Source organism: Notamacropus eugenii, chromosome X (assembly GCF_028372415.1).
Source record: "Notamacropus eugenii isolate mMacEug1 chromosome X, mMacEug1.pri_v2, whole genome shotgun sequence".
Classification (NCBI taxonomy): Eukaryota; Metazoa; Chordata; class Mammalia; order Diprotodontia; family Macropodidae; genus Notamacropus; species Notamacropus eugenii.
In genome coordinates this window covers 64,041,166-64,185,344 of record NC_092879.1, presented here as the reverse complement: position 1 = coordinate 64,185,344, position 144,179 = coordinate 64,041,166, and the positions used below count along the sequence as shown (strand labels likewise).

The 144,179-nt window shown below is 38.3% G+C and overlaps 1 pseudogene; it reads right to left on the bottom strand.

Annotated features, from left to right (window-relative positions):
- Positions 1–58,388: 58,388 nt before the first annotated feature.
- Positions 58,389–109,806, bottom strand: LOC140516332 (ubiquitin-associated protein 1-like; annotated as a pseudogene).
- Positions 109,807–144,179: the final 34,373 nt, after the last annotated feature.

The following is a 144,179-nucleotide window of genomic DNA, read 5'->3' as shown; positions in this document are numbered from 1 at the left end:
TCTCTTCTTGAGGGAATCAAAAAAGAGAGGCTATCTTCCACTGGAAACTGTGAGACAGAGGTCTATAGTTAAGGAGACCATTTTTTCACAAAATAATCATTTTTGTAAATTGCATTGCTTATAAAAGGTAGAAGTTACCAAAGGGTTTCTGGGAAGGAATTCTAGAAGCCCAACAATGTGAAATCTGAGAGTTTGGATGTTCTCAGTCAAGCAGTATAAGATTTAATAAAAAAAAGTAAGTTCTGTCAAAACCTCCTTTCATCAACACATACACTTTTGATTGATTATATCACGTGATCATTTGACTACCCTTTGATGAACGTTAGGATTAATTTTGTCTTTTGATCTCAGAAAGCCAGAGAAGCTATAATGGAGATATCTAAACAGCAATAAACTGGTTAGAAATAAAGAAGAAAGCATTATAATCAGAAATGTGTTACTGTCTGCCTCAAGAGGACTCTGATTGGAAATCATTAGTGGAAAGGGAGGTTTTCTGACCTAAGGCTTTTAAAATGAAATGGTTCTTCCAGCTACATATAGTGTAAGTGTGGCCTTCATCAAGCTATTAATCTAATATTGTCATAATGATGACTGATCATACCTAGTGAGGGTTGTACAATTTAATGTTCTTACCATCTTGTTCCTTGCTAAGATTTTGAGGACTACGTGGGAAAGAACATTGGTCTGAAACTTTTATCAAGCTTATCTTATGAAGAAATATGTGCTCAAGATATAGAGTAAGAGGAATAAATTAAGTTCCACAAACATTTATTAAACTTGTTCAGGTCATAGTGTTTGGAATGAGGATTATAAAATGAAGCAGATTCTGCCTGGAAAGAGCTTTTATTCTATTAGGAGGGGGATGGTTATAATATGTCTATAACCATAGTTACATAGTGACATATAGTCATTTCATGAAGCAGGTAGCTCCAACAAGTGAGGTGTTGCTGGTCAGAAAAGACCTCATGTAAGTGATGTGTATTACAAAGAAAGGGGATCTAAGAAGAAGAGATGAGGAAGGAGTGTTTTCTGTGCAAAGGCACCTAGGTAGGAGGTAGAATTCTATGTTATGGGAAACAGCTACCAGGCTAGTTTCATTGGAAATGAGAGTTCAGGAAGGAGAATGGTATGAAAGGCCTAGGATGATTGGAGTTGGGTTGTGGAAGATATCCATTGTTTAACTGAGAATTTTATTTTTGATCCTACAGAAATGGCTAAATACATGCTACTTTTGCAAATTGTCCAAATCCCAGAGATTGAGTACGGTCCTCCAAAGGATGGACACAAGTTAGCAGCCAATGTCTGTCTTAACTAGTAGTTAACTGGTAGGTACCAATAACTGGTAGTTAAACCCAATACAGCTGGACAGTGTCAACAAATAATCTAGAAAGTTCCTCTCAACCCCTCTGGTCTTCTCTAGTAATGTCAGAATGGTGCTTTGGGCCTAAAACATGATTTGGTTGTCACTGTGGTCAGGATTCCTCAGACAATAGCTAATTGTTTCCCTTTTGGTCATGGAGCTGCCATTTCTGTCTCCTATTATAAACCTATTCCATTAGTAAAAATGGGTAGTGCATAAAACCAAAAAATGCATAAAAGTCAAAATAAAAATACCACTTAATGTGCAATGAGAGTTCACATAATGTTGTCTATTAACCTTAGCTCAGCTTGGTGATACCAGTTCTTCAAAGCAATCTTGTGTAGCATTAAGATATACACTCAGAAGCAATGCATAATTGAAAGGAATAGATTGGAACAAAAATGAATGGGTAGTTACAAATGTAATGAAACTGAATAAAGCAGCTGAGAATTGAAAAGAAATTCAAGTTATGCTTCCAATACCCAGACTTTTGTGAGAAGCATTTTCACTTAATGAAGTTATGCTGAGAATGAAGAAATATTAATCACAAAAAAATTATTCATATCTCGAGCAATCCACCCATTCTTCTCAAGAACATAACAAGATCCACATGTGGCCTGAGCCTGTATTTTGCTAAATTAACCAGTCAGTTCAGGGGAGTCTATGAACTATTCACCAAACTAGTTGGATCATGTAACCTTCAGAGGTAGAAAGAAAGATGGTAGAGGGTGTGACTACAAAGGATGTTTCTGCTTAGTAGAACATACCACATAACCAATACTGACTGAAAATAAGAGAAATGAACACACAAAAGAAAAATATTGCTGAAAAAGAAATAAAAATGAGTAAAGCCAATAAAAAAAAAATGAGGCAGGGGGAGAGGGAACCCAATCTGGATTCAACAAGTTTTTCAACCCTAAAGAGGAAGTAGGATCCTGAGAAACTGTCTTCACACACACATTAGTGTTCATCTTGCATTAGCATGTGTTTTTTGCATTCTGCTTTGGTTACCTATAGTTCTCATTCTTTCTGTCTCTGTCTATCTCTCTGTCTCTGTCTCTGTTTCTCTCTGTGTCTTTGTCTCTCTCTGAAATTGCATCCAAATTCTTTATTGTATTTAGCTAAGCTTTGTCACCTTTTAGTATCGACTGTATGTATATGTCCTAACAATGAGAGCTGTCCAGAAATGGAATGTCCTACTTTGGGAGGTAGTGAATGTCCTTGCTTTGGAATTCTACAAGCAGATACTTTTTGCCCCCCTTCAGGTATGGGCTATGCTAAAGATATGATAGGTGTCTTCTAATACTGAAATTCTAGGATTCTACGATATTGCAGTAGTCATAATCTCTCTCTCTCTTCACATACACACATACATTATATAGACATGCACACATATTTATATTGCTTTTGCTTTCTTTACCTTGAATCCTTTCATAAAGTCTTTGCCATATTTCTTGCAATTCCTACTGCCCATCATTGTTGCAGACATCAATATACCCTAATTTGTTCAGCATAAATATAATTTGAATATAGTCAGTGCTCATCAATCGTGGTTGTTATATTCTATAAAGTTGCCACAAACACTGAATTAGTGAATCCTGAATCATTGCTCCTAGAGGACGTACAGGGTTAGGATCCTGGTCCCAACATTTACTTTTTGGAGTAGCCAACATATAGATCAGTGAATTTCCTTTTCCTTTTACTCAGTATACCATATTGTTGATTCATTGGTATTGCACTATGCTTGGGCACCATTTTAAATAGCAAAATCACCAACAAAAAAAGTACAAAAATGTGAAAAACATGGCACTCAAAAGACGGTGACAATATGAGGCCTGAAACAAGAAGGCAGAGCAATGCCCTATTGAACCTCATCTGGAAATGTGCACATTGGGCAACTCAAAACTTTCACCACTCTCTTCATGTCCGAGAATGGCCACAAGAATACCACAGGTATTGGTTTTGAAGTTACGGACAAATTTTAGCAAGTAGGCGGAGTCCCAAATACAAAAGCTATCAATTGCAACAATTGATTGTGTATAATCAGTTCTACATGTTAATTTCAAAACTGTTCTGCTTGTCTGTGCTTCCTTCTGAACTGCCACTGATGCCACTACCAAGGGAAGGAAAGTGGAAAAACTCCCTTGTAATAAATAAACATAGTCAAGCAAAATGAATCTGCACAGAGCCCATGTCCGCAGACATATGTCTTTTTGTACACATTGAATTCATCACTGTCAGGACTTGGGAAACATTCATAATTGGACACATGATGGGGGCATTGCTTTGATTAGAGTTCTGAAGTATTTCAAAGTTGTTTGTCTTTACAGTGTTGCTATCCTTACATAAAAATGTTTTCTGGGTTTTGTTCACTTTACTCTGCATCAGTTCACACTACCCAGGATTCTTTGAAATGCCCTCTTTCATCATTTCTGATGATGGAATATTATTCTATTACACTCATATACCAAAGATTTTTTTCAGCCATTTTCCAGTCATCTGAAAAACAATTGAAAGCTTCCCCTTAGAGTCGATTTTTTTGTTGTTTCTTCCATCCTTCCTTACCCCTCTTCAGTGACCAGAAGTGTGTGTGTGTGTGTGTGTGTGTGTGTATGTGCACGTGCACGTGTATGCGTGTGCACACCTATTCCCTCCCACAGAATGTCTACTCAGATTGCTGAAGACTTTCTTCATTTTCTCCTGATATCTTCAGAGAACTATTAAAGTGTCTGGGATGTCCAACTCCCATTTATCATGATCATATTTATTTGTATTATATAATTATAATTATATATAATTATATTTATAATTTGTATATTATGGTCCTATTTATCATATCATAATTATTGTGATCTCATAATCAGCCCATCTTATTTTTTTCATCATATAGCAACATGGGTTGTATTTTCTATCATACTTTGCTGTTTGATAGGGAAAAAAAACACGGGTCAGTCTTGATCAATTCTTTCAGAAAATCAAATAGGATAAAACAAAAATTGAACATTATACTCAAAAGAAAAATTAGAACTTCATTCCAGGTACATGACATGGAATCTCCCCAAACATTCTTATTTTATATGGTACTAGTGATGATGACTAAGTTATGAGAGAGGAAAAAGAGTGAAAATATATGAATATAAGACAGGGGGAAATACAAATACCATTTTCTGCATACGACATGGTTGTAGGAAATCAATCAAAGAAATCACTAGAAGTGTTAAATGAGTTTGGCGAAATTGCAGAAAACAAAGTAAAGTTGAAAAAAAATCAATTGTATTTCCCTATATTATGGACACACAGCAAGGCTTCCCATTTACAGTAGTGACAAAAATATTAAATGCTTAGAGATTAATTTAACACAAGTCATGAGAGATTTATTCAGAAACTGTAATTGCCTAATTGGAGAAACAAAGGAGAACATCAATAAATGGAAAGCTATCCTATGCTACTTGCTGGAAAGGGTACATATATGCACACATGCATGCACACGCACATGTACATGTACATACACACATGTGATGACATTTATTTTTATTTATTTTATTCTTTAGTTGATATAAGGACTAAGTGTAAAACTAATTGAAATCTCTATAGTATTTAACTTTGTAAAATCTGATAAATTGATATTTTCAAAAGATCATAATATCTTAGAAGTAGGAGGGATTGCAGAGGCCATTTAGTCCAACTTGTACTTGAACAAGACTCCCCCTTCATTTATCTGAAAATTATTTATCCAAATTTTATTTGAATCCTTATTGGGTGGGTGAACTTACCATCTTCCAAAGCAGCACCATGAGGTTGCTCTAATTGTTTAGAGTATTGTCCTAATGTTGAGCCAAATTTGTCTCTTGGCCACTTTTATCCATTGCTCCTAGTTTTGTTTTGCAGGACCAAGGAGTTCAAGTCTAGACTCTCTTCCAAGTGAGATCCCTATGCATATTTAGAAAGTCATTATTTCCCTTCCAAGCCTCTTCTCTGGGTTAAAGATTCCCAGTTGATTCAACTAATCTTTATATGGCATGAACTCCAATACCTTTACCATTTTGGTTGCTCTGTACTGAATAGTAGCTGTTGTTCATTTGTTTCAGCTGTGTTTATTCTTAGTCATCCCATTTGGGGTTTTCTTGGCAAAGATCCTAGAGTGGTTTGCCATTTCCTTCTCCAGCTCATTTGGCAGATGAGGAAGCTGAGACAAACAGGGTAAAGTGACTTGCCCAGGGTCATACAGCTAGAAAGTGTCTGAAGCTAGATTTTAATTCAGATCTTTATGACTCCAAGCCCAGCTCTTTATCCAATGTGCCACTTAGCTGCCTGCTCAGAATAGACTTCAGTTTACTAATATCCCCCCCAAACTATGATGCCTAGAAGTGAATGCAGTACTCCAGATATAGCCTGACCAAAGAAGTACACTGGTACTATTGCTTTCTCATTCTGGGAAGTTTAACCTCTTTTCATGCAGCCCTAAAACAGCAATAGTTTTATCAGCTGCCACATCATTTTTGCAAAATCATTTTATCAACAGTTTTAATTTTTTTACTACCTGCATTTCCCAATGTAACCTTCCTTCTCTTCATGCATAGAACCATTGGGAAAACAGTTTGGTAAAACTAACCAACACATTGAAAATACCTGAGATTATATGCTGCCTATTAGACACATAAACCCCCACCTCTGCAAAAAAAAGATGGAAGTGGTGTTTTCATATCACTTCTTTCAGGTGAAACTTGCATAATACAATTTCACAGAATGCATTTTGTTGTTTCATTGTTGCTGTTCTTTCCTTTGACTTCTTGTAGCGATGGTCTATATTATTTTCTTAGTTTGCTTTACTTGACTTCGTATCAGTTCATAACAGTCTTCCAATGCTTCTCTTGCATTAATAATTGTCACCATTTCTTATAGCACAGTAATATTCCATTACATTCTCATGCCACAGATTGTTTAGCAATTTACCAATTAAAGGACATCTATTTTATTTCCGATGGTTTCCAACCATAGCAAGTAGTGCTAGAAACTTTTAGTGTATACAGGGAGACTCTTTTCACGTTGTCTTACTTGGGATTCATGTCTAGCTAGGAAATCTATGAGTCTAAGGGTTTGAACATTTTAGTCACTTTCTTAGTATAATTTCAAAGTGCTTTCCAGAATGGTTGGACCAAATCCATAATCCACCAAAAGTACCTTAGTGTTTCCCCATCTTTTGTCATCATTGCCAATTTACCAGCAGTAGGTGAAGCCTCTGAGTTGTTTTGATTTGCATTTCTCCTATTAGTGATTTGGGGCATTTCACATGGTTAATAGTTTGTGACTGTTCTTTTGAGAGCTCTTTGAATGTTTGTTTTGATTTTTGACCACTTATCTGTTGGAGGATGGTTGCATTGTTGAATCATATTAAGATTTTGGTCCCCTTAAAATCCACAGCCTTGTCAGGTGAAATGCTAGCTAGCCACATACCCAGAGAGGCAGTATGGCACAATGATATCTAGAGTTTATGAGATACGTCATCAACCGCTTTAGTAAACTCTAGGTTAACTCATAGCCTATATTATAATTAGCTAACTAAATGGAAATTAAATAACTCTGAGATATCACTTCACAGCATGCAAATTAACAAAGATAAAAAAAAAGACTGGAATAATTGATTTTGGAGGAATGGCTCACTGATGCACTATTGATGGAATTGGAAAATTGTCTATTTTAGTTTGGAATCATGCAGAAAAGGGGGATGGAATTTCCTGTATCTTTGACTCTTCACTACCACTAGTAGGCATATGTTCCAAGGAAATCAAAGAAAAAAACTATGGTGCCAGAGGCGAGTCCTCATAGTATTCTTTTCTGGACGTGACTATCTCCATTTTAGAATAAGTCTCCATTTCATTGTTAAACAGGCAGTGAAATCGAATCTCTATGTTCTATCTTTCTTACCCCATTCTTGTGAGTTCAAAGTGAGGCCCCCAAGGTCAACTACAAAATAACAGATCAGGAAGTCTTTGTTCCCTCCCCTGAAATATAACAAGCTGCCCCCAAGACTAGCAAATGGGTGGTTGTGAACCTAACATGGCAATTTTCTTTGAGCCATGTAGGTGCCAAGTGATGCCTCCCCTTGCCTTGGCTTATAACAATTCATGAAAGAAAGCCTTTTACTGGCTTACACCTAAAAGCTCAAGGATAGGTTTAATTCCCCATACAGTCCTAGTATCAGTAATAGCATGTCCTAATCATAGAAAGATGAGGAGAAACTGCTGGCCATTCTCTTTCTTCACTCCTTATTATGATTTTGGATTTGAAGTTAAAGGAGATTCCTTTGAAATCTCTTTTAGAGAAACTTGAGAAGGTTGCTGCCTATTACCAAAACAAAGATGAAGTATGAACATGTATGTTTGTGTGTATGTGTGCATATATCTATTATCTCCACACTTTTTGTTTTCGAACAACTAGAAACAAAGTGGAAGCTCACTGAATGGGTTATACCTGAAAAAAAAAAACTATAGTTTATAAATGTAATAGAATATTTTTGTTCAGCAAGAAATGACAATTATGAGGAATTCATAGAAGCAAGGAAAATTTTACATCAACTAATGCAGAGCAAGATATGTAGACCCCAAAGAACAATGCATATATAAGAGTGAGAATGCTGTTCTGATACTGAGTCAGAAGAAAAGTGTCAGTGAGTCTGTGCTCTTCTTTTGTATGACTTCCTCTTTGTTGTTGTTTAGTTGTTTTTCAGTTGTGTCTGACTCCTTGTGATTCCATTTGTTTTTTTTTTTTCGGCAAAGATATTGGAGTGGTTTGTCATTTCTTCTCCAGCTCATTTTACAGATGAGGAAACTGAGGCAAACAGGTTGAAGTGATTTGTCCAGGGTCATACAGCTAGTAAGTATCCAAGGCCAGATTTGAATTCAGGAAGATAGCTCTTCCTAACTCCAGTCTGGGTACTCTATCTACTGCAGTGTCACCTAGCTGCCCAACTTTCTCTTTAGCTGCTCCTTTTGCCCCACTCTCATGTCTAGAAGAGTGGTTTTCCTTTATAATTTGGTCACAAAGTAATGTCAGATACCTGCCTCAATGTCAGTTTCACTAGTCAACTGACCACTAATATTGATTCGTCTGTCTAGAGAAACTGTGGTAAATGTATTCTCTCTGCCCTGAGAAGTTTTAAAAATGAATTAATAACTCCATCTTTAAATTCAAAGAACCCAGTTAGAAATTGTGCTCTGACAAATTACCACAGTTTTGAATAGCTCTCACTCCCTTCCTAGTTATTCTCAGTCACACCTGTCAACTCTGCATTCAAACATTAACACCCACTGTTTAGCAATGAAGTTCTGTTAGTTTTGTTACATTTGCCAGCTTAAGAGACAATGTAAATGTTTAAATACAAAAGAGGCAACAAAATTTTCAGAAATAAGAATACACCTCCTTTTATCCAGAGATTCCACTGATAGACAATATACCCATAGGAGGTCACTGAAAAAAGACAGTTCCATATACGCCAACATATTTGTAGCTACTTTTTATGGTAGCAAAGAACTAGCAACCAAGGACTGGAAACAAAATAGATACCTATGGATCATGGAATGGCTAAATAGATTTTTGATACATAAATGGAATGGAATATTATTGTATAGTGAGAAGCAATGAGTATGATGAAACAGAGAATCTTTGGAAGACTTTTAAGAAGTGATACAAAGAAGTAGGAACACAGTACATAGAGTTTGAAAAACAGCGGTTCATTCATGTCCAACTCATTGTGACCCTTTTTCATGCCAATACTGTCTGTGGGGTTTTCTTGGCCAAGATTTTGGAGTGGTTTGTCATTTCCTTCCATGGATTAAGGCATACTGAGGCCTTAGGCCTTAGGCCTGAGGCAAGTTAAATGACTTGCCCAGGGTCACATAAGTAGTAAGTGTCTGAGTGGGATTTGAACTCATCTTCCTGACTCCAGACCCAGTGCTCTATCCACTGTGTCACCTAGCTGCCTCTGAAATGATTACAACAGTGTAAGACCAGAGAACAGCAACCATAAAGCAATTGAAAAAAAAATTCAAAATTGTAAATAACAGGCTTAGTCTCAAAAAGAGATATGAAAAGGTATCCCCCCTCCATTCTTAGATAGGAGAGAATATGGATATAGACCACTGAATTTCAGGATTTTTAAAATATGCTTATCAATTTCACTTAATTTTTTTCTTCTTTTCCTTTTTTTCTCAAAAAGTATTTGTTATAAAGGATCAATCCCTTGGACGGGTGAAGGAGAAGAATGATGGGGGAGGATTTAGATGTTGTGTAAATAACATACCAATAAAATTTATTTTAAAAAATAACCAAGAAAAAGTTTCCTGTGCCACATGAGAAATATGAGACTCAAACATATGGACTCACCTATTCCAGAAAGGGGGATAAAAAAAATGAATCACTTACCTTTCACCCAGAAGCCAAATGGATTTCAATAGTCCAAGATCCACTCCTTGTAGCCTTTGAATTCCTCCTTAGCTGGAGTACCTCTGTAGTTTCAGCCTCTTCATGACTCTTGCAACACTTTTTCCCTCTACAAGTCCAAAGAATAGAAGGGACTAATTTATGATTCAGGGTCAGGTAGGTGGCACAGTGGATACAGCACTAGGCTAGGAATCAGGAAGATTCATCTTCATGAGTTCAAATCTGGCCTCAGACACTCCCTAACTATGTGACCCTGGGCAAGTCACTTAACCCTGGTTTCCTCAGTTCCTCATCTGTAAAATGAGCTGGAGAAGGAAATGGAAAACCACTCTAGTATCTTTGCCAAGAAAACCCCAAAATAGAGTCATAGAGAGTTAAATACAAGTGAAACCACCAATTTACGAGTCACAGTCAGATCCAGGGGACAGTACAAAGATCAGAACAAAACTCCCTGGGGGAGGGGGACTAGGAAGGAGGTGGACTTGAGCAAATTTCTTCCCTACACCAACAAGTATTTATTTCTAGAGTCTTCATCTCCTTGGCCACATCTTACAAGACAGTTTTACACATACAATGAACTGACTACCAAAAGAAACTTGATGTCTGAGAATCTGAGAAACAAAATAAAAGTTCTAGAGAAACGTAATGAAATATATCTCCCTCAGAAATAGTGGGATAAAGAGTTGAATACACTGTCAAGATATATCCACTACTGTGAATGTTGCAGTTTATTTTCTCTCTGTCACATGGGTCACTTCAGTCTTGGACAAGGTAGAAATGAACATGATTTCAAGACAAATGATGCAGTAAAATTCATCTAAAGAAGTTAAATCTAGGTAAACTGTATTAATAACACTTCCATGCCCAACCAATCTGACCCTGTCAAAAGAATTTATTCTAGCTTCCACTGTTATTGACGAAGCCACATTCCCTCTTATTTATCATCCCTTTCTTTTCTATATGGTCATTAACATATCCTTAATATTCTGCCAGTAGCTGAAGACATGCTAACTGGCCTAAGGATGCAGATAATATTCCTTTCCTTTTTTTTTTTTTTGGAAAATTAGGACACTTACCTTTCTTTGATCCAGAAATACCTGTATACTCTTTGATTTTTCGGTAATCATTAACAGTGGCTCAACATTCACACCTACAAATTCTCTTAGTTCCTGAGGCTTAGTTCATGTAGGCCTGGTGCCTTCAATTTATAAGGAGTTGATAGATGCTCCCTCTTTTCTTCTTACCTTATGAACTCCTCATTAGCTATTTTTTTTTGCTACCCACGTTCCTGTACTCATTCTATTAGGCAGAGAAATCAGAAGAAAACTGAGTTAAATTAGTTGGTGAACTTTTTTTCATCCACGTCAAACAGCAGCAGACCCATCCCTTCTTTGTTTCTCTGTTTTGCTTTGGTTTTTTCCCACTTTTGTGATATAGACCTGTAATTTTATTTGTGTAGGGGAAATCCCGATGGAGAAGTTCACCCCCATTGTAGGGTAGTAGCTTGTCTGTAATTTACAGTCTAACAAAATTGCCTTGGTCACAGAAAGGTTATGACTTGACTTTGATTCCATACTTAGTTTGTGTCAGAGGTAAGACTGAAATCCAGTCTTCCCAATGCCAAGGTCAACCTTGTACCCATTACACTGCAATGTATTGCCTCTCATTCTCCCCCTGCCTTCCCTTTCCACTGGTATGAAAATACATTGGTCTTCTATAATCTTTAACATTTCTTTCTCAATTCAGACTGTTCTGTATTTTCTCACTTCTCACACTGTTCTTACATGGTCATGTCACATTTTGAAAATTCATCTTCTGATATCTGTCCTTGCTAACATCTTCTACATAAGTTATTTGAGAATTTCTCTGAGGAAAACCATCATTGCATCAATTCCAAACCACTAGCTCTTAGGTTAACATGCTGCCTACTAATTATATTAAAGACAAATTAATTGATAGTAAAATGAGTCAGGAGAAATAAAAGTTGAATATCAAAGCATTGCCTTGAATTAGAAGAATAACATATGGAAGCAAGTATATATGTATATGGTTGTATGTTTTAAAAGATAATGCTCATCTATTTATCTTACCAGATTTAAAAACAAAATATTACAAAGTGATAGTTATTGATACTGCCCAGTTTGAGGTTAAAAATAGGGGAGGAAAAGACCATTCAAGTAAAAGGAAGATTCTCAAAAGAGGTTGTAGAAATTATGATAGGAATTTCAAATGTAGTGTGTCCGAAGCACCATACCAGTGGAGAAAGCCATCACTATTTAAATATTTAAGAAGTCTTATCAAGAAAACTGTATGACAGTATGGGGAAGAATTAATAAAGATCTCTGTCTCAGAAGTGTATACCTCCACAGAGATGAGAGGTTTAACCATTTTAAGGAGTTATATAAAAGTATGTATTTATTCTGATTGTGGAGAGGAGATAAATCTATGACTATCAATGAAAGTCATTATCAGAGACAAAATGAATGTGTTCAAATATGTAAAAATTAATACAACTTACATAAAATGAAATGTCATAAAATATATGCCAGGGACATGCATAGGTTCATAGATACATATACATATATACACATGTATGTATACGCACATACACATATCTATGAAATATGACTGGTAACATCCAACTGCAAAATATATAAAACTGATATGAACATATAGTCAGTACCAAGATTCTACTTGATAGATGGGTAAGAATGAACAGACAACTTGTACAAGAGGAAATATATGCAATAAATTGACACATTTAAAATGTGCAGTTTCTTTAATGATCAAAGATAGTAAAAGAAAATGAATGTAAAATACTATTATACACCAATTAGCTTTGCAAGCATAAAGTACAATGTTGAACTAAACTCAAACAAATATTTATTGCCAGTTTTGGGTATGGCATGTATATACAAAAACAAGAAAAGAAACTGTTTTTGCCCTCAAGGAATTTAAGTTAATCTAGCAGCAGCTTTCACAAAGGCACAGGGGCAGAGATGGAGTCTACCTCAGGAACAGCTGGCAGGGCATTTTGACAAGAATGGAGAGGATGGGTAGGGAAGTAATAAAGGCATAGGTGAGAGTTAGATTGTGAAGAGTTTTAAATGCCAGGCAAAAGATTTCATATTCTGGAAACAACAGGGAGCTATTGGCTATTTTTTTAGGGTGGAAGGGAGGACAGGGTGTGGGTGAAATAGACATGTGTCCTGGAAAAATCAATATGGCAGGTTTTTGTAGGATGTCTTGAAGTGGGCAGAGAATGAATACAGAGAAACCAACTGGGAGGCTAGTGCACATGCATGATCTGAATAGCGGTAGAAGCTATACAAATGAAACATAGGGATGGATGTGAAATGCTAAATGTGGGGAGTCCTATCCACATCAGTTATTAGGTTCAAAGCACTTTTCTGGCAATGGTAGGGAATAGCAAAGGATCTAGTACAAGGCAAATATCTTATCTATCTATATTCACTCAGGTTTCCCCAACAACTGGAACTGGTTATGTGAAAATACAGCCTGACTCTTGAATTTTGTTCATCTGCTATAGAACTGCCTTGCAAACACTGGGATTCTGACAGGTTTTGTAAGTAGTGCTTATACATGCATTTCTCTGGGATAAAACCCCAGATCTTCAGCCTGACCTTTGTTGCCCTCCCTAATCTATCTCTCACCTACCCCTCTGGGGATTTCCTATGACCTCTACCCTTCTAGGTCTCTGATCCTCTTCTATTCTCTGGGTTCAGACTTCTGTATCTGATCCCAAATTACCTTTTGCTCTTTCAATCACCATCACCCTTTCATAGCATCTGATCACATTACTCCTTTCCTCTTTCTCTTTGTATTGTGAAACCTAACAGTATTTTCTAACATTTACTCACAAAGGAATAAGATCAATATATAAAAATAACAAGAATAGAAAATAATATATATAATGCATAAATGTATATAAAGTAATATACAATAATAAATAGAAAAGTAATAAAAAATGGTGATAAAAGAATCTTGTTAACTTCAACAGGATGGAACCCCACTCATTAGTGAATTTAAAGCTTTTGTTTAAAATGAATTATTTTGTTTTCAGTGTTCGACAATCATTTCCATATATCTTAGATTTTTTTCCACTCCCTTCCCCTCATTCCACCCTCCCTCTCCACTCCCTCTCTGAGATGGTGTATAATCTTATAAAGGTTCTACATGTACATTCCTATTAAATTCATGCCGCATAGAAGAATTAAAATGAATAGCAGAACCATAAAAAAAAAACATAATACAAAAGACAATGGTCTGTTTCTATCTGCAATCCAACTTCATAGTTCTTTCTCTGGATGTGGAAAGTGTTTTGTCTCAAGAGTCCATTGGAAATTTTTTAAGTCCATGCATTTCAATGAAGTATTAAGTTTACCAGAAAAATTCCTCACACACTGTGGTTATTGCTGTGTACAAAGTTCTCCTGGTTCAGCTCCTTTCACTCAGCATAAGTTCATATAAGTCTTTCCAGGCTTCTCTGAAGTCTTCCTGTTCATCGTTTCTCATAACACAATAGAATTCCATTACATTCCTATACCACAACTTGTTCAGCCATTCCCCAATTGATGGGCATCCCTTTGATTTCCAGTTTTTGGCCACCACAAAGAGAGCTGCTACAAATATTTTTGTACAGGTGGGACCCTTTCCCATTTCCATGGTCTCTTTGAGATAGAGACCCAGAAGTGATATTCCTGGGTCAAAGGGTATGCACATTTTTGCAGCCCTTTGGGCATAGTTTCAAATTGCTCTTCAGAATGGTTGGATCAGCTCACGGCTCCACCAGCAATGAATTAGTGTTCCAACTCTCCCACATCTTCTCCAACATTTATTATCTTCGTGTTTTGTCATGTTAGCCTATCTGATAGGTGTGATGTGGTACCTCAGAGTTATTTTAATTTGCATATCTGTAACCAATAGTGATTTAGAGCATTTTTTCATATGACTATAGATAGCTTTAATTTCTTCTTCTGAAAACTGCCTGTTCATATCATTTGGTCATTTATCAATTGAGGAATGACTTGTATTCTTGTACATTTGACTCAGTTCTCTATGTATTTTAAAAATGAGGACTTTATCACAGACACTAGTTGCAAAAATTCTTTCCCAGTTTTCTACTTCCTTCCTAATCTTGCTTGCATTTGGTTTGTTTGTGCAAAAACTTTTTAATTTAATGTAATCAAAATTATCCATTTTGCACTTCATTATGTTCTCTCTCTTATTGAGTTATAAATTTCTCCATTCTCCATAAATCTGAATAATACACTATTCCTTGCTCTCCTAATTTGTTTATAGTATCAATCTTTATACCTAGATCATGAATCCATTTGGACTTTATTCTTCTGTATGGTGTCAGGCATTGGTCTATGCCCAGTTTCTGTCACACTGTTATCCAGTTTTCCCAGTAACTTTTGTTCAATGGTGAGTTCTTATCCTAGAAGTTGGGGTCCTTGGGTTTATCAAACAGTAGATTGCTATATTCATTGCCTACTGTGTCTTGAGTACCTAGCCTATTCATTCCACTTGTCTACCTTTCTATTTCTTAGCCAATACCAAGTGATTTTGATGATTGCTGCTTTATAACACAATCTGAGGTGTTGCAGGGCTAGGCCACCTTCCCTAGCATTTCTTTTCATTAGTTCTCTTGATATTCTGGACCTTTTGTTCTTCCAGATGAATTTTGATATTATTTTTTCTAGCTCTAGAAAATAATTATCTGGTAGTTTGATTGGTACGGCACTGAATAAGTAAATTGATTTAGGTAAAATTATCATTTTTATTATATTAGCTTGGCCTACCCATGAGCAATTGATGCTTTTCAACTTACTTAGATCTGACTTTATTTGTGCAAAAAGTGTTTTGTAATTGTGTTCATATAGTCCCTGGGGTAGTTTTGGCAGGTAGACTGCCAGATATTTTGTGGTGTCTACCATAACTTTAAACGGACTTTCTCCTTCTATCTCTTGCTGTTGGGCTTTGTTAGTAATATATAAAAATGCAGATGATTTATGTGGGTTTATTTTGTAACCTGCAACTTTGCTAAAGTTGTTTATTATTGCAAGTAGGTTTTTACTTGATTCTCTGAAATTCTCTAAGTATATCATCATATAATCTGCAAAGAGTGATAACTTAGTTTCTTCTTTGCCTAGTCTAATTCCTTCAATTTCTTTTCCTTCTCTTATTGCTACAGCTAGTATTTCTAATACCATGTTGAATAACAGTGGTGATAATGGACATCCTTGTTTCACCCTTGATATTACTGGAAATGCATGTAGCTTGTCCCCATTGCATATAATGCTTGCTGAAGATTTTAGGAAGAAACTACTTATTATTTTATAGAAAGTTCCATTTATTCCTGTGCTTTCCAGTGTTTTCAATAGGAATGGGTGTTGTATTTTGTGAAAAGCTTTTTCTGCATCTATTGAGATAATTGTGTGGTTTCTGTTACTTTTATTGTTGATATGCTCAATAATGCTAGTAGTTTTTCTAATATTGAACCAGCCCTGCATTCCTGGTATAAATCCTATCTGGTCATAATGTATTATTCTTGTGATAAGTTGCTGTATTCTTTTTGCTAAAATCTTATTTAAAAGTTTTGCATCTGCAGTCAGTAGAGAAATTGGTCTATAATTTTCTTTCTCTGTTTTGGTTCTTCCTGGTTTAGGTATCAGAACCATACTTGTATCATAAAAAAGAATTTTGTAGAACTGCTTCTTCCTCAATTTTCCCAAATAGTCTATATAGTATTGGAATTAACTGTTCTTTAAATGTTTGATAGAATTCACTTGTAAATCCATCTGGCCCTGAAGATTTTTCCTAGGGAATTCAATGATGGCTTGTTCAATTTCTTTTTCTGAGATGGGTCTATTTAAGTACTCAACTTCCTCTTCTGTTAAACTGGACAATTTATATTTTTTAAAATAATCATCCATCTCATTTAGATGGTCGAATTTATGGGCATACAGTTGGGCAAAGTAATGTCAAATTATTGTTTCAGTTTCCTCTTCATTGGAGGTTAGTTCACCCTTTTCATTTTTTTATATTGGTAATTTGGTTTTCTTCTTCTTTTCAATGAAATTAACCAAAGCTTTATCAATTTTATTTTTTTTTCATAAAACCACCTCTTACTTTTATTTATTAGTTCAATAGTTTTCTTACTTTCAATTTTATTAATCTCTCCTTTGATTTTCAGTATTTCTAATTTGATATTTAGTTGGGGATTTTCGATTTGTCAGCTTTGTCAGCTGCATGCCCAAGTCATTGATCTCCTCTTTCTCTATTTTATTCATGTAGGCATTCAAATAAAACTTCCCTTAAGAACTGCTTTTGCAGTATCCCATAAGGTTTGGTAGGTTATCTCATTATTGTCATTTTGTTGAATGAAGTTGTTGACTGTTTCTATAATTTGTTATTTAACCCACTCATTCTTTAGGATTAAATTGTTTAGTTTCCAGTTAATTTTTGGTTTATATTTGCATAGCCTTTGATTACGTATATTTTTATTACATCATGATTTGAGAAGGACGCATTGAGAATCTCTGCCTTTCTGTATTGGACTGTGAGGCTTTTATGCCCTAGTACATCATCCATTTTTGTATATTTACCATGTACAGCTGAGAAAAAGGTATATTCCTTTCTACCCCCATTCAGTTTTCTCCAGAGATCTATCACATCTACCTTATGAAGAGTTTTATTCACCTCCTTAACTTCTTTCTTGTTTATTTTGAGGTTAGATTTATCAAGTTCAGAGAGGGGGAGTTTGAGGTCCCCCACTAGTATAGTATAGGTTTGCTGTCTATTTCTTCCTGTAACTCCCTTAATTTCTCCTCTAAGAATTTGGATGCTATACCACTTGGATCATATATGTTTAGTAATGAAATGCCTTGTTGTTTGTGGTGCCTTTTAGCAGGATATAATTTCCCTTCTTATCTCTTTTGATTAGATCTATTTCTGCTTTTGTTTTGTCTGAGATTAGGATTGCTAGTCCTGCTTTTTTACATCAGCTGAAGCACAACATATTCTGCTCCAACCTTTTACCTTTACTCTGTGTGTATGCCCTTGTTTCAAATGTGTTTCTTGTAAACAACATATTGTTGGATTATGGTTTTTAATCCATTCTGCTATCCATCTCTGTTTTATGGGAGAGTTTATCCCATTCACATTCACAGTTATGGTTACTATCTGTGTCTTTCCATCCATCCCCTTCCCCCTTGTTTATGCTTTTAGTTCTCCCTTCTCCCTTCCCCTCCCCAACAGAGTTTTAATTTTTGACCACAGCCTCCCTCAGTCTTCCCTCCCTTCTTTCAGCCCCCTCCCTTTTAATCTCCTTTCTACTTACTACTTCTTCCCTCCCTTTTAGCCTCCCCTCTGTTTTCTTTCCCCCTTCCCTTCCTATTATATATAGAGCTAGTTGTATTTCTATACTTAACTGAGTTTGTTGTACCCTCCTTGAATCCAGTCAGATGAGAGTACCTCTCAAACGGTACTCATCTACCTCCCCTCTTTCCCTCTACTGTAATATATTTTTGTGCCTCTTCCTGTGATCTCTTCCTGTGATGGAATTCATTTTTTTTCTGCCTTCTCCTTTTCACATTTGCCATTACAATCCCTTTGCACCCTTAAATCACATTTGTTATCATCACACCATTTAATTTATACCTACTCCCTCTATCTATGCATATCGCTTTTAAATATTATAATAAATGTATAATTCTCAAGATTAACAAGTATCATCTTCTCTTACAGGTATGTAAACAGTTTGCCTATATTGAGTAACAAGTTGGTGTTTTTTTTTTCCCTGTATACCTTTCTATGCCTCTCTTGAGATGTGCATTTGCAGATTGAATTTTCTATTGAGTTCTGGCCTTTTCATCAGGAGGGTCTGGAAATCCCTTATTTCATTGAATGTCCATCTCCTTGCCTGAAATGTTATACTCACCTTTGTTAGGTTATTGTAGTCCTAGCTCCTTTGGCTTATGGAATATCATATTCCAATTCCTTCAGTCTTTTAATGTAGAAGTTGGAAGGTCCTGTGTGATCCTGACTGTAGCTCCTTGATATTTGAATAGTTTCTCTCTGGCTGACTGCAGTATTGTTTCCTTCATTTGATAGTTCTGGAATTTGGCAATGATATTCCTTGATGTTTATAGTTTGGAGTCCCTTTCAGGAGGTGAATGGTGGATTCTTCTGATGACTATTTTGCCCTCTTGGTCTAGGACTTCTGGGCAATTTTCCTTGATGATTTCTTGGATGGTATTGTCTAGGCTCTTTTTTTCATCATGGCTTTCTGATAGACCGATAATCCTTAGATTTTCTCTCCTGGATCTGTTTTCCAGGTCAGTTGTTTTTCCAATTAGATATTTTACATTTTCTTCTCTCTTTTCATTCTTTAGATTCTGTTTGACTGATTCTTCATGTGATGTTTTGTAGATTCATTAACTTCTACTTGCCTGATTCTAATTTTTATCCGATTATTTTCTTCAGTTAACTCTTACATCTCCTTTTCCATCTGTCCAATTGTTTCTTTTAAAGAGTTATTTTCTCCAGTTAGGTTTTGTACTTCCTTTTCCATTGGTACAATTGTCATTTTAAATTCTTCTGTGATTTCTTTTTGCATATTTTCAAATTCATTGGTCAGTTTTTCTTCTATTTCTCTAATTTGGCTTTTAAAATCCTTCCTGAGCTCTTCCAGGAGGGTTCTTTGTGCTTCAAACCAGTTCATATTACCTTCTGAAGTTTCAGATGGGAGTATAGTCTCAATGCTGACCTCTTGGTATTTGTGTTTTGATCCTTGTCCCCACAGAAAGATTCTATGGTCTTTTCTTTTCTGCTTTGCTTCTTACTCATGATAAACACCCTTTTCCTGGCTTTTAAAGTAGATCTCTGCGTCTGGGGTACAGGGGGCTCTGTCCCACAGTTCTTGTGCCTAAAACTTGAGGCTTTGTGTGTTGTGGCCTGGTTCTTTCAGATAGAAGCTAAAATGTTGCAGCTTACCTGGTGATGAGCTGGCTGGTGTTGGAAAGCAGAGACCAAGGGAGGTCTTTTTGGGTTTCCCCACAGTTACTCTGGAGCTGGCTCGTTAAGTGTGGGGGAGGGGTAGTCTGGCCACAGGAGGTCTCCCCTGCTGAGCTGGAGGATAGACAAGTTCAGCAGTTGGTGATTTCACCTGTGCTAATGTCTTCCCAATTCCCCTGGAGTGCTGAGGCATGTCTGGTGTCTTTGGGTTGGTGGTTGCTGGCTTCACCCCCCTGGGGCTCAGGATCTTCTCCTGGTTTGCTGAGATGGGGCTATCTGGGACACCTCTGGTCCTGCACTGGTTCCCTTTGGTCACAGCAAGAGGAACCCTCCTTGGTGATCTTCCCACCTCACAGGCTAAGAGACTGTTTGCCCCTTCTGCTGTTCCCAATGTTCCAGGGTTTTTCCCATGGAGATATTCTCTGGACTTGTCAAGGTCAACAAGGGGAGGGAGATAGCAATTAATGATCACTCAGCCATCTTGGTCCTCGGAACTGGAACCACAAATTTAAAACTTAACCAAAATCTTCCTAGCGTATTTTGACAGGCACTCAGTATGTGGTCCTCCAGGTCAGAATGTGAACTAGGAAACAGAAAATTGAACCACAGTCACAGAACCTAACTCAAAATCACTTCCTCTTAGACTTACTAGCTGTGTGACATTTGTGCAAGTCTCTCTCTCTCCTTTTCATTTTGTTTAGTTGTTTTTCAGTTGTGTCCAATTCTTTGTGACTCCATTTGGGGTTTTCTTGGCAAAGGTACTATAGTGGCTTGCCATTTCCTTCTCCAGCTCATTTTACAAATGAGGAAACTGAGGCAAATAGGACAAAGTGACTTGCCTAAGGTCACACAGCTCTCTCTAGGCTTTGATTTCCTAATGTGTAAGTGAGAGAATTGTTTTTAGATGACCACTGAGGTCCCTTCAAGCTTTGTAATTATGAACTTTAGCAAAAAACCAAACCCAGTACTAGCTGATTTGGTGTTTGCCTACTCAGTGACTCTGGACTCAAGTTATTTATAGGTTGCTAATTGGAAACTCCATGTTCTGGGGCTATCCAAGCCAATCAGATAGCCTCCAGACTATTGACCATATTGCTCTCACTTTCCTATGTCATCTCCTACCTAACTAGATACAGTCCTTTCCATTGCCCTCAGCAGGAGGGAATTAAACAAACTCACTATCACATACTCCTTGGATGTGTTCCACCATCCAGGAAACTGACTTTTTCAGGCTAAAATCCACTTACAGAATGCTGGCTGAGATGGGGTCATATGATTACTAAATCCTGTTTCTAACCACCCAGATTGCTAAAATTTAACAATGATGATAATGGTTATGATGAGATTGGATTCATGATGAATATCTTTATGTGTATTATCTCATTTTATCCCTTGAGGCATATACTATATTTAAGTTGGAGGAGAAGGAGACTTAGGGAAGGAAGGAGGTAGGACTGCTGTCTTCATATAGCTGGTTGTTCTTGTATTCGTCCTACATTTTAGGACCATGACTGGAGTGGGAAGAGACTTGAGACAAGCAGACCAATGAGAATGCTATTAGTTTAATCCAGGAGAGAGGTAATTAGGGCCTGTACTAGGAAGGTGGCTCTGTGAGTAAGAAAGAAGAAATAAACAAGAGATGCTGTGAAGACGCAAATGATTAGCTCTGACAATAGATTAGCCCTGTGAGGTGAGTTTGAATGAGTAGTCAAGGGTGAGACCAAGGTTGTGAGCCTGAGTGACTGGGAGCTTGGTGTAGTACCTTTGCCAGTAATAGGGAAAGTAGGGCGAGGGGAAAGTTTTGAGGGAAGGATAATGAGTTCTGTTTTAAATATGTCAGAGTTTGAGATAGCCAAAAGTCAGAAACAAAGATATCTGAAGAACTGTCCAACAGAAGAAGGTTCTGACCTGTTCTGTAAGGCCCCAGGGAACAGAACTAGAGCAAAGCTTAAAAGGTGCAGAGAGGCAGGTTTGTGCTGTTTGCCTAGAAACCCTTCCAATTAACCCTTTGGGCTGTCCCACAGGAGAATGGGCTGCTGCCTGAGAGGTAGTCAGTTCCCCCTCACTGGAGATCCTAAAATAAAGACAACTTTTATCAGGAATCTTGTAGGCAGGCTTCCTGATTAAGTTCAGGTTGGATTAGGTGGCTTTCTGTGGTCCAGTCCTACTCTCAGATCCTCATACTATTTCCCCTGTTTTACAGACAAGGAATGTGAGGCTCCACTTATCTATTTAAGCTGAGAGGACCAATACAATAGCTTCTTGAGTATTTGCTGCTGTTGTTTAGAAAGTGGCTCATTACAATTCTGGAGATGCAGATTGATGTAATGTGAAGGGAGAAAATGAAGGAGCTTGTAGAAGTCTGTGGCAGAAAGGCAGTCCAACCACAGGGAAGAAAGATTTCCAGATATATTCTTCATACTTTTTTATTTGTGTGTATGTGAGTCCCTTTCATGCAATCTATTCCCACAAGACAACTGGAGAGTATGGAGGTCCCACGTTAGTTACCAGAGAGTATCTTGGGAACCCAAAGCTATATTCATAACAATACTTGACAGATTTTAGGTTTAGATTTGCCAATCACTTAAAATACAGCCACTCATTTTATGCTTACAAGCACCTTAGGTGGTATGAGTATTATTATCCCCAGGCTTTCAGATTAAGAAGTTAAAACTCAAAAAAGTTAAATAGTTTGCCTAGGGCAGGGGTGGGGAACCTGCTGGCCACATGTAGCTTTCTAGGTCCTCAGGTGTGGTCTTTGACTGAGCCCAAGTTTAACAGAACAAATATTTTTTTTAAGGGGATTTATTCTGTGAAGTTTGGATCCCATCAAAGGACCACATTTGAGGATCTAGAGGGCCACATATGGCCTCAAAAAATTCCCACCCCTGGCTAGGGCAATATAAGCTATATGACCTTTGATTTCAAATCTTTTTAACTCCCTGTTCAGTCCTCTTTTCCCTGCTCCACCTGCCTCTAGATGTTTTGAGTCATGGAGGAGCTGTGTAGATGTGTTTGAGAGTCAGTGAAATGTGGATTCCTAGCTCTACCTTCAGGGAACTTTACCTCTCCTGTTAGGACCTGGAATCCATGTCATGGGAAGATCAGTACAAGGAACTAGTGATGTTTAGCCTGCAGAAGGGAGAACTCAGGATAAACTTGAGAGCTGGGTTCAAGTGTTTAAAGAGTCCCTCTGTGGAAGAGGGACAAACTTTGTACAGCTTGGTGCCAGAAAGTCCAATCAGGAGCAGTAGGGAGAATTGACAGAGAAGCAAATTTGTTCTTGATGTCATTGGGGAAAAAAAAACAATCGGCCAAAACAAGAGCAGCAATAAAAACAACAACTTTTTAACAGATTTGACCATCCAAAAATGGAATGGGCTATCTCAGGACATAGTGGGTCCTCCCTCATGGAATGCCTTTAAGAGGAAATTGAATGGCTACTTGTCAAGTAGGTGGTTGTAAGCTGGGGATGCATTCTCTTACATGGCCTCTGAGGTTCCTCCTACCTCTCAAATTTTGTCATTCTCTCACAGGCCATGCTTGGTAGGATCAAGAAATCTGAAAACTGTCGAACTCTTATGTGTTCCTGTTATCCTATTAAGGCCAGCATGCTTGGTATTTAAGAACAATTCAGCTTTTCTTTTTTTTTTTAATCACTGTGGCCTTCAAATTTTTACCCATTACTTATTCCAAATCTCCTTTATGTGGTTAGCCTATTGCTTCTCTCAAAAGGCTTCAGCATGAGTGAAGCTAACCAGTGATTATGGTCTGTGTGAATAGCTAAACCAAATCGTTTATCAGTGCTTCATAGGTGTTTTCCACTTGAGATTCCTTCAGTGCTTCTTAAACTGTGGGTCGCAACCTCATTAAGGGTCCCATAGTTCAAGAAGGGCTGATTTAGGTGAGGGGAAAATGGCATACAGGACTCAGGATGTACCTATCTTACCACTGATTTACATTTGGTTCTTGAGATTCTTTTTACTTCTCTTAAATTACCTAGACTTGAAAGCTGTCTGCTACCTACAGATGCCCTGACATGAAGATTGGATGGATCTTTAGTTAATAAGGAAGAAAGTAGATTAATGCTTGGTCTGATGTTAATCAGAATGGTTTCTAAAGAATGAGTTAACAGTGCGATCGCCTTATCTTAGCATATTACAGCATGGTCAGCGGTATCTGTTTCACACAAACGGATACAAAGGGACAGTCACATTTTTGTTACTTCACTTTATCCTAAATAGAGCTTGTCACCGCTGTGATTCAAAGTCACCCTGTGCCTCTTTGGACATTTCTCCAGCTGGTGGCTTTCCTTATCAAATTCATTGCTGGCTTCATATTAAGTTTCTTGAAGACAGAGCACGAGTTCAATTTTATTTCATATTCTACTCCCACTGCCCAGCTCTTAGAACAGTGCATTGCCATATGAAATACAAATTCCACTGTCATTTAAATAACATCAACATCTGGGCTTCAACATCTGGCTCCAACCTTTTTTCAGGTTAATAGCACATCACTCATCCTGACATTTGGAGCTAACTGGGCCTACCTAATGTCCTTCCAGCATTTTGTAGATGAGCAAATGGGAAGTTACAGGGCAGCTAGGTGGCACAATGGATAGAGTACTGGACCTGGAGTCAGGAAGACTTGAATTCAAATCCAGCCTCAGACCCTAATTAGCTATGTGACCCTGGGCAAACCACTTCAACCTGTTTGCCTCAGTTTCCTCATCTGTAAAATTATCTGGAGAAATAAATGGCAAACCAGTACAGTATCTCTGCCAGGAAAACCCCAAATGGGGAAATGAAGAGGCAAACATGAATGAAACGACTGACAAAAATGGGAAATTGAACTTACTGGCTCCAAGTTACCCAAGTAGCCAGTGACAGAGCAAGGAGGACAATCCAGCTTTCTTCTTTTCCACCTTCCCAATGCTGGGTTCTTATCATTCTCTTCTCTGCTATGATAATACCTAGCATTTATATAAAGATTCCAAGATTTTTAAAGCACTTTACACATGCTATCCCATTTGACTCATACTACATCTTGGTGAGGTAAATGCTACTAATAATAATATCCAACATTTGTGAAGAACTTGAAGATTAGCTGCAGAGAGGGGATGGAGTAATCAGAATGCATGCCATCTTGGGGTGAGGAGGAGGGGAGAGATGGGGAGAAAATTTGGAGCTCAAAAGCTTGTGGAAATGAATGTTGAAAACTAACAAAACAAAACAAAACAACAACAAAAAAGAGATTAGCTGCAGAGGGCAGCTAGGTGGCTCTGCAGTGGATAGAGTGCTGGCCCTGGAGTTTGAACAACCCATCTTCCTGAGTTCAAATCTGGCTTCAGACACTTCCTAGCTATATGACCCTGAATAAGTCACTTGACCATGTTTGTCTCAGTTTCCTCATTTGTAAAATGAGCTGGAGAAGGTAATGGCAAACCACTCTAGTGTCTTGGCCAAAAGAAGCCCCAAATGGGATCATAAAGAGTCATACATAACTGAAAAATGACAAGACAACAACCATATTAAAATTTTCCAAACATTCTACATATAGTACCTCATTTGATCCTTACAACAAACATGTGAATTAAGTGCTATTATTATTCTTATTTTGTAGATGAGGAAATAGCCACTGGGAGATCTTAAATGATTTGCCAAGGTCACATGACTTATAGTTTTCCATGGTAGGACTTGAACTCAGTTCCTTCTAATTCTAGGCCTGACATTATTTACTATACCATTCAGCTATTGTGACTTCTTTTGCCATTGCTGAATATCACTTAACTTTTCGATTCAATTCATTGAATCCTTTGGTTTATCTCTGGATCAATACTCCTTCGTCTACTGTAACATAACACCTCAATGGTTTGTTTGTTTTTTTTTTTCTCATACCAATTCTTTTCAACTCCCTGGGTCCACTCCCAAAGAGTTAAAGAGTTTTCTACTAAGGTTATAAAACCTTTTTAAGCGGGGGAGTTTCAATCTAGGAATATGCGTTTTGCCTTATTTGGGTACACTGCAACCTTCCTATGGGCCAAACCCAGATATCTGATTTATGGCAATCTGTGGGCCCTTGTGTCCTCTTAACAAGTCCTGTGAAAGGATGAAGTCGATTTCTAGGGCCTTCTTCTGTATGAAGCCTTTCCTGATTCCCCAGGTTACTCACACCTGTCCTCCCAAATTACTTTGCATTGGACTATTTCTTATGTCTTTAAATTTATTCACTTTATATTTATGCTCTATTGTTATGTATGCATGTTTATCTCATCCCACCTCCCACTGACTATATGCTTCTTCTGGGTAGGGATTGCCTCATTCTTTATATCTGCATCCTCAATAGTCAGCACAGTATCTGGCATGTCCTTAGTATTTAATAGATGCTTGGTGATTGATAGGATCAAAGGAAACTCTAAGGAAGACATGCAGAGTAAGTGAAGGAATGGGTTCTGAGCTTGGAAAGTAGGTTGGCTTCCTGCTAACAGATGAAATGGGCAAGTCAGAGAGGGAAATCAATTCAGCTGCAAGTTAACACAGTCTAATGGAGGAGCCATGGGAAAAATAGCTAACAAAAAAAGGACTATTAAGAAAGAAGATATTTATAGGCAATGAAATATTTTCATTTCTCTCTCTACTTGTGACCTGTGACTTGAGGGGAAATCTTGGTTCATTAAAGCAATTTCTCCATTCATCTCACCTGACTTAGGCTTCTCAGAACCAGGAAAAGAAGGTTTATATAAATGAACATGTCTAAATGAGACCCTGCATGCTATATGTCTCTTAGAAAAAGAATAGTTTCTATCATCTTGCTTGAGCACGCGTATGTGCGCATACACACGTATACACATACACACACATTTCATTATTCTGGCTCTTAAAATATGATCAATATATTCTATTCCATTACATGGTATTAATATTAAGTGCATATAATGGGTAAGAGATTTCATGGTGCTTACTCCTTCCCCTATAGGCATGCTGAAATGAAGCATTTTAATTTGTAAAATTGAAGGAAATAGAATCATTTAATAGTCAAGCTGGAAGGGATCTCCTTAGCTCATCTGGGCCAGCCCCCTACCTTTGAGCAGGTAAATGGCTAATCTATCAAGAGGGGATTGTAGACCCTTTGAAGAATTTTAAGGCCAGAGATGACATATCTTCTCTTAGTCATCCATCCCAGAACATCACTACCTTGAAGAGCAAATTTTTCTCTGTTTCCAAATCCAGACTGTTCCCTTTTTACACATAATTTAAACCAAGTTCTTCTTGTTCAGTCCCCTAAGGATGTGGAGGACAATCAGTCATCCATTATAACATCTAAAAAAACCAAAGCTTTAATAAACTGGAAGACAGTAATCTGGTTATCCCTTATATTTCACTGCCCTGGGGGTAAATAACCCCAACCCCTTTAACCTCAGTTCCCTTTCCCAAGACCCATCTTCCATCTCTTTAATAATGTGCTGCTGTTCTCTGACCCATCTCCAGGCTCTCCACTTCCTTTGTAATAAAGTCCAGTAAAAGAAGCTAGAAACTGCCATAACTACTTTCTCAGACATGCGGCAAAATGGAAGGAGTAACAAACAGATCAAGAGTGAAGAGACCTGGCTTCTAGTCCTTGCTTATTATTAAGTTACTGTATAGTCTTGGGTGACTCACTTTCCTTTGGGTTTCTTCCTACTCCTCTACAAAATGAGGGGGTTAGGCCTGAGAGTCTCTAATAGCCCTGATGTCCCACTTTGGCATCTTAAGGCTTATTTTCTAAAGGCTGGTTGGTTCTTTCATGTTCCTTTTAGATTCTCCAGGTCCAGGTTCATTATCTTTATGATACTACTTTAGGATGAATAGTATGTTGCTCCTTTCCAGGTTTGGTGGGACTTATTACAAGAGTTTGGAGAGTTGATAAGGCTCTCGTGCATGTTCCTTAGCATTTAGCAGTGAATGCTGTCTAATTGACTGGTTACGTGACCAACATTCCTCTCACAACACTGAAAGTCAAAAGTCAGAGCAAAATTCATATATTTCAGTGAGATTTATTCTGCGATGTGGGTTGTTGACAGATGAATCACAGTCAGCTGAATCTCATCTAGATAGTGAGTACTAGGAACCTGCATATGCCTATCTTCATTTGGGAAAAATTCAAATGAAGGGCTCACTCATCCTGTTCTATAGAATTTCTTCTGACCCTGCCCTGATACTTTCCACACAGATAAAAGTACAAGTATCTATCTAGATGAGGGTCTCAGGATGAGTCTTTAGTGACAATGCAATTTGAGGCTAATTAAAATAATTCACTAATTATATAGTGAAAAAGCCCTGCTAAGCTCTAGTTCTGATCACTGAGTCCTTGCTCTTTGCATATTCTTGAGGAGTTATGAGTGTTAATTGGCTAGGGTATGCGTGTCTGAACTCATGGCTAGTCTTTTCTGTGTGCTAATTGGAGGAATTATAGGAAGATGATAATATGTTCTAACCTACAGGAGCCTGGATCCCCTTCAAGCACTACAAGAAAGCTCTAATAATGTATCAAAAGGAATGATAAAGAAAACAAAAGATGGAAACTCCTCCTTTTGTGTAGGACTGCACAAAAAGCTACCAGAATTCTATGGGAGAGCAGAGTGGAAACAAGGGTAGACTAAGAGGAAGGTGAAGTACAAGTCAAACTAGGCCCAGGACAGCAGCCCAGGCTACAGCGGTGCCAGGCATGGGATGAGGGGGATCCTCACCAATGACAAGAGATAGAGTTAGACCTGCTGACAGGCAACCTGAACATCAAGCACAGCAAGAGACAAAGCCAGACAGTTTCTGCAGAAGGAAGAATCAAGTCTAAAACACTTAATACAGGGGTCAACTCATGGCATCCACAGTCAAAGTAGGGTCAACTCATGCCATGCAGGAGTATGAGAATGCAGGTTGACCCAAGTATACTTTAATGTTTGCAAAACACTTTACAAATACTATCTCTTTTAACTTTATGAGAACCCTGAGAGGTACGTGTTACTATTATCATTTCATTTTTACAGAAGAAGAAACGGAGGCAAACAAAATTTGAGTGATTTATCCAAGATCACACAGCAATATATGTATACACATACACACACACACGCACACATGCACACACACACACACACACACACAGCCCAAACCAAACCATGTATTGTACAAGGAGCAAAAGAGTTGTACCAAAATGTCCCAGAGATATAAAGAGCAGTGTGTTATTGATTTGATGTTCATTGAAATGAAGTGTCATACTGTAGGTAGGAAGCTAGCCTTGAAATGAGAGCTCCCTTCCTGTCCTTCTGACCCATACTGGCTGGGAGACTTTGGACAAGTCATTTAACCTCTCAACTGTAAGTTCCAAAGACTGTGGCAACCTACATCAGCATAAGAATAAGAATGACAATTTCAGATTCCTTTCATCCACACGTGAATGGAAAGATCAATCAATAGATTAAGTCTATACAATGAGTTTCCTCATCTGGGAATTTTCTGTCCTAATGAAATCACAGGTCCAGTCCCAATTCATATACATAATGACTGAATAAGATATATAAAATTGCAAAGGTTTTGATTCAGTTCCTCCCTCATGCTATTTTTTATGTACTAAAAATATATAGAATAGACTCAAATCTAGTGAGAATACTAGAGTATGTTACTTCAAACATGACACCAACATGTTGACGACAAGAACAATTGGTATATAAAGTATTGTGAGAATCAAACGAGACAAGGTTTGTAAAGAACTTAGTACGGTCCTACTCCTAATAGTAGACACTATGTAAATGCCATATTATTACTAAGATATCAATGTATCTGTCTTTAAATTCCTTCTTTTCTCTTCTAAATAGAAGTATGATTTCAAAATTAAAGTCAGAACACAGCATCTACTAGTATTTACTTGATGTATATGAATGATATCAATTTATATGCCTTCATGAAGGTAAATCAAACAGCTCATTCCTCTCATAGAATGACATCTAATGATATCAGAATCTCATTTGGGTTTGTTAAGCATAAAATTCTAAATGTACACCAAGAAAAGGTGGAATCTGAAGGCTTGAAGTCTGAATATAGAGTTCACGTTGAACTGTAACCAAAAAAAGGAGGAAAAGTATTCATAAACAAAGAGGTTGGTGATGACATTTCAGGCCAGATCCTTACCACCAGAAACTACAAAGTGATTATTCTTAAAGAGTCTATACTTAATGATTGATGCAGTTTATACCAGAAAATGATGGGGACTGTGTAGCATCAGTCTTAAAGGGTTAACACCTACAAGATACCTAGCAAGACATCACCTGGTTGCTAGAATTATATATTGGAAGCCTTTTATCTTTCAAGGACTGATAGTTAACAAATTCTCCTTCTATAATCAGACTTCAAAATATTCTGGATTGCCCAGTAAACTCTGCTGGCATGAAATCTTTATCACAGACTGAACTGTTGCCCACAATTACACAGACGTATCACTGATTCATAAAATCCTTAAGAACTATTTTAATATATGTTGACTTCCCAAATACCCAGAAGGCTCAAGTGACGTGGGATGGCAAGCTTTCCAAAAACCTGCCTTGGAAAATAAAAATCATGTGGGAATAAGAAGGCATATATCATCCCTGTTGCCCTTTATACTTTTGGAACTGTGCCTATGATGTTTTCACCTGCTGCATCACTTTCCTCTCTTCTTATCTGGCACTCCTGTTCCAGGGCTGGGGTGGTAACTTTCTGATGGGATCCAGTCTAGGTGTGTTCTGCACTCCAACCATGTTCCCATAATGCCTTTGAGTGCTCCATCCCTGACCTCTCAGATTTCCACATTGTGCTCAGGGAGCAGTAATCACATCACATTGGCTTTCCTGGGAAGGATATGTCAATATACTTTCCAGTCCAAACCTCCCCTGATCATCACTCCGCTCTGTGTGATGTCTTCTTCTCTCAGAATGTAAGCTCCTTGAGGTCTTCCTTTTCGAATTTGTGTCCCCATATCTTGGCACATGGCACATGGTAAGCGTTTGATAACTTTATTTTCATTCATTTAATGAGCCTACAGAGGTTGAGCTTACATCCGAATACTTTTCTTCAGTTACAAATTTCCCTTAGTCTATCTACCTGGTCAGTGGAGACATAGAAGACAAAGGAAAAGGCAAAGAACAGAAAGTAGTACTGTGATCATTTCCATGCAAACCCTGCCACAAAAATGAGAAAATAATGTAGTAAGGGGAACCATAACACTAGTTTGATCTGCCAGTTAGCCTCCCTTCTCCAGGTAGAGATTCATGTAGCACTAGCTCCCTGGATCAAGAGGTGGGCCATGGTAGCCACAACAGAGCATTGGCTGACTGAAAAAGAGTCCCTTAACCCAGTAGAAGATGGTCTTATCTAGGCCTTTTAATGGTTAATGCTTTGTTCTTCGCTTTGTGGGGCCTGAGTCTGACATCTAAGACGCTACACTTTGGCTCCCGTCTATATTTTTAGACTGATTTCATGTTGTTCCCTTTCTGGTCTGACCTTATCACTCAATTCAACATACTTCAGTTATTCCCTATCACTTCCACATAAAGAATACATTTGATATTTAAAGCCCTTCGCAGTCTTGATCTACCCTTCCTTTCCTGGCTGATTTCACTTTACTTCTCATATTTTTGCATTCCAGCCAAAGTGTCATGCAAGTGTTTGCCTGCAGGATACATTCCATCTCCCACCTCAGGGTCTGTGCACGGACTATCCCCCAAACCTAGAATGCTCTCTCTATCTCTCTGTGTCCCTCCCCCACCCCCACCCCAGTAAAATTATTAGTATATGTTTTCCTGTATTAGAAATAAGCTCCTTGAGGACAGGGAGTGTTTTCCTTTTGTGTCTTTGTCTGCCTGGTATCTAATACAGCGATAATCGAATTAGATTGAATCCATCCACTCTATTCTAGCCAACTTGACATGCTGACTTTTGCCATTCACATTCATTCCACCTCCTCTGCCCCTTCCCCATGCTGCCTACTCTGCTTCAGTCCTGAATGCATCCCATATTCACTTCTGACTCTTGGAATCCCTACTTTTCCTTCAAAACATAGCTTAAATGGTAACTTTGACTTGAGACTTTTCCTGATCCAGGCAAGTTGTCAATGCTCCTTCTCTCACTCCTAAAATTGTATAATTTTGCATGTTTTTCATATTTACTTATCTGTGTGCATGCTAGGTCTCTCCAGGAGAATGTAAATTCCATGAGAGCAGGAGTCGCTCTGTTTTTCCAATTCTACCTATGGTGCCTTATACATACTGGGTATTTAACATGTGTGTGTATGTTGGTGCTGGAAAGTGTAAAGTATTTAAATTGATGGCTTTAATTCCTCTGTATGGTACTTTCTCTATTTCCTATAAAAGTGCTTGTGTTGTTTAAGTTTGGGTACATAGAAATCCTAGATAATAATTCCCTTATTTTATAGATCCCACAAAAATCTTGAATCATTCTTTCAGTGACTTGGAACTTCGGAATGGAAGTCCTTAGAAGCTCTATATAGTCTTAAGTCCTTCCTTTTACCAAGGAGAAAGATGAGAACTGTTGAAGGGAAAGGGTTTGTCCAAACTCACACAAACAAGAGGTTGGCAGAGCTGGGACATGCACCCATGTCTTTTTACTCTACATTCACTCCCCATTCCCCAACTCCATACCAACTCAGAATTATTAGAACAATCACAATTTCTAATAGTGTATTTAAAATTGCAGCTGAAATTTATAAAGACAAAGCAATTTGAAAGTAGAAAAATACCTCTTAAGATGAAAAACATCCTCACCCTAGGTGTTAGAGGCACAGGGTAGCTGTTTTAAAAGCAGAAAAGTGATATGAGAAAGCACCAAAAGATATTCTTATTCCCCAGACGTATATTTACCCGGCTGTTATTTTTAGTAACATGTCTAGTCTAACATATCGATAATGTACAAGGGAAAGAGATGGAGAGGCAGTGATATTTGGCATCACAACAATTTGCTTACTTAATAGGGAAAATCCATCAACATAGACAGAAAGATTTTCTTTTGTAGAAAGCCCAAAGAGTAATTAGTTGCTACAAATCAACACAAGGAGTTTGCCCACATGTGCCCAATTATATGCTGAAGTTTTTTTTAAAGAAAATGCCCCAGCTTTGTGAATCTGTGGAGCAAACATTGATGTGAAACCAGCATTTGATGACCCTACAGGATCCAGAGTTTAATTTCTAGGGTATCCCAGTATGTTAGAACTGGGAGAGACATTAGAGGTCATCTAAATCTTTCTCTGTATGTTGGAGATGAGGAAAGTCAGTCTCAGGGAATTCCAATATTCCCCCAAGACATAACTCTGATGCTGCTTCTTGCATGGAACCATTCTTCTCCGTACAATTTGTAATCACCTCTGCCTCTTAAAGTTGAGTTCTACAGTATTTGTATTGACTTGTCAGTCTTCATATTGTATCCTGCCCACTAGAATGTAAGATCCTTGAGGATAGGGTCTGCTTTGTTTGTCTCCTTGTGTCTCTAGCTCCTTGTGTACTAAAAAAAAAAACCAGGTCTGTGATTCCATTCACATAGGGAACTTTGAGTGAGAAAACTTGTATTACAGGTAGAGATCAATACTTTGTGACTTGAATTCTTAGGGCATTATCTGGGAGAGTTAGAGATTAAATAAGTTGCCCAGGGTTGCACATCCAGACACAGAATGTGTCAAAGGCAAGACTTAAATTCAAGTCTTCCTGACTCTATTAGCTCCCTAGCATAGAGCTTAGCTCATAGTTAGCACATGTTGTTTTGTCCTTCATTTTTGAAGAGGAACAGTGATATCAGGGAGTGATATCTTGACTTGAGTATGAATTGGATTTAAGTGAGGCAGAATTGCACAAAGTCATTAGCCTCACTTTCTCTTCCTGCGTCTTCTATGTCAGGATGATTGGCAATGGCCCGGGATGCAGTGGATTACCTTGGCATCTTCCATGCTTGACCAAGCTCTAAGTGCTCCACAGCACCTGCTTCAGTAGCCTTCATGAACCTTGGAACAAAGTGTTCTCATTCACTCATTCCACCTGGGAAAGTCTTCATATGCTTGGGGTAGACAAGCCTCTAAACCTAGTTTAAGCCTTCTGCCAACATGATTTACTAGGGTGTGGCTGCTGCACATGCTGCAGCTTGTTGGAGCCACTGTGAGAGTTGGGTGAATCAGGTGTATGCCAAAAATGGATAGGCAGCCCTGTAAAGGGTTTGAGAAGGCCTCACCCCAAAGATGTTAGTCCTCTTAAAAACCCCAGAACTCGGGTAATTCAGTTCGATTTACTATCTGCACCAGACATATACTATCTGTACTGTACCACAGTACATAACAGGTAGGCAGTCAACAATAACACTTAATAGATGCTTGTTGCCTGACTACCCACTGTATGCTGTGGTGCAAATAGTAGATGCTTGATGTGTGTTTGGTGAATCAAACAGAATTGCCTGAGTTCCCATTACTGATAAATGGCAGGCCTGGGGTAGGAAATTCCAGGGCATCTGCTACCTCATGCTAGAACTTCCTGTCTGGAAGCTTTTCCCTTTTCCTGACCTCACTGACAGGTTGGGGTGGCTGTCAGGGCAGTGCCAGGTAGAGGAATGTCCCTTCCCAACATGCCTGGTGCTTGGCTTGCCCTCCAGAAGCCACCGTTGCTCTTGGCAGTAGCCTTTCCCTGCCTGCTTCCTGCTCCCTTGAACAGTAAACATAACCGCATACGCCTCGTGAGCTCCATGCCCCCTCTCCCTACCCTTCCTCTGGGGCTGCCCATTGAATGTCTATGAATGAAATAGAAAGCAGTCCCTGTTCACTTGAACTAATTATCACAGGGCATCGGAAAAGTAGAAAGATTCTGATGAAGTGCAGTATGGAACCAGTTTCCTCTAATGCATTGAGGCACAGATGGTGAATTGTTTCTTTGAGGAAGGCAGGCGTGGAAACCACTGAGGAGGAACAAGGCCTTCTGTCAAACAAATACTGTACTTGACTAGCCCTTGCAATTTTATTATCAGAGAAGGGCCTGTGGCAGTCATTATCTGTTTAATAACTGGCATTCCTATAGCAATTTAAAGTTTGCTAAACCATTTAAATGTATTACCTCATTGGTGCCTTGAAATAGCCCAGTAAAGTGAATGCTACTATACTCCCCATTTTACAGATGAGGAGCCTGAGGTTCAGAGAGGCTAGAGGCCTTCCCTGTGATCATTTAACTTCAAATCTTGGCTCTATTGCTTCCTATCTGTATGACTTCAGGTGAGTCACTCAAGCTCTCTGAGCTTCTTTCCTTGTTTGCAAAATGATGGTATTGGTCTAGAAGATAGGACTTCTTAAACTTTTTCCATTTGGGTCTACTCCACGACCCACAGTTTCAGAAGCACTGGACTCTGGAAGATTCCTTCCATCTCCAAATCTGTGATCATGTACGTATTCCAATACAACTCAAAATTCTTCATGTTTCTCATTTTCAATGGCAAGAAATTTTACTATGTTGATATATAATCCTGTGATTTGTTTATCAGTTTCCCAGCTGATGGGACTCTGCCTTCTTTCCAGTTGGTTTGATTATTTTTGCTTTCACAAAAGTTGCTCTGAATATTTTAGTATATATGGGACCTTTCTTTAGGCACTGAGCTTCCTAATTAGAAAGGTTTCCCCAGGTCTATTGCCTCCTCTATGTCCAGGGAGGTTTTTCCATGGAACAGTGCCTAGATTACTGCCCTTGGACATGAAGAAATGTGGGTTACCTCTCATCTCTGACACTTAACTAGCTTTATGCCCAAGGGCAATCATTTGTTTTTTTTTCTGGGACTCAGTTTCCTTACCTGAAAATCTGGAGTGTAATATTCATATGGTGCTGTACTGAATACCTACTTAACAGGATTATTGTGAGTCTTCAAGAGAGAAAATGAATGGCAAGCCCTTTGAAGACCATAAATCATTTTATAATTGGCAATTAGTTTTATGATATCTCATATTATGCACTTTTTTGGGAGGAGGTTGTATCTATGATTTCATGACCATGAGAAATTTCTAATAAGGAAATATCTTTTACCAGTCTAGATCAGTAACTACTCTTCAGAATATAATCTTAGAGAATTGTCTGATACCTTTCATATGAGTCACTAAGCTTCCTGAGAGCCGGGATCGTGTCATTTTTTTTTTGCATCAAATCCTTGCAAGTCCAGGCTGTGGAATGAAGAATGAGTTTTCAAACTATCAAATATATTTAGTTTGCTGTGCTAGTGCAAACATGCATTATAAAGCCAAAGTGACATGATTTAGGAGACTATCTGATGCTTTGGATTATTCATGTCCTGCTTTCACTCTTCCATATAGAGGTGACTGAGGTCAGAAGACTGTGTTTTCATAGTTGGTTCAAATCTTTTATCTCAGTTCTCTATTCCTTTTCCAACCATGCTTAGAGTTCCACCACATTATTAATGGACTTTAGCTTCTGAACCATGCTGTAGTTTTAATTAGGGTTTTAAAGATGGTTATAAAAATGTTTATAATGTATGCTATCTCTAAGGTGCCTCAGTATCCAGTCCCAAATAGAGCCTATTTTTAAGAGTGGAATAATTAGTGCATTTTAATTATATGACCTATGCATAATTACTATAAACCAAATTATCACTTTCCTTGAGCATCCAAGTTCTTTCCAATGTGTCAAATGATCTATGATTGACCAAAAATCCTGGTGAACTACACTTGGAATATGTTTCTTCACTCTTCTATCACAATGTGTGTCACTGGGAAATTTAATTAGTTTTTATAACTATGTCAAGCTCTATCAAAATTATTTACACCACATGTGATTAAATAGGACTTGTTTTTAGTAGGATTTTTTGTTATTGTTTTAGTGATACTTTGATGGCTCCTGTGGGTTCATTAATGTGGGCATATCCTGTAGTGGTAGAGATTGCAAATGATCCATGCCTTCCTTTCCTGCGTGACCTTGGACATGTAAACACCCTGTCCTGTTGGGTTTCTACTATATAAAATGAGGGACTAGGTGATCTCCAAGGTTATTTGTGGATCTAAATCTGTAGACTTTTGATCGTATATTTATCCTGTCCAGCTCTTCATGTCCTCCTTTAGACATTCCATAGGAGATATACCCAGCATGATGGAGGCTTTTTTCTAGATTCCTCTGTAGTATATGGAGAGCAATAGATCACCAGGGCTGTCCTTTATTCAGCAGTGTAATTTCTCATGTTCACCCTACCTCTTTTTCTATTCATAGTGCCTCTGATGCTATCCTTGACATGACTTCTCTTGGGCATTTCATCACTGGGAATTTGATACAGCCTTTTCATACCCACCATGAGCTTCTCCGCTGCCGTTTAGATGACTAATGACTTCAGTTCATTGGAGACTGTGTTATTCCATGCTTCATACCTAAGCAGTGTCATTGAAAGAATAGTGTAGATAATGAAATGGGCTTTATTTCAGGGAGAAACATGAGGTCTTTCAAAGCAATACATAGTTTCCCAAAGGCAAGCCAATGTCTTTTCTACTTCCCATTTACCTCTGGTCCTAGTCTGTTGCCTCTCCACAGTGTTTGTCCCAGATAGATAAATTAAATGGCAGACCAGCTATATGTGATATCTTTCCAGTTGCATGTTCTAGTCTGGACAGGAGGCATCTTCTGGCCACTCGTTTTCTCCTGTGTGGATAGTCAGGCAAAACTCTCATTGAAGATGTCTTTCTGTATGATCTTGTGATGCATAAATTCATTAGGACATTCTGACCTCGTTCAACATGCCTACAATATAACTCTAACTAAACTCAGTCCTAGCCAGACGTGGAAGGACAGTTTATGATGTTTGCTCCCAGGAAGAGCTGGCCACCCCTCCTGGCACCAGACATTTCTAAACAGGAATGCTCTCAAGGATGTCTTGAGAGCAACTCCTTTCCCATGGATCACACACTTAAATGCCTTCTTGGTTAAAAAGAACTACTGAAGGCAGGTAGTCCTGAGGCATCCTTGGGAGTCTCTCCCGTTGTACAGATAGATGTGTAACCTAGGACTTCCCCTGGGGACTCTGGAGGCCGACACTGGACTCCCCAGCTGCATGATCCAGATGTAAATAATTCCTCTGTCAGTGTTGATCAAATATGGTAAGACTGGATAACGATTGTGACTTACTAATTGTGACCTAACTACTGAGACTCACTGTGACATAACTATTGAAACTTAATGGTTATGACATAGCAATTTAGACTTACTGATTGTGACATACCTATTGAGACTCACTGATTGTGACATATCTATCAAGACTTATTGATTGTGACACAACTATTAGACTGATTGTAACATAACTATTGAAACTTACTGATTGTGGCAAAACTATTGAGATTTACTGATTGTGAGATGTATTGATTGTGACATAACTACTGAAACCTACTGGTTGTGATAGAACTAATGAGACATTGATTATGACATGGCCATTCAGATTGACTGATTGTGACATAAATATTGAGATTGATTGACATACCTATTGACACTTACTGACTGTGACATAAGTATTGATTTATTGTGACATAAATCCTGACACTTACTGATTGTGACATAACTATTGGGACTTACTGATTGAGAGCTATATTATTATTATCTTAAAAATTATATATATATATGTATATATATGTGTGTGTGTGTGTGTGTGTGTGTGTGTGTATAACTTGAGACTATCATTTCTGAACCAATCCAAACTGAAACTGAATTAAGCTCTAGCAAATAAGGTTTTTTTACAACACAGATCTCCATTTTATAGATGTCAAAAAAGAGGTACAGAGAAATCAGGTGCCTTTCTCAACATCACTTATGTAGTCAGTGACAGAGCTGAGATTTAGTTAATTTTCTTATGACTCCAAGTAAAGTTAGAAAAGCATTGTCTCTGGAGTGGAGTCAAAATGGAAGGAATGTCTATGTTGGGGATTCTCCACTCTGATGAAATCACGGATCTTAAAAGCAAAAATAAAGGTATTGTCTGAGGGTCAGAAGATGAGAATGTATACTATTTTGTGTAAGTGCTATGTAGATATAAGTGATTATTAATAACAATAAGCACACTTTAAAATTGTTTATTGAATTATCATGGAATAAATTAATGGAATTCATAGAACAAAGTAATTCACTAAAGATATATTGGGTCTAATCTACATCTGGAGGACATATAATTATATGAATTTGATGAATTTCCAATAACAGCAAACAGATTCCTTCAGTTGTGAACATTATTAACATTTAGATTTTTACATAGTTTAATTTTACATAGTTTTGCATAATTTCATTTCCACTCCTCCCTTTCCCTCCCTTCCCTGCTGCCTACCTCCAACCTCTTAGATTGTAAACTCAAGATCAAGAGTCCACATCTTCTGCCTCCATCATCTGCCACTATGTTCAGCACCTTCTGGGCTCTCAAAACATAAAAATAAAATCCCAAACCTGTCACTTTCTGGTTGGAACAGTTGAGAGATAGGTAGATAATATTGTGAAAGAGTATTAAGCATTTAGTCAATTGCAGTGGCATTTACAAGTTTTAACTTGGCTCAGGATAGAACTGGAGCAGGTGAGGCTTAAGAGAAGATTGGTAGGTGAAAAAGGAAGTAATTTATTGGGTCAGCATAAGGAAATTCCTTTTGGAATATGGGATATTACATGAGAATCATGAGAAGCTAACCTGTTTGAATAGTCAATAGTCCCTTCTTCAAATTCTCCCTACATTCCCCATTATTCATTTTACTGCTTTCTAGTCTGTACATAATGCAAATTGTATATGTTAAGACAGAGTTATGTAGGAGATAAGTTTCTGGATTTGAAATCAGAGAGATTTGAGTTGGGTTTCCCACTCTTTAGCCCCACTACTGCCCCTTTCTCCTGTGAGTTCCCCATACTGATGAAATGATAGGTCCTTCAAGTATTCATATGTAGACGTATAACTATAACAAAGTCCCAGTGCGACTTGGTCATAATACACCAAAATTTAGAGGCTGCTGATTAGTACTTGTTCAGGGGCAGAGAAGTAATTGAGCCACAGTGCTTATTTTACAAGAATAAGTAGCTGAAATAAGGTGCTAACAAATGGTATGCTTTCTCCGCTCACCCTCATTCCTGAACATTACTTATTGGTATTGTGGGATTTCCATCCATCCTCCCCTCAACTGAATTTGGCTTAAATTGTTGACCAAAAGCCATATATCATGCTGCTTCTCCAGACGTGAAATTATTATTTATAGTTTTGCACATACGTTCATAGCATATTAAATGCTTTCTCATATGTTTTTTGACTAATCATTCTTTCTCAAAACTCTGCCTTTCATACACTTCATAATCTCGGTTCTTTTCACTGAATATTTCTTCTTTGATTCCCTACCTGGTATAGAGAATAGAAAGCTAGACTTGGAATTAGGAGTACCTGAGTTTTCAGACATTTAATAGCTATGTGACTTTGGTCAAGTCATTCAGCCTCTGCCAGCCTCAGTGAGAATAAAAATGGGACTAAATGCATGGAGTTGGTGTGGAGAACAAATGAGTTAATAGATGTCAATCCAGGAACTTAATAATGGCGAACACTTCCAAAATCTTCTTACCTTCTTTACCTTCCCTCCAAGTATTACTACTGAGAGCTTTATCCCACTTTTCAGATAAATTGGATAAATGAGATGGATACAACTTTGCTCTAAAAACAAGGAATTAGATAATAGAAGCTGAAAGTGGTTTAAATTTAAAATTACAATGGAATTTCAGTTTAGACCATTGTCTGACCAACCTCTTCCGTTTCCAGTAGAAGGTTCCATTGTCCAGAGAGGCTGTCTCACTTGTCTGAAGTCATATAGGTAATTAGTGTATGTTTGACCTTCGTTGCCGAAAAAGACCATGCCATCAGAAAAATGATGACATGACTTGCACTTGACTTTGTTTTGAGTGACGGAGGGCTGTGCAGGTCACCAGCCTCACTTCTCCTCCAGAGTCATCTGAATCCAGTGACCAGATATTCATCAGGATGACTGGAGATGACCCAGGATGAGGCAATTGGGGTTAAGGGACTTACCCAAGGTCACATAGCTATTGAGTGTCAAGTGTCTGAGGTGAGATTTGAATTCAGGTCCTCCTGATTCTTGCACTGGTTCTCTATCCACTGCACTACCTAGCTGCCCTAGGTAATTAGTAGTACTAGTACAAGTACTAGTATTACTTAAACTAAATAAGGTCTCTTTACTTTCAGTCCAGGACTGTCACTATTTTACTCAGCCCAAGCTGGAGAGGTCAAGGAAGAGGTGAAGCTTGAGGTTGGCTTTGAGAGATGGGCAGACTTTGAATAGGTAAAGAAGAAAGCAGAGGCAGCCACTCTTTCTAGGAGACTAATGTAGGTTTTAGAGGTATGGAAACCATATCAGATATCTAGTCCAATGACTCTTTTAGAGATCAACACTGTATTTCAGACATTCGCACCTCGAGTATGGACTAATAAGCAGGTTTCTAATTGAAGACTAAATGAAACAAAGCATTTATTAAGTGCTTACTATATGGAAAACACTGTGGGTACAGGCAGAAAAAGAACAGTCTCTGTCCTCAGGAATCTTACAGTCTAATTGGAAAAGAGAACACATTAAAAAAAATGTATCTGTAGGGCAGATGGAAAGGCCTGGAAATGCTAAGGATTAAGCAATGCTGTGGATGGCAAGGCTGAAGTCAGATGACAGTTCTGGGACATAGAGGCAGGGTGGATAATAAGGCCTTATAGTTCTCCATATTACTTGAAATAATAGAGTAGATGACCCCAATCTCATGCCAAGTGTGTCAGCAGTCAAGCAGTTCAGATTGGTTCTGGGTGACACTGGTTTAGGATACAGTTGAAGGGGGAAGAAGAAAAGGTAGTTTGGCCCTAGCAGTGGTGACCCCTGCTGCCCAGCCAGATGGGTTGATGATGGATTCTGATATCCTTAACACTGGTCTCTTCCCCCTCCAATCCCTTCTCCACTAGATTAATATTTCTAAAAATAACACTTTCATGGGATTACAGCCCTACTAAGCAACCTTCAATGGCTCCCCATTTTAAATAGCAACATGTCCCAAATTCTCAGCCTAGTATTCAAGACCCATTTTTTAGTTCTCTTTCTTCTCTAACTATGTGCTCCAGCAAGTATAAACATAAAATATTGACTCAGTTCAGATCACTTGTCTCAAGCTGTAGTAAAACAACCAGTGGGTATGGTGTCAAAGGTTTGGGATTTAAGTCATACTGCTGCTCCTTATTGCCTGTGTGACCTTGGGCAAGTGAAAAAAAAACCCAAAAACTTCTTTGGGCCTCCTCTGCTAATGAGGAGATGAGACTAGAATAATTGCTTCCAGTCCTAAAGCCTACAGTTGTCTCCTGAACAGAGTGGCCCCTAGCCAGCCTTCAAAGCCCAAATAATGTCTCACCTCTGCCTTGACTGCTTCAGCCTATACGGATTCATTTCTGTTCTCTCCACTCCCATAGAACTCATTCCCATGCATTCCAATACTTATTCATATAATGCACTTTATCACTATTTAACTGTCTTAATCTTAACTCCTAGAATAAGCTACCTCACTATAGATAATTGGTCTATATAGTGGGAAAAGGGTCAGACCTGGAAGCAGGGAGACCTGGATTTGAAGTACTCAGGTAGGACTGTGGGTACTAATATTTGCCATGAGCACTTGGGAGGCCAAGTTCCAAGATTAATAGATCATTTGTATTTATTTGTATCTATTATCTCAATCTAAAAATGAATGTAATTCCCTGCTAAGGCAGGAATTGTTTTCTGGATCAAAGGTTTGTTGACATCCCTTCTTGTTGAAAGTCAAATAAATTATTTTTTGGCATTACACTAGTTTAATTTTCTTCAGAATTGGTAAATAATTATATCCCATCTGTTTCTAATATTTAGATGAATATTGACATACTTCATACTCTTTCTTTTATTGCAACATCTATTTGTCTGTTGTAAAGTGGCTCTCATTTGTCAGAGATCCAAGTAGCCTAATGGTTTCAATGAACATGGGGTTCTTTAGCTGCATGGTGCTTTGGCAATCTAATCTACAATGTGAAGGCAAAGAAATAGAGCTTCACAGTTAGTTTCTCTCACTGGAGGGTTTCTTCAGTATAAACTAACTAATCTAGTAGGACAATGGATATGGAATCTGCATATGTATGTCCTGATTGACTGACCACCATCCCAAGTCTCAATGCTGTTTCTGATTCTTTTTTTTAACATTTATTTATTTTTAGTTTTCAACATTTACTTTTCTAAGCTTTTGAATTTTAAACATTCTCCCCTTTCTTCCTCTCCCCTCCTCCCCAAGATGGCAAGCAATCTGATACAAGCCATATATGTGCAATCATATTAAACATATCTCCATAGTAGTCATGTTGTAAAGAAAAATTCTAACCAAAGGGGAAAACTACAAGAAAGAAAAACAGAAAATTAGTGTGCTTTGATCTATATTCAGACCTCTTAGTTCTTTCTTTGGATGTGGATATTATTTTCCAAAATGAGTCTTTTGGAATTGTCTTAGATCCTTGCATTACTGAGAAGAAGCCAAGTCTATCAAAGTTGGTCATCACACAATGTGGCTGTTACTGTGTACAATGTTCTCCTGGTTCAGCTCATTTCACTCAACATCAGTTCATGTAAGTTTTCCAGGTTTTTCTGAAGTCTGACTGCTCATCATTTCTTATGGACCAACATAGTATTCCATTATATTCATATACCACAACTTGTTCAGCCATACCCCAAGTGATGGTAGTTCCTTCAATTTTCAATCCTTGACCACCACAAAAAGAGCTGTTATAAATATTTTTGTACATGTGGATCCTTTTCCCATTTTTGTGATCTGATTATGTTTTTGATTCTAAGCAATGAAGCAACCTGCAGAAGGATCCCAGGCATCCAGCCTTGCTCCGAACTTCATAGGCTGATTATGAATGACCCTGGAAAGTGAGGGGCAGTTGAGTTTTACATTAAGGAAGAAAAAAGGAGCCTTTTAAGAAACCTCAATATAAGGAAACAGACCCCATTCTGCTTTGAATACACCACTGATCAAGGAGTCATATAAACAGGAACACAGAGATTAGTAGAATATCTTTGGGTTCCAGGACTGCACTTAATGGACACACCAGTAACTCTTAATGTTTCTGCCTCCCCCGGCCCCCCCTTCTCTGTGGGAAGGGTCCAAATCTGACAAACTTGCATCATAAGACCTTTCCTTATGGGTGTTAACTAAACTTCGAGAAGAAAATGAAAGTCTGTAACTGGAGAAGAAAGTTTACCAGACTCATTCTGTGGCTTTTCATAGTCCCCTTTAGATTCAAACTCTCTTCATCATTTTTATCAGGGGCTCTGCAGTGTGAAATCTTCATTGGATCCCAGGTCCCAACACAGACTGAAGCAACACCTGGCCAAATTAGAATCCTCTAGAGTGAGATTAAACATACCAAAGATAGACTGTGAGAGGCTATATGTATGCCTGTGTTGGTGGGTAGAGAAGTAGGAACAGGAAGAAAGATGAATTGCAAAGGATCCAGGACAGGAACTAGCATAGAACAAAAGCTAGTTGAAGACATGTAATTTGGGGTCTATCCTATGTCTCTGAAATTTAAGTTCTAGAGAAAGTGTCCACTATTTAGTCATTATTTATTTGTAGGTGATTTTATTAAGGGATGATCCATTTCCAGCAGTGAGGGAATGTTACTAGCATGGAATATGAGAATTTGGAAACCTTTGGACTTTGGGTTAGATTCACAGGAGTTACTCAGAAAAACAGGGTCATGGAGTCAGTGGTGATCTAGCCCAATAAATTGATTTATAGGTGAGGAAACAGTGGATTAATAGGCATGTATTAAATGCCAACAATGTGCCAGGCACTGTGCTAAGTAAGTTCTGGGAATAAAAAAAAAGAAGCAAAAGACAGCTCATGTCCTCAGCTCACATCATATGAAAACAGAGACAGAGACATTGTTATCTGTTCAAGGTCACACAGGGAAATAAATCGTAGAGTTGGTATTTAAACCCAGATCTTCTGACTCCAAATGTAGTGTATTTCCACTATACCATGCAGTCCCCTGCCCCCCCCTCCACTTACTCCTTTACTGGTAATTTGGTCTGCATGAGTTGACTTACCACACTGAGCATGAGCTTCCTCATCTGTACAATGAGGATAATGATGTTTGCACTGCCTGCTTCAGCAGGTTGTTGTGAGGAATAAATTAGATGATACATATAACTTTAAAGTGCTATATGATGTAGTTGTTGTTGCTTCTGTCAATTTCCAGTGCTTTACAACTCAACATCATAGTTGGGAGATGAGGTGTTCATCATCCACTTAATTTTTCTTGCGTGGATAATTAGATCAAAGTATTTTTTTATTATTAAGGATCTAATTTAGGTATTGAATGAAAATGATAAAAATGGTCTTTCTCAGTGCTTGTCATATGAACACAGCTTAGCACTTTTAAAACACTGCTAGCAAAAAAAACCATTTCTTCAATCTACTCTCTTTCAAGATATTCAACATTTCCCATATTGTTTTCCCTGTTGAACAGAGACTATTCATGGTCATTCAGCTACAGCAAATATTGAGTAATTTAAAGAAAACAGAGATGCACTGGCATTATCTGTTGAACTTAATAAGGCATCTCCTTGTTGCAAAACTATGAACAATAACAAATACTTTGAACTGTATTATAAAGCAGCAATCATCAAAATTACTTGGTACTGGCTAAGAAATGGAGTGGTGGATCAGTGGAATAGGTTAGGTACACGTGGCACAGTAGTCAACAACTATAATAATCTACTGTTTAATAAACCAAAAGATGGCAGCTTCTGGGATGAGAACTCAGTATTTGATCAAAACTGCTGGGAAAACTGGAAAACAGTATGGCAGAAACAAGACACAGACCAACATCTTACACAGTGTACCAAGATAAGGTCAAAATGGATACACAATTTAAACATAAAGTGTGAAACTATAAGCATATTAGAAGAGCGAGAAACACTTTATCTGTCAGATCTATGGAGAAGGAAACAATTTATGACCAAATGAAAGATAGAGAACGTTATAAAATGCAAAATGGATCATTTTGATTACATTAATTTTAAAAGGTTTGCACAAACAAAGACAATGCAACCACAACCAAGATTAGAAGGGAAGCAGAAAGCTGGGAAATAATTTTTACAGTCAATGTCTCTGATGAAGGCCTGATTTCTAAAACAAATAGAGAACTGAGTCAAATTTGTAAAAAATACAAGTCATTCTCCAGTTGATGAATGGTCAAAGGATATGAACAGGCAGTTTTCAGAGGAAGAAATTAAAGCTCTCTATAATCATATGAAAAAATGCTCTAAATCACCATTAACTAGAGAAATGCAAATTAGAACAACTCTGAGCTACCATAGCACACCTATCAGATGGGCTAACATAAGAAACCACGGAAATGATAAATGTTGAAGAAGATATGGGAAAATGTTGGAATATTAATGCACTTTTGGTAGAGTTGTGAACTGATCCAGCTGTTCTGGAGAACAGTTTGGAACTATGCAAAAGGGCTACAAAGTTGTCCATACATTTTAATCCAGCAATAACACTACTAGGTCTGTATCCCAAAGAGATTATAAAAAAAGAGGAAAGGACTCCTATGTAGAAAAATATTTAGAGTGGCTCTTTTTGTGGTGACCAAGAACTGGAAATTGAGGGGATGTCTATCAATTGGGAAATGGCTGAACAAGTTGCAGTATATGAATATGATGGAATGCTATTGTTCCACAAGAAATGGTGAGCAGACAGACTTTAGAAAAACCTGGAAAGACTTGCATGAACTGATGTTTAATGAAGTAAACAGAACCGTATAGTCCCCAGGTTTGTTTTGGCAGGTAGACTCCCACATATTATATAGTATCTACTGTAGCTTTAAATGAGATTTCCCTTTCTATCTCTTGCTGCTGAGTTTTGTTAGTAATATATAGAAATGCAATGATTTATGTGGGTTCATTTTGTAACCTACAACTTTGCCAAAGTTGTTTATTATTTCAAGTAGGTCTTTACTTGATTCTCTGGGATTGTATAAGCATAGCATCATATTATCTGCAAAGAGTGATAACATCATTTCTTCTTTGCCTATTCTAATTCCTCCATTTTTTTCTTCTCTTATTGCTAAAGCTAACATTTCTAGTACCATATTGAATAACAGTGGTGATTTCACCCCTGATCTTATTGGAAATGTATCTAACTTATCCCCATTGCATATAATGCTTGCTGAAGGTTTTAGGTATATACTGCTTATTATTTTATGGAAAGTTCCATTTATTCCTATGCTCTCCAGTGTTTTCAATAGGAATGGGTGTTATATTTTTGTCAAAAGCTTTTTCTGCATCTATTGAGATAATCATGTGGTTTCTGTTACTTTTGGTGTTGATATGATCAATAATGTTGATGGTCTTCCTAATATTGAAACATCCCTACGTTCCTGGAATAGATCTTACTTCATCATAATGTGTTATTCTTGTGACAAGTCACTGTATTCTTTTTGCTAATAATATATTTAAAATTTTTGCATCTATATTCATTAGAGAAATTGGTCTATAATTCCTTGATGATTTCTTAGAAGATGTTGTCTAGGCTCTATTTTTCATCATGGCTTTCTGGTAGACCACTAACTCTTAGATTTTTCTCTCCTGGATCTATTTTCCAGGTCAAATGTTTTTCCAATGAGATATTTTACATTTTCTTCTATTCTTTCGTTCTTTACATTCTGTTTGACTGATTCTTGATGTCTTGTAGAGTCATTATCTTCTTTTTGCCCAATTCTAATTTTTAATAGATTGTTCTCTTCAGTTAACTTTTATATCTTCTTTTCCATTAGCCCAGTTGTTCCTTTTCAGGAGTTATTTTCTCCAGTTAGGTTTTGTACTTCCTTTTCTATTTGTTCAATTTTCCTTCTTAAGGAACTATTCTCTTCAGTGAATTATTTTTTCATATTTTTAAAATCATTGGCCAATTTTTCTTCTATGTCTCTAATTTGGCTTTTAAAATCTTTCTTGAGCTCTTCCAATAATCTTCTTTGGGCTTCAGACTAGTTCATATTCTCCTCTGAAGCTTCAGATGGGAGTATAGTCTTAATACTGACCTCTTTGGTATTTATGTTTTGGTCCTTGTCCCTACAGTAAGATTCTATGGTCTTTTCTTTTCTGGTTTGCTTCCTGCTCATGATGGTTGCCTTTTTCCTGGCTTTTAAAGTGGATCTCTGCTTCTGAAGCACAGGGATCTTTGTCCTATGGTTCTTGTGCTTGAAACTTGAGGCTTTGTATATTGTGGCCTCTGATACTTTCAGCTAGAAGCTTGAATGCTGTAGCTTGCCTGGTGCTGAGCTGGCTGGTGTGACAGAGCAGAGGCCAGGTAATGTCTTTCTGAGTTTCCCTGGAGTTACCCTGGAGGTCACAGTATGAGTTGTGGGGGAGGGGTGGTCTGGCCACAGGAGGTCTCCTCTCCTGAACTAGAGCACAGGCATGCTCAATAATTCGTGAACCCCGTCTGCGCTAGTGTCTTCCTGATTCCCCTGGCTGTGCTAAGGCATGCCTGAGATCCTGGTGTTGGTGCTTATGGGCCCCACACCCCTGGGTCTCAGGACCTCATCCTGGTTTGCTGAGGTGGGGCTGTCTTGTAAAGCTCTGGTCCTGCACTGATTCCCTTCAACCACAGCAAGAGGGATCCCCTTTTGCAATTTTCCTAGTCTCACAGGTAAGAGACTATTTACCCCTTCATCTAATCCCAGTATTCCAGTATTTTTTCCTAGGAAAATATTCTCTGGGTTTTTCATGGTTAACAAGAGGAGGTGAAGAGCATTTATAGATCCCTCCACCATCTTGACTCCTGGAAGTTCAAGTACTGCTGAAATACTTATAACAAATGATTAGCAACATAATGTTCATGGTAGGAAAGCTTTTGCAGATGGAAACAGTGAACCAAGATCTGAATTCCTGCCTCTCCTAATGACAAGCTTTTTGACTTTGAGGTAATAGCTTCCCCACCTTGGACCTCTATTTCCCTATGTACAAAGTGAGAAGGTTGAACTAGCTCAGGGGCAGGGAACCTGGGGCCTGAAGGCCACATGTGGCCTTCTAGGTCCTTGGGTGTCGCTTTTTTACTGAGTCCAAGTTTTAGAGAACAAATCCTTTTTACTAAGGGGATTTGTCCTGTGAAGTTTGGATTCAGTCAAAGGGATTAACTTGAGGACCTAGAGGGTCACATATGACCTTGAGGTCACAAGTTCCCCACCCCTGGACTAGCTGATCTGTAAGGTTCCTTTTCCCTTGGTAGATTGATTTTCCCATTCTCTGATATACTCAGAAGTACAGTGATCTCAGACTTTCAGAGCCCTGAGAAATAAGGTTTTTCTATATCCTGCATGTTCAAGCTAAGACAACAAAAAGTTTTGGAGTAAAAAATAGAGTGATCTATCAATCCCTCTTTGAAATAATAGTGCCATGAAAAGTAGTAATGTATTTGGAATCATGGCATCTGGGATCAAATTTCAGTTCTATCATTTACTCATTACCTGTGTGACCTTGTGTGAGTCACTTCAGTTTTCTTAGCCTCAGTTTTCTCTTCTGTGAAGGGGAGAATGGTTAGAACAGGAGATTTCTGAAGTCCCTTCTGCTTCTACATCTATGATATAATAAATTGGTTATTGTTCACAGCATTCAAGAATGAGAGGCAGCAATAGCCTAAACATAATTTAACCCCCAAATGACAAATTTTAAATTAAATACATTTAAAAGGTCACTGGTAAGTAACAATGGCTAGGTAATGAAACTATTCAGAGGAACCAGAATGCAGTCAAACTAAAACAAATCTCTGCTTGACAATTTCCTAATTTTGAGTATTAAGTTATCATTTGCTCCCTGGCATCTCAGTTGTTGAAACAGGCAGAAGAGAGAAAATTTAATCTAAATTTATTACCCCATTTGCCATGATTCTGAAAGAAATCAAGGTTTTGAGAGAAACAGCCTTTCTGGGTGACATTTTGAAAATGAGTCTGAGTTAATGGGTCAGTCTTGCAAGCCAGGCAACCAGGGTATCAATATATCTGAGATCTGGGATTTTGTAAGTATGGAAACACCCTCTACGGATGCTTCATAACAACTCCTCTGTAACTGAGTAAGTAGGTGAGGGTTAAAGACTTCCTTGAGAGTTGGAGAGGTCAAATAATTTCTATATTGACAAATATTTTGAGTCCAGGTCTTCCTGACTTCAAGTAGAGCCTTCTTTCCATTATAGCATGGTCTGTGAGGGTCATTAAAACTAAATGCTAATTTTGACTGTTCCATGCTGACCACTCCTCACAATGTAGAATATTTTACCTGAGAAGGGTATTAGGGAGCTTACTGTCACATACTGAGCATGCTGTGGTACTGAAGGATGAAAGAGGAAGGATGTGTAGTTTGGAGTCTTAGACTTTGGTGAGAAGCACCAGTTTGCTATTTCTCTGACTATATAAGAGAAGTAGGCCCTGGATTCCTAATGGGCACTGGACGTTGAGCCTGGTGAGAATCATGGACCCAGAGATACACCTTGAACTAAGAGAATGAGATACGGAGGAATGAAACAGTGAGTGTTTGGCTTGAATGTAGTCTAAAGGCACTTCTATATAGGAGAAGGAAGGAAGAAGGGAGGGAAAGGAGATGTGGGGGAGTCATTAAGTGACAAGGCAAGAAGCTGACTGCGTTTAGATAAAATTCCATATGACCACTGGGAGAATCTGTCTCCTATTCTATCCTCTCCTCCATACAACAGAGAGAATGGTGACCACAAGCTGTGAATTTGTTTTTGTCCAGTGGAACATTTCTGAGTCATACATTTCCTTAGAAAACCCTAGTTCAGTTTTAGAAAGAAAGTTCCCTGAGGCCTAGAGGTCCTGGTCTGACCTAGGACATGGGATCTGATTTCATTCACAGTGAAACAAGTCCTGTAGTTTGGATCCAAACTGTGAGGAGTCTTAAATGCCAAGCTAAGAGGTTTGTATTTTATCCAGAAAGCAACAGGGGGCTGTTGGAGGTGTTTTAGCATAAGGGTCCAGGTGAGAGGTAGACATGATTTGGTCAGACTTGTGAGTTGGGAAGACAAATTTGTCAATTGGCAGACCATTTTTATTTGACTCTCTTGGTATTTGCATGGATGTTATTTTCACAGGGTTGACCAAATACTGCTGCCAGATATATTGGATTCATGCCCTTGAGTTGGTCAGATGAAAAGGAGAGGCAGCAGATGATAAAGCAGTTGGCTGAATGCCCTTAGCAAAGCAAGGTGTCACCTGTGGTTGGGAGTACCTACTGAGATGTTTCATTGTCTAGTGGGTGCCAGTCATATTGGTGACAACCCTGTGACTTCTTGTGACTTGTTGCCACCAGGAGTGGCAACCATTTTTCACACTGCACAGGCTCCATCTTGTCACTGATCTCATTCAGGACCCTGGGGGCTAAGCTCCTTACTGAGGCCCAAGTGGTAATTCCATATTTATTCCCATTATGCCCATCTGTATTACAGCGACAAATGGAATGGAGAGTGTCATTGGTTTACTGTAGTGTATCTTTCAGGGATAAAGCTGACTGCAGCCAAGCTTGACTGGGTACTGCTTAAGCAGCAGCCTTCCTCATAGCACTTGGCTTTGATGAGATTTCAATAGCACTGGCAATACCAAGATATAGGAAAAGAAGCATGAAGTGATCGTCTGATTCTTAGCAAGCCAGACTGGCAAAGGATGGGATATAAAGTTTGAGTCTTGTGATTTCCATCCTCATTTTCATATACCCATTTTATGATCCTCTGGAATTCCATAGATCTGTCTGAGCAACTTATTTTTTTCCCTTTTCCCTTTTCCTGTAATTGCTTTCTGGAAGTGAGACACCAGCTAAAGAGAGTCTGTGGTATAATGGAAAGAGCTCTGGATTTGAGGTGAGGAAAACCTGGGTTCATTTCCTGCCCTTCATCCTTATTAACTGTGTGATCTTGGGCCAGTCACTTAAGCTGGCTGAGGTCCTGAGAACCCAACTATGAAATGGAGATGAATGCCATTAGCTCTTACCTTGTAGGCTTGTTGGAAGGTACAAAGAGCTGGTTTACTTAAAGCACTTTGCAAACACTTTGTGGATGTCAGTTTTTGTTATTCTCTGTAACCTCAGCAGTCTGGCAGTCTCTTTCAAGGTTGGCACTTCACTCCCCATGATACTTTTTGATGACATGTTGCCAGTGTTGTGAATTTATATTGGGAAGCTCTGGCTTGATCCTGGGGAAAGTATTAAACAAGTGCTGATCGTTCTTATAGAAGCAGACTGGGAAGGAGTTAGAAACATTATTTTCCCGCCTTTGCCCAAGCTTCCTGCCATCCCTCAGTATTCAGGTGTATTATTGGGGGGCATATTCTTCTCACTCTGATCAGAATTCAGTTTTAAAGAGACAGTGTGGCAATGTAGAGTCAGAAAGACCTGTGTTCAAGTCAGGCTTCTCAGGAACACTGACTGAATGACCTTGGGCAAGTCACAATCTCTCTTTGATCCAGTAAATCTTTAAGACTAGAAGTTGCAGGAAAATTGTCAGTCTGAAGAGGTAGAGATAATTCTTTACACCAATGAAATCAGAGATCTGGAGGAAAAACGTGTACTCTGTATTATTTTTTTGGCAGCAAGTAAACAATGTTATTTCTTTTCAGTACTAGCCCAATAGATCCATTCAGTGCTTTGGAATCAGCTAATGATGCTACATAGGGAGGTGGTCTGGGGGTTAAATTTAGGTGCTGGACATTAACCTTTTAGGTATATTCATCTTCCATGACTGAAAGACATTTATTGATATTTATCCACCCTACAGTAGTAGTTAAACATTGATAAATCCCAATCATTAACTTTGTCTCATGGCCGTATATGCTGTTTTTGCTGCAGCCCATAATGGATTTCTTGGTGACTGTTGTTGAAATTTCTCTTTTTGTCTGTAACAGGCGGGCTACTCTATGAACTTTTCTCTCCATTTGAATACTTTTTAAACCATGTTTTAATAAGCCAGATCACTGAGGTTAAAATCCGACCAAGAAAATCCAGATTATTCAGTTCGGTGTTGTCCTGCCTATCAGGGATCCTGTGATGTCACCCTGGCCTATGAGCTAACCAGCTGGGTGACATTTCCCAAAGCACTTCTCTCCTCTGAGCATAAGCCACCTTGTGATAAGGGCATGGGAGTTGAAAGCTAAGGTACTATTCAGAGTTGAGAGTGCCCACAATGTTCACTATTTCTTTGATGGTGATGACTGTCTGTTATTGTCCAGATGGAAGGCCTTGAGAAATTCTAAAGCACTATTTCAATGTGAGTTGTTATTATTACTAACTTCTGCAATCAGGCTCTCCTACGTTGATGCCTTTGTTTCTCTCTGCTCCTACCACAGACTGCTGTGTTTTCTGTGTTCTTACTTCTCCTGTTTATAGTCTGTCTGCCCCACTTGCCATCAGCTACCACTTCTACAATCAGTCAGATTTCATCTGGCAGCCCTATTTTGCTTTCTGATCTACAGAGTGCTGGCAATTTGTCTCACTGAACTTAACATAATTGTGTGTAAAATCAAAGTGAGGTGGCTCCAAGTGAGAACCTGCAGCACTTTCCAATATTGAAAGCACAATTGTTTTAGTGTATGCACTATTTTGCTTGTATCTTGGCTCTTAATTTTGTCCTATAGAGATTGGATCGCTAAATATATAAGTTGTTACTATAATTGTGGTGAGCTGTATTTTACTCGAATTTTTTTTTTTTCTTTTCATTCAGCGGCTGGATCTTCATCCATAGATGTATACCTGAAGTGATTACAGAATAGTCTTTGTGAATCTTCACAGTTCTTCACAAATTGAACTTTTCCTCCATTGTGCATATGCAAATATGTATGTAGATGTACCAGATTTCCCTTGTTGTATTTTTTAATAAACTAATCCCCTACGTACTGCCAGAAGATATTTGGGATACTTAGATGTTTACTTATTCATATTCCTAAGTGTGGTATAATCTGACAGAATTTAATCTAAAAGGCATGTTGATCCTCAGAAGAGATAGGAACATTTGCATGTCAGTGTTATAAATCTTGGGTTGTTTTCCATTGTTGCTGTGAGTTATGTCCACTGCCCTGAAGCTTCCCCCTCTTTAGAAGAATCCCAGCATGGATGAATTACTCCAACTCTGAAAAATGGCCATGTCAATTTGGTAGAAGGCTTTAAATGCACACCCTTAATTATTTGCTGCACTAATGCAAGTGTAATAAAGCTTTCTGTGGGGTTAAAGGCTAATTCCCTGGTACCATCTAGTTAATTCCTTAAAGGATCTCTTGGTTGCTTTTGAAAGAAGCAGAAAGCAATAGATCAACAGTTAAACACTGCTGAATTGGAACTCTATTAATCAAAAAGCTGGGCCAAGAAGGTGTAGCTGAAACTCAAAGGCTGCCATTCAATCCTGATTCATCATCTGCTTCTTCTCTGATTGACCATATGTTCTGAAGAACTCAACATTTTCCTTCCTTCTCATCCTCCCTGACACCTGTGGCCTCCTTACTGGACAAATATCTGGAAAGTAGGAAACGCTGGCTCCAGCACAGTCTTCACCAGAATGGGAAACTTTTCAGGGCCAGTAGGTGTGCCGTATAAGTAGCTCTAATCAATTGTATTTAACTAGTATTGGGTTTAGTAGATTGAAACCAATATTCGCAACTTTGCCAGTGCCTGAAAGAAGAACTGCTGCAAAGTTCCAACTATCGGGTACAATCTACCCTATATCACCTATTTATTAACTGTCTCTTTCGTGTCTCATTTCATCTCATGGTGCTCCTAATACAGAAGTTTCAGGTAATGTCCTCTTTAAAAATGTAAAAAAGATAATAATAGTAACTAACATTCATGTGGTGATTGCTGTGTGCTAGACACTGTGCAGCTACTTTTCAATTATTTTCTCATTTGCTCCTCACAACAACCTTGGAAGACAGGTGGTATTATCTCCATTTTACAGATGAGGTAAACAAGACAAAGAGACTTTTTCCCCTCTTACTCTAACAACCATTTCATTTCCTGATGATTAAAACAGGCTCTTCATTTTTTTCCTCCATAATTTTACAATTTTGCCACTAACAGGTCCTGAGAGGTGGAATGACTCTTTGAGGTCCTCTAGTTTACCCCTTTCCTTTTTAAAGATAAGGCACACAAAGACTGGTGAAGCATGGCATTCACTTAAGTGTTGGAGGTGAGACTAGATTCTGCTTAATGACCCACAGAGAAATGAAATTTTCTCCTTTTTCTGGCTTCTAGTTAAGTGCTTTATTTAAAAAATATATATATTTTTTTCAATTAACAAAAATTTCTTTCCTCCCTTCTTTCCATCTACTCCTGTTGGGAAAAAATAAAACACAAACGCTTGTAATTAATATTCACATTCAGTGAAAACAAATTCCTGCATTGACCATGTCTGGAAACTATGTCTTTTTCTGCATATTTCTCTTTCAGATGGTAGTTAGCATCATCATCAGTCCTCCAGAATCATGGTTAGTCATTTTATTGATGAGACTTCTCAATTCTTTCAAGGTTGTTTGACTTTATAATATTGTTGTTATTGTAAAAGTTCTCCTCCTGCTTCTGCTCATTTCACTTTGCATCAGTTTGTACAGGTCTTCCAAGGTTTCTCTGATTCCATCCCTTTCATCATTTCTTATAGCACAACAACATTTTGTTACATTCATGTATCACAATTTGTTCAGCCATTACTGAATTGAAGAGCATAGTTTCCAGTTCTTTAATTTTACAAAAAGAGCTGTTTAAATATTTTTGTGCCTGTGGATCTTTTCCTTCTTCCTTAGTTTCTTTACTAAGTTTAGGCTTAGTGGTGTCATCGTTATGTCAAAAGCTATATAGGATTTAGCAAGTTTTTGACTGTAGTTCCACTTTACCTTCTAAAACAGCTGGAGCAATTCACAGCTGCAATAATGTCTTCATATGTTATTTTTCCTTTGTCCTCCCAATGTTTGTTCTTTTCCCTTTTTTGTCAACTTGGCTAATCTTATGCTTGTGAGATGCAACCTGAACTGTTTTGATTTGATTCTCTCTAATTATTAGTGATTTTGAACGTTTTCCATGTGACGGTTGGAAAACTGGATATTTTTTTCCATTAGAAAACTGCCTGTTCCCGTTCCAGTGTGCTTTCCAGCACTATACATATAGAAAGTTTTGAGAAGGGAAAACTTGTAGAGAGGCAAGGGATATTTTCAAGATTTTAAAGGGCTGTCACTTGGAAAACAGATTAGGTGCTTCATACCTGTAAATACAGTGACTGAGAGGCTGAGGCTGATGGATTTCTTGAGCTTGGGAGTTCTAAGCTTAAGTGGGCTATGCTGACTGGCAGTGGAAGGCCATAGGGAAGATATACAATAATAGAACTTTCAAAGAGGCACATTTTGGTCTAATGTCAGGAAAACATTCCCCAAAATTAGAGTTGTCCAAAAAAGGAGTGGAATACCCCATGAAGGCTTAGATTTTACCCAACTGTAGGTCTTCAAACAGAGTCTAGAAACTTATACTCCACGTGATGACTGTGTGTTAGATGTAACAATACAATTGTAGAGGGAATTCCTGTTCCCTATGCCAACTTTGTGCCAGTTAGACCAGATGGCAGTCTGAGATCCTTTCCACCTCTGATATTTTGTGTATATATAGTTTGGGCTCAGAGTTAAAAGCAGTGTTTGGGTGTTTCTGTAGTCGTTTGTGTTCACTCTTGCTACATGAGGTTCACATTTACATAATGCTTCAAGGTTTGCAAAACATCTTTACAAACATTAGCTTATGCTACTCTTTCTCCCTTTTTACTGAGGAAGAAAGTGAGGTTAAGTGACTTGAACTAAGGTCACACAGGCAGTAGACTGTGAAACAGGTCTTCAGATAAATCTCATCTAAATTGTATAGTTCTTGAAGACAGAGACCTTGTCTAATTTTTCTTCTCTACCCTCTGTAGTGCTTAGCACATAACAGATATTCAGTAAACACAGGTGGGTTGATTCTTTAGGTCAGTACCATGGACAGGGAAAGAGAAGGCCTTAGTCTCCTTGCTTGAAACAAGAGTCAGTCTTTTCTGTGAGCCCCAGCTTCTTCATAATGAGGACCTGGTGGTTAACTAGTGATTCTATCAGTAAAGATCATTGAATGCCTTTACCAAATATTTTTGAACCAAATGACTCCCCCCCCCCCATGATCTTAGTTCATCCCTGGTTTGCTTCCATATACTTCCTACTCACCCCTGCCTTGTAGAATCATGCCTTCAAAGCCCATCTCAGCTGCTGCCTCCTACAGATACCTTTCATCATCCACCCAATTAGTGATCTTTACTTATTGAAATTATTTTTCATATTTTTGTATTTACTTATGTGTCTCTTTTATTCTCATCTAGAGCTCTTAGAATGTAAGCTTCTTGAAGAAATTCCTGTTTTATCCTTGTATTGCTAGCAACTGGCATAGTGACTTGCTTGTGGTAAGCAATTAAATAGTAGTATATGTTTGTTGTAGTATAAGTTGCCAGTCTCGTTATTTCCCTAATATACACTTTTTCTTGCTTCATTTCTTGCTGAGTTTATCAAATGAGTTAACATATTTTGATTGCTTATTAACCTTAAAATGTTATGTGAAAGCTAGTGAGGATGATTATGATAATGACGATTTAAAGGTAAAAGTGTTCATTTTGTTAAAATCCTCATGATATAAACAAGTCAGTAAGCATCTAGTTTATTGTTTCATTGTGTTAATTTCTTTGTAAATAGTACTTCACACTTTGGGTATCTGCCTCTGAGACCTTGTAATCTTATATCAGCTTCCCTGAATTGGATGTGTATATACAAGATATAATTAGAGCAAAATGAAATCAGGAGGCCAGTATATATTTGGATTATATGCTATATTGATTTGGTATGGATGAACAGAGGATGCTGGGATGGAGAGTGGACAGAGGAACCCTAGGGCTTCCTTTTTCATTTTGGACATACTGTAGTATCTGCTCTCTGCCCAAATGTGAGTGGGAAGTGGTGTTCCCATTAGTTTGTCCCAGCTTGCATCAGGAAACTTATTTTTTTTTACTACCCTTGTTTAGATATTTGTACTCCTATTAATCATTAAGTGCAGAACATGTTTCCCTATGGCACACTGAGACAGAGGGTATCTGAACTGATAAGGACCTCAAGTATCATATAGACCAGAGCTTCTTAAACTGTGGGTTGGGACACCATATGGGGTGATGACTCACAGTTTAGGAAGTGCTAATAAGAGTTGTGAGTGGGGAAAAAAGTTTAAGAAGCCCTGAATTATAGACTGACCTATAACTGAATATGAAACTCTTCTCCACTATCCCTCTGAGGTGAACATGCAACTTCTACTTGAAAATCTCCAAGATCAGGGAATTGCCTACTTTTAAAGACATTATTAGTAGTTGTACTGTATTAGTGGTTCTGAAGAGTCAAAATAGTTAGCAAATTACTTTATATTCTTCAGAACTGTATTTTTCTTTTGTACTGAGAGCTTTAAAAAGGTACAGTGCAATCCAAAACAAGTCAAAGAGACAAATTTCTTTTACACACAGACTAAACAAAGAAGGCATTTTGGTGAGGAGGACAGTGAGGCATTTCTTTCCAATGTCTAATTTTAAAGCTGAAAGTTCCACCCTAAGGTGTCCATTGAGTTCACTAACATTGTTCTGGAAGCTGGGCTTTTAAGGAATTCAAGAACATTCCACTGTGGGGGCTGTGGTGCTGTGAAAAGTGCTTGCAAGTTTTATTGCCTTCTGCTCAGTCATCTGAGTCAAGTTTGGGGAAGAAAGAGACTTGATATTGTACACAGGAATGATTAAAAAGGAGGGTCAGTTTGAAAAACTGACATCTTCCCACAGTTACCTAACCATGGTAAAATGGTAAAGTCATTGGGTTTGTGAAGGAGCTTGAAACCCAATATAGCCCATTCCAGGAATGCCAGTATTCCCCAGTCCTGAAATATAGACCCAGCACCTCCTTTGGGCAACTTATTGTCTAAGATCTTGGTCACAATAGACCCAGTTGTACTGCCAAGAATGTTTCTCAGTTCTTTCTCCTTAATAGGTTTTAATTCCATGTTCTTCAATGAATCCCCTTCACATTCAAAGTCAGTGGGGTTGAAGTCTGTTTTTGTATGAGGTGACTGAGAGTATTCTGTTTTATAGTACTGCTTCTGCTACAGGTTGGGATGAGAATATTGTGCTGTAAGCTGTCAAGGATGGGGTTAATGGGAGGTGGTTCTATGGTCAGGCAGTGTGTCTTTGAGAAGCCCATTTTGCAGTCATTCTCTGGGCCAGTCTTGGAAGTCATTTTGGCTTCTACTTCCTTGGCCCTTTGCTTAGCTTCCTATTGAGCTTCCTGGATTTTCTGAAGTGTTCTGTCCACTCTATTGTTTTTGTTTTCCCAGGAAAAGTCATCCCACAGTCACAGTTGGCATGGTTCTGAGGTGCTTTTCATTTAGTGAGGATTGGTTGCACTGATGTTTCCTTCATGTTCCAGGCAGGTTAAGCTTACCATTTGCATTGCCCTAACATCTTGTAGCAATCAGGCAAGGAGAATCAAATAGGCAGACCAAACCTAGCTGGTGTTTCTAATTTGTCTCCTATCTTAAATGGGATACCATCAAGGTTACTGAAAGTCACATGAAAATGTGAACCCAACTTCTTGAAAGTGTCTTAGAATCCAAGGGCCTCCCTTGTCACTGAGGTATGGCTCTTCCATTTGTCCATCTCAGCTTGGTCCCAAAGTGCTTATAAAAGCCCCTACGGAGAGTGAGTGGTGCCTCTTCCTGCTCTGTCCTCCCTGGGTCCAGCCAGCACTGCTGCCATATTGTGTGCCAAATTCTCTACTTCTTAAGGCAGCCTCATTTTACCTTTCGATAGTCTTAGTTTCTGGGATGTATATAAATAAATTACACACACACACACACACACACACACACACACACACGCACATGCACACACGCACACATCAAGCCAATATTTACTTCTCTGTATCCTCTACCGTCTCTTCTCATTGCCCTCTAGGGACAGGTAGAATAAATCTATTCCATCATATTGCCCTTCAAATATTTGAAGCTATATATCTTTACCTCCATCCCCCTCCCACTCTCTATTTTATACTTCTCTAGGCTAAACACTCTTGGCTCATTCAGTTGATCTTCATGTGAAATGAACTCCCGGCACCTACCTTATCATCAGTGTGGGGGAATGATGACAGTCCTCCAAACTGGCCAGGGTGGAGTAAAATGCTATCACTGCCTCTCTTGTTCTCTTGACTCTGCAATCTAAGACCATATTAGCCTAGGGAAGAAGCAATACAGCTGTCCAAGGTACTCAAGTTTTTATCCTGAAGTTTCAGTCAACAAGTATTTCTCAATTCTTCACAGAAATATTAGCAATGCACTGATCATGCAAGGTAATATCAAAGCTGAGGTAATTGTTCCAGCTCTCCAGTGAACTTCAGAAATGGCTGATAGCTGCTTGGCTCAGAATAGAGCCCAGAGGGGCTAACTGAATGGCATTTTAATTGACCCCATAACCAGCATCCACTACTCTGTCCCAGAACTCTAGCATTTCCCCCTGAGATCTTGAAAGATCTTACATAATCCTGGTGATAATTAATAAAATGTGATTCTAAAAGGAGAGAAGGTGAGTGGAACGGTATACAGAAGGGAATTTACCTCTACCAATGCTCCCTCCAAAAAAGGTAGATGAAAAATGATTTCCCAAGTGATGGACACAGTGTTTTCTCACAGAACAGCCTCAATTAAGAGAGTGACTTCCATTCCTTATTCCCATCAGCTTCTTCACTCAGTATCTCAGTATGTTTCTGTGTCTATCCCATCCTCCTAGTTGTGCTGTTTCCCCCCCTTTCCTCTTCTTTTATTACTATGAGCAACTCATGCATAATTCCTTCTGGGTCTGGAAAAATCAGCACTGAAAATTACATCTTTATTTCTCTGCCTTTTGATATGGCCGAAATTCATTTTGATATATTCGTATCCAGTTCACAGTATACATAAAGGAAGACATTGCCACCATTATAGGAGAATGGCTAAGCAGTCACCCCCATGACATTATTTGGGGAGTCCTGAGAGCATCCCTCTGCCCATTAAGTGTGACTGTTTCTGAATTTCTTTAGATTTAGGTCATTTCTTTAGATTATGCATTGACCCTCTCCAAGTTTGGCTTTCAAAATACAAACACCCTTAGGATAGGTAAGAGTTAAGTCACTAACAAAATAATAAAATGAAGGAGGTGAATGGTTACTTTCCTGGGCTGGAACAGCTCTAGCACTGAGTACTTAGGGGCAGAGTCCAGGCAGCCAGCACTGAAAGAGATAGTGTAGCTTGCAAGACAGCTTGTAAATGCCAGACTAGGACAGTGGACCAATTGAATTGTATTAATGTAACCTTTAAAACTCAACTCATGCCACTAGCTAGAAGAATCATCTCCTAATCCTGCTCTTGACAAGGCTTTTCCTCCAGATGTCCACAGAGCTCCCCTCTTTTGCCTTTAACATGGGCTATTTTAGATTAGACAGGGTTTGTCTTCCCCCACTAGACTGTATTCTACGTGGAGGGCAAGGGCCAGACTTTGTCTAAACTATGTATCTACCCCTGGTACTGGGTACAGTGCTCTGCAGACATTAGCTTTATAGCAAATTAAAAAAAATGAATGAAGCATAAGAATGATAGATTTAGGGTTTAAAGCGAACTGAAAAGCCTTCAAGTATGATGCCCTCATTTTTTTTGCAGATGAAGGAGACTGAGGCCAGAAAGAAGCTAGATGAGTTTTTTAGGTTCCACAGGCAATAAGTAATTGGCCCCAAGTTCTTTGGTTCCAGATCCAGTCATTGTTCATGCAACTGTACTCTCTCTAGTGTACCATTCTAGACTAGTGCATTCAGTGGTAGAGGGAGGGGAGAGAAGTGATGGTAGGTGGACATTTTATCTAAATTGAGTCCTGCTGTGTCTTTTGACCATAAACATTTTATTTTTCCTACTTCAAATTTTGGTCACATGCTGTTTTCCTGGGTTGCCAATTGTCTATAATATAAGTACTGGACCAGAGAAGTGTTCTGCAAGTATGGCATTTTAATTAACTATTCATCCTCCCTATGCATAGGAAGCATTTAATTTACTGTAGTTATTTTAAAGGTGACCTATGAATGGAATTAAAAAAAATTAAACTACACAATGACTGTCATAAATCACCCATTAGAAGTGATTCTCCATATGTATGATACCTAAAATTATCTACGTGAGTGTGGTTATGTTTGGTTTTTTTCTTCCCCCAAGACCTAAAGATGAGGTTTGGAGAAGAGATTATCTCAAACAGAAAATGATAAAAGGATAACTGAGATAATTCATTATCAGAGCCCTAACCTGCAAATTTGTCAACTAGAGTATGTAACATCAGACATACTGGGGCAAGCAGCAGTAAATGGGCCCTCAAATCAACCTTGTAATTCATAATGTGAAAATAGTACAAGAAGGAATTAAGACTAATTCAGTTTAGCAGGAGGGGAGCTGGTTACTTGAGTAGTTTCTATTCTGGTAAATGAACACATGCGTTTAATTTTTGTACCTGCTAAATTTCAGTATACTGGGATAAAGCCCCAGTTGGCACTGTCTAGTTGTATCTATGTTCACTATATTATAGTACACTCTGGTTTCCATTTCCCTCTTTTCCTCCCTCCCTCAAATTTTCCCTCTCTCTGTCTGGTTGCTAGAACAAACCCCTCAAGCTTAGAATATTCATTAAGTCATTTTGCATATTTTTTCATTGTTATTTCTTTCTTTTGGGGGGGGGGGAACAATGTGATTTTATTAGTGTAGGGACTTCCTCTACCAATACAGATGACCACTCCATAGCTGATAGTAATGGATATATGCTTGTGAAATTGAGAGGTGGAGTAGTTGCTTAGGGCCAGATAGCTAATTAGTGTCAGGAGGGGGATGTGAACCTATTCTCCTTACCTGAAGGCTGGTCCTTCATCCACTATGGCCACTGCTTCTCCTTCACTCTTTCCCTCCTGAACATCAGAGAGTCCAACTGATCCCTGATGGGCAGTGAATGATTGCAATGTATTATTTTTGCAGAGCTCCAACTGTATTCTGAAGCTATCAGATAAACTAATAGATTCCCTAGTTTTTCAGTTCCTATTCCCTTCCTGTGAGGCTGATAACAAACCCACTCACTCATCTTGTTACATCCATTTCTATTATTGTCATATCTACCTCTTATCTACCACCAGGGAATGTGATTTTTCCTGTAAATTTACAGGATTGATGGTGGTGGAGGGGTTTAATATGCCTGTCTCTATTGGCATTTCTGCAGGTACCATAAAACCTGCTTTACCCTCACATGCCAGTGGGAAAATGGACACACAGTAGAGTTGCACAAATTCCCATAGCAAGCAAGTGTCTGAGAGAAGATTTGAATCCAGGGCTTTTTATCCAAATTGTGGTGTTCCTCCTATTCTACCATGTAGAACTTTAAATTGGTGGTGTCTAGGAAAAATATATCTGGTGTTCCAACCCAGGAGACTCTGAGCTGTCTTTGAAGACACAGAAGAAGACAATTCAGTGGGTTCCACAAGTGCTTCTGCAAATTCAAAGGTTTTTCTATTCTATCTAAATGGATCTGGGAACATTGTCTCAGGTTATTCAGGATCTGATACTTTGATGAACCTGTGATCACTTCCTTCCAACAGTGTAGTTCAGGAACCCATATGTACCTTCTCATCCTGGGCCTCAGTCCATCTCATACATTCTCCAAGTGCTCCCCAGTGGTTCTACTCAACTGTGCTGGGCCCTTCTTCTTGAACATGTTTCGGTTAATATTTTGAAAACTATATTCCAGTATGATTAGTTTCCTTCGCAGTCCTATGTATCTTATTTTATTTATTTAAAACATTATTCTGAGAAGGGGTACATCCCTTCACCTTGACTTTAGTCCCACGTCACCAGTTACCTGTTGGATATTTCCAAATTGGATAACCCAGGAGATATTTAAAACTCAAACTGCCCCAAAGTGAAATCATTCTTTTCCCCCAAATGCCTCCTCTCTTTCCCAAATGTCCTTAGTTCTATTGATGGCATCAGAATCTTTCCAGTTTCACAGATTTATAACTTCTACATCACCCACCACTCCGCATTCTCTGTCATTCCATGAATCCTGTCAGTTGCCAAATGTTGCTCTTTTCCCCTCTACATCTCTCCATTCACAGTTCAGGCCCCCAACAGCTCTAGCCCACATCCTTACAACAGCCTCTTAGTTGGTTTCCTGGAGCTAAGCCTTTTCTCATTCTATTCTATTGACATAATACTTCCAAAGTACTTTCCTTAAGGGCACATCTGACCAAGCAACTCCTCTGCTCAACTGACTCCAGTATCTTCTTGTTGCCTGTAGGATAATACATATATATATATTTACACACATACATACATGTTCTATATGTTATATATATAATATGTATGTATGTATGTATGTATGTATGTATGTATATAAAGTCTTCTTTTTGGCTTTCAAAACCCTTCACCTGGTCCCTACCTTTCCATCTAGCCTTATTGAATATTACACCCCTTGAGCATTTTGATCTAATCGAACTGGCCTTCTGTCTGTTCCTCACACATGTTACTTCATCTCCCATCTCTGTGACTTTGTACTGGCTAACCCAAATGGCAGAAATGCCCTCTTCTCTTCTCTGCCTCATAGAATCCTATTCCTCTTTTAAACTCCATCTTCTGCATGAAACTTCCTGATCCTTAGTGCCTTCCTCCCAAACTACTTTACATTTAAATGTCCTGTATTCATGCACAATATATTTATGCTGGATATATTTATATATTTACTTCTTGTGTCTCCCATTCCAATTGGAATGGCTTCATTCTGTATGTGTATCCCTACTGCTTGGCACATAGTAGGTATTTAATAAGATTTTGTAGATCGATTTTCTGCTTTGCAAAATGACCTTGAACAAGTTACTTCCATTGTCCTGGCCTGTTCCCCATTTGAACAATCTCCATTTGTGATTTTTCTAAACACATTTTCTACTGCTCAGTAATAGTGGAAAAGATACAAAGCTGTTGATCTGTTCTCTGCCTAGGCAAAGACTAAAACAAAATTCTTTGGATTACTCAATTTCAAAGGCCTCTTCCAGCTCAACTATTTTTGAATTCCTCTTTTCCATAGAGGAGATTACCTACATAGCTTGTTAACATTCTGATCAAAGAATGTTCATTATTTAAAAATGAACACAGATAGACAAAGCATCCAGCACCCAGTCTCACAATATGAGAAACATCATCTAGAAAAATAAATCACTGTTATGGGACTCTATCTTGCAAACAGTCAAAGGTTATAGAATGAATAAATAACACCTCTCATTCCTCCATTTCTCTTGAGGCTCTGCAATGTGTGAGGGCCAGTGACAGCATCTCTACTCTCTTCTTACCTTTGTTTCTGGGGCCTTCATGCATGGCTATTTTTAAGGGCAGAAAACCTCTCACTCCCAACCCATCTGCCCCTAGGGGTTGTCCCAAGAAAGCTCTCTCTTGCTCAGTAACAGTGACAGAGAGTCATGCATTTTAGACTCTCCTGTTTGGATCAAATTTGAAGCCAAGCAGGGATGAGCCTTCGGAAGGAAAATGTTTAGAGTCAGAGCAGGTCAGACTGGGAAGCAAAAGCCTTATTTTTACAGAGGAATTGCTGCGATATATCTTACTTCTTTGTCAGGAAAAACTAAATTATGTGAAGCACAAATTAAATTAAAGCCCAACTTAAGTGCTAATTCCTCCAGGAAGTGTTTCTTAATCCCCCCTACTTGGTAATGAACTTGGACCTCATCAGGCACTTTGTCTTGTACTTCTTTAATGCACATATCACATATTATTTGGTATCAAGGTTATCATGTTGCCTATTAAACTTTCAGCTTCATGAGGGCAGGGGCTGTATCTTTTAATCTAAGCTTTCTATCTCCTCCAGTGCATAGCACCGTGCTTGGCACACAATAAACCACTTGGACTGAAAGCTTCCCAAATCCTGTCTCCAGACAACAAAGGATTGTTCCTAGAGGTGTTATGATCCTCATTTTACAGATGAGGAAACTGAGGCACAGAATGGCTAAGTGATTTAATCTGTGGTCACCTAATAACTGTTAGAGATGAAATTTTAATCCAAGTCTTTTGACTGAAAGAATAATGCTATTTGTGGGTGGGAAGGGGTGTAAGAAGACTAGAACCATAAGTGAGAGCAAGGGTTATTAAAGGCTATGGATGCCACCAAAGGATTTTCTATTTGATCCTGGAGGTGATAGGAAGCTAGTGAAGTTTATTGAGTTGGGGGATGAGGGTGACATAGTCAGACCTTTACTTTAGGTGGATCAGTCTGAAAGCTGAGTAGAGGGTAGTCTGGAATGGGGAGAGACTTGAAGCAGGCAGACCAACCATGAGGATACTTCAGTAATCTAGGGACGGGATGATAAGAATCTGGACCCCGGTGGTGGCAGTGTCACAGGTCTGACCTAAAACCAAATAAAACAATTTTTAAAGAATTATAAACTTGTACTTATTAACTCCAGAGAAGAGCAGTAGGATTTAAAAGGTCACCATATGGAAAGTAATCTTCCACTAGTCCACTGAGGGAAAAATGAATAATAGTTTACACATGTCTACTGCTTTATGGTTACAAGGCCCTTTCAAGTCTATTATCTCTGATGATCCCTGGTCATGTATGTGTTGCTGTCCTCATTTTCAGATAAGGAAACTGAGACTCAGAGATGAATTGACTTAGCCAGTGCACATAGCTAATAAGTTTCCAGGCCAGAACTGGAATCCAGACTACAAGGCAAAATAAACAGTGGAGCTGACAGATACTTGCCTCTTTTCAACTTCTCTTTCATCTTTTTGCTTATTTTTAGTTTTTGTTTTTTGGAGTTCCTGCCCTATCATTCATTGGTATGAGATGCTTTTTTTATGTACACACTCCAAGAAGCCACATGCATGGAGAAATGCAAGGCAGCAAGACACCTGTACATTATAATCTCAGGGAGAGCTATCCAGGGTACTGAGAGGTTAAGGGCTCATGATTATATATAGCCAAAATGTGTTGAAGGTGAGACTAGAATCCAAGTCTCTCTGACTCCAAGAATTGCCTTCTTTCCATGAGGCCACACTTCCATTTATTTCACCTTATACTTCTCAAAATATATCAAACTTCCACTAATGAAAAGTCTCCTGGTAACACTCCATGGATGTTGCTCATTAAAAATGTTCCAGAAAGAATGAGAGGGCTGAAATGATGTCCTGCATGTTCTTCCTTCCTATTGTGCACAGTGACAAAAGCCTTTGGGAGCTGATTTAAGGGGTATGCATTATATGGAAATTGATAGTTCTAAAATGACAGTACTTATACAATTATGTTGGGGGGGGGTGTGGTTTTAAAAAAATAAACCTATCAGAGAAAAACACAAGAGTTTTTGTCAGTGGTTCCAGCTGTTATTTGCATGGTTTTCCTCTTTCAACCTCTACCATGTTATTGAGGATTGAATCAGGAAGCAACCCAATAGGGAACTCAGAGCCTCAGTGCCAGGGTAGTTTTGTGTGTGTGTTTGTGTGTATGTGTGTGTTTTCCCAAACACCCTGGTTTCTTGAAAGAATGAGAGATAAAAGGAAGTCCCCTTTTATCCATAGAGAACACACTTGACTTCTACTTAATTCAGGAACATTCACTTCAAAATAGCCTCAATAGAGTATTCAGGAGGGATAGAGATCAACAACCCCAGAGCTGGGCTTTATCAAACATTGCCACCTATTATTTTTCTAATAAAATACATGGAAACATGTTTCAAAGCTAGAGAAAGAATGAAATTGACCTTTCTGGAATAAATTTTAAGGTATATTGCCTTTACATTTCATTTACTTCCATCTTTTTTTAAAAAGGCAATAATGGGATTTCATTGTCAGATAGATAAGAAAAGAATCAAATTTTATTTTCTAAAACTAGTAAAAGAGGTAGATTAGCTTTCTAAATATATATGTATATATATATAGTAAACATCCCTTTTCCTTTGACTCTGGGGGAAATGGAGTTCTTTATCACTATCTCTCTTTATGCATTATTAGTACAGAGAAAATAGTAATTAACAGGGAAGTTTAAAACAGGACAGCTTGGTGTGTTCTTATTCCAATTTGTACACATGCATATGCATCAAATAATGACTTAAAGCCCACTTAAATGCAACCCAGAATCTTTGCTTTTTTTCTCACACATTTTACTGTATGTTACGGGCCAGGTTGAGGTATGCAACAGGCATAGAGTATAGTCAAAGTCTGTTGGTCAGAAGCAGACAGCTTCCTTAGGAGATAGAAGTCAAACTAGCGTAACCCACATGCTCTGAGCTCACACAAATTAGGTCCAATCCTGTGGGCTCAATCCCGGAATAATGTAATGATGACTTCTTGGTTCATTGTCCCATCTGAAGTTCTCCAGGGAACTCTACTGCATTCAATTTAAGTATATCTTGCATCTAGGTTTCCCCAAAGATAGGTAAGAGAGTACTTAAGCTGTGGTAAAGGCATTCTTTGAACAGTATGGAGAGTGGGTATTTATTTTACCCACAACAGAAATTACATAAGATGCAAACAACTCACAGGTACCCCTGAATAAATCCCGAATCACAAAATACTCAGGTAACCAATTAGGGGTTACTCAAGTAACCTCATAATATAAATTTGCTTGAGGTAGGTGGTCAACTACTTTGGAACAAACAATTTTCCTTCCCAATGAACCAGCAGTTCACGGTAATGGCACAGCTGACAATGTCCACGTATCTTTTCCCTAATGGTATGACTTTAGGGTTTCATATGTCAGGCAGTCCCCTGTTGATGGTTCTCTTTCTGCTGCAGAACACTTGGTACTGAAGAAAGTAGCATCCTCCTTTGGGGAGGCCAGTACCTCATGAACTCTGTCTCTTGGGAACTCTTGAATTTGGGATTACCTATGAGGAAATATTCAAGACTTGGAAAGTCCATTCTCAGGAATTCTAGTTACTAATAGGGTCTTGAAAGGGGAATACAAAGGGCAATAGAAGAAGACATTCAGGAACAAAAAGTATAGCAACTTCCCATTTCAGATTCATCGTGAAGTTCTCCTACAATTTGCCATTTTTCTCTTCTTGAGAGGGAGGAGAAATCTCCCTCTCATCTATAGCATTGTAGTTTGGGAGTTGAAGGAAGAAAAGGTAAGTAAAAAGGATACTAGTCTGATTTGTAGCTTTCTTTTATGGAACATGAAAGAAAATGCATCTCTTCCAATATTAGTCCACTACTTTGACTCTGTTTCAGTTCATACAAACTATGGATAATGTCCTATATTCTGTTTGTTGCTTCTAAATCATCACTAACAATACCTCTGCTGTCTACTTATACCAAACAAGTGTGTGTGTTCATCCTTCATTGCCAAAGAAGACCATGCCATCAGAGAAATAATGACATGACTTGCACCTGACTTTGTTTTGAGTGAGGGAGAGCTGTGCAGGTCACCAGCCTCACTTCTCCCCCAGAGCCATCTGAATGCCTGGAGATGACCCAGGATGAGGCAGCTGGGGTTAAGTGACTTGCCCAAGATCACACAGCTAGTGAGTGTCAAGTGTCTGAGGTGAGATTTGAACTCAGGTCCTCCTGACTCCTGCACTGGTGCTCTATCCACTGCACCACCTAGCTGCCCACCAAATAAGTATCATCTTTTGGATTACCTACCATTTTGATTTTTCTTAAATTGTTATGTTCCTGGCATCCATAGAGCATCACTGGCAAAGTCATAGCTTTTATCCTTCCATGGGTCTATGATCTCATCAATGTGATCACCCCACATACTGATTAAGAAGGCAACCTGCTTATTTTTTCTTATCTTCGGCAACAGTTTTCTATGTCCATGTAAATCTTTCCCAGAGTATCTACCCCCAATATGCTAGGGACATTCTGCTGGATGTCTTGGTATAGTATGGATGCCATTGGGGCATATCATTTTGCCTTAGGATGGAGGGGAGAAGTATCCATGCATGGAAGTTTGACAGTGAAATGTAGGGATTATGAGAAAAAAGATAGGCATGGTCATGCTGGAATTTCTCCTCTAGACCCCATCTCTTTGAAGGTGTAGAAGTAATAATAGGGTTCCTCCAACAGTCAGCCACATCCAGATCCATTATTATTCATAACATGAATGATGCCAAGAGGAACAAATGGAATTGGTGCAGCCCCTGAGAACTTGCCAGCTAGTGGTGAATGTATCACCTGCCTGACCAATTCAGGGCTTCACTTTCAGAACCCAGCTTTTAAACAACCTGCCAAGGATCAGTATTTAGGCAAATTGAACCACTTTCCACCCTTTTCTCATTGTCTGGAGCTCTAGGATATAGGCACAGGAGAGAGACTCTGAGTTCTTCCATTTTTGGAGGAATTTCTTCTGAAATTGGCAGATTGGTGGACTGAAGAAAAGGGATGTGACTCTAGTTTAAGAGGAATTTCTACCATGGGAGGGTCTGCATTCTGTGACTGAATGGAACTTATATTCTGTGTTATATGTGCTCAATATTTCTGCTTTGAGTATGCATTCATTATCCTGATTAGCCTATATGTTTAAATATGATCCAAGAGAAGTTCAATAAATGAAGCAACATGAAGATGGGTGAAGGGGGAGACATAGGAAGTAGGTGGAGGCTGCTCCAGCAATTGAATGAATAATGTTGTTCAGTCGTGATTGACTCCTCATGACCCCATTTGGAGTTTTCTTGGCCAAGATACTAGAATGGATTGCCGTTTCCTTCTCCAACTAATTTTACAGATGAGCAAATTGAGGCAATCAAAGTTAAGTGACTTGGCCAGGGTCATACAGGTAGTATCTGAGACTGGATTTGAACTCAGGAAGATGAATCCTCCTCACTCCAGGCCTGGTGATCTATCTACTATATTGCCACCTGGCTGTCCATAGAATGTATAATACTCCTGGTTAATATAAGGAAGAGAGAAAGGTGGTCATGGAGGTCAAGGGACCAAAACATGGTCAAGGTCTTAGGTTGAGTGACTGTGACTTACTGCTACACAGAACCAGTGCTATTAATTTAACTATGTTTCACTTTTGTACAAATGAGAAGCCTTTGAATGTTCCTATTCCATATTCCGGAGCCATGTTTTCCAACATATTTTTTGCTCTTCTCCCTTATGCCTGTCTTTGCAATGAAGCTACTCAGGATTAAAGTATAAGCTGATTTAATTAGGAAGGGTTTTTTTAGCTCTTCATAGAATTTCTCTACCTTTTCATCCTCTGTAGCAGATGGTGGCACATAAGCTTTATGGTGGCCTTTTTGCAAATGCTTATCATGAGTAGTACAATAAGATATGATCAAATAAGAGATCACCTGGCAGAGTGGGTAGAGTGATGTACTTGGAGTCAGAAAGATCCGTATTTTGTTCCTGATCCCAGTATTTCCTAGCTAAATGGCCCTGGGAAATTCACTTAACCTCTCTGAGCCTCTGCTTTCTCATCTATAAAATGGGGACAAAAATAGCTCCCACCTCACAACATTGTTATGAGGATCAAATGAGGTAACATAGAAAAAAGTATTTTGCAAACCTAAGGTGACATATAAATGTGCATGATGATGTTGTAATACAAATAAACTCCTTGACTTTGCCCTCCAAGGAAAATGTGTAGGCCAGCTTTCTATTTAATTGCAACTTCCTTTGCTTTTGGGGTTTTATTCCTCCCCTCCCCCCTTCTCTTCATCTTAACGTGCATTTCTATAGCCCTTCAGGGATTGCAAAGCGCTACACATATATTAACTTATTTTGTCCTCACAACAACTCAGGTATCATTAGAGAGGCAGCTCAATGACACAGTTGATAGAGTATTGGACCTGAAATGTAAGAAGATCTAAAATGAAATCTAACCTCAGATACTAATTGTGTGACCTTGGGCAATTCACTTAACATCATTTGCCTCAGTTTCCTCAGCTATGAAATGAGGATAATAATAGTATCTATCTCCCAGGGTTGTGGTGAGGATAAAAGTAGAGAATATTTGAAAAGTGATTAGTCTAAGTGCTAGTCATCATCGTCATCATAAATATAATTAAGAAATAATTATAATAACTGCTTATTATATTATTTATAATGATGATACTTATTATTATACCCATTTTAAAGATGAGGAAACTGAACCTGAGAGGTTAAGTGACTTGTCCACAGTAATGCAACTATCTGAGGCTGAATTTGAACTCAAGCCTTTGTGACTTTGAGTCCAGTACTATTTCCATTAAACCACCTAGACATCAGCTGTAAGAATGTCAACATATATAGAATTCCTCCTATAGTATTGAATGTCAGTAACATCTATTTCTAAGCTATTAAATGAGGATTTTACTTGTGGAGTCCTAACTGAAACATTAAAGTTTATAAATGGTCTAAAAATTGTATATTTCTTTGCATCTACTCCCTGTGCCTTTTCTACCAGAACTCTGCAACCCAACCTCTGGAAGCAGAGAAGGGCCACCTAGGACAGTGGGCTATTGCATATTTTTCATTGTTTCCCAGGAACTGTTCGTCACCAAGGGTTAGCCAATGGGTCATGACCCCCTCTGTAGGTAGTTAGCCTAGCATTTAGAAAGCAGTCCTAAGTTTGTTGCTGGGGTAGTACTTGAAGGCTTTCCAAAGTGGTCGAACTGGTCACAGCTCAGCTTAGGCTCCACTAACATCACAAGGAGGGGTTGGATTGAAACTTTGTGGTCAAGGGTGATGTTAAAAAAGATGAGCTTTTCATGGAAAGAAGCAAGTCAGGCAAGAAAAGGAAGGAAAGAGCCATTTATTAAGTGGCTCTTTTGTGCCAGAAACTGTGTACTTTATAAATATGATCTCATTTGATCTACACAGTGACGTAGGTGCTATTATTGTCTCTATTTTACACTTGAAGAAACTGAGGTGGACAAAGGTAAAGTGACTTTCTCAGAATCACAGTGCTAATAAGTGTCCAAAGCTGGATTTGAATTCATATCTTCCTCCTTCTAAGACCAGTATTCTTTCCACTCTGCAACCTAACTGGGATCATGGACAAAAGTGCACAATTTCCCACGTGTGATATAAGTTGTTCTATTTCTGTCCAATGCTCACAACAGCTCGTTGTTTGTCCAAGGACTGCATTGTCGTTCAGTCATTTTTCAGTCGGGTCTGACCTTTAGTGACCTCAATTGGGGCTTTCTTGGCAAAGATATTGGAGTGGTTTTCCATTTCCTTCTCCACTTCATTTTACAGATGAGGAAACAAAGGCAAACAGGGTGAAGTGAGTTGCCCAGGGTCACACAGCTAGTAAGTATCTGAGGCCAGATTTGAACTCATGAAGATGAGTCTTTGTGATTACTAACCCAGAGCTCTGTATCAATGAGTGGCCCACCCAACTGAAACTTGATCTTAGTAATATATGTTCTTCAAACAACTCTTTTTTCCTGTACTGATTTCTAGACCAATCTCTTTTGAGTATATTTGCGTCTTATTGAAGAGTCCCTGTATACTACCAAGGCTTAATGTAATGACTCCAATGTCATTTGCAAACAGGCATCTGGGAAGTAACTACTCTTCCATGTGAGTTTGCGTAAGATATCATCCATGACGGTAAAAACCACTGTTGGCAAGCTCCCTCTTTTTATACCTCATTTAATATTTCTAATCAAAGTATCATTGAAAAAATCTGGCCCCAGAAGACAGAGCTGGGAACAATGAATAGAGACTTTAGAGGGTTAGATTTACGTTTAATGTCAGAGAAATATTCCTTCCATTTTGAGCTGTCTCTGAGGAGTAGTAGATTCCTCCACCACAGATCTTCAAGGAAGGTTAGACTCTTGCATCCATCAGGGACTATTATATGATCATAAGATATGTGTGGAAGATACCTTGTTGAAGAAAGCTTTTAAGGTTGTGTTTTGTTTTGCAGGCTTTTTTTTTTAACCTGAAAACAATAAACACACCAGAAGCATCACCTACAAAATACTGTGTTCTTTTCTTACATTTTCTTCAAAGATGCCCTCCATATATACAAAAACCACCCTTAGAAAGATGTTATAGAGATGAAATGGTAAATGCATGAGTTGGTAATTACCGATGTCTTCCCTTTTGTTCTTTTTTCTTAACACTAAAAAGCATCTTCTTTTTTTCCATTTCTTTTTGAATCTCGCTCCTCGCACAAACTCTGAAAATTGTGTGACCTCCAGCACAGATTTCTTCAGTATATATTTAGTCAGAAAAATTTATACTTCATGATTTCATTTTCATGAGTATCATTGCCATTTTCTCATTAGGTATGCGTATATCTTTGTATCTTCTCATGAGATACTTACATCTTTGCGCCACTGGTTAATTTTTTTCCAAAAGGAGTGCTTGCTATTGTGTATATAAGGTTCTATAGCTATGATACTTCCTCCCTCTTCAGTAGCTAGAGGAGAGGAAAACAATGAAAGATAGATGCAAAATACCAGGTCTCTTTGGGGATTCCTCCAGGTAAACCTTGAGTTCATAATGCATCGGGAACACTCTACATTTTCTCAGTTGGAACAATCGCTTGATTTTTTTCGTTTCTCATCCCACAAATATCTAAACATTTTTATGATATAGAAAAAAGTCCTCTTTAAAAATGTTGTCATTGTAGTGTTATATTCCTTCAAGTGCTAACATTTTCTTTCCCCCGAAGAGAGACAAAGAAAATTTAAAGGCTTCTTAGAGATAATTAGCAGTAAAAACAAGAAAGAGAAAGTCAATTACGTCACCCAAGGTATATCTCAGCAAGAAATTTGCTAAGTGTGACAAAATAACCTTAGTCTTAATGCAGCTAAACATTTTCCACTACAACACATTGCTTTTAAATTTTTCCACATATTAATAATCTGGGGGTGTAGTTAAAACACCACAATGTTCACTTGTTTAAACGGTGTATTGAGGGTGTACATTGGTTATGACTGGACAAAAGAACATAAACACTGACTCGAATAAATTTGCAAATATTAAAGTGATACAAATCATTCTCCTAAAGAGTGTTAGGCACTAAACACTTGGCCTAGTTTTCAAAGATGGTAGCCAAAGACAACAGTGACAGAGTTTAGATGCATTTGTAAGAGTTTGTGGAGGTTGACAAAAGATCACCAACAATATTGCCTTATAAAGTAAAAAGAACCAGTGAATGCCAAACTCATTTAAATATAGCTTGAGTAGAGAACCAACCAAGTAAAGTCACTCTGAGGGCACTTAGGGATGAAAATGAAAGGACAGCAAGTAAAGAAAGAGAGAAGAGATTTTAGAAGATTTTTCAACAAAAATTTTTATACCATCAAAGATAGGAATACCACCCTACTTTAACTCAAACATAACAGTCCTGGAAGTGCTTATCAGAGAGATAGAAATGACATTGAAGAGCACAAGGAGGAGAAAAGCAGCTGGATTTGACTAAATATACTTAAAGGAAACCTATTCTGTAGGTGACACAATTGTGATTGCTTTAAAGGGTCCATTTACAAGGTACTTGAAGGAGGAAAACATACCAACAGCAGGGGAAAATATCAGACTTTGTTAAAACAAAACGGCAAATGAAGGAACCTCAGTAACTACCAACTTGTATATCTACTTTTCTCTCTGTATACAATTTTTCTTGTAATTGGTGGTATCCTTCATGCGGGCACTAATAGAGAATAGGAAGGCTCTTACTAGTGATTTTCCACAATAGACATCTTAACCATCACATAGTTGGCTGAGAGATATAGAGAATCTGAGATCACTGTGATCACTGTTTGTTGATTATGCAAAAATATAATTGACTCAACACAGCAAAATGCCAACTTAAAGGTTTTCTTTTAACAAGATGTCATCTGTTCATTCACCAAAATTATTCAAAGATTCCTTGCAAGGTATAATGACAAAGATAAATTTCTTTTACAAACTCCCTCTGATCATAAATATTAGATGAGGCATAGCAGAGTACAAGTTGGAGAGGGAATCTTTATGAATGTCAAGGAACTTCAGATGCTCCTGTTGGCAAAGGGAGTCATGCTACTTGGGGCAAGCTCGGCCATACCACATGGCTTCCAGAAAGAGACCTGTAATTGATCCAAAGAGTTTGACCTCACTGTGCACCTAGAAAAAAACAAGTTGATGACAAATGCATTTTATCCAGAATATGACATGCAACAAGATGGACAACCTATATAGCATTTTAGTCTGTAAACTTGAACAAGCCTGCAAATGGACAATGAATTGGTCCCAGAATTACAAATGAGGAGAACAAACTGAATTCTCTTTGGGAAATTGCTTATTTCTTTTAATGACCCCAATTTTCTCTCAGAAATAAAGGCTTATATTTTTAATACCATTATTCTACCAATGCTTCTCTGTGGCCATGAGTCATAGAACAATATAGTCTCTAGAGAATACAAAATGAGTACTACACAGAGGGCAATGAGTGTGAGAAGGCTGCAAAATAAAACAATTAATGAGCTTCAGTGGTAAAGGATGCCATCTGGGGAAAGTATGATTGATATTGAAGATGGGTCAGGTGGAAAGAATGAGGGATACCAGATAGCCCAAGTGCTCCACCACAGTCCTTGTGCTAGCAGGAGGAAGTAAGGAAGACTCTTAGATCAACGGGTGGACCCCTTCCAGTGAACTTATGAGAGGGCATGGCAAGCAGTGATGTCAAATAGAGAGATGACTAGATCATGATCTGTATCATGGAAAGAAACAAACAAATAGATGAGATCATAGATCCATTTCTTCTGTGCACATATGGCTATGTGGAGTATCTGAGTATTATTAATAGTTGAAAACTAAAAAATATATTCAATAAATTTAGATCTTTGTCCTCTCCTTTTATATGTCTGTGATCTGTGATTTCTTTAGGATGGGGCGCCCAACACTGACACACAGCCCAACTCCTCTGTGCTTTAGCAGGTGATGTTTCTGAGTCATTATAGCCAAAGCATTCGGTCTTGGACCAAACTGCTTATGAGTCTCTCAGGTCCCTCCAAGTTGGTCTGTCCAAGACTGGAAGGCCCTTCAACTTTATTGGGTGTGCTGGGGCTTCCCTTCTATTGATGAAACCTTCAAGAACATAGGTCATGTTCACCTTAGTCTGGAGCATCAAAGGAGAGATTTAGTGGAGGGGAAACATGTCAGCCATTTCTAAAAATTGTAAAGAAATACTGATCTGAATTTATATAAAAACAATGCACTAGAAAAGCATGTCCATTTGTAACAACAAGTATATTCATGGTACTGTGGAAAGAAGCTAGCTTTGGAGACAGAGAATATTAAGTTTGAATCCTGATTGTGTCTCTTACCACCTAAGTCACCTTGGGGAAGTCATTGAACCTCTGGGCCTGTGTTTCCTCATCTGAAAAATGGTGAATTGGATTGGATGACCTCGAAGATCCATTCCAGCTCTGAATCGATGATGTTATGATTTCTCTAAATAGCCCTTCCAGAGGAAACACTCAGAGTAACATTCTATAAATCATGCATTCCACTTATCATAAGACATGCAATGGTCCAAGCAAGAGCCTGAATGAAGAGTTTCTCATCATGATTAGAAATTAAATCCCTGAATTAGAGGAAAGAGAATGAGCAGTCAGGGTTGATTATAATAACAATTGTTTTATTTTCTTGGATGGGTTTTCAAGAGGCTTGTTTTGGTCTGGTTGACTTTAATTGATAAAAATGATCACCCTTGATCACCAATCCATGAGAGCAATTTTATGAATATTGATGATGAATTGTTCAATATGTTTGCTGCTAACTTGGTTTGATGCTACTTACTGAGAAAATTGCACATGGAAAAGAATGAAATAGACGAGCTTAAATATTTCTGTTGCTCTCATTTTAAGATTCTTTGCACTGTTCTCTTTGAGTTAGCTCTGTTAGCTTGTAGTTCATCTTAGATGATCTATGTTCATCGAATACCAAAATGGAAGCAATATAAATGCAAGTAGGGAACTAAAGCATGATCAATGGATTTCCCTGTGGACCTAATCAATTCCAGAGTCCACTACAGGGTGACCAAGGAAAGAGGGAAAAGAGATTTTCTATTACTTAGACTTCTGCCTCCCAGGTCCTTATAACCACTGTCTATACAACAAGCTCTTTATTGTTTTTATATGTAAAAATGAGACCAGAGACAAAGCTCTGTTATTTTACTAACCCCAAACCAGTCTCTGAGATACTGAAAATAGAAGGCTGTTTCTGGTGAGCTCATCCAAACTTGAGCCTACGCAGTTCCTTTTCTGCACAGAATGACTTGGCTAACATTCCAACCAAGGACCATAAACCAGCAGTGTGCATAGGCACTGAAGAAAGGGATATTTTTAGCTGGATGGGATGGGTTTAGGAGAACCAAGCCATCTGTCTTTAAAAGAGGTCCTTTTTTTCTAATCAGGAAAAGTGATTGAGCTTTTCAGAAACATCCTAAGATTTTAAGATGCACAGACAGGTTAACAGTTAGATATGCATATCAAGTCTACAAGTAGTTAGTAGATCTTCTCCTTTTCTCCTAATATTCATTGTTTTTGTGTCCTCAGGAGTGCTTACATAATATTTTCAATCATTTACGCATAAGTGCTATATGGAATCCATGTTTTGGGGGGAGGTCATGCTCAATTTGCATACCATGTCCCAGTGCCCCATGTGAATAAAATCAATCAGAATGGACTGGTAGTACCTGAAGTTGAGGAAGTTTGACTTTTTGAGGCAGAATGAACTAACATATCTAAAGAAAGTTGAGAAGATGCCATTCCCAGAAACTGAGGCTTAGATCACTTGAAATGAAGGGTCAATGACAATGCCCGCTTGTGATCCTTTGTGCCTGAATGTGTTTGTCCTTGAGTGAGTGATAAACAGAGGGACAGCCTCTGGAGAAGCAACCATCTAACCCCACATTTCTATACTCTCTGCTCTAAGCATCATTTATGGGTGAGCTCAAGACGGAATGTCCAAGCTCATTTCTGGTACCATTTGGAGTGACTGAAAGCTCCATAGTCCTACTGAGCCAGCAGATATGTGAAGTTGCACTAGATGACTCTGCAGGTCCTTTCTAACCTGTAGCATCTATTCTTCTTTAAGTGGCTCATGACTGCAGGAGGCAAACACCAAACCACTCCCAGGTTTTCTAGAGGCAGTGTCAGTAAATCTGCCATAAGAGCCTGGATTGCATCTATAAGTGACTTTGAAGACCTCAAAGTAGTGGCACTGAAGTATTGTCATTGGAGATGACAGATAGTGTTTTCTGGCTTCCCGTTATTAAGACTCTTTTTTGTTAAGTGATAGAGTGCTTTATAGGTAGGGAAGCATCACACTGTCCAGCAAGGTACATTTTCCTAGTTTCTGAGTAGGACTTAAGCTGTAAGAAGAGAGACACTCCTTCAAAAGGAAGCCATGCATGATGTTAGTTCCAAATTATTAAAGTTGGAGCATCTTTGCATTCTGTTGAACTACAGTGAACTACAAAAATGGAAAATGGCATTTGTGATGATGTGTAAGTCATTTCCCTTCTCTGATCCTCAATTTCTTCATCTGTAAAATGAGAGGGTAAAAATAGATGACTTTCAATTTCTTTTTAGCTCCAAATCTATGACCTTATGATTCATCAAACAATAACTTATTACATTCCTGTTATCTGTCACATCTTTTTTATGATACTGTCTTATAAAATGTCATCATTCTATGAGAGATAGGTCTGTGTGTGAACATGTGTGCACACATGTGCGCTCATGTATTTAATGGTAAAAAACTGAGAGGGTCATTTGACTGACAGTGACTAGCATGATTATTTTTAATAAAAAGTGGAAATCAGATGGTTGTACCCTAGGTTCTGCTAACTGATGGTCTCTTCTCTATGCGGATCAGGTGAAAGATAATCATAAATTGAAATGCACTTGTTTTGCAAAGGGAAAACCTACTAGTGGCTGCCTTTACCTCAGAAGAAGAAAAATGCAGAAAAAATTGCATAGTGTATTATTATTTCTGATTGTACATGCTCTGAACTCCCCAGTTTATCCCAAAGTGATACCACTGGAAATGTTGTTTGCTGAGATTCATGATATAGGCAGGAGAGAGAGAAAGAGACAGAGGCAGAAAGAGACAGACAAAGAAAGACAGAGACAAAAAGAGGCAGAGAGAGACAGAGGAGGGAGAGAGAGAGAAATCACAGATTTAGAGAAACGGCATCAGAAGGAGCAGCCTTGCAACACTTATTCTGACTCTTAGTGGACATCAGGTTCTTGCTAACTGTTACCTAATCCTTAATTCTTTAGGGTCTAATCCTCTCTTTGAAGTCTACCAAACCAAAGAACAGATGGAAAAGTGCTGAATGGAAGAAGAGAACAGTTGATAGTGAAGCCAAGGTTGAAGCTTGAGCTGAAGAGCTAAAGTTGCTCACATGTAAAAAGGCCCCATCTAACCAGCTAGGTTTCTCCCTTGTCAGTCAGGCCATTGTTGCTCCTGATTCTGTCTTTAAGAAGACCAATGACTTGAGGAGGGTTCTGTCTTTACTTGCAAGTGAATTGGATTTAAGTAAGGCAGAGCTATGCAAAGTCATCAACCTCACTCTCTCCTCCAGTCATGATATAGGTCAAGATGACTGGCCATGGTGTCTGATGCAGTGGGAGACCTTGGCCTTTTTAAACTAAGGTCTTTCCCAAATCTCAGTTTCTCTGAGGTAACAACTATTCATTAATTTGTTTTCATAAAACAGTCCATCTGGGAGGGGAAGACCCTCAGAGTTTCTTGCCAGAACAGAAACAATTACTGTTTACACTCACTCTGAGCCATCAAAACCCAAACAACAAGTAACACTTGAACTCGGGCCTATTGTTGGCCAATCTGTGAAAGCCAGAGTGATTTGGGTTTAAAGGTATAGATAGCCAAGTACCTCCATTTGAATCAGAATGGGCTGACACTTAAGTACTTTGACCACTTAAAGAGTAGAAAGGACTCTTTGGAAAAAATCTGGGCTTTGGAAAGGATTGATGGCAAAAGAAGAACCAGAGGTAAAGGATGAGATAGATTGATGGCATTATGGAAGCAACAAACATGAGCTTGAACAGACTTTGGGAGATAATGGATGACAAAAAGGCCTGATGTGCAGTGGTCCAAGGGGTCACAGAAAGTTGGAGGCAACTAGACAACAATAACAAAAATAGCAGATGTAAGACTGGAGGTCAGAAGAGAGCTTCAAACTAGATAAGTAAATCTAAGAATCATTAACATAAAGATGATAATCAAATCTGTAGTAATTAATGAAAGTACCAAGTGAAATAGTGTAGAGGGAGAAGAGAATAGGATCCAGGGAAGAGCCTTGCAGGACATCCATGGTTAGCAGGCATGATCTAAATGAAGATCCAGCAAAGGAGACTGGAAAGGAGCAGTCAGCTATATAAGAGGAGAATCAAGAGAAAGCAGTTTCCCAGAAAACATAGAAAGAACAGAACGTTAGGGAGAAGAGGGTAATAAACAGTGTTAAAGGCCATATACATGTCAGGAAAGATGAGGATTGAGGAAAAGTTATTGAATTTTATGACTAATACATCATTTGTAACTTTGGAGAGAACATTTTCAAGTAGAATAATGAAGTTAGAAGCCCAGCTCTAGAGTTAGTAAGTTAATAAGAGAGTTAATAAGTTAATAAGTGAGACACATGTTATAGATGGTTTTCTCAAGGAGTTTAGCCACAAAAGGCAGGAAAGATTTGGGTTGGTATGTAGCAGGGGAAGAAGGACCAAGTGAGGGTTGTTTTTGCAGATGAAGGAGACATGGCCTTAGTTTTGGGCTGTAAGGAAGCAGCAAATAAATGGGGAGAAATTGAAGATAAGTGAGAGAGAGAGAGAGAGTACAGATGATAGCTTGAATAGTTGACTAGGAGGGGTGGGATGGAATGGGATCACTTGTACAGGTTGAGGGGTTTGGCAAGAAGTACCACCTCATTATATGAGATGGGGTGAGGGAAGATACAGTGTAAGGATATGTCTTATTGATGTGAGATAAGGAAGAGGGGAGAAGAGAGCTCTTGGCAAATGACCTCTGATTTTGTTCAACAAAATATGAAACAGCATTCTCAGATGAAAAGGAAAAGAAGAGCTTTGGGAATTTCAAAGAAGAATGAAAAGATACTGAAAAGTCTTTGTTGTGGGTGGGATAATAAGTTAATTAGGACAGTTTAAAAAAATTGTCTAGCAGCAGTGAGGACCCAGTTGACATAGTGAAACATAAATGTATAGTAAACCCAGTCAGGATGGCTGCAGAATTTTCTTCACTGTCTCTTGGCAGCATATGTAGGAGTGAAGGCAGTGATTCAAGACTGAAGCTTCATGGGGAACAATCTGTAATATGATGAGGTGGTAAGGGACTCAAGAAAAGAAGACAGTATAGAGTTGACCAGCGGGGACCAAGGGATCAAATTGGGAAAAGAAGAGAATATGGCTAGTGCATGAGCTAACCTATTGGAGAACTGAGAGTCTGAGGGATTGAATGCCATGGTATGGACAAGGGCAGAATTTCATATTGGAAGGCAAAGAGAGAGCAAACCAGGTGACAAGGGAATTTCAGAGTTAATGACCATGGAGGTGGTACATTTGTGGGCAATAGTAAGATGAAGTTTACGATCATCTTTTATTTTGCTGAGGTAGGGTAGAATATTAAGCTGTGGGAAATGATTACGTTGATATACTTGAACTTGAGGATGTTTGGGGGAAAGTATCAATGTGTATATTGAAGTATCCTCGTATGAGGGCAAGAATTGGAAAACAGAGAAAGAATGTGAGCCAGTGCCAAATTCATTGAAGGAAGGACAGGGAGAGTCTTAGAGGTCTGTAGACTACAGCTACCAGGATTTTAATTGGATAATAGATATAGAGTGTGTGAATTTCACAGAAGGAGAGATTGCTGAATGATCGATGGCAGATAAGAAGTCTTCCATCTTTGTTGATAAGAAGTGTAACATTGTCATTTCCCCCCCTCATCCTGCCCCCATCATCAGCTAAAAGTCCTAAAGTACTTATATCTAACAGAAGAGAATAAAGGATTAAAGTTCCCAAATAAAAGTCTGTTCTTCAGGGAGAGAGAGCAATCAACAATAGAATCTCTTATTATCATCGCTAATTTTCTCTGAGGTTTTGGGAAAATCTCACATCGGTGTTTGTGAATTAATTATTAAATACTTGACTAATTAAGGCTAAGTAAGACATCAATACATCAAGAATCATTGGCAGAGAAATTCCATTTGTTGAAACAAATTCCAACTTATCTATAACTTCAAATGTCCTCTTGGAGAGTTGTCTGTGGCTCAAATTAAGTGATTTGTTCTGTTAGTGTCAGAGGCAAGAGATAAATCCAGGCCCTTCTGATATTATATCCAGTACTAGAGTATTTGTTGTGCTGCTGGTGGTTGTTCATTCGTTTTTTAATCATGTCCAATTTCTTGTGGCCCCATTTGGGGTTTTCTTGGCAGAGATACTGGAGTGGTTTTCCATTTTCTTCTCTAGCTCAATTTATAGATGAGGAAACTGAGGCAAACATGATTAAGTGATTTGTTCAAGATCACACAGCTACTAAGTGTCTGAGGCCAGATTTGAATTTAGGAAAATGAGTATTCCCGACTCCAGGCCCACTGTAGTGCCACTTAGCTAGAATATACTGCTTCTCAAGTATAATAATGCATTTTGTTACTGCATCAGGGGTGCCTCTAGCTTTCTTTTTGAAATGTATTCTGTCATCCTGATGTCTCTAGGAACCAGATTTCATAGTTGGAACCACGTAGTTTAACCTTTAAGTAATTGCTTGTTTAGAAAATTTAGAAAACGATTTGGTGGGAAGGTAAAATGTAAACATAAGTTCAAGTAATTGAACTCAGTAACATTTGGTGACCATACTAAGATCATAAATCCATATCTAGAACAGACCTTAAGAGCCATGTAATTCAACTTTGTAATCAAGGAAGAGAGAAGAACAGTGACTAGGATAAGATCATGCAACCAGGATTAGTAGCAGAGCCAGGATTGAAACCAAAGTGCTCTGATTCTAAATCCAAGTATAATGCTTGGTATTAGAGTGGCCATTTTCATCAGTATCAGATGGTGATGAATGTCTGTGAAACCAAAGGAAAGATCACAAATTTCATCCAAGGGTTAGGTGACAATACCAACTTCACATCTGATTAATTTCTATGTATCAAAAGCATTTCACAGAATAAGCTTTATTTCATTTCTTGTTTTGATGTACTGTGCTTTGTGGTAAGTTTTCCTCACTTTGGTGTTTGAAAATGCCAGTATACTCACCCTACCCCTCTATCTTATCTTCCTCCCATCCTTCATTTCAAAGGAGAGCTTTATTCTGTTCTGTGTGGGGCTCTTCAATGAGAAAGTCTGCCTTTGGGTCCCTCTGTTCTCCTCTTCTGAACTTTCCATTGGGCTCTGGAGATAATCAGTTCTCAAGACCCTGAGCACATCTTGACAGAAAGTCTAAACTCTAGAGGTAAATTATGTGGGGGTCTTTGTAATGGTAGACTTTTGAAAAGCTTTTCAGAGCAATATACAATATCACAGACAAGTATTATTTACTGCAGCTTGTCTTTCATATTTAGAAGCCAAAATGGACTTTGAGAAGTAATATTTGAGGTAAAAGAATGTTCTCTGTGTATCTCAGCTGCAGAAATACACAGGTAAATCTATACACTTTTTCTAATGTGAGGGAAGGCTGATGTTTTTAACCTATCTCCCATAGGGAAGAGCTTTGGATCTTGCATTTATCAGGGCTATATTCAGAGCATTGATAGAAGTTTTCACTTCTCTAGAGAAGCAAAATACAGGAAAACAAAACCGTCCTGCTAGTGGAAATCGCCCCACTGGGTCCCATGAATCCCATCCAAGGATTAGTACTCATATTCAAAGCAGTTGTCAGATTTCCAAGAATACCTTCTGGGACTGTTCCTGACCTAGAGTCCCATTTAGCATAGACCAAATGTTTTGAGACATTTGACATAAATCCCCAACTCTTAATATCCATACCTCTCAGTTCCCATAGTGTTGTTTCTGATTGCACAGAGATGAAATTTGGCCTTATTATTATAAATTTTTACCCCCTGCTAGACAATAAACCATTTGAGGGGAGGTACCATATATTCTTATACAGACAGACAGACAAATAGATAGATAATTTTTTTTTCTCAGAGCTTCTTGTATATGGAAAACACAAATTGAAAATTGTGTTGAATTACTGAATTGATTAAGCAATTCACTTAGTGTCTGAGACCTTAGGGGATTGAAGCCAATGACCTCTAAGGTCCTTTCTGCTCTGAACCTATGATCCATCGAAAGTTTATTTTAAGGGCCATTGGGCTTGTTCTGCATGGTCCCAGAAGGCCAGCAAGAAACAATGGGGAAAATTGGTAGAGAAGCAGATTCAACTGTGACGGAAGGAATAAGTTCCTAATAATGAGAATTGTTCCGAAGTGGAGTAGGCTGAATCAGGATGTAGGCTTTCCCCAGGATATTGAGAAGAAATCTTCATGTCAGGTTAGACAGTTGTGCCAAATAGGCCAGTCAGTTCAGCAGGGGGAAAATTAGTCACAGGGTCATAGGATTTAGACGTGCTGGTAAAAGAGACCATAGTTGTCATCTAGTCCAACTTGCTTTATTTACGTAAAAGAATTGAGAAATCCAATTTGATTCAAAAGGCATTTATTAAATTTATACTACATGCGAAGTACTGTGCTAGGTTGTTCTGATACAAAGGCAAAAACTTAACCAGCATCTACCTTCACACAGATTTCATTCTACAGTCAAAATGTTGGCTTCCCTGAATTTACTACAGAAAATAGGACATGACTTAAACATTAGTGTCCCCCATATTATCTCCATATCTAATTGGAAAGACACCAGAAAATCCTCCATATTAAGGTGCTGGGAAGGTATTGCTAATGGAAAAGGAGTGCTTTTTAAATTTCATCTTCATATATGATTGCCACCGAAACTCCAGTCAGGATGAAATGATCATTGCCTCCCTAGACTCTCTAGGATTCTCTTTGGTGTTGTGAATAGCTATACTCTCATTTCTTGAATATGAATAAAGTAACTGGATCAGTATTAAAAATTTGTCTTTCTTCCACTTTTTGAAAATAGACTGTTAACCTTAAGAACAGAGTACTAATGCCAAAATGTATCTTGGAAAGATCCAAAAGAGAAAATACAAGAAATCTTTAAAAATAAAATTATCCATCCTCAATCAGCACTGATTTTTCCCATTCCCACTCTCTGCCCCATCCTCAGTGGCTTCAATAGCCAATAATACCACAATTTAAAGAAAGAACAAAACTTTCTAACTAAAGTATAGAAAAATCTCACTTGGGATTTAGGGATTGGGTAATGAGGAAATAGATATAATCTTATACATTGCAACAATCTTGGGACCCTCAAATGAAAGGATTTAGAAACCTGTCTTCTCTTTCATCTAATATATAGAGAATTGGTACTTTGCTTTCAATTCTGCTTTCCACCACTGTACTGTTTATAGTATACGTTTATTCCTAGAAATGACACTTCCATAAAGGCATACTACTGGGAGCTGTGACCAAGCCAGAAAATTGGCCTTCTGTTGTTATAACGCGATTCCTATGCTCAGTAGAAACCTGCAACAATGCCTGGGGGGTGACAAAGCGTATGGTTGGCTTGTCACCACATCCAAATATAGATTCAATTTTTTTCCCCTGAAATTTGATTATATTCACAAATCAATCTTTCATCCATCCTCTCCTATCTCAGGATTTATGGTGCAATTACTTCTCTCTATCTGGATAACTCAGTGGCCCAGGTCTACCTCATTCTTTCTGCACATACCAAGTGCCATAAGGATAGATATTACTTTTTCTCTAATAGATTTGGGTTTGTTTGATCACGATAAACAAAATACAAATTCACCAAATGTTACCTAGGGCCTATTTTATACAGAGCACTGAGCTGGATATGGGAAGATGGGGTGGGACCAATGCAGGGGCACAAAGTGATGCAAAGATACAGAATACATAATTCCTCTCTCTGTGAAGCTTATTAAGTATATCGAGTTGGGTGGGGTATATAACACATACACAAATAATGGAATCACAGAATTGATAACCACGAGCACAAAGAGAAAGCCTGGGCTATACTATCTCCATTGTACCCATATGTAACAGCCATGAGTCATTCTGTAATGAGTCAATCCAAGTTATCTGTCTTGAGAAGATGCTTTCTGAAGATCTCCTCACACTCCACTGCCAATAACCTTCTTCTCCTCCTGTGTTTCTTTTTCTCTCATGCCATCATTATAGTACTAATCACACAATCTGGAAATTTGAAGATCCTTATGGATTTATCTTTTTTTTCCTCCATATTGTATCTATAGTCAAACTCTGTCAGATCTATTTCTGAAATGATGGACATATCTGTTTCCTTCTTTTGATTCCTACTTTCCTCATCTTGGTTTAGGCAAAGGAAAGTGACATTCCATTATTGTTTCATTATCATTTTTCTAGGTACCTGGGTGCTTTTGCAATACTGAGTTCGACATCTATGTAGTGACCTTTTCTTTATTTTGTTGTAGTCATCATGAAATTGATTATCTTAGTTCTGCATTTTACTTTTCACATCAGTTCATGTAAATCTTCCCCTGTTTCTCTGAATCTTTTATGTTTCTAGCGTCCTACAGCATAATAATATAACATTTTTTTCATATACTATAGTTCCACAGATGATATGTACTTTACTTGTGATTCTTTGCTCCCATGAAAGTTTGGGCATATGTTGGACTTTTTCTTTGACCATAATGGGTTTTTACGGAATTATTAGATTAAAGGGCATGGGCAGTTTAGTAACTTCTTATTTTCATTCCCTTGATATCCCTGAACTTTTCTTCTTCCAGGTGAATTTTCTTGCTATTCTTTTCTAGTTCTATAAAAATAATTCTTTGGTAGTTTGATTAGTATGTTGCTGAAAAGGTAAATGAACAGACAGAACTTTAATTTTTATCTTACTGGCACAGGCTACCCATGAACAATTAACATTTATCCAATACTTTAGATGTCTTTGTGTGAAAAGTGTTTTGTACTTACGTTCATATGATCTCTGTATTTGTCTTGGCAGGTAGACTCCCAAGTATTTTATATTGTCTGCAATTATTTTAATTGGAATTTCTCTTTCTGTGTCTTTCTACTTGATTTTCTTGGTAATATATAGAAATGTTGCTGATTTACGCAGGCTTATTTCGTATCTTGCAACTTTGCTGAAGTTAATTGTTTCAAGTAGTTTTTTAGTTGATTTTCTAGGGTTCTCTAAGAATACCATCATGTCATCTGTAAAGACTGATAGTTTTCTTTCCTTATTGCCTGTTTTTATTTTTTCAGTTTCTTTTTCTTGCCTTATAGCTAGCACTTATAGTACAATATTGAGTAATAGTGATGATAATGGACATCCTTGCTTCACTCCTGATTTCTTTGGGAAGGCTTCAAGTTTGTCCCCATTATAGATCATGGTTGCTTTTGGTTTTAGGTAGATACTACTTATTGTTTTAAGAAAGGCCCCATCTATTTCTATGCTTTCTAGTATTTTAATAGGAATAGGTGTCATATATCACCAAAAGCTTTTTCTGTATCTGTTGAGATAATCACATAGTTTTTGTAGTTTTGTTATTGATATGGCCAATTATGCTGATAGCTTTCTTAATATTGAACAGCCCTGCATTCCTGGTATAAATCCCACTTGGTCATAGTGTATGATCTCTGTGATATATTACTATAATCTCCTTGCTAGTATATTATTTAATTTTTTGTATCACCATCCATTAAATAAATTATTCTATAGTTTTTTCTTTTCCTCTGCTTTTGCTCTCCCTGGCTTTAGTGTCAGCACCGTATTTGTCTTGTGAAAGGATATTGGTAGGACTCCTTTTTTTCCTATTTTTGGGAATACTTTTTATAATACTGGGATTAATTGTTCCCTAAGGGTTTGGTAGAATTTACATGCGAATCCATCTGGTCCTAGGAATTTCTCCTTTGGGAAGTTATTGGTGATTTGTTCAATGTCTTTTTCTAAGATTTGGTTATATAAGTATTCTGTTTCTTTTTAAAATAATCTGAGAAGTTTATATTTTTGTGAATATTCATGCATTTCACTTAGCCTGTCAATTTTACTGGCATATAATTGGGCAAAGTAACTCCTCATAATTGCTTTAATTTCATCTTCACTGGTGATGCATTCCCCTTTTTGTTTTTGATACTATTTGGTTCTCTTCATTCCTTTTTTAATCAAATTAGCCAAGCATTCATATGTATAAATACATACATAAACACACACATACATATATGCATATATGTATGTATGTATACACACATGCATATATACATATAAATATATGCACATATATATGTATTATATATGTATGTTATCTATTCCCAAAACCAGTTCCTACCCTTATTTATTAGTTCAATGCTTTACTTACTTTCAGTTTTATTAATCCCTCCTTTGATTTTCAGGATTTCCAATTTGATGTTGTAACAGCAAGCACCCTAGCATACCCAGGTTGACTTTCAACACAGGTTCTTGGATCTATTTTTCTTAAAGGATAGCAACTTTTAAGGGGGTCAACAATCTTCTTTAACTACATTCACTAGTTCAGGGGAAAAGTTAGCACCTTGAACATCTGAGAAAATACAAGTAGAGAAAATACAAGCAGAGAAAATACAAGCAGAGAAATTAGCATAAAGACCAACAGACAGGGCTCTGACTGCCTGAACCAAAGCAATATTGCTATACACTTTACATACACCACTGGATTGAAAGAGCCTTTACATCTGAGCAATCAGGGGATCTGAACATATGGCTACTCAGAGTCTCAACCAGGAAATCAAACAGTCTTTCTCATAAGCGAACAAACCCCCACAGCAAAATATCAACTCAGTGTGTGTGTGTGTGTGTGTGTGTGTGTGTGTGTGTGTTGAGTGAAAGTGTTCCTCTTTACATTTGAACTATGACCCAGAAGTGGCTATAAGCAGTGGAACTGCCAAAGAGCCTCTGGTCATGTGTCCAGTGCTAGCTCCCTATAATCTCTGACCAGTAGTCAGTTCCTCTTACCATCTGTAGCCTGAGAGCTCCCAAACCTCTTACTGTTTCTGTTACGATCACCTGGTCCTACCACTGGTGTTTCAGTTTTTATCAAATTTATTGCAATTTTTTTTTCAATTTATTGTTTTCCTTTTGATTCTAATTGCATTTATTTTGCTTGTGTGGAAACTTTTCAGTTATATGTATTGAACATCATTTACTTTATCTTTTTTGCTCCTCTCAATCTTTTCTTAAGTAGGAATTTGTTCTTATAATTGTGGTGAAAGTTACTTTCTTTCCTTTGTCTTTTAATTTTTTTATTGTTACTTTTTCTATGTAGGTCATGTATCCATTTGGAATTTATTTGAGTATATAGCAAATGATATTTATCTAAAACTAATTTTTGCCAGACTGCTTTTCAGTTTTTCAGTTTTCCCAGCAGTGTTTTTCAAGTAGGTTATTTTAATACTGGTGCTTATTGTCCTTAGATTTATCAAACACTATGCTACTATACCATGTTCCTTTGATTCTGAGTTTAGTTTACCTAATGTGTTTTATTGATCAACTTTTGTATATTTTAACATGTACCTAATTATTTTGAGTATTACTGATTTTTATACAGTTTGAGATCTGGTACCACTGGGCTTTTTCCTATTATGTCCTTTGAGATTCATTATCTTCTGTTGCATCAATTGCATTTTGTTACTATTTTGTCTTGTTCTTTGAAATAATCCTTTGGTAATTTGACTGATATGACTCTGAATCTCTAAAATAATTTAGTTAGTATCGCTCTCTGAGTTCTTTTGAAAGAATGATTGAAAATCACTTTTTTTTTTTTTTACTAAAGTACAGTTTTTTTTTTATTTTGAAGACTTAGTTGTGTAGGAATTTTTTTTTTATTTTGGTGATGAAAATTTACCTTTCCCCTCCATTATACATAGTGTTACATTTTTTTCTCTTGATTTCCTGTAATGCAGGAAATGTGCTATTTTGATTGGTTTTCCTTAGAATTAGAAAGTTATTTTCTTTAATCTTGCAGTAGCTGGTGACAGATACACACACATATACACTATATATTTGTTGTCATTCTGAAATATGATTATAATATTTCTTGGTGATTTAAACTTGAGGCTTCTTTCCATTAATGTTCTATGAATTCATTTATCCATATGCTGTGTCTAACAGTTCTGAACAATTTTCTATCTGATTGCTTTAAGTATAATAGTTATGCTTTCTTTTTCACTGTAATCTTCTGAAATATCTATAAATTTTAGATTATGTCTTTACCTTCTATATTCATGTTCACTTGTCTTAATCTGTAGAGTTTTCATCTCCTTTTCCAGTATTGTTTTTCCCCCAGTTTTATTCCACTAATTTTCTTTCTGCCATTATGTTTTTGTTTTTCTTTTTTTGCTTTCCAATTGTGTCATCAACTGTTACTGAAAATAGCTCTATAGCTCTGTTTTTTGGTTTAAATTCATTTGTCTCTGATTTAACTTGCTAAACATTGAGGATGGATAAGAAAGGCAACTGAAGGATTAAGGAAAAAAAGGCAAAAAAAAAAAATAAGGGCCATCCTCAGTGTTCTTGAAGTTGTTCCACTAGCATTTCAGGGACCTTGCAAAATTGTTTTCATACCTCCACCGTCTTCAGCAGGTTTTGATTCACTTTCTTTTGTTGTGAGGTATTTATCCATTAAGATGGCTCTTTTCTTCAAATGCTTGTTCATTTTTGCTCCTGTCAACTTTATCAATTAATCTTATTATTTTTCTATACTCCTTTTGTTGAAGATACGTGCCTTACCTCCAGTACTATTCTTGCATGTGGTTCAGTGCTTTTGTTCTCTCTCCCTTTGGTATTACTGCATATTCTCTCTTTTCTCAGATCACTAGGTTCGGATAATAAGTATATTAATCAGAGAATAAGGATGTCCAGTTGGAATACTGCTTTAGGAAGAGTCAAAGTTTCTATGGTTCTTGGTTTAACTCTCCACCTTCACATCACACTTGTTTGGGTTCCATGTGTTTCTCTTTTCTTTAACTGAACCTCTAAGACATTACTTGAAGGAATATTCTGAGAACACATTGCACTTGGCTCTGTTTTTCATATTCTAGGCAGCTGGGGGTACAGTAGAGAGAACATTGGACCCCCAGTCAAGAAGACCTGAGTTCAAATTTTGCCTTACACGTTTATTAGCTATGTGACCCTATGCACATCATTTAGCTTCCCTTAGCCTTAGTTTTCTCAACTGTAAAATGAGGATAATAATACCACCTAACTCACAAGGTTATTGTGAGGAAAATTTATATGATATTTGTAAAAATACTTAGCACATTGCCTAGCATATAGTAGGCACTATATAAATGCTTATTCCTTTCTCTTTCCTTCCTTCTCTCACTTCTTCTACTGAGCATCTATTGTGAGCTATTGTGTATTGTGTCTATTGTTTATAGCCAGTCACTAGTACAGCAGAGAGGGATCTGGGACCTGCATCCAGAATGAAAGACCCCTCTTCCAACTCTCCATACATTGTCAAGGGCTCAAATGCAATGATGCTGCAGTCCCCTTAGACTCATAAGCTCATCTTCAGCCAGTGTATAGGGCATAGGAATTGAGTTGCAGAGTGTTGGGAAGGCTGGTAACAATTACCTTACGGTACATTCTTGCACACATCTTATCATTACTGAGTTTTATGAATATAAAGGTCCTTTTCTTCTTATATTATTTGGACTGGCAGGGTTGAGGAGGGAAGAAAGCTGCCCCTCAGTCATTGCTCACTATATAATTTTTACAAGTTTCCCCATGTAGTATGTATGCTAACACCAATATGTCCAAATGAAACTGAAGTCTCATTGACTTGTTTACTCCAGTGATATTTATTGTAATGCATTTTCCTCTGACCATTCTCTGTTTGTGTCCATTTCTTTATACAATTTGCCTTTGTAGTCCAAACCAGTTTGATAAGGTTTATACACAAGGTTTCTTTACATCTCAACGATAGTATTGGAGCATATAGCTGCCCATCAGGTATTCCTCCCTCTTTCCATATGAAGAGCTTATCTTCATCATCTTCTTCTTCATTATCTTGATCATCATCATCATCATTATCATTACTAGACTTTGATGACATCCTGTGTGCTGAGTCTCCTTTTTGGTAATGTATTGCAGCCTGCTTCATACACATACACACACATACATGTATGTCCATACATATATACACACATATATGCATATACTCTATATACATATATATATGTGTATATATATATATATATACACACACATATGTTCAACCAGAGAATAAAAATTCTTCCTACAATATTAGTTACAGATTTCTTTGTTTGGACTTGTTCCTGATAGATGATGAAATCATCTGTACTTTTTGCACTCTAAGAGGAGAGAAAGGTCACAAAATTGTATTCTTGCCTGCTATACTTGGAAAAATTGGCCTGTGTCTTGGCATCATGGAAATGCGCCTTTTCACAAGTTGTGGAAGGTGCTTCATTCTCTTCTTTAGGCAATTCATTTCTAGTGTGCCTACATTGTGACTCTGGGAATGTCACAGTTGAATGTAAGATCCAGTAGGATATAAAGTTTCTTGAGGGTGAAAAATGTTTCGTTACTCATCTTTGTAGAAGAATGAGATTCAATACGTAAATCAATCACTTTACCCTATGCCTCTCAAAATCAGTGATAAATGCCCTAATAGCTTAAGGCAGTAAGAAGTCTCAGTCAACCAGTCAATGAAACACTCCATATTAAGTGGGAAATTTCCTTGAATTCATAATATTTAGATTGGCTGAAGAAGCAGTCATATCCATTAGTTTGTGAAGACCATTTCAGAATCCAGCTTACTCCAGCATGTGCTCAAGATTTGTATTACAATGAGCATGAACGAGGAGTCATGTGGGCAGCAGCATGAGCTATATTAGCTTTGGCCTTGTTTTAGTCCCTGACTCACTTGGTCTGCATAGGACCTTGCAAGTTTCAAAGGATTCCGAGGATTTTGGCCTTGCCATCTTCCCATTGTTGAACGAATGCTGTTGCCTGGGGACTGCAGCAACTGGCATTAGTGTGCATCAGGAGCCAAGGGCCAACTTAACACACACTCATATCTCTGCAAAAGAATCCAGAAAATGAGCTACATGATGCTGATGTACAGCTTCTTGAGCATCCCATAAAATGGAGAAAATTACTCTTAGCAATGAGGAAATTTGAATTTCCTGGTGTCACATGTGCTTCTGTGTATGAGCCCGCTTTTCCTTGGGTTTTGTATGTATTAATAAGAGACTGAGGGTGTTCTAGTGGGAGAGTGTGCTACAGACATTGGATGGGGGGGTGAAATTTGTTCCAATCATATCACCTTAGTAATTACTCCCTAGTAAAAGCTGTTTAACAAAATGAATCTCAGTTGGTAATCTTGATTCTGGGGTCGGGGATGCAGACTAGTATGAGCAAGTGATCTATAGAATGATCTAAAGATCATTCATCAATCCCTAAGGATATCCCTGGATATAGTAGCCACACATACCCTTTAGATGCATTTTATCAGAGTTAGTAGGAATTGAGGTCAGTGCCTCAGAGCATAGACTGTATTTGTAATGGCATTCATGGTACGTAGTAGGTATTTAATAAATACTCCTTTAATTGAACTGAATTTAAATGGGAAGCAGGATGAGATTTTGTGAGTTAGAAAGGGTTGCACCAATTTTTGACATCCAACAGCAAGAGAGAATTAATTGCTTTGCCTTAAAATGTGTTCATAAGATTCTTTGTTATTTTGTTTTAATTTTTTTTCAGGTCAGCCTCTTTCTGTTACAAACATCTCAGGTGCTATCATCAAAGCCCTATTGGAGTCTGAAGCTCAAATTTTCCCATAAGGTTTTTCCCTTCTCTTCCTCCTCCCTCCCCCATTTTTATTTCTCACTATGGTTATGTCCAGTTCAAAGCTAAGTTATTAAATTCTAATCACTTGGTTGAACAAAAGCTTGCTCCATAAATCATTCCTTAATAGCCTGTCTAAAATTTTCTTTGGGGTTCTGCAGCTGTGTACCAATGCTTGTTTAGCCAGTGAGTCCAATTATTGAAATTATACAGGCGGCAGTAAATACACACCAAACGGCTTGTTTGGTTTGGGTCAGAGAGACTCATGCAGATTATTTCTGTATTTAGCCCTGTTGAGCGGTCGCTGTGTCTGATGTCCATCGTGATGCCTGCTGACATGGAATAACGTGTTTGGCTAACTGCTATTCATTAAGCTTATACCCAGATTGATGTTTCCTAATCTGTTTCCAGGGAGAAAAAAGAAACAACCTGACAATTGTTAATGTTTCAATAGGCATCATGACGCCATTTAGACTGCTGGTTGTTTTCACTTTATGGAAAACTCCTTTTAATAATTTTTTAAAATTCTTTAAATTTTGTATGGCGTCATGAGTTACAAAGAGTTCATTGGATTTAAAGGTACATGTGACATTAACCCATGAAACTGATTAATTGGGTGCTCACTGATTCATTTTACCCAATCAGAGGCCAGGAATGAAAATATGTTTTAAGCAGGTTTGTCTTAAGTGATGGAAAAGTGACTCCCAGTGATAATCAAAGGACTTGTATTTGAGTCCAAGCTCTGCCATTAACCAGCTATGTGATCTTGACAAATTATGTAATCTGTGTCTCAGTTTCCTCATAAGTAAAATGCCCCATGAAGGACTAGCAGAAGAATAAAAAGAGATGATAGACATGAGCACCTTGCACCTTGATCTCAGGGTACCTAGAGTCAGATAACTGTCATTTGTACAATATATCCAGCTTTATATTGATAGTTTTGGACATCCTTATTTTTCTTTCTTCAAAATGATATATTTCGTATGTGCTAGCTGCATGCCAAAGTCTGTGTCTGCCTCGGGGTGCCCCAGCCTAACTGTTAATGAGTGTACCAGATGTTTCAGAAGCTTAGAATGCTATGGGACCGAAAAGGGAAAGGGGAAACATATACATGCCACATGGCAGGGCAGATACAAGAGAAAACAAGGATTGGTAGCTCCGGGGAGGCATATATTTAGGAGTGATCAGAATTCTCAGTATTACTCCCTGAAGCCCTGCACCAGCTCTACCAATCCAGCTAAAGTGGTATGAATGAGAGCCATCTCCATGGTTTTGTGGGTACATCTGTCTGTCTGTCATGACAAGTACCTCTCATACCCTTGTCCCACCCCCACCCCAGGCCCTCTCCTTTCCAAACAGAAGAACTATCTCAGTCATTTACAATTCAGAAAGAGTTCATTTGGCAGATACTTCTGCTCCAACATAACAAATATGTATAGGAAGGATATGATGGCACTTATATTCGTATCTTGTAGACCTGGCCCCCTCACTTCCTCATGGAAGCATGTCTGATCAGCAGTTCTATAGAATATAACTTTCATGGCCTTAGACACCCACCAAATCTGAGAGGCCTCAAGTCCAAATGGCCCCAGGACATGAAGTTGTGGCAGAGAAGCTGGTACCAGTCAGTTTTGTGTGGGAGGAGGGAGGAATCTGTACTAGGGCAATCTCTGAGGAAGCTAGGACTAAACTAAGTTATATGGAAGGAGGAACCTCTGTCAGGGAGTCTGGGGCTGAAGGAAGTTCTTTAATGGCTGTATGTAGGCAGGAAATTGTGTGAGGGAATCCAGGGGTCATCAGGGGGAGGAAATTATTGGTTCTACCATATGTGTGAATAGAAGAATCAGAGGTATAGCAATTTAGATAGGAGACTCATGACCCAACTGCATAAAATGATGAAAGGAACTTTGGAGGATCCAAGTTTCCATCCAATACACATGTTCCCTCTCTAGTCCTAGGCAGATATAAAATCTCCATGCTGGAAGAGACACCAGGGCTCTTCTAGTTCAGTATCTGACCTGGCATCCCTTGATATCCTTGACAAACAATTATCTAACCTCCTCTTACTTACCACCGTTGAGGGCCAGGGATGGATGAGTTCATCTCAGAGATGATGTTCCAGGTTCCTCTTTATTATCCAGCTTTGCGAAGAAGGAAGGATGTCAAAATAGCTTCACCATCCACCCCAACTGTTGAGTAAGGCCAGTTCCCAGTGTGTGTTGACCCTTCCAACAAGGTGGTGTAATGAACTATGATTTCTCCCACTCTCAATAGCCCAGAGTGATAAATTGGGCCTAATGATGAAACCCCACTCTCTCCTGAATGCAGATTAGAGAATTGCATCCTTCTCGTGGCTCACTATCCCCTCCCCCCTGCCCAGGCAGACCACATGAACTCACACCTCCGGAAGGTATAGAGCAGGCCACCAGATGGCTGATAGCAGGGAGTCAGCCAGGCACGGGAAAATTTCAAACAAATTATTCTGCCCAAGGCTGGCTGACACATAATCTAGTAACGCTGAAGAACAGCCCGGCATGCTGGGGCACTAGAAATTGTGGAGCCTGTAATCAGTGGTAGGAAGCTGCCACATTGGTGAGTGGCTGGCTGCTATCTCTGAGATCCAGTCAGGCACAGCCCCCACGGATGCCAATAAACCCACCTGAACCATCCCCCAGTGTCGGTGCTTTGAAAACTGACAGATGTTTTCTTTGTTCCTTGTCCAAAGTAGCCAGTTTCTTTCTCTTAATTTTGCCCCATCACTATTGTGCCATCACAGATAATGACTAAAGTGTGGGACAGTTGGGTAGTAGAGGCATTCGTTCTTACGAGGTAGATGCTTCGTTCTTACCTCTCTCTTCATCATTTACTCCTACTTTCCCCTTATTTGTATCACAAAAAGAAGTACAGCTGTAGCTGGGAAAGAGAAATGTTCGACAGCTAAATCTGCCTAAATACAATTACCTTCTCATTTCCAAGAGAAAAATCATGCGGGAGTTGCCTTCTTTCCATTTAAAATGATTGGCTCCATGGGTATCAGCTCTTTCTGCCAAATTCTTAAGCTACTTGAATTGAATATTTCTCTTTCAAGTATTTTTGTCCCAGTGAGAGTGAATTCCAAGCCTTGTTACTTTCTGAGCAGGAAGACCCATAGAAGAAACTAAATGGATGACCTCAGGGGGAAAAAAGTGCAATTCCCCCTTATTTTAGAATAGATTCCTTTACGAAAAGATTGCTACTCAAGTTCACTAAATTTCAGACCCTGGCACTTAACAGGAATTGTAGCATTGACCATTAGTGTTGTTTGTTAACTACTTTCTAAAGATTTTCTAAGAAGAATCAAGTATACAGAATTCTGGTAAATGTACTAAAGCAAACGACATTTCAGCTGCTGTCTCTATGGAGACCAGGATATTGTACTGTGTGGTAGGAGTACATAGAACCAAGTGAACTTTTAAAAAATATTTTTTTTCATTTTCTGAGTCCACTCTCCTTAAATTATAAGTATCCACCATCAGTAGGACATTTTGAAATACTTCCCAGTAACAGATATCCCACTGTTCCCAGCATACCCAAGCTGAACTTATCATCTGTACTCCCAGATAGGCTCCCCTTGATGATCCCTCTATATTTGTCAGGGGTCCCATCCTCCTTCCAGTTTCCTAGAGGGAGAAAACTTGGAATTATTATTAATTGTTCTCTACTTCATCCCTTAACAGTCAGTCTAACAGCTCTCTTGTTTCTTCCTTCAAATTGGCTTTTGTATTTACTCTTTCTTCTCACTTCTGACTTGCTACCTGATGCCCATTTCCCCCTGCCTACTCTATTGCACCATGCCCTTTGCTGATTTTGCTACCTTCAATATCTCCCTGCTCCAAATCCACTCTTCCCACACTTGCTAGAATGATTTTCAGAGAATCAGAACTAGAAGAAACTTTCTAAATTATTGAGGTCGAACTTCTATCGAAGATTCCCTTCTACAGCATGTCTGACAGAGCAATATCTGTCTTTTTCTTGAATAACTTCAGTGTGTTAAAGGGCAAAGAGTTTATGACCTCATGACAAAGTTTCTTGCTTTCGTTTTCAGCTCTGATTCAGAGCTCCTCCTGATACTAAGTCAAAACCTGTCAGTATTGTCCAACCAAAGAATCATACGAACTCACAATTAGAAGGAAACTCGGGGGTTTAATGTCCTACATTAAGTAGGACAAAGTAAACTGGATTTTAGGCCAAGATAATTGAATATAAATGATGCTGATTTCATAGTCCTTCAGCAACTTAGAGGCACCAGAGTTTTGGATCTGATTAAAATAGAAGATTTGGGATAGGCAGTTGTTGTGAAGTCCTCCCTAACCTTTCGCTGTTGAACCTCCACCGATTCTCTCAGGAAAACTTCATTCCACTTGACCAAGGTATACAAATTCCTAGTTATGGCTCTATTCAGATATCACTGAGCCCAATCCATTTGTAAATGGGAACCATCCCTCCAATACTTCGAATAAGTGGTCATTTGCCCTCTTCTTTACAACTTCTAGTGAGGAGGGAGTATCATTTACTTCTCAAGGCAGCATATTACTTTTTGGTGCTTCCGTAATTGGAGATTTTACTTAATTGTATTAGAAAGAAAAATATGCACTCCAAGATGACAAATGTATTAATAGATGCAGATAAAGCTTTTGATAAAATACTATGCCCATTAATGCTTTAAAAAAACCTGGAAGGTGTAGGTTTGGAGGAGCTATTTTTAATATGATAAAAAGTTTATATACATATATATATATATATATATATATATATGTATATATATATATATATATATATATATACATATATATATATATATATATATATAACCTAGCATTTTTTGCATTGGGGAAGATACTAGAAGTTCTCCAGTAAATATAGAATAAAGCAAGGGTCATTCTCCCAATTCTATTTACAGCCAATCTATCTCAGAGTCCTCTTGTTTGTTCCTTCAAAATGACTCTTAGATTTATTCTTTACTCTCAGTTCTGACCTGCTATCTGATTTCCATCTCCTCCTACCTGCTTTACAGTCATCTACCACTGTCTGACCTGCACTATTTAACATAGATGCAGAAATATTAGCTATATTGATGAGGCAAGAGAAAGAAATAAATCGACAAAATCGAAAGGACTTCTATGTAATAATATTGAAATCCCATTCAAAATAATGACAAAACACATAGAATATCTGGGATTCAATCTTCCAAGGCATATTCAAAACTTAAATAAATATAATAACAAAACACTCTTTAAAGAACTAAAAGGTTACTTAAATAATTGGAAGGATATCCTTGCTAATATTAGACAATATCAACATAATAAAGTGAAATTGCTTAAATGAATTTACAATTTTAATACAATAGAAATGAAACTACTAAGGGAGCACTTGGAAAAGCTAGACAAAATAATAAGCTAAGTTGTTTAAATAAAAATTCTAGAATGTCATGGGAATAAAGAAAAAAGTAAGAATGAACTTCTAGACTTCAAATTATATAATGAAGTTATAATCATCAAGTGACTAGGTAATGGTTTAAGAAAAGTAAATGGAAAAATGAATCAGTGGAACAGACTAGATAAGAATCAATCTGATTATGCTTAGTAAAAGAGTGTTTGATAAACCAAGGAACATACATTATTTTTTAGAGGACTCTGTGTTTGACAGTCTGTGATGAGAAAACTAACAACACAGTTTGACACCAATTATATTTAAACAGTCATTTTCTACAAAATGCCACAATATGTTCTAAAATGATACATAACCCCAACATAAAAATTAATATCACACAAATATACAAGAGATTATAATCAGATGCCTTTCACAGATAAGGCTAGGCAGAAATTTCTTGACCATGCAGGGGATCAAGGTGATCATAAAATCAGTGTAGCAATGAAAAAAGCATTAATTCCAAGAAATATTTGCATCAAATATCTCTGGAAAGGTCTTATATGCAAGATATATAAGAAAGTTACTCAAATAACGAAGACCAAGAGGCATTCCTTAATGGCTGAGTGATCATGCCATGAAGAATTCTCTTTAAGAAAGATTGCAAACTATTAAATGTGTGAAACATTTCTCGAAACCGCTCACGACCAGGGAAATGGAAATCAAAACAACTCTGAGGCTTCATCTCATACCCAGCATATATGTTAAAATGACAAAAGATAGGTCACACTAATACACTGTTGGAGGAATTATGAATTGGGCCAAGTCTTCTGGAAAGCACTTTGTAACTGCACAAAGAAAGTAATTAGATTGTCCATACTTTTTGACTCAGACAACCCAAGGAGGTCTGAAAAAGAAAAGGATGAATGGTCATGTCTTGAAGCACTTTTGGGCTAGCGAACAATTAGAAACAAAGTAGATGCCTTTTGATTGCAGAATAGCTAATGAAGTTGTGAAAGGAGATTGTACTATAATGTTGTTATATCATAAGGACAAAATATGGAGAACAGACGGAAGTGTGATAAGATTTATATGCACTTATAGAGTGAAGTAAGTTAAACCATGGCAACAATATGCACAATGACCACAATAATGTTTGCAGAATGAACAAAATGAATAAATAAACTAAGGGCTGTATAATTAAGATGATTAAGCTCTGCCTCTGGAAAGAGTTGAGAAAACTGCCTTCCTAGTTCAATACAAAGGTGGAGCATGGGTGTGGGGTACTGAATAAGCTGTCAAACATAACTGATATTTTGATTGACTTTGTTGGACTATTTTTTTTCTTTTAAAAATATTTGTTTTGAAGGATGGCATACTGGATGGGGAGTGCGAAAGACACATTCGGAAAAGGTCAGGTAAAAATTTCAATAAAATATTTGAAAATAAATTTAAAAACTATATTCAGTTAAAATGAAGCAATTTTGAAAAACTTAGATTAAGCCTAAAATCACAAAGCTAGTGCTTTTTTTTTCCAGTAGACCTATCAAACTAATTGTCTCATATTGAGTTTATGGTTGACAAAATTTCCAGAAATCTCATGTTAATTTCTGCCAAGTCCTTTTTCCTCCATCCTATACTTGTGCAGTTAATTTTTTTTGAAAGAACTGAAGGATTTTATATTTTTCTTAGTTCGCATAAAGAAAAGTCCCCATTTTGTGCAATGCTTGGTGCAAGAAATGTGTGCCAAATAGGCACTCACATGCAGATCCTTTAACCCTCTGTGCCTCTCCACTTACAAGTTTGTTTCCTTGAGAAGTCCCTCTCCAGGGTCAAAAAGGTAGTCTAGAGCATGTTCTAGAGTGTCAATTCAATTGCCAAAACTGGCTAGTTGGTTTGCCACCATCCCAGCCTGATGTAGAGGAAACCTCTTCTACTTTTGCCTTGTCTTCACCTTTCTCAATCCTAAACCATGTACTTCTAGACTTGGACATAAAGTATATTTAATGACTACCTGTGCTAATAACGCTATTGAATACTATAAATAAACACAGTCATTAGAATAAGTTATAGCAAGCTGTAATACTAATTGCAGCTGGAAATTTAAGTATGCAGTCTTCTTACCTCTCCCTCCCTGCACCAATCAAAGAAGGCAAAACAGAAAGACAAGTTGTTGGACAGAAGCTTCCCCGAGATGGACTCCAAGGAAGCAATGGCAGGGGGAAAATTTAGCTCTGAGCTGGATGTTTCCATCATTAGTATAGCTACTGGTTCTCAGACAGCTTTTTTGATGTTTTGGTCTGGGCTATACCTCACATATATTCCCAGCTTTGCTTCCACCGTTCCTTACTTTTAGCCATTGGAAGGCCAGTGCAGCCCTCCCAAGCTCCCTGCTGGGCTGGGAAAGAGAAGCATAGACATGAGCATGGCCACAGTTCTTCCCTATCCAAGGGCTTCTGTGTCTTCTCTTTGAAAAGAATTTCCTTTGAAGTCAAAGGCCCCTTCCTAAGTTCCTACATGACTTTAGGCCGTTGTGTATGGCTATGTCCATTTTAGCCTGGGATCCTCTAGTATCTCAGTGGTATTGTCTCTGGGGAAACAGTTATATTAAATATAATCTGCTTGGTTTTGACTCAGCATTCCAGTCTGTCGATGTGATTATGAATCTTGATTCTTTCATGTAATGAATCATGTATTCTGTCATCCTCAAATCTGATAAACATTGCTTTTATAATAGTCTCCTGTTTGAGAAACTATAATGGCTCATTGTCTGTCAATCTAATCCATACTGCTCTTTCTGGCCTTAATGGTCTTCCATAGCTAGCCCCACCCTATATATTCAACTTTATTTTCTATAACTCTTCAGAAAATAAATAATAAACAACAACTAACATTTATATAGTTCAAGGTTTGCAAAACATTTTACATATGTTATCATAATTGTTCCTCTTGTTAGTCCTGTGATGTAGGTAATTGCTCTTTCCAGGATGGTATTTCCAGTCGTTCCTCCTTTCTTGGTCATCCTTACCTCTCTTCCTTCTGTATTTGATATGAATGTTTAAGAAGAAGCCCTTTTCGGTGATGGGGAAGAGTCTCAGACATTTGTGCACACAATGGTGGATCTTAGAATGGCCATATCATCACAAAATCAAGCTTTATGAAGAAAACTGGCCAAGATACAAGCGATAATACCAACCTCTACCATGGGACTTAACATGCCTAGGGAAGGGGTAGAAGAGACATGAGTGAAGAGCTAGAGGTATACTTTTCCATAATCCTTAAACATTGCAGATATACCCTTCCCAAGCTCTGGAGGCTCACCAGAGATAATATTTGTAAAGTGCTTTGCAAACTTTGGAGCACTATATAAGTGCTCACTATGATGATGATGAAGAAGAAGAAAATGCTGATTACCCGGACCTAACCTTCCCTCTACCAATAATCCATATTGTCAAAAGACATAAAGCTAGATGTATTATCTGATTAACTATCTTTAATGTAACATACCTCCTCTACTTAAAACTCTTAGCTGATTTTTACCAAGTACACCCCCACTCCCCAGATATGCAGCCTATGTTTTGGAACTGTTTTTGATATCCAAGGTGTTGTCCACTGGAGCTGATTTCCCTTTTTACTGGTCATGGTGCTAAAGCTATTATATACTCACTGTTCCTAATCTCATGCTAATGTCACCTGACATCTATAGATCACTTTGATATTTGAGAAGGTCCTTCGTCTATACTACCTTATTTGAGCCTCACAACAACCCAGCAAGGTTTGTGCTACAAGTGTTATTGATTCCCATTTAAAGATGAAGTTCAAGTGCAGATCCCTCCTTTCACTAAATCCAGAGTTCTTTGCACCTCATGCTATGTGCACACTCTTTCTATCCTTGAAGTATTCTCTATTACCACAGTGATCTTCAGCCCCTTTAGCCCACAATGATTTCTGATTTTGCACTGCGCATCTGTTTTATACTGTATGATTTAATATTCATGTGGTTTCCACAGGTTTCATTGATGGTAGTTTTGACTTCCAAATTAATATGTTAGCATCTTGTGGGCATAGACCATGCCTGTAGTACTTTTCTAAAAGCCCCCCCCCCAACCCTAAAGTAGATACTCAGTTTGAAAATTGATTTTCTTGAGTCCCAAGGGTGGGGAACCTACAGCCTCAAGGTCACATGTGGCCCTCTGGGTCCTCAAGTGCAGTTTGGATTCAGTCAAAGGGCCAAACTTGAGGACCTAGAGGGCCAAATGTGGCCTCAAGGCCACAGGTTCCCCATCCCTGATTTATTCTTTAGCCTGTCTCTTTGATGTCCAGAGATGTGCATGTACAAAATATCTGGCAGACCTTGAGGCTTCACAGTAAGTGTTCATGGAACACACTAACTGGCCTGCCTGGGTATTGAATCCTTGACCTTGGCCTTGTTAGCACTGTGCTCAAACAACTGAATTCACCAGTCACAACCCGTGCTTGTATCTCGCTTGTAGTGTGTACTTTTTTTTTTACTGTCATGTTAATTGCTAAGTAGTACCTTGGACTGAACAATGTAAGGAAAAGTGGTTTTCATTTGCATGCCTAAGTATTTCTGAAGCTATCTATTATCACTGATGAAACATAAGTGTCAAGCCTTTCCTAGTTAATTCAGATAAAGGAACTATTATGGCTATAAGTTGGGGTGGTCACATAAGCACATGCTACTCCATACCCTGTAAAATCAATGACATAAAGAAGTCACCACAGTTTACAAGCCTGCAGATTAGAGCAGAAATGAATACACTAATACTCCAAATTCATGTTTGAAGCATATTCAAATGAAGAGATCTAGATTCACCTTCACATCCAGAGGAAAAGAAATTCATGAGAGAGGTTGACATCAGTTATTTGAGACAAGAATTTGACTAAAAAGGAGTCAGAAGAAACTAAGTATGATTAGCAGTCATCTAATGCCATCTACAAAATTAAACTAGTTAGAGTTCTGGTCTTTGAACTTGATAAGTGTTTGTTTGAGGGAATGTCTTCAAGTCACTCTACTTTGTGCTTAATATTTCAGTTACATATTTACTTGATCATAGTTTAGTTTTTGATTGGTTCTAGTTGAAGCATACCTCAAACAATTTATGATGACTTTTAGTCCTCTGGCATCAAAATTGACTGAAGTCTGAACAGGGAGAGCCTCAGTCAGAGAGAGCCTAGCATTATTTCATGGTCTGCAAATCTACTTTTAGCCTAAAAATGGCCCCAATGTGTTTCCTGTTGGCTTGTTTTCTGCTTGGTAAGGGATTAAAACCTTTCACTATGCCGGGGAAATACCCAATTTGTCCAATGACATTCTTGCCTAGCTTCAACACAAGGGTTAACGTGCTTGGGTTGACATCACCATTACCTAAAATTCTCCAGTTTTCTCCCACCCCCCCACACACACCTATTTTTCATTCAAATAACATTGTGCATCAGTGCATAAGTGTTGTGGCATTTTAAAAAATGCTTCCTGTAAACGGTTCTTCAGTTGCTCTCACTGTGCCATATTCTCCTTGCTATCTTTTCCCTACAGATGCTCTCTGTGCGTAACGTTCCCTTTGAAGTCAGGCAGCCAGAAATCTTCTGGGGCAAGCCTAGCAAGCCAATTGCAGTGAGTACAAGTTTGAACATCCAGTTTTGCTTACTGTGTATGTGCTCATCTTTTGGCTGGCTGGTCTGTTTGATCCCTGGCCCCCTACGCCCAGTCTTCATCATAACGGATACAACCCAACTTCCATATATCTCACTACTAACTTAGAGCAACTTTGTAAAAACTCATTTTTGGAATTTATTAAGCATAGCCATGAGCAAGATTACGAGGCTTTATTCTTCTTAGATGTGGCCAGACATGGGTCCTTTCCTCGAAATACATTTAGCATTGAGATGAGCACATACTGAGTATGCTAAAACATGACACAACTGCCCAATGGGTCTTTCTAGAGCATGCCTGTCTCTATGACTTTATCTTTCTATATCTTAGTTCCCACATCTCTGAAGTGGGAATAGTACCCACCCTATGTTGCAGGGTTAGTGATAGGAAACCACTTTATAAAATTGTTAAGTACAGTAGAAATAGATGCACTTATCATTAACAACAAACCCTTATTAAGCATTTGCGGAGAGAAGAGCCCTATGGCATATGCTAGTATTCATGGAACATTTAGATAAGCTGCATTCTTTTCCTCAGAAAGCTAACAATACAACACAGGTAAGTAAGACACAAATCCAAATAACTACAATATGTAATATTGTATAATAAGCATATTAAGAAGGTGTAAAATCAAATGGAATTTCATATACAGAGGGAAAGATCCTTTCTGACTTAAGTTGAATTCACACAGAATGTAGCATTTGAATTTAGCTTTAAGGAAGAAGTATAAATTCAATAGGAAATGAAGAGGCACTCTAATTAAAGCATAAGGGACTGTGAACAAAAGCATAAAGGTAAGATGGGAGTAGGGAAGAACAGGGAAAGTCTAGTCTGGCAGGAGCAGAGTATATGAAAGTAATTGGTATGAAAAAAGAGTGGAAAATCAGATTCACACCAAAGTGTAGAGGGCCTTGAATGCCAGATAGACAAATATGAGCTCAACTCATTAGATAATAGAGAACCGCAGTTTGTTTGTTTTTAATTAATTAATTTATTTTAAGTTTTCAACAATCATTTCCACAAAATTTTAAATTCCAAATTTTCTCTCCATCTCTCCCCTCCTCCCACCCCAGAACGCTAAGCGTTCTAATTACCCCTACCACCAATCTGCCCTCCCTTCTAACACCCCTCCCTTCCCTTATCCCCATCTTCTCTTTTGTCCTGTAGGGCAAGACAAATTTCTACACCCCATTACCTGTATTTCTTATTTCCCAGTTGCATGCAAGAACAATACTCAACAGTTATTCCTAAAACTCTGAGTTCCAACTTCTCCTCCTTCCTCCCTCCCCACCCATCCCCACTGAGAAGGCAAACAATTCAATATAGGCTATCTATCTATCTATCTATCTATCTATCTATCTATCTATCTATCTATCTATCTATCTATATACATCTTTGCAAATGGCTTGCATAATAATCATATTGTATAAGACTAACTATATTTCCCTCCATCCTATCCTGCCCCCCATTTCTTCTATTCTGTCTTTTGACCTTGTCCCTCCCCAAGAGTGTTGACTTCTAATTGTTCCTTCTTCTTATTGCCCTCCCTTCCATCATCCCCCCACCCTGCTTATCCCCTTCTCCCCCACTTTCCTGGATTGTAAGATAGGTTTTCATACCAAAATGAGTGTGCATTTTATTCCTTACCTGAGTCAAATGTGATGAGAGTAAGCTTCACATTTTCCCTCTCACCTCCCCCTTTTACTCTCCATTGAAAAGTCTTTTTCTTGCCTCTTTTATGAGAGATAATTTGCCCTATTCCATTTCTCCATTTTTCCTCCCAATATATTCCTCTCTCACCCCTTAATTTTATTTTTTAAGATATGATCCCTTCCTGTTCAACTCACCCTGTGCTCTCTGTCTCTATCTCTCTGTCTTTCTCTCTGTCTCTCTCTCTGTATATATATGTATAGATAGATAGATAGGTAGATAGATGAGGGGAGGGTGTGTGTATAACCCCACCAACTACTCAGATACTGAAAAAACTTTCAAGAGTTACAAATATTGTCTTTCCATGTAGGAATGTAAACAGATTAACTTTAGTAAGTCCCTTAGGATTTTTCTTTCCTATTTACTTTTTCTTGATTCTCTTGATTCTTGCATTTGAAAGTAAAATTTTCTTTTCAGCTCTGGTCTTTTCATCAAGAATGCTTGAAAGTTCTCTATTTCATTGAAAGACCATTTTTCCCCTGAAGTATTATACTCAGTTTTGCTGGGTAAGTGATTCTTTGTTTTAATCCCAGTTCCTTTGACTTCTGGAATATCATATTCCAAGCTCTTTGATCCCTTAATGTAAAAGCTGCTAGATCTTGTGTTATCCTGATTGTATTTCCACAATACTCAAATTGTTTCTTTCTAGCTGCTTGCAATATTTTCTTCTTGACCAGGGAACTCTGGAATTTGGCTACAATGTTCCTAGGAGTTTCTCTTTTTGGATCTCTTTCAGGAGGTGATCAGTGGAATCTTTCAATATTTATTTTGCCCTCTTATTCTAGAATATCAAGACAGTTTTTCTTGATAATTTCATGAATGATGTCTAGGCTCTTTTTTTGACCATGGCTTTCAGGTAGTCCCATAATTTTTAGATTGTCTCTCCTGAATATATTTTCTAGGTCAGTTGCTTTTCCAATGAGATACTTCATATTATCTTCCATTTTTTCATTCTTTTGATTTTGTTTTATGATTTCTTGGTTTCTCACAAAGTCATTAGCCTCTATCAGCTCCATTCTAATTTTTAAAGAACTATTTCCTTCAGTGAGCTTTTGAACCTACTTTTCCATTTGCATAATTCTGCTTTTTAAAACATTCTTCTCCTCATTGGCTTTTGAACCTCTTTTGCCAATTGAGTTAGCCTATTTTTCAAGGTGTTATTTTCTTCAGCATTTTTTTGGGTCTCTTTTAGAAAGTTGTTGACTTGCTTTTCATGATTTTCTTGTGTCTCTCTAATTTCTCTTCCCAATTTTTCCTCCACTTCTCTTCCTTGATTTTCAAAATCCTTTTTGAGCCCTTCCATGGCCTGAAACCATTGAATATTTATTTTGGATGTTTGAGATAACAGAAGCTTTGGCTTTTATGCCTTTCCCTGATGGTAAGCATTGTTCTTTCTCACCTGAAAGGATGGAAGAAGATATCTGTTCACCAGGAAAGTGACCTTCTATAACCTTATTTTTTTTCCATTTCTTGGGCATTTTTCCCAACTAGTTACTTAACTTTGGTTCCTTTGTCAAGAGTAGGGTATATTCTGGGGATCTATAAGATCTCAGTTCCTCCCAGGTGGAACAATCAAGCATGTACACTGGTCTAGGAGCAATAAGAAACTTCTGTGCCCAGAATCTGTGAGTAGTAGTTTCCTCTCCACAACCACCTGGCCTCCAGTTATACAAAGCCAGCACTGGGGGCTGAGATTCAGATAAACTGCTCAATTCCCCCAGGAGCATTAAGTGGGGGCAGATCTGCCACACAGGGCTGAGGTAAGAATCAGCTGCTCAGATCCCCCAGGAGCTTTAATGTCCAACAATGGATGTGGGCTGCTTGGGGAGCTGTGGCCCCCTGATGTAGCCTTTGTTGCCACTGCCTGAGGCTGGAGCTATGGGAAGACCCAACTCCCTTCTTGGTCAGCTGAAAAAACCCTCTCACTGACCTTCGGTGCCTGTGGGTTGGGGGATCTGCAAACTGCTACTACTGCCGCTGAGGATTCCACCCCTAAAGCCTGCTACAGTCCTCCTCCTGGTGCTGTGCGACATGGCCAAGGCTGGGCTGGGCTCTGCTCCACGTCTGGTGGGACAGACCTTTCCTCTTGGCCTTTCAGGTCACCCTAGGCTGGAAATCTCCTCCACTCTGTTGTTCTGTGGCTTCTGCTCCTCTAGAATTTGTTGAGAGTCTTTCTTTACAGGTATTTTATGGGCTATGGGGGAAGAGCTGGTGTATGTGTTTCTTTCTACTCCACCATCTTGGATTCACCGTATTTATTTTTAATCAGTGAGGTAGCACAATTGTATTTATGCTAGAAGGATGGTTCTGGCCACCATAAAAAGGAGAGATTGTATTGGGGCAAGTAGTAGATGGATGAGAGAGCCAAAACAAGGAGATATGCAACAATAGCCTAGGCAGACAGTACTGTCATATTGGTAGCAGTGGAAATGGACTGGAGAGGATGGATGAAAGACATGTTGAAGAAGTATAATTGATGGGCCTACATAAATGCTTGGAGAAAAGGAGAAGGGAGAAAGAGTCTAGCAGAATCTCAAGGTTCTGAACATGGGAGATGGGATGAAGGATGGTATCTTTTAGAGAAATGATACAGTCAAAAGGAAGAATGGATGTAGGGGAAGAGTTCATGAACTCAGTTTGGGTTATGTGAAGCTCATTGTGTGACATCCTTGGCATGCCATTGATGATGTCTCCTGAGCCCTGAAGAGAGGTCAGACTTGGGGACATAGATATGGGAGCTACCTATACAGAAGGATAGTTGAAATCATTAGTGGAAATGTGATTTGCAAGGGAACAGCTTTTAAAAGACAAGAGAAGGAGATCATGGATGGACCATGGAGGGAAAACTGGATTAATAGGTTGGGAATGGACAGAGATACCCCTGAAAGAGATAGAGGAGAGGTTAGAGAATTTAAGACAACAAGGAAAGTTTGGCATATTGGACGCCAAAGAAGTGATAGTATTGGGAAAGAAGGGATAGTCAGAATCATCAGAAACTTCTGAAATATCAAGGAAGATAAAGATCGCAAAAAAAGGACATTAAATTTCAAAGGGTGCTAAATTTGGAATTAGAGTGTTTAAGTTCAAACCCAACGTTACAGCTATTACCTTTGTATCTTGGACAAATCACTTAACCTCCCAGAGTCTCCATTCTTCATCTATAAAATGAAGGGATCAAACTAGATGACCTCTGAGATACCTTCTGGCTTTCAGTCAAGGATGCTGTGATTTGTTTTACTGATTTCAGTCCATTGCTTTATTCTGTTATTATTAGTTTTGGATTCCAATTCTCTTGTCTAGACTCACCTCCACTTCATGATATTGACAAATAGCAGAGGCATTCCACCTTTGTCTTCAGTTTCTCCTTCTATAAAACCGGGATAACAGTATCTCTTGGCATAAGAATCAAGGGAGGTAATTAACTAAACGTTGTGTTTAGAGTATTTTGCGCTAGGGCAATTTTGGGGATGCTGCAAAGCTTAAATAGAACATGTATTAGAAACAACTTTGCACATAAGTGCAAACAGCTATACTTGCTTGGCAATTATTTACATTTAAATGATTTTCAATGCATAAAGTATCATGTCATTTTTTTCAATCCTTCCCTTTAAGTTCCACTTGTTCATTTATCCTTATTTCTTTTTTTTCATCAAGGGATCATAATTCTAGTCTAATTCATTCCTGTGGTTCTCCTTTTTTTTCCACTTTGCCTTATTTCACAAAGTTCCCACTAGATTTATTTGTATTTTGTTTGTAATTGTACATCCTAAAATCCTTACAGTATTTCATCATATAGATTTAACACAATGTAATCATTCATTTATTGTTAGGTGTTTATGGTGCTCCCAGGTTTTGAAAATTACATATAGTGCTATTAGGAAAATCTTCTTTCCCCTTTATTTTTGGAGGAGAAAAAGATCAATTCATTCATTAGTAGTAGGATTGCAGACTTGTTATTTTGTGAGAGAAATTTGATAGTATACAGTAAAAGTTGCAAAAATTATCACAAATTTTGACCTATAAATTCATTATTGGGAGTATTACTCTTAACCAAAGCATTTCTACTAAACTCTACACTTTAGCAGAAAACAACTTGATTATGATTGGCTGAACTTAAGTTTAAACTTCAATCAATATCTATTACAGGCTTAATCTGTAAATTGTGACCTGTGTTTTCTGTGTTATAAATTCAAAATAAAGAATGGTGTGTGTTGGTAATAATGCAGAATTTCTCCATAAAATACAAGGTACTGATTATCACCAGAAATATTTATATGTGTGTATGATCATGGCTTTAATATTTATTTCCAACATGGCAGACTGCAGTTAATGTATCTAGGTAAATCTGATAAAATAGTCTAGAAGAAAAGTCAAATTAAGAAATCTGATTGGAAAATTGGGTTAGAAAAATTCCAACAAGTTCTGTAATGTAATTTTCTATTCATCGCTTGTCATTGTTTTGCAGTGTCTCCCTGTATTCTCTTACTTCTCCATTCTGTGCTTTCCTACAGTACTTGGCCACTACAATGGTTCACAGCTTGCTTAGTTTCCAGGAATGAAGTTCATTCAACTTTCTTAGCTTCTGGTGATGTCTGAGTCATATTACTAATGACCAATGTGACCTTGGACTATGTTTCTCCTCTGTGTCTCATGTTCTTCTCCTGAAAAATATGAGAAATGGACTAGATCAGGGCTTATTAATCCTTTTTTGTGTGTCCTTTTTAAACTCATACAAGATAACAAAGGAAAAACTAAATTATTAAAATATAGTTATCAAAATATTTTTGAAATGCACACTTTACACAAGTTTAAAAAATAGAATAATTCAAAAGCTATTGAAATATAGTTATCAAAATATTTTATAATCCAAGTTCAAGAGCTCTCCGTGAAGATCCCCTGCACTAGATGACATCTAATAGCCCCCTTTAGCTCTCAAATCTACTTTTTCTTGGATTCTTTCATTTCAGCTGGAGGTTCTATCAAACAAACAGAATTCAAGATAGATCTTAGCAAATAAATCAGGCTTAGGCACCAGGGAAGCCTCCTTGTCAGCTCACTTCTCTACAAAATACTTGAATCAAATTGGGCCTTTCTTCCCCTCCCCCCACTCCATAGACCATAGCAGGTCTTCTTCTGCTCAGCTTTATTGCTAAAGCTGATATAGTACTCGAGATCTGAATTCAAATGGCAGTTCTACTATTGACTGCCTGCATGACCTTGCTGAAGTTAACTCCCATTTGATGTCAGTTTGATCATTTAAAAAAGGTTGGGGTTGAAGATGGTCTTTGAGGCCTCTTCTGACTCAAAATCGAAAGTATCTTGTAATACTTTGAGTTATCTAGGTCTTAAACGTCCCAGACCTGTTAAGTGGGTCCCAATTTTCAGTGAAGGAGACATTTGTATTCATCTGTATTTGCCTGTTTACCAGTCTTCTAGGCAGAGAACAAATCAGCATATTAGGTACTGAATAGAAACCCTAAGGGATTATTAACCTGTGTATTACACCTTTGTAGAATGCTCTCAAATTGGAGGATTGACTCAGAAGAGTTTTATTACATTATCTATTCGGACCAGTGACAACTCTACTAGCATCTTGTTACTGTTTGCTGATCTTGCTTGTCTGAACTATAAGGCACTTTGACTAATTCTTCAAGTAGATAGAGTAATGAATGGACATATTGACCATTTGTGCAGAAGGGTGGGCTCTTTAGCTCTGACAATATACTGACAAAGGGGTCCTTGAGTAAGCTAAGGGTCCAAAATTCCAATCCAGTTCATGATGAATTTAAGTCTCTATAATGTACAAACCACAAAATTTGGCAACTCAGGTAATAGATGATCACTACCTCAAGAGTTATGAGTTATTCATTCTGTAGAGCAATTGTCAGCAATAGCATAGTGCATATGAGGAACTGAGGGTTTTCCTGTATGTAATAGGGTAACAGAATTTTCCATCCTCTGACTGCTGGACCTAACTGTTGGTATAGAAAGTATCAACAGCAGGCCCAAAACCAGAGACTCCAGAAAGCCTAATGAAAAATTCTCTCAATTGGAAATATCCAAAGGCTCATTTCTATAGCCATATTCTAATTGTATATATTGACTTAAGATCAACAACCATCTGGATAGACCTCCCCAAATTTCATCCTAATGAATTTAACTCACAATATGTAAGTATTGGGCATGCATCTTCTTTCATTTTTCTGGCATGGTGATGGACTTGGCCCAAAATCACCTCTTAGAAAGCATTTGCTATTAAATGGTGCAGAAAATTGATGGAGGAGCCTGTTCACCTCCCCTTTCTCCACAAAGCCCTCACAAACCCACCAGTCCAAGATGGTATCCTTATCCAATCAAGAGACCTTTATACTTGTACATCATGGCAAGACAACAATCTCTGGAGAAGTTTAAGACTCAGTCAGAGATTTAAGATTATCCTGTGAATTTAGTAAGACTTAATTTCTTGGTAGCTTTGAGGGCTTCAGTACTGTTCAACAATCAATTAGTACCTTCTATGTTCTTGGCATTCTGTTAAGCACTGGAGATACAAGGACAAAATACAACAACACCTGACCCCAAGGAACTTACATTGTATCACTGGAAAGGGGGTGTGACATGTACTCAAATAAATTCAAAGTATCTATATCTATATCTATATCTATATCTATCTATCTATCTATCTAACTATCTATCTATCTATCTATCTATCTATCTATCTATTTATCTATCTATATTTATATAAAAGTTAAAACAAAGTAGTTTCCAGGGGGACGGAACACAGACATCTGAAGGAATCAGGAAAGGCCCCCTAGAGAAAGTATCTTCTCAGTCATCTTTCTTGATCTAGTCCCTCCTTAGATCAGAGCTGGGGCTCTAGCACTGGAGATCTTTCCAGGTCACTCAGAGCATCTAAAAGACTGATATGCCTGAGTCATATCAAAAACCTTTTGTATACAAGAATTGAACCATTATTTCCTGTGAGGTTGCAATATCCTAGAGGGCAGGGGCAACAGATGCTTAATAAATGTTGTCCCGTCAGACCCAGTTATCACCATTAGTTCTCTGGTGCCCCTGTCTGCACTGTGGCTTGGAAGGAAGCCAGCATAAAAAGGAGTGGTGATCGGATTTGTAAAAGGGGGTTTCCAAGTGTTTGAGCTCTATAACCTAGGATTTCTCCAGTGGTTCCTCCTCTCTTCTTATGGTACTTTTACATTTTCCAGTGATTGATTTCTTATTCTCAGCTTAGATTTCCTGAACAATGCTCAAAGTACATGTTTAGATGCATTCATTTTTTATGGCTTGCTCTGTAGTGATCTTAATAACACTACATTTATAGAGCACTTTTCCTTCGAAAACACTTAAACCACTTAACAAGGAACTATTTAACATCCTCCCAACAGCCTTGGAAGAGAGAGACACATGATATATAACCAGGCTCATCTACTTCAACCTCAAAAAAGCACTTCCCTTTGAGCAACTTTATGGGAAACCATATCTGAGAAACTATCAGCAGAGCTTTCTGAATGTATTTACAGCCATTTAGACACTGTATGAGGACAATCCACATCCCTCCCATGGCCAGATTCTGATTTTTAATATGCTTTAGGATCTTATTTCCACAGTCATAGGATCATAGATTTAGAACTGGAAGAGACCTTGGAGGTAATTAGGGCTAATCCCTCATTTCACAGCTTAGGCACCTGAGACTCAGAGAGGTTGAGTGACTTACTCAGGCTCGCATAGCTAAGAAATGTCTGAGGCATGATTTGAACATTGGCTTTCACAATAGTGAATCCAGCGTTCAGTCCACTACAGGATGTTGCCTTCCTGTAAGCTCATGGTACTAAAGGAAGATGTTGTGAACTGGAGAGGGTCATGTTTGGACCCAGGGTGCCCTCTTTCCCCTGTCTACACACACTCCTGCTTGGATTGTATAAAACCAGTTGTGGTTTGAGCTGAGAAACATGACACCCTTTTCTAGCTCTATATCTGACAGTCAGCCAGCAGGGTAAGCTCGGGCTAATTACTTCATGTCTCTGTGTCTCAGGTTTCCTCTGACATGGAATGAGGGGTGGTGGTGTCCAGCGTTAAAAATTGCAGAAGATTACTTATAGCTCTAACATACTGAGTTCTGACAGAAGAAAGAGACAGCTAGGTGGCACTGTAGTCAGGAAGACCTGAATTCTAATCTGGTCTCTGATACTTATTTATCTATGTGACCGTGGGAAAGTTACTTCTCCCTGCTTGCCTCAGTTTCCTAATCTGTAAAATGTGCAAATGGCAAAAACACTTCAGTATCTTTGCCACAGAAACCCCAAATGGGTTCACAAGAAGTCGGACACAACTGAAAAGCAACTTAACAACAAGAACAGAATAGCCATGAAGTAGTGATGCTTACTCTGAATTTAGTTCCCAAAGAAGAATGTTGAAATGTCTGAAGCATTTAAAGCAAATATGCACAATAGTCTCTCAGAGGGCCATGGTGCATTTAAGGATAAAAATCATTTCAAATAGCTAACAGTCTGGACCACCTGTGTGATCTGCTTGTGAGCTTTAGTAAAACTATATTTTAACTTATATCTAGCACATATGAACTAGTAGACCAGCAGGACAGAACCACCTGAAATTTCTGGCTATGTCACCAAACCTGAGCTGTATTTTGGTCCACCTGGCTCTGTAAAATCTATTCTTTTTCATGAAGCTGCTGAGGTGGAATCTGAGAGCTACCATCAGGGACAGAAACTTTATGTCAGCACAGTTAGGCCCTATCTGCCTCCAGTCCAGTTAGTAAGAGTAGAAATTGGTCTTGTAAATATCATTATTATGGTCAGGAGCCAATGTGATCAATGACTGTGGCTGTGCTTGAAATGGAGGCCTATGTCTTTAGTGTGGAGACTGGCATATAGGTGCTTAATAGCTAGTTGATGAATGGAATTGTGCTCTTTCATGAGTCAAGTTTAGTGAACTGTTTTTGATGACTTTTGTATGACTGGTAGAAATTTTTATTTATGGATAACTAACTGGCTGGTCATGATCTGCATTGTTTTTATGCATGGAAAGATCCATGGGTCCCATACTTGGATAGATTTCTCATGTTATGCTTTATTCTTGAACCAAAAAATGGAGGATCCTCACACAAAGGGTTCCCAAATGCCTTAGTAATGTTTTAAGCTATGAAATCCCAAATATCAATATTTTAAAATGGCATTAAGACTTTTGGCCCAATTCTTGTAAATTCTTTGTATTTTAAAAAAAGAACCATCTATGGGTATGATAGTTCTTCCTTGAATGTAAACTTAGCAACCTCACCCAAAGTCTAGCTCTAGACACTGAGATATGGATTTTTCTGTTAGTTTTACATTTATGTTGTTAATGAATCTGAAAGCCCAAGTTACTCTTGCACTAATGTTCTCATCTTTTTTCAGCAGTGGCCAATAAGCTGCCACATGGGCTGAATGCCATTGAGAAAAAGGAGACACCTTTTGAATGGAGATAATCAACCATTGTTAAGGAGCTTCATTGCTCAGGATAGCTATGTAAATCTAGCTATTATGATGCCTCTACAGCAAAAACTTAATACTTTATAATAGGTAACACAAGTTATTTCTGAAAGGCACATAAGAGTGGATTATGGCTCTAAGGCCTTGTTGGACCAGGAACAGTTCTCAGCTCCTACAGAGAGAAAGACAGGAAAAGAGAGCAGTGGCCTGCCTACCAGAAAGTTATATGTGTGCTGGGGGAGAGGGGAGAGGTATGGAGCTGACATCCTTCTGCTCCCTTATACATCAGAGAAATGAGGTATAGAAGTAGGATTAAAAGAGAAATAAAGACAGAAACAAAACAATAGAAAAATATAAAGAAGGAGGGAGATGAATTCAAAAGGCCTTTTCTCCTGCTACTTGGCAGCTAAGTAGCACTGTGGATAAAGTGCTAGACAGGGAGTCAGGAAATTTTGAGTTCAAATCCAGCCTTAGATAATTCCTGGTTATGTGATCCTGAGCAAATCATTTAAGCCCTCTTTGCCTCAGTTTCCTCATCTATTGAATGGGGATAAAAATAGCATCTATATCTCAAGTTAGTTGTGAGGATAAAATGAGATAATATTTGTAAAGTGCTTTAAGGAACTATGTAAATGCAATTTATCATCATCATCACCACGACCACCATTACTTCTGTTCTTCATATCTTCTGTACTCCATTCTGAGGGACATTTCTATAGGTTTATGTTTATGCCTTTTTAAGGGACATATCAGTTCAAGATCAAGGGAGCTCTGCCCTGATAGACAGAAAGTTGATTACATATTCCTTATAGGTTGAACGAGATGGTTACTGTTGCTGTTCAGTTGCGCCTGACTCTTAGTGAACCCATTTGGGGTTTTCTTGGCAAAGATATTGGAGTGGTTTGCCATTTCCTTCTCCAGATCATTTTACAGATGAAGAAAATGAGGCAAATAGGGTACAGTGACTTGCCCAGGGTCTCACCACAAGTAAGTGTCTGAGGCCACATTTGAACTCAGAAAGATAAGTCTTCTTGACTCCAGGCCTGGGACTCTTTCCACTGCATCGCCACCTAGCTGCCATGGATCATTACTGACATCCCTCCGTTTCTCAAATGTGGTGCTTCCTTGATTCTGTTACATGGTCATATGGTTTGTGTTGGGCCTCACTTTCCTGAAACTTGTTGATTTGCTTGGAACTGAGTAGGAGAAGGGTGGATGATTAGTCCTTCTCATTATAAATAGCTAAAAGAAAACTAAATAACCCTTAGTTACTAACATAATATTGCTAAGAATTTCCAAGAATGTATAATAAAATTTTCTGTCCATGTTAAAAAGACTGAATTCACAGCAGGCTAAGATTTATCCAAAAAAAGGTCTTCATTGTTGGTATTGCTATTTTGTTTTGTTTCTTAATTGACATAATATTCAGTGATACTACGTATAATAGATCCACTGGCAATAAAATACCTGTTTTTGAAAGTCCCTGGGGTAGACTGGGGACTCAGGCTCAAGTTTAGCTTGAGCACAGTTTTGTTCTGTTTTTTAAAGCAGTCACGATCACTTGGGGGCAGAGCCAAGATGGTGGAGTAGAAAGATGCATATACTCTAGTGCTTCCCCCACAGCCCACAAAATACCTGTAAAAATGACTCTCAACAAAGTCTAGAGCAGCAAAAGCCATAGAACAACAGAGCTAAAGAAGTTTCCAGCCAAAGGTAATGTGGAATGCTGACAGGAAAGGTCTATCTCATGGGATGCTGAGTGGAGCAAAGCATAGCCCTGGCCACCTGGCACTGGGAAAAACAGGACCTGAACAGAATTCCTAGAAGGGAAGGTCCCAGATAGCTCAACTGACAAGGGACAAGCTTTCCCAGCTGGGTGAGAGGGAACAGGGTTTCTCCAGCAATAGCTCTACGCAACAGCAGAGGACACGACAGCAGACCGTAGGCAGCTACAGAGGCCAGGAAACAACCTGGATCCATTGGTCAGGCAGTTCAGCTTACAACCTCTGGCCATAGAGAGCAGGTGATCTAAACCCCAGACCTGAGTGATGGCTCTGCCCCCACCCAAAGCCCAGGGAAATCAAGCAGCTGAGTATAATCTCTAGAAAAAGGATTCAGAAGTCAAGTAAATAGCTGGGAAAATGCCCAAAAAAGGGGAAAACAAGACCATAGAAGGTTACTTTCTTGGTGAACAGGTGTCTCCTCCCATCCTTTCAGATGAGGAAGAACAAGGCTTACTGTAACAGGAAGTTAAGACCCCTACCTCCAGGGCCTCCAAAGTGAACTTAAACTAGCCTCAGGCAGTAGAAGAGCTTGAAAAGCAAGTTAGCAGCTTGCTAAAGGAGAACCAAAAAAATGCTGAGGAAAATAACACCTTTAAAAAGAGGTTAACTCAATTGGAAAAAGAGTTCCAAAAAGCCAATGAGGAGAAGGAGGCATGAAAAAGCAGAATTAGCCAAATGGAGGAGAAGGTTTGAAAGCTCATTGAACAAAATAGTTCTCTGAAAGAGAGAATTGAGTTCAGGGAAATGAATGACTATGAGATAAACCAAACAGAAAACAAAGCCAAAAGTTTGAAAAAATAGAAGATAATGTGGAACATCTCATTAGAAAAACCACTGACCTGGAAAATAGATACAGGAGTGACAATTTAAAAATTATGGGATTACCTGAAAGCCATGATAAAAAAAAAAGACCCTAGACATTATCTTCCATGAAATTATTTAGGAAAACTGTCCTGATATTCTAGAACCAGAGGGCAAAATAAATATTGAAAGAATCCATCGATCACCTCCTGAAAAAGACTCAAAAACAGAAACTCCTAGGAATATTGTGGCCAAATTTCAGAGTTCCAAGGTCAAGGAGAAAGTATTGCAAGCAGCTAGAAAGAAACAATTTGAGTATTGTGGAAATACAATATGGATAACACAGGATCTGGCAGCTTCAACATTAAGGGATGAAAGGGTTTGGAATAGGATATTCCAGAAGTCAAAGGAACTGGGATTAAAACCAAGAATCACTTACCCAGTAAAACTGAGTATAATACTTCAAGGGAATCATTCAGTGATATAGAGGACTTTCAAGCATTCATGTTGAAAAGACCACAACTGTATAGAAAATTCGACTTTCAAACACAAGAATCAAGAGAAGCTTGAAAAGGTAAACAGTAAAGAGAAATCATAAAAGACTTTCCAAAGCTGAACTGTTTACATACCTACGTGGAAAGAAAATATTTGTAACTCTTGAAACTTTTCTCAGTATTTGTGTAGGTGGAGGGATTGTACACACACACACACACACACACACACACACACACACACATATAGACAGAGAGTAGAAGCTGTGTTGAATCAGAAGACATGGTATCCACTATGTATACATACATATATATATATATATATATATATATATATATATATATATATATATATATATATATATATATATATATATATTGAGGGGTGAGGGAGGAAAATACTGGAGGAGAAAGGGAGAAATGGAATGGGTCAGGCTATAACTCATAAAAGAGATAAAGAAAAATCTTGTTCAATGGAGGATAAAAGGGAGAAGGGGAGAGGGGAAAAGTGAAGTTACTCTCTCTACATATGGCTTAAGGAGGGAATAACATGCTCACTAAATTTGATATGAAAATCTATCTTATAGTACAGGAAAGTAGGGGAGGAGGCAACAAGTGGGGTAAGGAGAATGATAGAAGGGAGGGCAAATGGGAGAAGGGAGTAACTAGAAATAAGCACTTTTGGGAAGGGACAAGGTCAAATGAGGGAATAAAAAATAAGGAGGGATAGAGAAGGATAGAGGACAATATAGTTAATATTACACAGCATGATTCCTATGGAAGTTTTTTGCAAAATGACACATATATAGCCTGTATTGAATTGCTTGCCTTCTCAGTGGGGTTGGGTAGGGAAAGAAGGAGGAATTCAAAGTATTAGAAACAAAAGCTGAGAATTATTATTGCATATAACTGGGAAATAAGAAACACAGGTAATGGGGTATAGAAATGTATCTTGCCCTACAAGAAAAGAGAGAAGATGCACATAAGGCAAGGGTGAGGTGTGATAGAAGGGAGAGTACATTGAGGGAAGGGGTAATCAGAATGCAAGGTATTAGGGGGTGGGGAGAGGGGAGAGATGGAGAAAAAAACTGGACATGTTACAAAGTGATATAAAAGCAATTGGTATTAAAACCATTGACTGAATTAATTACTGAGACTAAGTCAGAGACATCTTTAGTTTGGGGAAATGAATTTTAGTCTAAGCCTCTGAGAGGCAGGTAACTTCGGGTAAAATTTGGCATTGATGGAAAAGTTAAAGTTTTATTGGTAAATTTGATTTTATGATTATTATTTAAGCAGGAACTAGAACAGGTATAGAAAGGCATGTAAGGCACTTAAGACTTGCCTCAAAAGATGTTCCTTAGCCTATGTGAAATTATAGTCATATCTGAAACCTGGTTATTGGAACTTGCTATTTAAGATGCTATGGGACTATTAAGTGACTGTCCTTCTGAGTCTAACTCCAGGTATGGATAGCAAGATGAGCCTCCAATCCATGATGCCAGTAAACCTGTCAGATGCTGGTATGAACTGCAAAAGGTGATCTCATGGGAAGGACGGGAGAGTGGCTCTTCAGTTTGGGCTGAGGCAGGATTCTCCTGACTCAATTTCTCCACTGACACTTGGCAGACTCTAAGCCTCACTGAATGCAAGTTGACAATCTACTCCTGCCTGGAACTGACATGAAGTTTGGGAGATAGTTTCCCTGCAATGTCCCTACTCTTAGTGGCAATTTCCTATAGTCAAAAGGCTTGTAAGCTTAATACCAGATCTATTAAATTATAGATTATTGGTAGGAGAACATCAAAGGTCAAGTCTAAAATTAAGCTATTAGGCTTAGGACTTTAGACCAGCAACAATAAGTTAGGGTCCTTTAATTCTTAGTAATAAAGTAGAGACAATTAGGTCAAGGACTTATGAAGTTAGCATACATAGTTATGATTTATGTCTCAGGTTGTTAATGTTTTAAAAAAATCCATTCGTGGTCTATATTGTAAATACTTTAAAAGAAATGTCACCTGACCAAAAGTTGGAATTGTTTTATGTGATATGAAATGTGTTAAAAATAAAAAATAAAAAAATAAAAGTCAGCACCATGGCCAGGGGTAAGAGCAAGCCCAAAGATTGTAAACTCCATCAACCTTGCAGGTCAGTGAAATCCGATGAACATTCATTAAATCCTTGCTCAGTAGCCAGTGCTATGCCAACTAGGTACTGGAGATACAGAGATAGAATTGAAGCAGTCCCTACCCTGAAGAAGTTACCTTCTAATGGGGAAGACAACGTGAATGTACACACACACACACACACACACACACACACACACACACACACACACATACACACACACACATACGTACATATATACATACACAGTAGATTCAAAGTGATTTAGAAAGAGGAAGGCACTCACAGCAGGAGGGGGTGGGAATTGAGACAGACCCAAGTTTAGGAAGGGGTACATCAAATATGGTTTAAGAATGAAGCTAGGGATTCTATGAGGCAGCTGTGTGGTTAAGACCATATTGTAGTTGTATTTAAGGAGCTAGGAAGACTCAATCCAGTGCCAATAAACTTAATTAAGCTTTGTGCTTTAAAGCCTTTGGGAGTATCTACATAGTAAAGCCAGGCAATTCCCAGAGGAGGAGGCTTCTGCTTCATTGTTTGGGTTTCTGGAGGAACAACTTCCATTATGTGGGTGTATCACCTTGTCAATTTCCCAGTAAACCACCACGCAGGAAAGCAGGCATAGGTAAGGGCATGGTTGTATGGTGTATTTGTGTGACCCAGCACAAGTGTCTGCAGTTCTTACCATCTGTACTTGGCAAGAAATCCTTGTTCTTGAGAAGGGCTGAGTTTGTGATGAGAAGGTCTTTCAAAGATGATTCCCTATACTCGTTCTGAGGCTCCTTTCCATTACCCGAGGGATACTTAGAATTTCTTCTCAAAACAAGTACCAGCTCATTGACATCCTCATAAGATTTGAACATGTACAGTATCAAACTAGTGGTATAGTAAGATTCAGCATTGGTCATAAAGACCTGGTTTTAAATCCTACCTGTATGTGACCCCATGCAAGTCACATAACCTCTTTGTGACTCAGTTTCTTCTCTTGTAAAATGAGGGAATTGGCCTTCTATGATCCCTCCTAGTTCTGATTGTAGCCTGATCAAAAGATCTTCTGATAACTTCTCACTTGTATTTGCAATATCTGATTTTCCCCCAAGAAAGCTACACTGTATGGTACAAGAGCTTGCCATAATGTATTCTAGATTCTTTGGGGTACAATAGACCCACAGAGCAGAGAAACTGGGGGTAGTCCTCATTGCCCCTTTGAACAGGAAGAAAATGATCTGCCTTGGCATTCACTCACGGAGCACATTGAAGCCAGGGAAAGTTTTGATTTCTCTCAAGCAGCTGACTATCTTGACAGCCTCCTCTATTAAATTATGACTCTGGGAGCAAAGCAGTGCCTACTGTACCAGAATGTTCCAAGGAAGCCCACTGAGAGAGTGTTCTGCTGTAATGAATGTGCCATGGCATTAAGGGCCAGGACTCGAATGCTCTCTAGGCATAGTCTAAGGAAGGGGAGTAAATTGTCTTCCTGACATTTTGAAAGATGATTAGGTTCAACAGAGTCTTTTAAGCCATTAATATTCACATGATTTTTATCAATTTAATTATTTGGCATAATAGCTGGTGTATGGTAAACTTAGTCCTTGTCACTGTGTTATGGATCCATTGTCAAAGGTAAGATAATAGGACCCATTACTTTCATGGCATTTATTAATGGCTCTATTGAAAAAAAGAAAGGGAGGAAAAACAGAATATCAATTCTTCCAAACATAGTGGACGTTTCAAAAAATCAATCACAAAAGTGACTATTTGTTTTTTTCTCATATTCATTTTCATATTCCTAAAAATATTTCTCATATTGCTTGACCTTTACAGACAGAAATTTGGCCTGGTGTAGATATTATTTCACTCCCCATTTCATTGACACTATAAAACCCTTTCATTCCTTTCTGTTTTTCACCAAAATTTATTTACTACTCTTCTGATTGAATGAAATCAATAAATTATGGTGAATGAGGGAGAAAAAAAAAGAGACTAATGAAGCCTTACAGGTAATTTTTTTTTCCTTGTGAGAATGGCTTGGTTGTAATTTGCTTTCCTATAATTAAAGGATTAATTAGACTCATAAAAGCCTTTAGAGATAGGTGTTTTTAAACCCATTCTATACCTAGGAGAACTGAGGTATAAAGAAGCTCTAATCATCTCCAAGGTCAACTCACAATGGTATTATCCATACAGGAAAAAAAGCCTGCAATTATGTCCTCCAGTTTTCTTGCAGAAATACAAAATAGCATGACAGACTGGAAAAAATCCATTGATTGGAATCAGAAGACCCGATTTCAAATTGAAATTCTGCTACTTGAGTCTTAGACAAGTTGTTTTTCCATGTGCCTCATTTTCCTCATCTGTCACATGACAGGGCTAGAACATATGGTCGCTTTGGCCCCTTCTAGTTCTATCATTCAGTGTCTGAGGTAAGACGCTTCCCTTCATATTCAGAAAGTCTTTGCTTCTGACTACATCCTCATAGAACCTAATAGCCAATCTTCCTATTAACCCAAGGATCAACTGGCATTAGGGATGGTAGTCAAAGACAAAGGCAGGTGAGGTGAGGAGAGAGGGAATCTACCCAGATAGGCCTAATCATTTCCATAGTACATTCAAATAACTCAGTTTTCAAGACATCCTGATGGCCTGGAATTTAGGGAATCAGTGCCCTGGTACTAGATGTAGCCCTGCCATTTTATTTTTGACCATGAGCAAATTACTTTTTCTGGGTCTTAGTTTTCTTCTCTTTAAAATAAAGTAATTGTTCTAAATGGTTTCTAAGGCTCCTTCTGGTTCCGACATTCTATAATCACATGATGATTTTATGAAATAAATAACATGGTACTGCTCAGTGCTACATTAAAGATATATTGGCAGTTAATGAGTAATGGACCAGGTCCACTATTATTCATTCATTCTCTGGTGAGGGAGAGCTGAGGGGAAGAGGGCACTACTCTCTCCATTCAGCATCCTGCTTACCCAGGCCCCCTTTGAGCCAAGTTCTTTCTTCACATGTATGGTGACTTGAGAGAATTTCATCATCTACTACTATGGGTGCCACAGGACCCAGAATATCTGATTCTGGGGATTCAATCACTGGGCATTTAATGGCCCAGAAATTTATCCCTGGTTCTCTATTCTTGGGTGTCTGTTTTTGGTAAAGCAAGTAGAGGGTATGGCAAGGTTCCATAGAGGTGAGAAAATGATGACAGTCACAGAAAAGGTCCCAACCAGACTTGAACCACTTTGTCCTCTACAAGGAATGGGGAAGTCAAGATTCTTAATCTTTTCACCTCAAAGTGTTTCTAACTTCTGGAGATACCTCATCCTTGGTTTCTCTTTCCAGGAGAGGAATAAAAGCCATCCTCTTGGTTCCTCACTGCAACTACTGCCATCGTGTAATAGATTCATTTCCTTTGAGGATAATTCTATCCAGACATATCACCCAACCATCTAGCAGTCTCCAGGCCATTATCCCCCTTTGCTTTATGAGTTTAGTACCTGTCTCAGTCTTCTCCTCTACTCCAACCCTTGTTCTCATAATTGGGGACTTCAACATGCATATGTACGTCCTCTTAAATACTATCTGTTCTCAGAGTTCATCAACCATTTCAACTACTATGACCAACACTTTCATTCCTCAGAGACATACATTGATGGTCATACCCATGATCTTTCCAGTACTCCTCAACTGCTCTAGAGTCAAGATTCAAAAAATCTAAAATGCCTCTCTGATGGGAATTGCCTATATTTCTAGCTCTTCCCTTCTTCCTTACTCCTTCTGTACCTGTTATTCAAACTAACAGTGATCCCTCTTCCCTCCCTTCCTCAATATTATCCCAATCTATTAGCCACAGGGTTTCCCTTCCCTACCTTCACAGGCTACATTATATAGTGTAAACTATGCACTATCTTTTTTCTTTCTGCCCTTTCTCCTCCTGTTATTTATCCTTCCAAACTTCATACCCTTCCAACCCTCAACCCTGGGTCATATTCACTTTCCTTAAAATGGAGGTTCTAGGAGAAACTGAACAATCAGAGGAAAGGACTTCAGAGCAGAAGTGGTATTTCCAGGGTAAGACAGCTATGGAGTCTTGACAGGTAAAGAAGTACAGAGAGTTAAAAACAGTGTCCAAGAGGAATGAAAGTATGAAAATGGTTGGCCTGAGAATTTTCCTTAAAATGAGAATTTCAGGAGAAACTGACCAATCTGACCAATCTGAGAAACTGACCAAGGACCTGCAGAGGCAGAGTGATATTCCAAAGTGAAAAGGTTGCTGGGTAATTGTGAAGAAAAGTCTGGAGAGTTAGGAGCAGAACTCAGAGAGGGATGAAATGGTTCCTCCCCGAATTATGGAAATTCTTTTCTCCTTCCCTGATTGTTTACCACCCTTGATACAATGACTTGGAATCACATTCCTTCCTGTCTTTGCTCAGTCCTCAAAGCAACCCCCAACAGAAGACCTCACCTCCTACTTGTCTCCACCATTCTAATGAAACTACTCTCTCCTAGATTTTCAGGGACAACTTCATAACAAAATACATTGGCCTTCTCTCATTCTTTATCCTAACATCAATTCAGGACACATTTAGTAATGTTTGACTTCTCTGCAACGTTTAAAACTTTTAACCCCTCTTTCCTTTGACAGCCTCGTACTCTAGATTCAGTCTTCCTCTTTCCAAATTCTCCTTTATATATGTCAACCCTTCTTCACTATCTCAACAGGTTTATCCTTCTTCCCCTACTTCCAAGTGCAGATATACCTCAAAGACTTTTCTTATTACCCTTTATTTCCTCCTTTGGTGATTTCATCCACTCCCTTAGTTTTAAATGTAAGTATTATGCAACTCCCTAATCTTGAGAGAACACTGGTCCTTTCCAAGAAATCTAGATGTGCAAAAGCAACTGTGTGCTGGACATCATCTGGATATCTACATATCCCACCATTGTGTCGCTATCAAAATCATCTTACTCCCTAAATCACCTTTGCTTTACATTCCTTATTTCTGTAAATGGCACTCTCATGTTTTAATTACCAAGTCTTATACCCTTTGAATCAATTGACTATTTTGTTTCCTATATCTGCAGCATCCAATCAGTTACCAAATGGTGCTGATTCTACAATATATCTCATGATGAACTTCATCCTTTCCATTTCTACTGCACCATCCTCATTCATACCCTTATTTCATTTGTATGGCTGCTTTCTTATTTTCCCTGTCTCTAATCTGTCCCCTTGTTAATCTCTGTGTTAATCTATACATGACAAAATAATCTTCCTAATGCATAGACCTGATGATATCAGTTCAGTAAACATTAGTGGTTCTCCTTTCCTCCTTAGTTAAAACAGCAATTCCTTAGTTTAGTATCTGGAGCCTTCTACAGTCTGGCTCTACCCTACCATTTCCAACCACCTTTCCTTCCCGGACTCTGCATTGAATCCAAACTGGATTACTCTTTGTTCCCTGATTTGGCTCACCTCTCTCTATCTTTTACCTGGTCCCTATGCCATCCACATGCCTGCTTATTTAAATCCTTTTCTTTTAAGTCCCAAATCAAATACAGCCTCCTTTATGAAGCCTTGTCCTCTGCCTGAAACTGCTTCTCCTTCATCTGAGTTCATGTATCACTTTCTTTGGATCTTTCCTTTACCTTGATCCCAATTGAAGTTGTATCATACAAATTTGTCGATATTTTATATCACCCCTGTCAGATAGAATATTAGTTCCTGATGGCAAGAACTGTGATTTTTTTTCTTTTTTTTGTATATTCAAGGTCTAGCATAAGGTTTCATAGTGAACTCATGATTAATATTTTCTAGATTGTTATCAATTGTCATTGAGTGATTAATTTTATTTCAATTGCTTTCTGAACTTCAGCCAACATTTGCCCCTCCTCTGATTTTATTTTCTCCCAATATAGTCTAATTTGAGGTTACCTTAGGCTTCTTAAACTAAAATGCCCTTCGCAGGCCTAGAAATCATGACCTCTCTGCCTTTAGGTCATTGTACTTACCTTTTGGTGTTCCCTTCAATTAGCAATACTTCCTCTTGGGGTGGATGAAGTTGTCTCTGGCTGGAAGGAAGCCTGGTGACTGAGTCCACCTGTACCATTATCAAGGGTTTTTAGGGTCTTGTAACCTGCATCCTTCTTGTTTGATCCCCTTGTTACCAACTGACCATTTGGCTCAGTAAGATCTGCCTTCTAATTGTTTTCCATGAGTGGCCCTTGTGCTAACTTTGGGTTCCCAAGGAAATGCTTTCCAGCGTGCATTATTGCTGTCTGAGAAGGACTGAGCTTATTCCAGCTCAAGGCGCACGTTGTCTTTCTTCACTATTCTGACCCTGATGTTATTGATAGGTTTACAACTGTCACCTGGCAGAGCTCTACCCAGAAGGGTGCTGTGATTCAAGGGTGTGGATCCTAGATCTTGACTGGTATCTTTCAGGGTCATAAATAATCTGTAATTATGGAACTAACATGAAGAAGTGGACAGCTTAAATCTGGTTACAATTAATGAGTAAAAGATCCATAAAACTGTCAGGCTGTTCATAGAAACACCACATTCTATAAGATGAATGCTTAAGGAGGGGCCAGAATTCTATGGGCTAAAACAATCCCACTCTATTTGAAGAACTGATTGAGCAGACATATAAAAGTTTAAAATAACTAGTACATACTGAGCAGCTACATTACAAAGAGAAGATAGGCTGATCATCTAGAAAAAAATGGTGACAGGCAGATAGCCAGCATGTTCTATCTTTCGTCTCCTGACGCCACGAGAAAGTAAGGAAGCACTGTGGCATTTTGGGTGGACCTGCCCTGTGGCACCCTTTTGTAACAACTTAGGCAAGAGTTGAATGAGATGATCACACATAGATAGGTTGCAATCTGTATCACTGAAGGAGCTGTCACGTAGAGCCACTGGAGTGTTTGCATCCCATATGCTTGCATCTCTCTGCCCCTCCCTGACCTATGTACTATTCAATACAGGGGAATATGTCCTCAAAAAGGGTTAGTGACATATATAACCTAGATGAAATTACTTACTGTCTTAGGAATGGAGGAGATGACGGAGAAAATTTGGAACTCAAAATTTTATTAAAACTGAATGTTAAAAATTGTCTCTAGGTGAAATTGGAAAAAATAAAATCCCGTTCAAAAGAAGAAAATAAAAGATGAACAAAACCAATAATATCTAGCATGTAGTAAGCTCTTAATAAATGCTAATCAATTGACAGACTGCGTGGGCTAAGGCTATGCCTGTGACAGAAAGTATAACAATAAAAATTGCGAGAGCAAAAAAAAAAAAAATCATTCAGTGAGTTCGAGCATTGAGAGTAATCCTTCCCAGTTACAGAAGCTGTGACTACAGATGCTGACTGTGATATATGCTATGAGATTTAGCTCTTGTGTTAGCTTGTCTCACTAAGGGTTTTTCTTTGTTACCCTTGCCAGGTTGTATGTGTTTTGATGAGGACTTGTTCCAGGGTTAACAGTTGACCTAGAGAGCCAGCCCCTTCCAACTTTGAAATTATGCTTCTGCTGCTCCAGCTAACATGGTGGCTAACTCTTGGACCTTCCCAGTGCTTCTTACGCTGTGGGTCAGGACCACATATGGGGCAAGAACCCCAGTTCAAGAAGAACTGGAAGGGGTCACAACGAGTGGGAAAATTTTAAGAAACACTGCCTAAGCCATTCCTGATACGTGGTGCTTGCCATGGTGACTTAATAAATGTTTACTGCTCACCATCTGATGCTCAACTTGTGGACAACTGTGTCTTACAAGATGATTTCACACGGAAAACAATTCCCAGACTTTCTTGTCTCCCTTAAAAGTCCCGACTATGTCTCAGGCAGCTTACACCCCTCTCAGGGAGCCTCTCTCTGGAGGAGATTGTGATTTAAGGGGTCTTCACCTGCTTGAAAAGGACTGAGTATCCTTGCCTGAACCATCTCCAGTTTGGGTCCTGATGTGCCAGCTCCTCGTGAGCAGTGGGCTGTCATTTTCTGCCACAATGTACAGATTTTGAAAATGACTTTTAACATGCTTGATGTGAAACTTTAATGAGGATGACACAAGCCTCCCACCCTTAGCCCCAGAATTTCTCAGGCAAGACTTAACTTGATTTTCTTGCAAATGACTAGCATCAGGTCAAATAATTGCCCTAATCCCATGGAAATGACAATCTCTACTTCTGGCAAAGTCACTGGGGTGAAAAGAGCAAACAGGTCTTGGCACACCAACAGTAGTCATGGAGAAATACCCAGTTGTCATTAAAAGTACTGCCAGTAGAAGCAAAAAGGGAGGAGAGTTAGCAGCAGCAAATGAACCATGGGACTAGTAGACAGGCAGGGTCCCCAGTGAACCTCATCAACATGTATTTATTCAACATTTCCTATGTGCCAGGCACTGTGAGTGCCCTGGAGAAGCAAAGAAAAAGCAAAGACAGGTCCTGTCCTCAAGGCACTTATAATCTAATGGAGGAGATAAGCATATAAATAATGATGTATAAGATAGTATAGAGTAGATAGAAGGTAGATTTAATGAGGAAGGCGCAAGCAACTGAGTGGACTGGAGAAAGTCTTCTGCAAAAGGTAGGTTTTGAGCTGAGTCTGGAAGGAAGCAAGAGATTCTAAGAGATGGAGGAGAAAAGGTGTTTATTATTCCAGGCTTGGAAGCTAGCCATGACCAAGGCATGTAGGTGCTAGATGGAGTGACCTATGAAGAACATCCAGTAGGCTTGACAGTATGTCAATCCAGTATGACATCCAGTATGGCTTGACAATAGAGTATACACAGGGGAACAATATGTAAAAATATTAAAAAGAAAGGAGACAGATTATGAAGAGGTTATTCTAGAGCAGAGCTTCTTAAATTGTTTTCCACTTGTGACTCCTTCAGTGCTTCTTAAACTGTGGATCACAACCCCATACGAGGTCGTGACCCACAGTTTAAGAAGCTCTGAGGGAGTAGGGAACTACTGGAGCTTACTGAGTTCTTCACAGCCTCCATGGGCAGGGTGCCCACTCCCTCTTAAGGCAGTCCATTCCATTTCTGGAAGTTCTCATTTTTGGGAAATATCTACTCATTGCTCTGTTACGTTCTCTGGGACTAAACAGAACTAGTTTCTTTTCTATTCTATTTTTTTCTGCCATTTGACTCAATTAATCTACAAAGCTCCATGCACTCAGCCTGATCTCCCTGCATAGCCTTTCACTTCCTATCCCCCTTCTGCCTAAAAGAGAACTCAATTCAACTCTACCCTTTTCTTTTGCAGCCAAGCTCATCTTATCTTTCCTGGTTCTGTAGCTGATAACATAAAAGTAGAATCTCCACTCCAAACTCCACGTGAGTTTGGCCGTGCAGCTGGACAGAGTATATTTTAGTTGCAAATCTCATTTGAAGTGTTTGCACGATATACTCAGTTTCCCCATCCATCATCTTGGGACACTAGAACTCTGACTTGACCCCCACTGCTTCATATGGTACAGAAGAAGATCAAAACATTGAAACATGAACAATTGTATAAGAAAAGGGGTCTTGCTGGGAGACCAACCATGAGCATAACCGGGCATGGTTCAGGAACTAATTATCCTTTTGGAGAAACCTTTCTGAGGATGGTGAAAGGCAGTCGGGTAGAAGAGGGATTTGATTTGTTCCAGTGGGCCTGGGAGGGGAAAACTAGGAACAAAGGATGGAATTTACAAAGAGACATATACAGGCTTGATATTATGGAACAAACTTCCTAACAATTAGAGCTCTCCAAGATAATAATAGTTATAATAATAATAATCTCTGGCATTTAGATCTCACTTTAAAATTTGCAAACCACATTACATACATTATCTCATTTGATCCTTTCAAGAATCCTGTGAATTTTTTCCTATTATTATCTCCATTTTATGGATAAGGAAACTGAGGCTGAGAAAGGTTAAGGGACTTGTCTGTGATAATAATGCTAAGCACTGGGGTTAGAAAGTGAAACATGAAAATATTTCCTGCCCTACAGAGCCTTCATTTTAATAAGTATTACACACACACACACACACACACACACACACACTCTCATATGTACACACACATCATACATGTATGTGTGTACTCTCTGGGCTACTATACACTTGATACAGTGGATAGAACACTAGGCTTAGAATTAGGAAGACTCATCTTCCTGAGTTCAAATTTGGCCTCAGATAATTACCAGCTGTGTGACCTTTGTCAAGTCACTTAACCCTGTTTGCCTCAGTTTCCTCATCTGTAAAATGAGCTAGAGAAGGAAATGGCAAACCACTCCAGTATCTCTGCCAAGAAAACCCCAAATGGGGTCACAAAAAGTCAGACACAATTGAAACAACTGAACAATAAGTTAATTCTCCACTAATAGAGATGATTGTTGGTCTATATATGCATTTTCTAGTCTAATCAAACCTTCTACTTTTTATAATATACAATTTGTACAGTAGGCTTTTACACACTGATGTAATCAGTAATTATATTAGATCCTTTTTTTTAACTGACTATTTTAATTCTAACACCTGTGATTTTCACAAAGCTTCCAGCAATATTTCCTCTCCATCTCCCATTGGTTACCCCAGCAATAATAATTTGCAAAATTCAATTTTCACAGGGAGATTAGTTTACTAATTTTAAATGGGGGAAGGATGCAATTAAATAAATGAATCCTCAAATTGCCTGTTGAGTTGAAAGTATCAAATTATGTGTCATGTCACTATTTCAAATGAACAATTTATAGCTAGGTGAAAAAGTAAACATTTAATAAATCATGGTCACTCCAGTCTGGCCTGGTGCCATTGCAATAAGGGCATGACATCACGGACCCAAATTACTCCTGCCTAAATGTGCCCAAGTTTGGGATGGAAATTTTAGTTATTAATGTCCTTGGTGATAATATTACTCAACCCCGCCCATCCCCGCCCCTGCCCTGTGGACTATTTTATAACTCTATGTGGTCTACAAATGTAGATCGGAGATGAAACTTTTCTGAACCATGTCCACTGTCCCAAATTTCTTTGAGCCCTATTTTCCTTTCACTCTCCTTCACACACTCTCTGGTGAAGTTCAACTAGCCTGCTAGCTATTCCCTATACGTTACATTTCATGGGGTACAGATGGTCTCACATCTGTAACGTGCCCCCTCGTCTTCCATCTCATTTGGTGTTCAGTCAGTTTTCTTTTGTGTCCAACTCTTCCTTGTCCCATTTGGAATTTTCTTGGCAGAGATACTGCAGTGGTTTCCCATTTCTTTCTCCAGCTCAATTTCCAGATAAGGAAACTGAGGTAAAGTGACTTGCTGAGGATCACCCAGCTAGTGATGGAGGCCGGATCTGAACTCAAGAAGTTGAATCTTCCTGACTTTAGGCCTGCAGCTCTATCCATTGTAGCGCCACCTACAGCTGCCACCACCTCAGGAGGCCTTACTTTATACTCCCTGCCCCTCCACCCCGAAATCAGCACCATTTCATTCCTGAAATTGCTTTACATTTATTTCTGTGTATATGCTATGTCCTTCTCACCTGAAGAAGTAAGTTATTTGGGGACAGGGAGTTTATTTATTCTTTGCTTTACCCTCAGCACTTTGCATGTACCTGACAAACAAGAGTACGAAATAAATGTTTGCAGAATCGCTTTTTCCCACATATTGTTGCTTATGCCTTATTTGGATCCTTTGAATTAGCACAGAAGTGCTTGTCTGCGAAATGAAAATGTTAAAATTATATAACTGAAGTCATGCCAAATTTCCTAATTAATGCTGAAATGACATGTCATTATGGGGCCCAAGGCAGATTTAGTGCAACCTCCAGAGAGATCTTCTATCATATATATTTTTTTTCTCTTTCACTGAGATGTTTTCTGGTTTAAAGTGAAATGGCCTTGAACTGCTGAGATTAGACATCCTATGCTTCTAAAGTTGATCTAGTTTTCCTTCTCCTTCCCTGGAGCAGAGCAATAGGTCAGGCATATTGTACTACTGTCCAAATTCTGATTTCCAAACCACATATAGTTCAACATCACAAAGGCATTTACTAATTGAATGTTATTTCTTACATATTACCATGTGTTCAGGCTAGATACTAGACATGTTTGAAGGATAGAAGGAAAGATACAGGCATTGGTTAAGTTCTTGATATCTGCCAGGTAACTGTTGCTGCATACTTTACAAATGTCATCTCTTTTGCTCCTCAGAACCTTGAGAGGTAGGTGCTCTTATTATTTCCCTTTATCAGTTGAGGAAACTGAGGCAGACAGAAGTTAATGACTTGCCCAGGATCACACCATTTGTAAGTGTCTGAGGCTGGATTTGAACTCAGGCCTACCTGCCTCTGGGTCCAGTGCTGCATCTATTGTACCACCTGGCCTAACAACATAAAGAAGGCAAAGTTAGGACTGGGGCAGACCATCATAGTGAGGTGAATATTTGGTATGCAGGCAAGAGAACATCCTAGGAACATAAAAGTTTCAGGGCTTTGTTTTTCAGTAGAAAGATGAGATGAGCTGCAACTCTATTTCCAGAGGGCAAAGATGAAGCCAGAGTTCAGGGTATCAAGAAAAACCAGAAGGAACAGCCAAGGTCTGTATTTAAGTACATGAGTTGTTGTCGACATTAGAGATCCATCACTTATAAAAAAGAATTGTTCTAATGAGGAGGATGAGGGGGAATCAGTAAAACCAATCTACATATCAAAAAAATATGGTATTTATGTTCAATACCCATGGACTCCCATTACTGCTAAGGAGCTATTAAGTGACTTCTCTGTACCTAGTACAGTGCTAGGCACTGGGGATATGGAGCTAAACCTAAAAATATTTCCTGCCCTTGAGGGGTTTATATTTATTGGGGAAAACAACACCTACCCAGATAAACAAATGAAGAGTAATTTCAGGGAGTGGGTTCTAAGTATTGGAGAATCTTGAAAAATCTTATGTAGGAAGTGACAGTTCAGCTGAATCTTCAAGGAATTCTGGATCCCAAGAGAGGCGTGGGAGACAGTCTGGACAAAGTCAAAGAGGTGGGAGATGAAGCAGAGTCTGAATAGGCATATTGGGCTGCAATTCAATGGGGGAGGAAGATTCAAGGCCACTCAGAATCCATGTAGACAGGCAGGAGTCAAAGGCAGGGCTCCACCCTGCAGAGGGGAATAGCCCAACGTTTGGTGGGGAAGTAGTGGAACTGCTCTAGAAAGTAATTTAAAGGTGTTCAAAGAAAATGGCCAAAATGTCTGTACCTTCTGATCATGATAGTCCACTGCCAGGCATATGCAGAGATAGGCAGAGAGACTGAGAATGGCATCTCAGTGTCCAGAGCAGGGAGGCAGGTCTGCACAGTGTGTACAAACAGAGCATAGCTCTTCTCAGGATGACAACTGGCCCTCTGCCCGAGGCTTTAAGTAGGTTTCGTGGTGCAGGCAAAATTAAGCTTGCAGATTTCTGCCGATTCCCGTAATGATACAGGTTTTCCATACAGGTCTTAACTTTGCATCAGATATGTGGATAACAAGAAAGTATTATGTATAACACTTTGACTGCTTGGATAAAATTCATTAGCTTTACGAAACTTTGCTTCATTAACCTCACTGACTTTCATTCTCTCTCTCTTCCTCAGGATTGCTCTCACCACTCATGCACAGAGTATTTATTATTGGTTTTTGTGTGCAAATAATTCTTTACATATACTTTAAAGGAAAGATGATCTCTCCTTCCTTCCTCTCTGTCCTTCCTTCCTTGCTTCCTTCCTTCCTTCCTTCTTTTCTTCCTTTCTTCCTTTCTTGCTCCCTTCCTACCTTCCTTCCTTTCATCCTTATGTAGTGAGTACACTTTATTAGGCATTAAGAGTTATAGTTTAAGTAAGACATCTATTTCTCCTGTAGCTTATTGTTTTACTATCTCATCACAGTGTTCTCAACAAAAATGAACAAGGATGTCATATAGATTTAATTAAAATATTCCGAACTATGTTGGATATGTATTTTTAAACTAGGTTTTATTGACATGTTTTGTTTTATATTAGCTAGATTTTCCTTTTTATTCCTGCCCTCTCTACTACCAGTCATACCATATAATAAAGAACTGGGAAAAAGAAATTAAGGAATAAGAGGAAAAAATCAGACAAGGCAATCAATAAAAAAGTCTAACAGAAATCAAGCAGTGCTCCTCCCCTGGATCCACCTTCCCAGTAGTGGTGGGAGATGTCTTCCCATACTCTTTTCTTTAGATCCAGGCTTACTCTTTATAATTTTGCAACACTCATTTTCACTTGTCTTGTATTTGTTTTTCCTTTTGTTGACATTATAACAGTGATTGTGTGTATTGTTTTCCTGGCTCTGCTTACTTCACTTTGCATCAGTTCATAAAAGTCTTTCTATATCTCTCGATGTCCACATCATTAGCCTTTTCTTACAAAACATTCATATTCCATTATATTCATGTAGTACAATTTCTTTACCCATTCCTCAGTTTATGAGCATCTGCTTTGCAATTCTTTGACACCACAAAACATGCTCTGTTATAAATATTTCTGTGTATATGGGAGTGCTTCTTCTCCAGTGACTTCTTTAGGGCATATGCCTAGCAGTGGACTATCATGATCAGAGGGTATAGACATTTTGGTCATTTTATTTGAATACCTTTAAATTACTTTTCAGAGCAGTTACATTGGTTCCCAACTCCACCAATAATGCACTAATATTACGTTCCCATAGCCACTCCCAAATTGGCAATTCTCAACTTTTGTCATCTTTGCCAATTTATTAAGTGCAAGGTAAAGTCTCATGGTTGCTTTGTTCCCCCTCCCCTTTGAAAAATACATCTTTTCACTTATGAAACCATTTATCCTTTGGTATCCCCTCCCACCACTGAAACCAGGATGTTCCCTCTTCCTCCCTGTTTCAATCCCTCCCTTTGCCTCGTTCCTATTCTCCTGTATATTCTCTTTTACAAAGAATATAGCAGTTACTTTCTTTTCATTGTTAACTTCTAGTTTGATTAGTGCACATCACATATCTCCTTCTATCTTCTTCTTCCTCTTTATGTACACTCTCATTCTGTAATTTAATAAAAACATTGTTTACCTGTAGGGGCATTATGAGATTTAATTCACAATGTTTCAGACCAATTTTATCATCACTATTCCTTAGTTTCTGCTTTCACCCTAGACTCCCTATATACTTAAGGAATCTCTTAATGGTCTTTCTATTGTTAATTTGTTTCTGTGATCATTGATTTCTGTATTTATTTACACTTATTGTATTTCTGTTATCTGGGTTTTTTGAGAAGGAAATAGTTTCTTCTGGTCTGGTTTTCTTTCAAAGAATGTTTAGAATGCCTCTTTATTATTGAATATTCATATTTTTCATTTATAGTTAGACTCAGATTTGCAGGGTAGGTTGCCTTGGGCTATATCTTAAGTTTCTTTGCTCACTAGAACATATTCCATGACTTCTTGAGGTTTCTGATGGGTACAATATAGTCTTGTGGCATTTGAACTTCCTTTCCTTTATATTTGAAGGTCTTTCTCCTTTAATTGGCAGCATCCTTGTCTGTATGACCCTGGTTCCTCATTCCTCTTTTTCCCACTAATGTTGACTGGGTCCAGGCATGGGCATCATCATTTGCAAAGGCAGTAGGAATGTGAGTGTAACTACGCTGGTGATACTAACACGATCCTAGCCAAATAGGTGTCTGTTCACATGGTCTCACCTCTACCATGTCTGTGTGGGGGATGAGAAGGGTGCAAAAAAGGATCGTATTGTCACTGGGCAGCATGTGGTCCATTACTTTTCCACTCTAATGACCACATGTTGCGCCAGGAACCCATCTTCCATTCTTTGGTGTTGCCTAGGTACAGGGTAAAAGAACTGAAACACTCATAAGAAAAAAAAAAAAACAAGCATTATCTGGATTCTACTTCTGAAACCCTTGAATTGAAAGTTTCCACTCCAGCTTGACCCTCATGCCTAAAACATAGTCCGTAGTATGGAGTTTTAAAGATTCAATGCATCCTCTTGTTCTCATCCCCACAAAGCCCTCCACACCTTAGCTTAGGGCTTAGGAGTACCCAGGATGCTAAATCCATGATCAACATAGAAGATGAAACACCTTTCTCTGACTTCTCAGATTCATATAGATGGTGGCAGCTGCCTATGATAAGACTGACCCTGTGTTGGGTGAGCCATTTTTGCTTCTCACTAGACATTGTTGTTCTGTACATATACCTATATCTACCTCTTTAGAAGATATTAGCTTTGGGCCTAAGGTCAAGTCTCGAAATTCATTGACAACTGGAACAAAGTCCCAGCTTCCATGCCCTGGTTATGATATTGGTTAGGGCTCTTCCCTACACCTATCTCAAACACCCTAAGGGAGAAGACTTTTAGTTCTAGGTAACAATTCACTTTTAAATATTTTAAGGCCTTTCTTAACATGTATCTCACTGACGGTCATAATTATCCATTACATGTTGAACAAGCTTTTGGTAGGAAAAGAAACAAGAGTAGCAATGTTTCAGTCTGGCTGGTAGTTTGTTTTAATTTGGAAGCATGTAGCGTAAAATGAGGGTGTTGCAGAAAAGTAATTTGCTCCAAATGAAAGCAAAAAAAAGCCATTGTATCTTCTAAAGCAATTCTAATTACAACAAAACTGAAATTATCACATATTAGCTTAATATGCCAAACAGCTTTGTGCAGGATAACTCCATCCATTTCAGAAAATGTGAAATACACATTTTCTAAACAGGGTAAACAAGAATAAATAGTGATTAATTGATGCTTTTGGTATTCTTTTTTTTTTTAAATTAAGCTGACATTTGAGAAATTGTATGTTGTAAAAAAAGATAACCTACCCTTATTCAATGGTTACAGTTAGATAGAGTTAATAAATTCTAGTTCATGGAGTAAACGTAAGTGCAAAAGAAGCAGTGTGGTCTAGCAGAATTAGCATGTGACTGGGACTGGGTTCCAGTCCTGTCTCTGCCCCTGGCTATCTGCAAAACTCTGGGTAAATCTTTTCTTTTCCCTGAGGGTCAATTTCCTTTACTCTAAAATGAGTTTGGAATAGATCCTTCCAGTGATCCTTTCTGTGAGATTCTAGGAAATATCCTTAAAATGAGTTTGCCTCACATTTGTAATCCAATATTTACCATAGCCAAATGGGGGGAGTTAAAATGGTACAGGGGGTAGAGAGCTAACCTTGGTGTTCAGGAAGATCTGGGATCTCATTCTTCCCTCTGACATATACTGCCTTGTGACCTTGAATGAATCACTTAAACTTTCAGTTTCCCTGATGACTCTCAAAGACTGTAAGTTGCAGATGAGTGACCATTCTATAGTGGTGAAGGAATTCTCCACACTGGAAGTCACATGTCATAAGTTGCAGAGAAGCTCCATTTGTTTTGACAGAGCTTCCTATGTAAATTAAATCGTGGATCAAGTTTTAAAAAAATGAGGGAAAGGAGGTATTTATTTCAGAGTTGAAAGGGACCTCAGAGTACAATCTGAGTACATTTACTGCCACCAGTGCCTATACTGGAATCTTTTTCTCTCAAACAGCAAGTCACCTAGCCTTTCCTTGAAGACACCTGATTAAGGGGAAGCTGATACTTATTGAAGCAACCCATTTCATTTTTCTGTTTAAAAATGTATTTAGCATTTTATTTTTCCCCAGCCACATGTAAAAAACAATTTTTAACATTCATTTGTGAAATTTTGAATTCCAAATTCTCTCCTTTCTTCTCATCTCCAACCCCTCTCAGTGAAAAGGCAAGCAAATCAATATAGGTTATACATGTTTAGTCATGCAAAATATTCCCATGTTAATCATGTTGTGAAAGAAACATAGACAAAAAACTCAAGAAAAATAAAGTAAAAAGTATGCTTCAGTCTGTATTCAGATACTATCAGTTCTTTCTCTGGAGATGGATAGCATTTTTCATTTTAAGTCCCTCAGAGTTGTCTTAGATCATTGCATTGCTCAGAATAGCTAAGTCATTGATAGTTTGTTGTCTTATAATTTTACACATTTCACTCTGCATCAGCTCATGTAAATCCAGGGTTTTTTTTTTTTTTTTGGTCATTTTAAAATATTTTTTTAATGTTCATTTATTTATTTTTAGTTTTCAACACTAATTTCCACAAAATTTTGATTTCCAACTTTTTTCCCCATCTCTCCCCTCCACCACCCCAAAATGCCATGCATTCTGATTACCCCTTGCCCCAATCTGCCTTCCCTTCTGTCACACCCCTCCCTTCCCTTATCCCCATCTTCTCTCTTTTCTTGTAGGGCTAGATAAATTTCTATACCCCATTGCCTGTATTTCTTATTTCCCAGTCACATGCAAAAACAATTGTCCGCATTCTTTCCTAAAACTTTGAGTTCCAATTTCTCTTCCTTCCTCCCTCCCCACCCATCCCCACTGAGAAGGAAAGCAATTCAACATAGGCTATATATGTGTAGTTTTGCAAAAAATCTTCCATAATAGTCATGTTGTGTAAGACTACATTTCCCTCCATCCTATCCTGCCCCCTGTTTACTCTTTTCTTTCTTTTGATCTTGTCCATCCCCAAAAGTGTTTACTTCTAATTACTCTCTCTTCCCATTTACCCCCCCTTCTGTCATCCCCCACCCCTCTTATCCCCTTCTCCCATACATTCCTGAAGTATAAAATAGATTTTCATACCAAATTGAGTGTGCATGTTATTCCCTCCTTAAGCCAAATGTGATGAGAGTAAGTGTTACTTTTCCCCTCTCACCACTCCCCCTTTTCCCTCCATTGAGAAAGCTTTTTCTTGCCTCTTTTACGAGAGATAATTTGCCCCATTCCATGTCTCCCTTTCTTCTCCCAATATATTCCTCTCTCACTCCTTAATTTTATTTTTAGATATCATCCCTTCCTATTCAACTCACCTTGTGCTCTCTGTCTACACACACACACACACACACACACACATACACATATATGTGTGTGTGTGTGTGTGTGTGTGTGTGTGTGTGTATGTATAATCCCTACAACTACCCAAGTACTGAGAAAAGTTTCAAGAGTTACAAATATTGTCTTTCCATGTAGGAATATAAACAGTTCAATTTTAGTAAGTCCCTTAGGATTTCTCTTTCCTGTTTACCTTTTCATGCTTCTCTTGATTCTTGTGTTTGAAAGTCAAATTTTCTATTCAGCTCTGGTCTTTTCATAAAGAATGCTTGAAAGTCCTCTATTTCATTGAGTGATCATTTTTTCCCTGAAGTATTATACTCAGTTTTGCTGGATAGGTGATTCTTGGTTTTAGTCCTGGTTCCTTTGACTTCTGGAATATCATATTCCAAGTCCTTCGATCCTTTATCTGCTAGATCTTGTATTATCCTGATTGTATTTCCACAATACTCAAATTGTTTCTTTCTAGCTGCTTGCAATATTTTCTCCTTTACTTGGGAACTCTGAAATTTGGCTACAATATTCCTAGGAGTTTCTCTTTTTGAATTTCTTTCAGGAGGTGATCAGTGGATTCTTTCAATATGTATTTTGCCCTCTGATTCTAGAATATCAGGGCCGTTTTCCTTCGTAATTTCATGAAAGGTGATGTCTAAGCTTTTTTTGATCGTGACGTTCAGATAGTTCCATAATTTTAAAATTGTCTCTCCTGGATGTATTTTTCAGGTCAGTTGTTTTTCCAGTGAAATATTTCATATGGTCTTCTATTTTTTCATTCTTTTGGTTTTATTTTGTATTTTCTTGGTTTCTCATAACGTCATTATCTTCCATCTGTTCCATTCTAATTTTTAAAGAACTATTTTCATCAGTGAGCTTTTGAACGTCCTTTTCCATTTGGCTTTTTGGACCTCTTTTGCCAATTGAGTTAGCCTATTTTGAAAGGTGTTATTTTCTTCAGCATTTTTTTGGGTCTCCTTTAGAAAGCTGTTCCCTTTTCATGATCTTCTTGCATCACTCTCATTTCTCTTCCCAATTTTTCCTCCACCTCTCTTACTTGATTTTCAAAATCCCTTTTGAGCTCTTCCATGGCTTGAGACCATTGCATATTTATTTTGGAGATTTTGTATGCAGAAGCTTTGACTTTTAGGTCTTCCTCTGATTGTATGCATTGTTTTTCCTCATCTGAAAGGATGGAAGAAAATACTTGTTCACCAAGAAAGTAGTCTTCTTTAGTCTTATTTTTTCACCTTTTTTGGAGCATTTCCCAGTCAGTTACTTGACTTTTGAGTCCTTTGTCAAGAGGAGGGTATAGTCTGGGGACGTATAAGTTCTCAGTTCCTCCAAGGTAGCACAATCAAGGGAGAGGAATTTACTTCTCTCCTGGCCTGTGCTCTGGTCTTTGAGCAACCACAAGCACTCTGTTCTGCCCAGGAAATGTCAGTAGTGTTCCCTCTCCAGAATCTCCACCAGCTCTACCAGGTCAGCCAGCACTCCTCATCCCAGGGCCACCACTCAGGGCTGAGATCCAGATCAGCTACATGATTCCCCCAGGGGCTTTAGGCTGAGGGCTTCTAAAATGGATTCTGTGCCTCAGCAACTGCTGATGCCCTAGGACTGCCAGGGTTAGACATTGTTTCTTTCTCACAGTTGAAAGCACTTTCTCACTGACCTTTAAAGGTGTCTTTGGTGTTTGTGGGTTGAGGGATCTGGAAACTGCAGCTCCTGTTGGGGATTTCATGCACCCTGAAGCCTGCTTCAGTCCTGTCACTACCATGCAGCCAAGGCTGGGCTTGAGCCTCATATATATATATATATATATATATACACACACACACACACAAATATATATGTATGTATATATATATACATATATGTGTGTGTATGTATGTATGTATACTCCTTCTAAGTGTCCTAATAATGAGAAAGTTCATATGACTTATAAGTGTCATCTTCTCATGGAGAAATGTAAATCGTTTAAGCTTATTAAGTCCTTTGTAATTTCCATGTTCTGTTTACCTTGTTATGCTTCTATTTCAATAAACAGCCATCCCTCCCACCACCCCAGAAGGATTATAGTCAGTTTTGCTGGGTAGGTGATTCTTGGGAGTATTTCTAGCACCTTTGCTCTTGGGAATATCATATTCCAAGCCCTCTTATTCTTTTAGGTAGAAGCAGCTAAATCTTATATTATACTGACTGTGGTTCCACCATGTTTGATTTGTTCCTTTCTGGCTGCTTGCAATATTTTTCCTTGACATGGGAGCTCTGGAATTTGGCTATAATATTGCTGACAGTTTTCATCTTGAGATATATTTCAGGAGGTGATTGGTGGATTCTTTCAATTTCTCTTTTACCCTCTGTTCCTAGAATATCAAGGCAGTTTTCCTTGATAATTTCTTGAAATATCATGTCTAAGCTCCTTTTTGATCATGGTTTTCTGTTGGTACAGTAATTTTAAAATGACTTCTCCTGGATTTATTTTCCAGCTCAGTTGTTTATCCAGTGAGAGAGTTCACCTTGTCTTTGTTTTTTTTTTTTCTCTTAAATTTCTTTTATTGTTTCTTGATTTCTCATAAAGTCATTAGCTTCCATTTGCTCAATTCTTATTTTTAAGAAATTGTTTTCTTCAGTGAGCTTTTGGCCCTCCTTTCAATTTGGCTAGTTCTACTTTTTAAGGAGGTTTTTTTTTTCAGTGAATTTTTGTGCCTCTTTTTCCATTTGTGCAATTCTGCTTTTTAAGGCATTTTTTTCCTCCACATTGGATTTT